At 35.5% G+C, this 144179-nt stretch overlaps 8 protein-coding genes and 1 non-coding gene across 17 annotated transcripts; 7 read left to right on the top strand and 2 right to left on the bottom strand.

The window, feature by feature from the left end:
* Nucleotides 1–23713: 23713 nt before the first annotated feature.
* On the top strand, nucleotides 23714–30591 carry LOC131160274 (superoxide dismutase [Fe], chloroplastic). 4 transcript variants are annotated; one of them, XM_058115744.1, is made up of 9 exons: nucleotides 23714–23980; nucleotides 24076–24128; nucleotides 25493–25567; nucleotides 26447–26635; nucleotides 29202–29373; nucleotides 29502–29620; nucleotides 29708–29734; nucleotides 29846–29869; nucleotides 30004–30591. In XM_058115744.1, the coding sequence occupies exons 1-9, from the start codon at nucleotides 23911–23913 to the stop codon at nucleotides 30217–30219; spliced, it is 945 nt and encodes a 314-aa protein (XP_057971727.1). In that variant the 5' UTR covers nucleotides 23714–23910; the 3' UTR covers nucleotides 30220–30591. The 4 variants fall into 4 exon arrangements, with proteins under 4 accessions (XP_057971727.1, XP_057971730.1, XP_057971729.1 ...); XM_058115745.1 differs by having other exon boundaries at nucleotides 23836–23980; nucleotides 25482–25567; XM_058115747.1 differs by lacking the exons at nucleotides 29708–29734; nucleotides 29846–29869 and having other exon boundaries at nucleotides 23782–23980; nucleotides 29502–29624; nucleotides 29985–30591.
* A 2486-nt stretch (nucleotides 30592–33077) lies between these two features.
* LOC131160273 (patellin-4-like) lies at nucleotides 33078–35956 on the top strand. 2 transcript variants are annotated; one of them, XM_058115742.1, is made up of 5 exons: nucleotides 33078–33639; nucleotides 33759–34836; nucleotides 34950–35074; nucleotides 35160–35304; nucleotides 35399–35956. In XM_058115742.1, exons 2-5 carry the CDS (start codon nucleotides 33775–33777, stop codon nucleotides 35648–35650), a joined length of 1584 nt encoding a protein of 527 aa, XP_057971725.1. In that variant the 5' UTR covers nucleotides 33078–33639; nucleotides 33759–33774; the 3' UTR covers nucleotides 35651–35956. The 2 variants fall into 2 exon arrangements, with proteins under 2 accessions (XP_057971725.1, XP_057971726.1); XM_058115743.1 differs by having other exon boundaries at nucleotides 33327–33647.
* A 605-nt stretch (nucleotides 35957–36561) lies between these two features.
* On the top strand, nucleotides 36562–58924 carry LOC131160272 (pentatricopeptide repeat-containing protein At1g02060, chloroplastic). Of its 5 annotated transcripts, XM_058115739.1 has the most exons (6): nucleotides 36572–38954; nucleotides 43085–43509; nucleotides 43715–43986; nucleotides 57244–57362; nucleotides 57461–57502; nucleotides 58843–58924. In XM_058115739.1, the coding sequence occupies exon 1, from the start codon at nucleotides 36647–36649 to the stop codon at nucleotides 38897–38899; it is 2253 nt and encodes a 750-aa protein (XP_057971722.1). In that variant the 5' UTR covers nucleotides 36572–36646; the 3' UTR covers nucleotides 38900–38954; nucleotides 43085–43509; nucleotides 43715–43986; nucleotides 57244–57362; nucleotides 57461–57502; nucleotides 58843–58924. The 5 variants fall into 5 exon arrangements, with proteins under 5 accessions (XP_057971721.1, XP_057971720.1, XP_057971722.1 ...); XM_058115738.1 differs by lacking the exons at nucleotides 57244–57362; nucleotides 57461–57502; nucleotides 58843–58924 and adding an exon at nucleotides 45251–45808 and having other exon boundaries at nucleotides 36562–38954; XM_058115737.1 differs by lacking the exons at nucleotides 57244–57362; nucleotides 57461–57502; nucleotides 58843–58924 and adding an exon at nucleotides 54292–55152 and having other exon boundaries at nucleotides 36566–38954.
* LOC131160972 (uncharacterized) lies at nucleotides 54663–55353 on the top strand. The gene is made up of 2 exons (XM_058116840.1): nucleotides 54663–54704; nucleotides 55231–55353. The coding sequence occupies exons 1-2, from the start codon at nucleotides 54663–54665 to the stop codon at nucleotides 55351–55353; spliced, it is 165 nt and encodes a 54-aa protein (XP_057972823.1).
* LOC131161220 (U4 spliceosomal RNA) lies at nucleotides 55241–55391 on the bottom strand. Its single transcript, XR_009138370.1, has one exon. It is a non-coding gene; the product is annotated as a U4 spliceosomal RNA (small nuclear RNA).
* Nucleotides 58925–60178: 1254 nt separating the features above from the next.
* LOC131160271 (cell division cycle 20.2, cofactor of APC complex-like) lies at nucleotides 60179–72020 on the bottom strand. Its single transcript, XM_058115735.1, has 8 exons — nucleotides 71841–72020; nucleotides 71513–71611; nucleotides 70741–70935; nucleotides 61545–61814; nucleotides 61354–61456; nucleotides 60927–61243; nucleotides 60427–60588; nucleotides 60179–60322 (listed from the first exon to the last, which is right to left on the bottom strand). Exons 1-8 carry the CDS (start codon nucleotides 71910–71912, stop codon nucleotides 60179–60181), a joined length of 1362 nt encoding a protein of 453 aa, XP_057971718.1. The 5' UTR covers nucleotides 71913–72020.
* A 43513-nt stretch (nucleotides 72021–115533) lies between these two features.
* Nucleotides 115534–116357, top strand: LOC131160270 (putative invertase inhibitor). Its single transcript, XM_058115734.1, has one exon. The coding sequence runs from the start codon at nucleotides 115565–115567 to the stop codon at nucleotides 116111–116113; it is 549 nt and encodes a 182-aa protein (XP_057971717.1). The 5' UTR covers nucleotides 115534–115564; the 3' UTR covers nucleotides 116114–116357.
* A 2014-nt stretch (nucleotides 116358–118371) lies between these two features.
* Nucleotides 118372–119168, top strand: LOC131160269 (putative invertase inhibitor). The gene has a single exon (XM_058115733.1). It carries the CDS (start codon nucleotides 118412–118414, stop codon nucleotides 118973–118975), a length of 564 nt encoding a protein of 187 aa, XP_057971716.1. The 5' UTR covers nucleotides 118372–118411; the 3' UTR covers nucleotides 118976–119168.
* A 16510-nt stretch (nucleotides 119169–135678) lies between these two features.
* Nucleotides 135679–136432, top strand: LOC131160268 (putative invertase inhibitor). Its single transcript, XM_058115732.1, has one exon. The coding sequence runs from the start codon at nucleotides 135747–135749 to the stop codon at nucleotides 136299–136301; it is 555 nt and encodes a 184-aa protein (XP_057971715.1). The 5' UTR covers nucleotides 135679–135746; the 3' UTR covers nucleotides 136302–136432.
* Nucleotides 136433–144179: the final 7747 nt, after the last annotated feature.

The raw sequence follows: 144179 nt of genomic DNA, 5'->3' as shown, positions 1-144179 counted from the left end.
AAGAGACTTCTCCGCTACTTGAAGCAAACAATCTTTCATGACATTCACATAAAAAAAAATATTCCAGTTTTGATCTCACAACATATTCTAATACTGATTGGGCGGGCAATCTTGATGATCGCACATCCACCTCCGCATACATAAGCTTTCTTGGATCAAACCCCATATCTTGGAGTTCAAAAAACCAAAGAGTTGTAGCAAGATCGTCGACCAAAGCTGAATATAGATCCTTTGCAAATGCAGCTTCAGAAACTATGTGGCTTCTATCACTATTCAAAGAACTCGATTTACTAGTGAAAGCTTTACCAAAACTGCTATGTGATAATTTGTGTGCAACTCACCTCAGTTTTAATCCATTGCGGCATTCTTGGATGAAGCATATTTAGATTGATCTACATTTTGTTCGTGATATGGCTCAACGTGGCATTCTCAATGTTCATCACGTCAACACTCGAGATCAGCTCGCATATTTACTAACAAAGCCCTTGTCACAACAAGGCACAGATTCTCTAAAAAACAAGATTGGCTTAGTCGATGGTAGCTGCATCTTGCAGGGGTGTATAAAGGAGGACTCCTAAAATCAAGCTGATTACACGTCAAAACTGCGTAATTGGGCATCTTAACTCGGGCTTTACGACTTATATTTTTACTTAAATGTCCAAATTTATCCAATATTTTAATAAAGTGCCATATTTATCATTCTTGAATTTTATTGCACCATTTATGAATTTTTGGTAATTTTCTATCATAGGAAAAGTCCCGGGAACCAAAACCAACACTTGTTTGTATTTCGTGCATAACTTTTCCATCTAAGCTCCGATCGAGACGATTCAAATTTTTGGAGAAAGAAGAAAGGATTATCTACAACTTTCATGTTTCGATTTTTGAGAGAAATGGGCTCTAGAAGGGAAAAATTTGGTGATGAACATAGAACAAAGAAAATGAGAAAAAAAAATTATAATTAGGTTATTGATGTGACCTTTCCAAATGGGTCAAATCCAATTGGGTTATCCGGGTCAGATCTCTCCAACGCGGGTCATAGGGTTTTTTTTTCCCTCCTTTAAATCCTTCTTTCTTCTTCTTTTTTTGGGTTGTTGGGTGCTGCCCCCAGCCAACTCTCACTCTCTTCTCTCTTCTCTCTTCTCTCTTCTCTTTCTCCTTCTCTTTTTCTTCTCTTCTTCTTCTCTTTACCTTGATTTATTCCCGTCCTCTCTTTCTCTATGTTGGTTTGTCTTTCTTCTTCCCTTGCTCTCCCTCTCTGTATTCCCTTCCCCCTCTGTTCTTTCATTCTCTCCCTCTCTGAAAATCTCTCCGCCAGTACCAGACTCCCCTCTATAACTCCGGCAAGCTCCTGCTGCTCCATCGGCTGGACTCCCTCTGCTGCTGGCATTCATCCACAGCACCCGTAGCCTCCATAAGCTTGTTGCCAGCCGGGAGCTGCTACACGACCTCCTCCATCTTCTGCAACATCAGCTCCACCGCAGCAGAGCATCACAGACAGCCACCAACCCGAGCAGCCGCTGCAACCAGCTGAAGCTCTGGGAGCTCTTCTCTCTCTCTTTATTCCCTGATTTCTTTTATTTATTTATTTTGTTAAGACTTTAAATATTGCATAAAGTTCAGTTTTTTTATTTTATTTGAAATTTCTTTTAAGATTGAATATTGTTAAGCATTTAAGTTTTGTTGAATTTTTCTTACTTGTTTATCTAGTTAGTGGTAGTTTTAATTTAGTCTTTTTAATTAAGTCCAATTTGATTTCTCGTGTTTTTTTTTTATTATTTTTGTTATCGTTTATGTGTTAAATTTTTGTTTGTTTTGTGTTTAAATTGTGATTGTGGTTCGAGTTATTGCTTTGGTTAAAGATCCAATTTTTAGTGTATGTGTTAAGTCTGATTAAGTTTCCATTGCGCATTTTTGATTCCATGTTCTAGGTTGCCATCTTTGATTAACGTGTATTTCAGTGTTTCCTTGAGTAGATTAGAGTTTTCGTTTTTGCTCTCAATTTCAGTGCATGCTAGGTCTAGAGTTTTAATTCGTGTGTTATTTAATTCGTCAAAAGTGAAATTGAACCATCTTGAAAATCTCAAATCTGAACCGAGTTCAGTAACCTTTTTGTTTTCAATTGAAAAAATTTAAATCTGATATTAAACGCATTCCCTGAGGAGACGATCTAGCCCTTGGGCTGAATATTACACGACGTAACTCCTATACTTGGGATAGCTTCTAAGCTGCTCATTTTTCGAGTGAGTCACAAGCACATGATTATACAACCTGATTATTAGGCTATAAATCTGGTTGTAACAACTACAAATCATGAGTTAAAACTTTATAACAATTAGGCAAATCATGAGTTAAAGCTTTGTAACAGTTAGGCAAATCAGGAGTTAAAGATTTGTAATAGTTAGGCTTATTTTTTAACTTTCATTCCTAGAATAAATTTTGTATACTTGTATATATTTCCATACAAAAATTTATAGGAGGGTGAAATATTCTTCACAAGAGTAATAAGAATTTTGTTGTCAATATTTTCAAACTTTATTAGACGGTATATTTGAAATTGTCGACGGTTTGGCTCAGGTTCCTGATGTTGATTTTCAAATTTTGAATTTTGGGATGTTGGATAGGTTGGGTTTTGGGGGGAAAACCTCCGAGAGGGTTATATATACGTTGTATATGTTGTAACTCTGAATGTTCAAGTCTTTAGATACAAGATAGTAAGAATTACATTATCGATTCCTCCCATGGATGTAGGCATTACTAAACCATGTAATTCCTTGTGTCATTGTTGTTGCCTTCATTATAATCTGTGTGATTGTTGTTTTGTATATTTCAGTGTTGGTTGCTGTATTTGTAAGATCGTTTTATTCCACTATGCATTCAATTTTCATAGCAAGTTTGTACTAGAGCATTGTTGTAATGGCCTCTGAAACTTCTTCTGCAAAGTTTGATGTTATTAAGTTCGATGGAATAAGAAACTTTGGTTTATGGCAAAGAAAGGTCAAGGATCTGTTAGTGCAACAAGGCATGGTGAAAGCTTTATACGGAGTTCAACTAGAAAGAATGGATGAAACAAGTTGGAATAAATTGGAAGCAAAGGCGGTGTCGACTATTAGACTTTGTTTGGCTGATGACACATTGTATCACGTCATGGATGAGGATTCTTCGGTAGCAATTTGGCAGAAACTAGAAACTGGTATATGTCTAAGTCTTTATTGAACAAGTTATTTTTTAAGAAAAGATTGTATTGGCTTAAGATGGTGGAGGTTTATATTTGGACCAACACATCAATGCATTCAATCAAATTGTAAGTGATTCGATGTGGGTTGATGTGAAGTTCGAGAAAGAAGACAAGGCACCGATGCTATTGAATTCCCTACCTGCATCTTGCACGTATGAGAGTTTGGTTACTACTCTAACATGGGGCAAAGAAACCCTAAATTTAGAAGAGGTAACAAGCGCATTGCTGGGTTTTTGTTGACCTTATAGGTCACTCCCGATTTTGATTATGACAAATACTCATTGTATCTAATAGGTGCTTGAGGCTTTGTGCACGAACTTAAATTGACAGATCAAATGCACATGGAAAGAGTGAAGCTTGAAGACCAAATTTCTATTGAAGACCCAATTTCTTATGTTGCAATATATTTTATTCATGTAAAGGGTCTGTAATAGTAATTAGGATTTTTTGTATGTAATAATCACACACATCACCTGTATGGTCAAATATGTAAGCTCATAATGCAAATGACTTCGGTCGACCGACACTGAATTTTTTCGGTGTCTTCAAAAAGGACCTAAAAATGATCCTAGGACACTCAAATTTGCACTCATATATGTTAGGCACATTGAATAGGGTTTTTGTTAATCAAAATAGGACCGAAATGTACACTTTGTGCACTTTCGGTCGACCGGCCCATGTAGTTCATTCTACCCTGGTTGACCGAATCCGGTCTGGGTCAACTGATTAACCACAGCCCGGTCGACCGAACCATTATAGTTCATTTGACCCCGGTCGACCAAATCACCTAGAAGTCAACATTTTGCCTTCCTGGTCGACTGAGAGGATTTTGAACTGCACCAACCTAGTCGACCAAGGGTCCTTGAGAGATGTCCCAATGGTCTGGTCGACCAAATCACCTAGTTCAAATATCCCTGGTCAACTGAACCGCGCAAATTGAGAAAATCGCCTCTCCCGATCGACCGATCCTGAAGTTCAAAAATGGCCTTGTGGACCGAGCCATATGAACTTCGGTCGACTGAGAATATTCTGGTCGACCGGTTCTCTCGGGTTGCCCTGAATTTTTTTTATCGTGGTTAATTTTTTAAAACAGGGTTAAAATAATAAAAACATCATTAATCTTTTCTAATAATCCCAAACTTGTCCCCAACAGTTATAATTCTTGGGGTCTCTATATATACCCCTTCATTTGGGAAAATTAGAGATCTGATTAGCAAAACAAAATAAAAAATTCTCTCTTAAGTAAAAATACTCTCTTCTATTCCTATTGCTCATACTCTCACTCAAACCACTCAAACTTATCTTCTTCAAGTTTCCATATCCTCTGTAAGTGTATTGAGTGTTTGTACAAAGAGTTTTGCTCTCTCATTGTTGTGAGATTGAATCGATTTTTACAAAAGCAAAACCTAAGTATTCTTAGGGGGCTTTGCTCATAAGCCTATCCTAAGAAGACTTGTGTTGAACTTCCGAGTGTTGCATTTTCGTTACTATAACTTAGGAAGTTTGTATTTGATTTTTGGATTACAAAATGTTTTCAAAACTTACTCAAATATCTTATGTGATTTATAGTTAATATACTTGTGAGAAGATATTTGTGTTTTGTATATTAGTCTTTGTGCAATAGTTATTCACTCACATATTATTTGCTCAATACAAAGATTACATATCTTTTGCAAACCAAGCATGTATTCTATATACGTGAATGATATATCCTACTAATTGATACATTTGAAACTTGCTTGACATCTTTGTGTGAATCTGTTGATTGAAAATCTTGAGATACAAAGATTGTTTGTTGATACTCTCACGCACTTATTACACTGATAGAAGATACATTTGAGAGTTGAATTATTTAGACCACACTGAGCTTACGTATTAAATCATTTGTGGTGTATTTGATTGAATGCATTTGGGTACATATCTGCTTTACGTGAAAACACTTTTGTCTGTACCATTTGATTGTAAAATTTGAGTGTTTCCAGGTGTGGCCTGAGGGAGCGGTAATCCAGTTCGGTAAGGATTGTATGTAAAGGTTGAGGTCAGCCCTGTGCTAATTGACCTGGTTTGTATAGGTGCCGCTCCACCCTTTTAAGTGAGCAAGTTATAGTGGTAATCCTTGTACTTGTTAGCCAAGGTGGGGACGTAGGCAATTGGCCGAACTTCGATAACATCTCTGTGTGTCACTCTTATTTTACTATTTTCTAGTGTATGTGGCATTGATTAAATTGCTTTATTTGAATTCTGGTATATTTACATTACTTGCACTAGATTGATCATAGGGTTGTGAACATACTAGTGTTATAATATTTACCTAGGGATTCAATTTTAAAAATACCAATTCACCCCCCCCTCGGGATCACGGTAAAGCTAACAGTTTTCATCAAAGAAAGATGGCCATTAATGAAATTTCACATGGTGAAGGGCTTTTGGTAAAGGATAATCAAGAACGTGGGAGAAGCAAGTTTCGGAGCGGATCGAGTTGTAATAATTCCCAGTTTAAGTGCAGGAAAATTGGACACATAAAATCGGAGTGTCCAGAGTGGGAAAAGGGGAATGCTGAAAATTAAGTGGGTTCATCAAAATCTGCAAATGTAGTGGTAGGATACTCATGGAGCAATGATGGCAATATGCTATATATTTCATCGGGTTCAAAATGCCTCACAGATTCTTGGATCCTAGATTTGGGATGTTCTTATCATATGACACCAAATAGAAATTGGCTCAGTACCTACAAGTCAGTTAATTTTGGTTCTGTTCTGATGGGAAATGATGCTTCATGCAAAATTGTTGGAATAGGAAATATAAGAATTAAAATATATTATGGTTTTGTGAGAACTTTATGTGATGTAAGGCATGTACCGGATCTATGGAAGAATGTGATTTCTTTGGGCACTTCAGATTGTAATGGGTATAGTTACAAGTATGAAAGTGGGATAATGAAAGTGTGTGAAGGCGACTTGATGGTGATGAAGGGACAAAAGTTAGCGAGAAATATCTATGCACTGCAGGGTACCACAATTATAGGTGAAGTTGTAGCTGGAGATTTTGAGTCAGGTAATATTGTTTTGCGTAAAACAACCACACACAAAATGGAGGGTATTCTTAACTACATTGTTTTAGATGTTTGGGGGACCGATGAGGGTAGCATCACGGGTTGGACATATGTATTTCGTGAGTTTATCCCGAAAGGTCTTGGTGTACTTCATGCGGCACAAGTCAAAGATGTTTGAAATGTTTAACTTGTGGCTGAGGTGAAAAATCAGACCCAAAGAGGGATCCTCAAGTCAGACATTGGAAATGGGTACGCTAGTTCTGTTCAAGGAGTTTTGTGAGCAGTATGGCAGGTTGTATACGGGGCTTGCAAGGAACTTTTTTGTGAAGTCGGTGAGTATGACGTTTCTCATTTAACCAATCACCAATGGTATCACTAGATAGGAAAGTTGTAGGAGAGGTGTGGACAGGTTATAATATACTACTCAGGTTTGAGAGTGAAGAGAAACAGGTGCCAAAAAATTGCATCAGTAATGAACATATGATGCAGGTGGAGTTATAGACTTAGGGTAGAGATGACATTGTTCATAATGCAGGGAGTTTTAACTCGGGATACCAGAAGGATCACAATGGATCCAGATGCACTATCAGGCCCCACTCAGGTATAAATTTGATGATCTAGTATTTTATGGATTCATTACTACCAGCAAGGTTCCTACTATTTTTCAAGATACGGTGCACAGTAAAGGGAAAATAGATGGATGAGTGTTATGGTGGAGGAAATTGAGTTATTGCATAAAAATCAGATGTGGGAGTTGGTTGAGCTTCTAGAAGGGAAGAGGGTGATAGGATGCAAGGGAGGTGATGTATCTGTTATTTTATGTGGATAAAATGTTATTTGTTAGGAAGATTTTGACTGAGGCTAATCGGTTGGGAACTCTGTTGAGAAAAAGTTTTGACATGAAGATTTTGGGTATGACCAAGAAGTATCTTGGTTAGGAGATTCGCAAGGACATAGCTGTAGGGAAATTGGGGTTATCTCAAGGTGGCTTTGTGGATAGAACTGCAGTGAGATTGTGGTTGTCTCAGGGTGGTTTTATGGAGAATCAATGTAAATTGTCTATCGCTTGGTACCCAAGGACGGACAGTGGTGCTCAGGATATGTCAAAGGTCCCTTATACTAGTGCAATGGGGTGTTTCTACAGGCAACAGAGTGATCCATTAGTTGTGAGATTAATGGATGCAGACTATGCAAGGGGGCTTTGATGATAGGAGGTCTACAACGGTGTATGTGTTTACTGTTGTCGAAAGACCTATTTGTTGGAAGTCTAAGATACATTCTTAGGTTGCACTATTTACAACTAAATCGGGGATCATGGCAGAAGCTGAAGCTGCCACGGACAAGTTCAAGCTTTGCTTGGACTTGATTTTTGTCTCTAATTGCTAAACAGGGGCAATCCCAACCTATACATATTTTTGTCCCAGGTGGAGCAGTGGGTTTATGTTTTCGATTTTCTCCTAAGGAGCATATATTCGCCAAAGTGGAGATTGTTATGATATGTGACTCATATATTGAGTGGAATGCATGTACAATGAGAAAACGTGGTAGAAAACAACAGTTGTGATTTATAGCAAGTTTGCAGGAGCAAACTGTCAATAGTTTCCTTGAAATTGTCGACAGTTGTGTCAAGATGATAAGAAACAATCAACAATTCTAGTGTCGTTGCTTCGATTGTTTGCTCTCAATATTAAAACTATTGACAATATGTCTGAAAGCGTCAACAGTTTGGCTTGGGTTCCCAGCGCTAGTTTTGAATTTTGGGACATTGGATAGTTTGGGTTTCGAGGGGAAAACCTCCAAAAGGATTATATATACGTTGTACATGTTGTAACTTTGAATGTTCAAGTCGTTGGACACAAGATAGTAAGAATTACATTGCCCATTGCTCCCATGGATGTAGGCATTGTCGAACCACTTAATTCTTTTTGTCATTGTTATTGCTTTCATTATAATTTGCGTGATTGTTGTTCTGTATATTTCACTGTTGGTTGTTGTGTTTGTAAGATCGTTTTATTCCGTTGCACATTCAATTTTCACAACAAAATAAGTATCCAAATATTATTTATTTTAAAAATAACCAACTATCACTTATAACTTTTAGCACTTTTCTAGTTCAACACTTTTTATTAGTATTTAGATTCAATAATTTTAAAAAAAAATATTTTTGCATAAGTGGTTGAAATGATATCTTAATGTAATTTTTTTAATCATACTTTATTATATTAGCATTTTTATCATAATTTTTCATTCTATTACACTTGATTGATCCATTTAATTCCATTTATAATTGGGTGAGAGCGAGGATATTCATTACGAGTTCGTGAGCATTAAGACTCATACGACACATAGAGAGGAAGAGTGGTGTAGGGCACATTCCCATCCTCTTGCTTGCCAAAAAAACCAAAGAATTAGGTCAATGAAATCATGGCAAGTAGTTACTAGGGTCTACGTAGAATTACATAAAGTTTACATACATATTTGGCGTGATTGGATTGGTCAAGAAAGAACAATAGGAGAATTATGGTGATCCAATATGGTGGACCTATTTTTTTTTTTTGGCTTGCCACATGGCCTACAATGAGGGACTAAGCATGTTCACATCCGCGTTTATATCCAGGAATGTGGTGGGCTAGCTGCTCTTGGTGTGGGATTAGTCGGGCTTATGCCCGGCCGGCATTACCTAAAAAGAGAGAAAAAAAAAAAAACGTAGTGACATTTTAACCAATAACATCCAGTTATTAACAACCACGTGCCGCTCCCCCCCCCCCCTCCCCCAAAAAAAAACATTAACACTGCTCCATAGTACTAAACAAAAGTACATGATACCACCAGCACCATCCATGCATTAGTACTACTACTATTGCTAGCAAAAGGCAAGCATAATTCGGTTAAAATTGAATTAACCAAATTAATTGAGTAAATTCAATTAATTCGATTCGGTTCGGTTAAAAATTTATTTGATTTGGTTTGGTTATTATTTTTGTTGAATTTCAATTTTTAGTTTTCAGTTCAATTTTTAGATTCAATTAATTCGGTTAACCGAATTAATCAAATAGTATAAATTAACAATAAATAATTATATGTTATATAATAAAATATTTTATATATTATATATATACTAAAATTTTATTGATTTTTTATATCGGTCGGTTTTGAGTTCGATTAAATATGGAATTTTGGTCAGTTCGATTAATGAGATTTTTTAACTGAAATTATTAATTTAGTTAATTAACCGTGTTAGGAATGGTATGATCCCAAAAAAGGGGGTGAATTAGGTATTTAAAATTTTTTTGGCCGATTTAAGCTTTGTACCAATTCACTACAAATAATCAAGTATGCAAATATTTAAAACAACTATGACATTCTCAACAAATTAAATATTTGCATACAAGCACCACTATATATCCCATTTAAATTTGAAGCATAGAAGTAAAATGGTTAAGCAATAAATACAAACATACACGTGTGACATATCCCATTTAAATAAAGTATGTGTGCATGCAAACTAGTTTTATCAGTGAATAAACAAGCATACACATATGGAAATTAACGTGTAGAAAGTAAATGAGATGAAGAGAGAGAGAGAGAGAGAGAGAGAGAGAGAGAGAGAGATACACATAGATTTGTTATTGAAGTTTGGCCACTACTGCGTACGTCCCCGCCTTGGGCATACCTCCCAAGGATTTCACTAACCCTGCTCACTTAACAGGTGGAGCATAAACCGTTACAATCTCTCCTTATGGGGCGAGGTAAACCCCAGCTCAATTATAGAGCTGAGCTGCAACCAATACAACTTCTCCTTACGGGGTGAGGAATACCCAACTCAATTACTAGGCTCAGCTCAACTGGTCTCCCTTACGGAGCAGAGACACTCTAGTTCAATTTACCTAGCTAAACCAAATCGGTCTCCCTTACGAGGCAGAGACTCCCTAACTCAATTCACGGGATGAGCCGAACCGATACATAAAACAATTTTTTGTACATATAAAATGTATCTCAAAATAAGTAGGGATGTAGACATGAAACTCAAAAATGTACTCTAGTATGATATGAAATAAGTTTAGTAGAGTTAGGTAATTTTCTCAAAATAATTTTGTAATCCTTGAATATTATATATATGATAAGCACTTCAAAGATCCAAATAAATATTTCTCCAAAAATATTTTTCAATAAAAATCAGGAGAACCTAGGGCGTTTGCTTTCAAAGTGATTTTTGCACAAATAAGAATATATGATTTTTGATTAACATATGGAGTGAGCAATAAAACGTTTCAAGGATCTGAATGTGATACATATGTTCTCCAATAAAGATTTTGCAAAAAGAAATTGTTTGGAGAAACTAGGATTTAAGCTCAAAAATATTTGTGTTGTAATAACCCGAAAAAAAATTAATTAAAATTATTAATCAATTAATTAATTAAATATTATTAAATTAATTAATTAAATTAACAAGTAAAATGAATAGTATGATAAGGAAAAAAAACCTATTGAAATAAGATATATATATATATATATATATATATATATATATATATATATAGTTTACTTTAAGCTTTTTCAGGAAGCTATCCAGAATCCAATTTCAAATTGAATTCTTCAGTTCCTACGCCTCCTAACCTCTTTCAGTCTCTCTTACTTCTTGTCGCCTCCTTCATCCTCCTTCTCTTTTTCCTTATTTTTTCGACCAATATTCTGTTGATCAAAAAACTGAAGATACCACTGGGTTCCTATCTCCGCTACTGATATTTCTATCGAAGCGGATTTGTTGTAGGAGCAGCATAGGCACCATTCCTGAGGTAAGGTCATATTTTCCTAATTTTTCAATTTCTCCTTAAATCTGCCTTTAAATCGACAATTGATACCATCACGGGGTCCTAGTCATGATCGTCGACGTTTTGGTAGGAGTAAATTTTCAATTTGGGTTTCCTAGGCACCATTCCAAAACGAGAGTGTGATTTAAGGAATTAAATAAATTGGTTATATTTGAGAGTATAATGATTTATTTGGAATTTATGAACCTAGGAAATGTTAAAATAGTATTTTATTTAGGATTGATTTAATGAAATTATGATTTTTGATTCAGAGTTCGGGTGGGCGTCGCAAGTATCTTTTCGAGGTCCATGTTGGCGTAGTTTAAGAAACTAGGTAAGAGGGAAAATATATATTAAAACAAAATTTTTATGAATTTAATAGAAAATGAATTATGTTATAAATACGTGTATATGTTTCGGTATGAATTTTAAATGCCAACCATTTAAATTATGTTTTTCGAACTTAGGGCTGTTTATTAGATACATATATGTGAAAATGAATTAATGAAAGTAAAAGATATTTTCAGGATAATTATATAAGATAAGAAAGGTATATTTTGAGTATATGAATGTTAAATGCAGGTTGACTTATTTTACGGGGAATATATATATATATATATATATATATATATATATATATATATATGAATTTTACTGTTAAATAGTGTGTCATGAGTAAATTGAACCTTGCATGGGACTATGTTATATGTATGAGATGCATGTTATGCAAGAAATGTACCAAAATGAAATGTTATATGGAATATGTTACATGTGTTTGTTAATGTAACCATGTTTATGACAGCCAAAAGGGAGCTATGGATCACGTTTATGACAGCCAAAAGGGAGTTGTGGATCATGTTTATGACAACCAAAAGGGTGTTGTGGATTATGCTCATGACAGCCAAAAGGGAGCTATAGATCATGCTAGCGACATCCAAAAGGGAGCTGTAGAAATAACAACCAAAAGGGAGCTGTTGTAATTAAATGACAATGAGAATGATAAGGAAATATGAAATGCGAACAATGTGAAATGGAATGGGTCACGTAAAGTGAAATGCTATGAAATGTTTAAGCTAAGAAAATAAACAGTTAAAAATTATAGGATAACAATGGGCAGAATAATGTATTATGGTATTATCAGTATGTATGCTAGTAGAACGTGTTACGTTTGAGTGGGGCAAACTTTTCACTCGAGGGCTTGCTGAGAAAGGTGAGTGCCCTGGTAAGTATCAAATGTGGCATTAGACTGCATAACATGCTAGGGCAGAGAGAAACTATTTGTATGAGCAGGTAGATTTCCCTATTCTTGGGGCCTTCGTTGGTAAACTTTTGTATTAATTGTGTGAGTATGAGATTAATATATCACTTGAGGGCTTACTGAGTAAGGTGAGTGCCTTGGTATGCTTTAACTATGACCTTTGGGTTGCCTAATGTATCAGAGCAAAGGGGTGCTACTTGTGTGGATAGGTAATCACCCCTATCCTTAGGTAATCTCGTGGGTAAAATACCTTACGTGTGTTTGAATAGGATCAGAAAATGATTTCAAAAATAATGTTAATGATTTGCAAATGATGAATAACAGGTTATATACAAATCTCATGTTGGCCACACTGTTTTAATATATGGTTTTTTCCCTTATTGAGATGTGTTTTACCTGAATATGAACTTATCTTTTTCAAGACCACCACGAGATTGAGCTTGGAGAGCTCGAGCTACTATAACATTTTTTAGAAAAAGGGTAAAATTTTTATGATATTTTGGGATGTATAAAGTTTATGTTTTAGGTTTTATGCTTTATGTTTTGAAGTGTTCTGAGAGATGGATGGTTTTTATGGAATGTAAATAGGTATAGAAAACTCTGGTATTATATTGTTGGAAGAGTATATTTATGATTTTCGCTGCATAAATGATATTAGAATGTTGGTTAGTAGGTAAATGAATGAATTCGTAGTACTCCGGGCCCACATAGAGGGTCGAGGCGTTACATGTGCAATAAATACTATATGAGCATTTGAATCTTCCAATAGATGTGCAAAAATTCAAAAGCTACGTAGAGTTTTTCCAATAAATATTTATCAAAGAAATAATATGGGAAACACTCAAAGCTTACTCTTAAAAATTGATTTTCTGAACTAAAGAATAAGTGAGAGTAAATGCTATTGATGATTAAAAATAAATGTCATAAATAAAATGAATGCTCTCTTTCAAAAGTATTATTTCAAATATATAAAAGGTAAGAGAATAGGAAAGAGTATGAAAAAAAATTTGCCCTATAAAGAATTTTTGCAATAAAATGTGTTTGGGGGAACTTTGATTAAAAAAAATAGCCCAAAAGATTTGAGAGAAATTTTTGGCTAATCAAAGTTGATAATTTAGCTTATGGAAGGGGTATTTATAGAGTTTTTAAAAATATGATCGTTTGGGGACACACTCGGCATTTTTCAAGTTGTTTAATTAAAAAATTAAATATGATTAGTGCTGGAAAATAACCAAAATCCGAGAGGTTAGATCAACTGATGCTAGCACCAGTCGGCTAACACACATAAGAATTTAAAATTTCAAAATGGGTTAGATTGGCCGAGGAAAGGGCCAGTCAGCTAGCCTAGGCGACTTTCCGAACCTTTGTAGGTTCAGTCAGTTGATGCTTAAGCTGGTCTGCCAATTCTTGAGAATCGGTTGGCTGAGGGCCTTTTTGAACTAATTTGGTCGGTCAGCCGAGGCATGTAGATCTGGCCCAAGTACAAAGGTTAGTCGGCTAAGGGCTTTATGTATAAAACAGGCCGTTCGACCGAGGTCATTAAAATTTTAATTTTGTCCTCAAGGCATGGTCAGTCAGCTGAGGCTTTTAAAACTAGAGAAGGCCAGTCAACTGAGGACGGTTAAAAAAAAACACAATTTTTAGACCTATTTTGATCCAAAATGATTTAAATCCTTTTTGTATGATTTTAGTTTTTATGAAAAAGATTTTTCATGAAAGTTTCAGATACCCTATGTTTTGTTTATGGTCATTCTGAACCTTGCAATCATATCATATAAGACCTGCATTATTAAAGACCAAATATAAAAACTAAATGCAATACAAATTAAAATAGTTATCTTCTTCTTTTTCTTTGCTCTTCAGTCTTCATGGAATACGCTAGATCATATAGGCTTTAAGTCTTTCATGCTTCTATTTTTTGTTCCCTTATGTGTGTGTTAAATTAATAGACCCATTCACATGTTAAATACACACATAAGAAACTTATTATTTGTTAATATCAAAACAGGATCGGACTCAAAAAGTCAACAATCTCCCCCTTTTTGATGATGATAAATGCACCAGAGCAAAATGGGTACAGTCTGAAAAGGCTCACCCTAACAATACGCATAACTTAAAAGTATAGACAATATAACACAAGCATATAAGGAAATAATATATTACAAATAATCATGCATTTAATTTTCGTATAAAAGCACTGTAAAGCTTAGATATTTACCTCATTTAAAATCATTTGCCCTAAAATATTTCGCTTTATTTTTTTTGGTCATAAAGTTGTTTATCATTTTGCTCATAAAATTCTTCCCCTTTTGTCATCAGCAAAAGGGCCAAACTAAGTATAAAACAATTTGATCATTTAAAATAAGAGTTAGCTAAAGAGAACTCCCATTTTTGAAAAAAAAATAAAATTTTGATTTGTTTTAGAAAACTCTCTCTCTTTTTGGCATTTATTTTCATAAGAACAGTATAACTGACCGTATATATTCAATGAACCAGTTACACAACACCCTTTAAGAATATTTTGAAATTTCATGATGTAAAATTTTAACACAGAGATAACATAAGTCATGAAAGCATTTAAGCACATAAACTAGAGATAAAATATATTCTATATAAGTTCATTTCTTACTTTTAAAAATATATATATATATATATATATATATATATATCCCCTTACGATTTTCAATAAATGCTGAGGATTATGCTTGCTGAAAAAAGAAACTTTAACATTTAAGGTTCAAGCAAGCAATGTTTCCTTAATTTGGCATTTAAGAGCATTCCAAAGTATAACCAGAAAAACAACCATATGGATCCCAAAGATGTTAGAAGATTTTGAAAGGATAGGGAACATATGGCAAACTCAAAGATTTTGTGGCAAAGCAAACATATTTTCATTTAAGAATTTTCAATAAGATCATTATAATTTAAGCACATGCCACAACAAATTCGAAACAGATCTAAGCTACAAATGTGGGTGAGCACAAAAAGAGAAATGTAGTTTCAAAAACCCCCCCTATGAATTTGAATACGAGCTTAGATGCTATGAGTTAAAAATTTACCATAGGTAAAAAGAAATTCATTTTGTTAAGCATACGAGCCACAATAACTTTCTGATCTAAGCCTAGAGTAGGGAGAACATAAGAAATGAAATTTTTTACAAAAACTCCCCCTTTAGATTTCAAAGCAAGCTTAGATAAAAATTAATCACTTATACTGATACCAGTTGTGAAAATTCATTATTATAGTATAAGAAATATTTTTTCATTCTTAATAGATCTTACTGGATATACGATAAGCAATTTGTGTTTCACCAGGAAAACAATTCCTAGAATACACATGCACTAGAAATTTAACATTAAGTCATGTGCAAGGTGTTCATGCGTACCAAGAATAATTCATATCAAATATGATTCAATGAAGACAAAATATGATGTTTAGGGTACCTAGAAGAGCTTCAGACTCAAAAAGTAGAAACAATAATAATGTGAGTCCATGGGACAGATTCTTTTAATCCTTTTCTCAAGGATAGGGCTTAAACTCTCCAGTAAACTCTCAAGCACACAAAAGTACATTTACGCACAAGGATGAATTTCATTTAAGCATATTCAACATATGTTCATCCTTCATAACAAAGCTTAGTATGCAAGAGACTATAGGCATTAAGCTCTTATTGATTTTTCCTAAGAGTGGGGCTTAAGCTCCCCTGTATATTTGCATGCATACATATTGGAATTTAGCTCTAGGATGATGCACATTTACACGCACTTGTCATATATTCATCCTTTCAAAAGATTTCAACATGCAAAAAATATTACTCATTCAACACATATATAGCATGGCATATTGCATTTCAATTTAAAAGCACGATAGCCAGTCAAGGCTATACTCAAGATTATGCAATAGAGGTTCAATATAAAGGTGGCACAACTCAATATACATAATGAGTGCGTGCAAAATGAGAACTCCCCATAAGTCAAGCAATTGCCCTAGTCAATGGACCATCATCAAAACATGTGATGTTTGATTACAAGAATGATGTTTTACCCTTTAGATCTCAAGTGAAAGCACATACCCCAAGGAGTTGCACCAAATGGTGTCCATGAACTAGTTCCCCCTAGGATAACAAAATGTGTACATGTTTTAAATTTATATAGTATTTTGGATTTGATATGTACTAACCTATTTGATTATTCAGCATCCTAGGAAAGAGAGCTCAACTGCTTATACTAATCAAGGGTTAATTCCACTAAGTATACCAATCAACATAAACACTCTTTCTTTTCAGAAGATCTATACTAGATATAAATTTATTCATTTCTAATGTGCAACCAGTATAGTTTCCCTATGTTCTCATGCATGCAATTATAGATAAGGATGAAGATTAGATATTCATTGAACAAACAATCATCCTTTAAAATGAGTTCTAGCATGCAACGTATTATAACTATTTTGGCACATGGTTTATGGACTAATGTTTTTGGAAAAATTTAACGAAATTTTGGCAGCATGCCGTCTATAAATATAATATTTCCCAAAATCCATTCACCAAAAACTTGGTTGTTTACAATAAGTAACTCAATTTAAGCATGCAACAACCTAGTTTACTATCAGCATGCAATTCGCAAGGTTATGCAACAGTCTTGCAGATGACGTTCCATACAAATAACATAAAAATAACTACGAGCATGCAATTCATATCATTGCATCAGCCATGCAGGTGACATTCAGTTCAAGCATGCAGATCAGAATAGCTAATCAAAAATAAATAAATTTGTCCATTAAATGAAATTACCATTAAGAAAAGAATAGACAGTAAGCGTTCAGTTCAAATAAATTATCCATAAAATATAATTGAACTTTAAGCGGAGGATGGATAGTTAGCATTCAGCTCCCAAGTCATCCAATGTAGATGAATTAATAAGATATTCCAAAATTTAGCACAATACAATTAATTAACTATTGGATGAATTTAAACAAGACTGCTCCCCCTTAATTATGTAGCCCAAACATTAAATCTTTTAGCCAAAAGTTTCTAATTTTCAAGAGGCAATTATTTGACATTATATTCTTCAATTTAAGCTAATATTTTCTGATAAGGGGATAAGCTTTAAGCACCATTATGAATTTAGGGTTATATGATATATATATATATATATATATATATATATATATATATATAATATTAATTCCCTAAACTTCAAATCTGTGTGATTGACAAAATATGTTATATTCAAGAATTTTGAAGTTTAAGCATATATATAGAATTAAAAATTATTTAATAGTTAAAAATATTTTTGTCCATGTGAAGGGGATTCACATAAACGTGCTATAGCAAATATATTCAAACACAAACCAATCATAATGATATATATACCTTAGGCGAAATAGATTGAGTTTTATCAATTTGGATATTCATATTGGCTTGTTTTTCTAATAATCTTAGTATAATAATAGTGTATACTAAAATTTAGAATTTTAAGCTCAAAATACTATTTATGCGTTTACAGCATTATAACCCCTTATATAATATATTCTAATAAGAATCTTATGAGTATAAATAAAATTTTTTTGAAATGAACCTCATAAGATGTCATGCGGTTATAACTAGAAATATCATATGATTCACAAAAAAAATAATACAAAATATATCATGTGAATCATAACATGAATTATTCAATGAATTAGAAGGAGAACAAATATACCTTTACGTTTTACTCCTTTTTAAACGTTTAAGCTTGGAGTGGTGTTCTCTTCTCTCTCGGTTTTTCCATACGGCTCATTGTTTCCAAAATTTCCCTAGTATTAGTATAAAACATGATCTTTTAAAATCATTAGTAACTAAGACACAATATAAAATATGCATGGCTGTCAAATGATATGCATTAAAAAACCATGTCATGCTTTTTCACTTTATTCTAAATGTTGGGAAACTATGCATTTAAAATTATTTTTCTATAGGATATGATCTCCTGTGCCAAGCACTTTCCAAAATCTCTAATAAATTGATTTTACAAAAAATCATTTTTAGTAATCAAATGGTAAAATCTGTATGATGAAAACAGTGGAGGATTTGCAAAGGTTTGACCCTCAAAACAGGTGTCACGACCTGCTCAATTTCTATAATTTTTTTTTTATAACATCAACGTCATACATTCCAGCTCAACAAGTCACCATCCACCTGGACCCGTGGGTACCAAAGATATATCAGCACATATAGCAGAAGCCCTAGCAGCAGGAAACATATAATAATATACATCTCAATACCATATATTACGATAAACCAGAGTTGCTATAGTCCACAACATTTCCATATATACATCCCAAAAATAAGACCTAGAGACATTTCCCCAAAAATCTAACCGTCCCTACAAAACTTACCCTTCAAAAGGGCAGATACACAGCACTAGTTCAGCGGGACTTTTCCCATCTCTTATCTGGGGTTCCTGAAAAGTTAATAAAATTTAGGGGTGAGACACCTCTCAGTAAGGGAAATAAAATAATACTAGTGTGTGGTAACATGAGTATTTTGTGTTCAACATATATCATACATAACATGTTCAGTACTATTTATCAAATCTAGGAAAACATACATATACCATCAAAACTTGGCAGAACATACTGCATTTTTCATAATCATATTTCATCTCATATAATAATAATAATAACATAAAACATTCCTGGTAGGTTAGCTGGTTGTTGTCATGTATTACCCCCACATGACTGGATTGTGTGACCCGAAGGCGGGACCTGACAATGGTTGGCCTACCATTGCTAAGTCAAACAGTAGTTTGTAGGTCCGATGGGTCTACCCAGACTGGTTCGTACACCAGGGGCGATAACAACACACTTCTTGAAAATAACCACATCGGCCATCCAATCTCACACCACTCCGTACACCGGCATTAACACAAATATCATGATTACGAAGATCATAGACACATAGCAACGGTATCGTGCAAGTGCTAGTCTAGACCAAACCAATCAGGTTCTGATATCATATACATATACTAAAATCATGATACATGGATATCTCATATCAATAATTATCAAATCAATCATATCATTTTTCACATATACATATTTCATGAAAATCATCGGCCCGTACGCCGGAATTACACATTTTATCATAGCTCGGCCCGTACGCCGGCAAATCATAGCACAGCCTGTACGCTGGTAAATCACATTAACATAGCACGACCCGTACGCCGACAAATCACAGTCACATAGCCCGGCCCGTATGTCGGCAGACATATCCACATATCACGGCCCGTACGCCGGAAAATCACACACACACACACATATATATATATATATAAATATCTCGGCCCATACGCGGTTTTCCATCATAGAAATCCATATCATCCCCATTCCTAGAAAACAATATTTCACAACATTTTTATACTCATGCCACACTGAACAAATTTTCCACGTATTCAACATATCATCATTTAAACAGTATTTTCCAAATATAAATCATATATATAAATATATTTATTTTTCCTGAAACCAAATGCTACATATATATACATGCATTTTCTCAAAACAAAACTAGCTTAGTTTATCCCCTTACCTGACTACTGAGAAAGCCCCCAAAACAATATAGTCTAACCCCCGTAAGATTTCCTGACCAATACCCTGAAACCGAAAATTTTTAGTATTTTCGTATGTACAACATTTTCTATAACAGCTACAAAGTCAAATTTGGCTTAAAAAATCTTACCTCAACTTAGAAATGATTCCCAACGTTCCCAATCAACACCCCTGGAAACGAAAACTCTCAGTATTAAACTTCAATATTTCAACGCGTATAACACTTTTCTCAATTGTCACAACTTCAAATTTGACTTAAAAAGTCTTACCTCAACTTAGGAATGATTTCCAAATTGCTTTCTCTAACGATCCGTTACGGCATATTTGCAGAGAACTTCGCCAAGAGCGTCGTGGTGGTTTCAGTTTATCGATTTGGTGTAAAATTGACCCGAAATCGAAGAGAGCGAGAGAGAGAGAGGAGAGAGAGAGAGTGCACTGGCACAGGAAATGGAATCCAATTCAAATTGGATTTGATGAATTTGAAACAAAACTTCTTGAAGAAGCTTGCACTATTTATATATATATATATATATATATATATATATATTAGTATCATAATTACTTTTAACTTATATATATATATATATATATATATTTCCTTATCATACTATTCCTTTTATTTGTTAATTTAATTAATTTATTTTATTTTATTATTTTATTTTATTTATTTATTTATTTTATTTTATTTTAAATTTTATTTTTTTTCCGGTTTCTACAACAGGGATACACCAAATATGAGTTATTGCAATCTTTATGCAAATAGCGGTTAAACTTATTGTAATCAGGCTCTGATACCAATTGTTAGGAATGATGTGATTCCAAGAGAGGGTGAATTGGGTATTTAAAATTTTTTTAGCCGATTTAAGCTTTGTGCCGATTCACCACAGATAATCAAGTATGCAAATATTTAAAACAACTATGACATTATCAACAAACTAAATATTTGCATACATATATCCCATATAAATTTGAAGTATGTATGTAAAGTGGTTAAGCAATAAATACAAACATACACGTGTAACATATCTCATTTAAATAAAGTATGTGTGCATGCAAAATAGTTCTATTAGTAAATAAACATACACATATGAAAATTAAAGTGTAAAAAGTAAATGAGATAGAGAGAGACACACACATATTTGTTATCGAGGTTCGGTCAATACTACCTACGTCCCCGCCATGGGCATACCTCTCAAGGATTCCACTAACCTTACTCATTTAATGGGTGGAGTATATACCATTACAACCTCTCCTTATGGGGCGAGGTAAACCCCAACTCAATCACAGGGCTGAGCCACAACCAATACAACCTCTCCTTATAGGGCAAGAAATACCCCAACCCAATTACCAGGCTAAGCCCAACTGGTCTCTCTTACGGGGCGGAGACACCTCAGTTCAATTTATTGGGTTAAACCAAATCGGTCTCCCTTACGGGATAGAGACTCCCTGGCTTAATTCGTAGGATGAGTCGAATCGGTTCATAAAACAATTTTTTGTACATATAAAATGCTTCTCAGAAAAAGCAGAGATGTACACATGAAACTAAAAAATGCACTCTAGTATGATATGAAATAAATTTAGTAGAGTAGGGTAATTTTCTCAAAATAATTTTGTAATCCTTGAATATTATGTATATGATAAGCACTTCAAAGATCCAAATAAATATTTCTCCAAAAATATTTTTCAATAAAAATCAGGAGAACTTAGGGTGTTTGCTTTCAAAGTGATTTTTGCACAAATAAGAATATATGAACTTTGATTTAAAATATGGAGTGAGCAATAAAACATTTTAAAAATCTGAAAGTGATACATATGTTCTCCAAATAAAGATTTTGCAAAAAGAAATTGTTTGGAGAAACTAGGATTTAAGCTCAAAAATATTTGTGTAATAAATACTGTATGAGCATTTGAATCTTCTAATAGATGTGCAAAGATTCAAAAGCTACATAGAGTTTTCCCAATAAATATTTATCAAAGAAATAATATGGGAAACACTCAAAGCTTACTCTCAAAAATTGATTTTTAAAACTAATGAACAAGTGAGAGTAAATGCTATTGATGATTAAAAATAAATGTCCTAAATAAAATGAATGCTCTCTTTCAAAAGTATTTTTCAAATGTATAAAAGGAAAGAGAGTATGTAAAAAATTTTTCTCCAAAAAGAATTTTTATAATAAAATGTGTTTGGGGGAACTTTGATTAAAAAAATAACCCAAAAGATTTGAGAGAAGTTTTTAACAAATCAAAGTTGATAATTTAGCTTATGGAAGGGGTATTTATAGAGTTTTTGAAAATATGATCGTTTGGGGACACGCTCGGTATTTTCTAAGTTGTTTAATTAAAAAATAAAACGTGATTAGCACTGGAAAATAACTAGAACCCGAGACGTTCGGTCAACCGGTGCTAGCGTCGATCGGCTGAACACACACAAGAATTTCAAATTTTAAAACGGGTTCAATTGGCTAAGGAAAGGGTCGGTCGGCTGGCTTGGGCAACTTTTTGAACCTTCGTAAGTTCGATTGACTGATGCTTAAACCAGTCTGCCGATTCTTGAGGATCGGTCTGCTGAGGGCTTTTTTGAACTAATTTGGTCGGTCGGCTGAGGCATGTAGATTTGGCCCAAGTAAGAAGGCCGATTGGCTGAGGGCTTTATGTATAAAATAGGCTGGTCGACTGAGGTCATTAAAATTTCAATTTTGCCCTCAAGGCATGGTCGGTCAGCTGAGGCTTTTAAAACTAGAGAAGGCTGGTCGATCGAGGATAGTTAAAAAAAAAAAGCAATTTTTAGCCCTATTTTGATCTAAAATGATTTAAATCTTTTTTATATGATTTTAGTTTTATGAAAAGAATTTTTCATGAAAGTGTTGGGTACCCTAAGCTTTGGTTTGTCTATGGTCATTCTGAGCTTTGCAATCATATCATATAAGACCTGCATTATTACAAACCAAATATAAGAACTAAATGCAATACAAATTAAAATAGATGTCTTCTTCTTTTTCTTTACTTTTCAGTTTTCATAGAATACGTCAGACCGTATAGGCTTTAAGTCCTTTAGGCTTGCATTTCCATTCCTTTATATGTGTGTTAAATTAATGAATCTATTCACATGCTAGATATACACATAAGAAACTTATACTTTGTCAGTATCGAAACAGAGATCAGATTCAAAAAGTCAACAAACTGAATTCATCGAACTGATCAAATGATCACCCCTGACTACCACATCTCATTTCCATTTTCAAATTTTCAAAATTACCTAATTTAGATTTTATCACACAATTTAGGTGGTAAAATTTACCATTTCTAATTAAAAATAATATCAAGTATTGTGTTTAAATTATTTATTATAGTTAAATCATTCATTTGATCGGTGAAAGGGTCAAAGTATACTATGCTTTTACGAATCTAATGGAATTTCAATTGATGACTACAAGAACATCATCAATTGAGAAGCTTGAGATGAATTTTGTGACTTTGTATGAACTTAAAGTAATGAGTGAAGTTCATTTTTTGTTCAATTAAGTTTGTATATATTTGAATTGAGTCAAGTCGAGTCGAGTCGACATACTTGACTTAGTTTAAACTAAATAAATCTCAAAATTATTGAATTAAAATGCAAATTAATTAAGCTTACTTTGAGTGTAAAATAATATTATATATATACACAGACAAAAAAGTAAATAATATTATTTATACAATATTAAAAGTAATTAAATTACAGAAATTTAGTTAAGCTCGCGAGTGACCGAGGGCCTAATGAAGTTCACATTTCCTCCGGACCGGTTGGTTTTCTCTAAAACGGGTGAATCGGCGGTCCCCAGCCCTCTTGGCTTCTTGCACGAGTGGCAGTGTAGTACTACTGCCCGAGACTAGAGAGTACAGAGTACAGAGTACAGAGAAGCTCTTACAAATTTCAGGGGACTCTGCTCTTTCCGTCTACCAAATTTCAATTCTTCTGCAAATGCATATGGATATGGTGGCGACTGCTTCGCCTGCTCCTTCGCTAACCTGCGCGCTTCTTCCCTTCCGAGGTCGCAATTGCTGCGCCTTCTCTTCCTCCCCCCTCTCTCTCTGCTTTCTCTCTCCTCTTGCTCCCACATTTATTCAGAAATTTTTCTCGTGGCAGGGTCTCGTGGAGTTCCAGGACCAGTTCATTGCTGGCAATGGAGGAGAAAGCCGGTATGCTTGTATCTGTATGACTGTATGCTTTCATTTTGCACTGTTTGCTGCAATTCTCGTTTCTAGTGGTTGATTTTTTGTCTTGTGTGGATGTTTATTTCGAGGACATGTAGCTAAGATTTTGAATTTCCGATGCGAGGGACGATATTTAGTCTTTTTGTTTTTTCTTCAAACCCTAATTTTTTTATTTATTTATAAATTTTGGATGTGGAACCTTACATGCATAAATGTTAAGTTATGCTCTCATCTTTTTGATTGGCCTGCGCTGATATGAGTTGACTCGATTTCACTAGAGAGGTATGTTTGGTTCCATTGTAAAATGTTTACTTATTAAAATCCAAGCAGAAGAGTAGTAGTTTTCCCACATTTGGGAAAGATATCAAGCAAAAAGTCCAAGGTGTTATCTAACCATCTCTTTTAGGCTTTTACCTCGTATCCATATTGGAAACATTTTTTTATGAATGTAAAATATCTCAGAGAAAGCCATAAATAGATATTATAAACTTGGAAAATATAAAGAAAGGCCTAATTTTTGTGTTCATATAATAATATATTTTTTTTTCTCATCTTGTTGAAGTGGTTAAAATTCTGAAATGGTTCGATTGATTCCACCAAAGATTCAGGCAGAGCACTGGCAATTGATGATTTTGCTTCAGTTAAGATTGCCAAATAGATGATGACTTAACAACATTTAATGAAATGTGAAAATAACAAGCTGCTTCAAAGTATTAGTTCTCTAATTTTTACGAACTGTGGCAATTTTATTGTCCTAGTTGATCCCATTGTGTCAGTGTTACACCCAATCTGAAAGTCACTTGTGTCACAGAAATAGCCTCTCCAATTGTGGAGGTAAAACTGCATACATTGTGCCCTTTTGGATGCTTGATGGAGCATGTAAGTTACACGAGGGATTTTCTTTCTAGTTATGACTTGCTTATACCGGCCAATAAATCCAATGGCTATTTTGTGGAGTGCCATCTCTGTACATCATGCCCACTATGCATATCTTGTTTTGATGATAGGTAAATACGAGTGCAACTAAAATGTTACGAGAGAACGGTCTTCCAGCAAAAAGGAATCATTAATTGCAAGTGACATGATTTAGCTCCTGCTAAAATATATGAAAATTTCTCAAGGAAGCGGTAAATGTTTGATTGAAATTGGAATAGAAATTTTGGGTTTTCCAGCTGACTGCTGTAGCAAAACCAGACACAAAACAAGTTCCATTTTGCATCTAATTTTTTAATTCCAACAATACTTGAAACGTGGTTTATTGTTTTGTCAAATAACCTGCAATTCTTTCTGTTGAAACTTAAAAGTGTTGTTAGTTTTTTTCTTGATCAGTTCTTTTAGTTTGGTTGCAGAAACAATGTTTAAGAAAAGCTGGTCCTGCTATAGTGACTGCAAAATTTGAGTTGAAACCACCCCCATATCCACTGGTAAGATCTGAAAAAATTTGTTTTTTATTTCTTGTTCAAAATGATAAAAGCTGTTTACCTTTCTTGATCTGTGCCTGTGATAAACAATGTAGAAAACATGCTTCTAGAAAGTGCTCCATTATGTGCGGAATATCTGCTCTTCTTGGTAACATGCATTTGATATTCCTTAAATGAGTTCACAATGTAAAATACAGTTCAATTTCTGGCACTTTTTTGGCACTCCATAGACATTTCTTCAGTGATTCCTCAATGCTATTTATACATGATAACATAATGAGACTTTTCAATTTATTTATGAAATACGAAATTGTGGAAAAAAGAGGAATGACATTAGTGAATTGAAATGGTTTGTCTAGTATAGAAGATATTATAATAAATGTTATTATATTTACAATAGAAGAGGTAATATGTTGAGAATTCCTTTGAAATAAGAATGGGAATAATAGTCTGCCTAAAAATTTCAATTAATGTTTTGTTATTTATGATATATTTATGTAAGTAAATATAAGTCATTTATTGATGTGCATTTGCTGTGTTGTATTATACATTTTTAGGATTTGTTTTGCCCCTGTTGGTTTCTCAGGTTGTACTCGTATCTTGTCTCCCATGTTCCAGGGTTGTGCATTAAATATCTGAGCTTGCTTTGTCATCATAGCCTGAGCCTTTTTTACCCTGAGCTTTTTTCAATTTCAAGGTGAAAACTCATGGTGACAACAATATTTTCCTTTGCTTGTAAACAATACAAAACGGAGAAATCATGAACTTGGACTTGAAATGAGTGCCAGAATATTTATGGTGTTCTTGTTGATTTTTTTAATATAAAAATAAATTAATGTTTGCTTTCTTTTTTAGTATCTAATTTTAACATGTGTATAATAGAATGCTTTGGAGCCACATATGAGTCAGGAAACACTAGAGTACCACTGGGGAAAACACCATAGAGGTTATGTGGACAACTTGAACAAGCAAATAGTAGGAACGGAGTTAGATGAAAAGCCATTGGAAGACATAGTTATTGCTTCATACAACAAGGGCAATCTACTTCCAGCATTCAACAATGCTGCACAGGTATTTATGAACGCACTTGTCTTTGTTCTCTACATTAGTAATGAGATGATAAAAGAACAAGGAGTTAGAACAAACAACTCTTGAAATAAAAAAATAGTATTCCACAATAAAACAATGAATCACATTACTATGAGTAACCCAAATTTAGTGGTAATTCTCTTAAATATTTATCAAAACTTTTGACATTGCAATTATAATTAGTAATTAGCATATACCAATTGCTTATTAGATATATTTTAGAAAAGCATTGCTAATTATTGCCAATTTGGTGTTCAGTTGTATGAGAAACATGGCTGTATATATGTGATAATTGTTTTGCTGTTTCAGGATAGTTTGTATTATTCCAGTCTTCTTCACACCATTCAGTTGGTGGGTTTAGTCTATGCTTCTATTGCTCAAATAACATCTGTAGGCTGTAGCTCTTTGTTATTATGTAACTACTTTTAACATACTTATTTAGTATTTCATTTAATAATGTTTATATGTAATGGTAATTTAAGTAATATATTTTTTTACCTATTCTAATATATTTTTCCTCAAGTTGAAATAATGATACTTCTAGTTTTATTGATAGGACCACTAAACCATCTATTGCAGTTAATAGAAAATATGAGCAAACCATTGAGTATGAAGTAATGTTCCACCTGAAGGTTACTTTGTTTCGATGTAAAACAGTGTCTGATCATTATTACTTTCACTATTTAGGGTTACATGAAAATATTTATTGAACAAACCAAATTCCTCCCATCAGGATAGATTGGTTCAAGGAATATCTAATTTTAAATGTAGTATTTTGCTTATTTTATTTCCAATCCTTGTGTGCAAAGGATGTGTTTATTTGCTTTTCAATATTTCAACCATTATATGATTGTTCCACATTGGGTCAATCAAGTTTTGATTGAAAATTTTGACAAAAGATATTTTAACCATGTTCTTTTCAAATATTTTTTTGATTAAATAATTTTTTCTGTATATATATATTTTTAAATAGTGTACAATTGAACATAATATTTTTTTTTAAAAAAATCTTTTGAAAAGCTTGAATTTACTGGTCCCAATTCTTTTTCTGTGAAAGTGAATGGCTGTTTTCCATGTTCATGATCAAAAAAATAATTTTAGAATATCTTGTTCTGATGTACATATTTGCATTTAATATTGAAACCTTAATTTTTTGAATGTTTATCTCCGTGTCTTTTAGGAGCTTTGTGCCACCTGACAGCCACCATTTGATTGCATCTTAAAATTTCAGCACAAAAATTAAATTTTGGTAAAAAATTTCTCTAGTACCTTCTGATAGGGTAGTATGCCCCTTTTCAGAATTTTCCATGCACCTGAAATGAGACAACTCCTAGATGATGATGAAGGGGAAATGTAGGTGGAACAATTGATTTTGTGGTTGGTGTTTGTTGAAGTGTTTCCATCAATGCTGACACATTTTCACAAGGATCCGTTTTCATTTATTATTTAACCAAGGTGGAAATGCTTAAAACAACAGCTAACAACTGATACCAATGGCAATTTATTTTATTAAAAAAACACTAACAAAGGATTCAATAGATAAGGTGCCAAACATATATATATATATATATATATATATCAAAGCAATGTTATTGAATACATGGGCATTTGAAAGTTCAATCAGTCGTATGAGACATGGAAGTTGAGACTGAATACATGAGAGACTTGGGAGCGAATAGTTGAGATAAATGCGAGGAAAGCATGGATCCAAACTCACTTTTCTACTATACTGAGTGGCGTGGATGCAAAAGTTAAAAACAGAGCCCCAGGGACATCTCAGTGATTAAGATTTCTATATTGGAAGTCTAGAATTCTAATCTTAGGAAGAGTTAGGAAGGATCTTGGGATGGGGGATGGTCTGCCCTGAGTTATCTAGTATGCAAATGGGTCTCCTGGAAAACCAAAACAATAATAATTAAGTGAAAAAAAAGGAGAATGGAATAGCGTATGGAGCCATTAGTCAAATTCAGACAGCCGGCAAGGCATGCTTAGACCCATTTCTAGGTCTTCTACTCATTCTTTGTGTTACTACTTACCCTATGTTTGGAGAGGCCTTAGATTTGGAGTTGTATTTGATTTGGATAAGATGTAATATAAAATTACATTTAAATTTGTCCAAATCCACTCAAATGCACATCCAAGGTCTGAAATCCACCCTCCCAAACACTACCTTAATGTACTTGCATTTTAGCTGGTCGAAACAAATAAAAATGTAGTTTTGAAAATGGAGCTTCTACTTAAATGACCAAATCTCCATACCAATGTTTTAAAAGCCCTCAAGGCAAGGCATGCCTAAAACAGCAGTTGTTCTAAGAAGTTTTCTTTTTCCCCGTAGAAGTACTTTCTAAGGCAAGTGTTTAAAAATAAACACTCAAAAGTATGTCTCAATTTTTGTAAGTGATTGCAGACCTAAATTGTAGGTCATAGCAGTTATAAATATTTTTCATAACCAAATGTTGTAGGTTGTAGCAATTATTGTCAAAGGAAGTATCTGCTTGTTATGTGCCTTTTATTTTTTTAAAAAATAGTCTTTTTCACCCATATGCAGGTCTGGAACCATGATTTCTTTTGGGAATCAATGAAACCAAGTGGTGGCGGAAAACCATCTGGAGATCTTCTGAAATTGATTGAAAGAGACTTTGGTTCTTTTGAAAGTTTTGTCAAGGAGTTCAAGTCAGCTGCATCCACGCAGTTTGGTTCTGGTTGGGCCTGGCTTGTCTGTAAGAGGATCCTTCCACTACAATATGGCAGTTTTTGCTTTTTGTTATAATTTTTCTGATGATCAATTTATTGTGCTCCTTGCTGAATTTTATCAGTTTTAACATGTTGTTCTGTTGTTCTTATCCAGACAAAGCAAATAGACTTGATGTAGAAAATGCTACCAATCCTCATCCATCAGAGGAAGATAAAAAGCTTGTAATTGTGAAGAGTCCCAACGCTGTAAACCCTCTTCTTTGGGATTACTCTGTGAGTATATTAAAAGCTGTTCTTTTGCCCCAAGTTTGTAGTTTGTACACATGCGTGTTCTAATGATATTGTGGTTGTTTATTGCAGCCGATCCTGACTATTGATGTTTGGGAGGTACTCGGCATGTTGATTGTTTATCTTGATCAAGATAATGATTTTGTGATTTCTCATATGATATATTTATTAATTACTAATTCTGGTTTGTATTTTGATTTTTCCCGACAGCATGCTTACTACCTTGACTTTCAGGTAAACCCATTGATGAAACACAAGAAAAACCCTGCTAGTCATTTTTTTATTTTTTAAAACTTATTTGTCTGTCTGTTTTTCAGACTCTTGCAGCTATACTATAACAATGGCATAGTCTTTGTTTCTTATGACAGAACCGGCGTGCTGATTACATATCAGTCTTCATGGAGAAGCTTGTATCATGGGAAGCAGTGAGTTCTAGACTTGAAATTGCGAAGGCTCGAGCTGCACGGAGAGAAAGAGAAGAAGAAGAAAGGAGAAAAAGAGAGGAAGAGGCCGATCCAGTCATAATAGGTAAACCTTATGAGACGTATGTGAAGGCTGAAAATTATGATTCAGAGGCTGAATAAATGACTTGTTGCTCGTTTTTGCAACAAAATCAGACCATGGTCTCTTCTTTAGCTGCCGTTTTATACACCCAAATGTTAACATAGGGATGATGCATAGATGCTCGAACTGATACAGAGAGGATTTTTATGTTCCATCCATGAGAGAATTCTGTATATTTGGCTATGCTGTTTTGTCAAATATGCAGTAAACTGCAGCTGCAATGCAAAAAAAAGTTGATGCATAATGCATTGTTTTCAGATTCTTGCAGTCGTAGTTTTATAAATTTGTCTTGTAAATCCTTTTTGTTACTTCTTTCCTGTTATTGAGGGTGACACACCGAAGCAAGGTAAGAATGAAATTGTCAATAAAAAGGTCGAAACCCTATATTTCAAGGTTGGAGCATATTCATCACTGATGATTGGGATGACATCACTTTCTATGAATGGTTTTACTTATTAGTTCTTTTTCTCGCTTGCAAGTGATTCAAGCGAGCAATTTGATCTTTATTTGTGTAAAAAAGTACTTTTATCTTTTAAAAGTCATTTGTATTGTTCATTTGAAATTTAGAATGTTTCATTGAGTGTGGGGACGAGTATTATATGTTAAGGGATTTTCTTATTATACATTTTTTAAGGATGTAGCCATTTCAAATTCTTTATAAATAAATGTGTAATTGACCTCTACATGAATGCGTGCACCAAATGCACGGATTTTACGATATGGTCACCTCTTCATTAATAGTAATAAACAAATTATGACAAGTAGGGTAAGTAGCATTAGAAGAAATAGAAATTATGCATAAAATTTTTTTTATTCAAATATTAATTATTTTTACAAAAAAAAAATGCTCTACTTACTTTCTAAATATTTTTCTTTTATTTATTTATTATTTTGTGGATATTGTACTCGGTACATTTATTTAAAATAGCGGATAAGAAAAAATCTAATATTTATTAAGGAAGTATAGCACTATACCTTAATAAAATAAAAAAAATTCCCTTCCATGTTTTGCCAAAAACTCTCTCTCTCTCTCTCTCTCTCTCTCTTAGGCATGGCATGGTGGAAAAGATGCTGGCAATTAAGTAGGATCATCGGGGTTCGATTCCTGGTTGATGCATGCAGTTGATGCTCTTAGTCTGATAGAATGTGGCTGCGTCATGGGGTACATGTCTTGCGATATGTCCTGGGGAGCGAGTTGGCCTAAAGTCCAACTGGCTAAAACCGCATCCGAGCTTTACTTGAGAAAGCGAGACCCGGGGGAGGAGGACGCTGCTCCATGAATTTGGTGCAGCACCGGGGGGGTTCGAAGGGCATGTTGGTGGCAGGAGTTCCCGATAAAAAAAAAAAAAAAAAATGATGAAAAATTGAAAATGAGTGAAAAAAAAAAAGACAGTAGACACGTGGAACCTGGTGCCTAATCCAAAAAAAGAAAGGTTTATCTGACATTTCGTATTGCTTCACCCGTCACGTTCTCTGCCGGTTATATTCTCCGGTCTGTCTCAGATCTACTTGAAAATTTCGATTTGCCTATGCTGTTCCCCTCCGCCCCCCCCCCACCCTTTTTTCTTGAGTTTTTTCCCATTTTATTATTACAAATATATAAAATATTAAATAAAACTCTGATGGGGAAAAAATTTCCCAAACTAATGCTCACGTAATCTCGCAGCTTGATGCTGCGAGATTTAAACTGAGAACTACTGGGAAGGTAACGCGTGGCACGGAGGGAAGAAATTCTCGCAGTTTGGTGCTTCGAGATTTAAACCGAACAGCCAATAAAAAAGTGACACGTGGCGGAGGGGAGAAAATCTCGCAGCACCAAGCTGCGAGATTTAAAGGAGCCGAGCCTCGCCGTCAGTTCAAACCTCTGCAACTCCGATGACGACCCACACCTCTCGGCAACTCGCAGCAACAGTAGCCGCCGCTGCCGCTCTCTGCTCCACAACCCCCCGCTCCACTCGCCCAGCCTCCCTTGCAGCAACTTCACCACCTCACCCGACGAACCAGCAGATTCGGCCACGACACCACACAACCGCAAACAACTTCGGCAACCATCGTCACCGTCATCGTCGTCGTTATCAACTCCGGATCGCACCAGAAAACCGACACAACCACCACGCATCTCCACCTCAGGCAACCTCCCCGTCCTTACCCTGCAACACCTCTTGAAGCAGAACCAGTCCTCGCCGCCACCGTCGCCAACACCCCTTGCTGCCGTCGTCGCTCACCATCCTTGCCGGCGCCGTTGCCCAAGCTGCTTGTATCCTTTTCCGTCGCCGTCGCATTCCAGCCTTCTCCCCCTCGCAAGGTGATGAGGTAAGTTCCAGTTAAGTTCCCACCTCCGGCAGCATCCACCTCCGGCAGCATCCAGGTAAGTTCCCTGCATAACTCGGGAAGGTGACGGTGGCTTGTCCTGAAAATCTCGCAGCTTCAAGCTGCGAGATTTTCGCCCCTTACGCGCCACGCGTCGATTTCCAGCTGGCTGCTCTCTTTAAATCTCGCAGCTCCAAGCTGCGAGATTTGGTTCCCTCTTTGTCACGTCTCGTCTTTACAGCAGTCTATCGGTTTAAATCTCGCAGCATCAACCTGCGAGATTACGTAAGCATTACTTTGGGAAATTTTTTCCCATTCAAAGTATTATCTGATATTTTATATATTTTTAATAATAAAATGGGAAAAAACTCCTTTTTTCTCCATTTGTGTTAATGTTGAAAATTTCTTCAATTTCGATAATGTAGAGTATGAGCTGCTAATTGATGTTTTATTTATTTATCTATTTATTTTTTTGCATCTTTGAAATTTTCGCCGGGCGTGCTGTCACTTAGTATCAAACAACCATTACTGTTAAACAGAACCCTCTAATTCTAATACCCAGAAAAAGGAAGACAGAACAAATTGAAATACAATTTTCTTCTGGGTTTTCCTCATCTGTATGTCTTATCTTGGTTTCGAGGATAATTTGAAAATGGGTGTGAAAATTTTTCATCATTTGAATACATCTATATGTCGTTTTTGAATAAAATAAAATTCACATTAACTGAGAGTGTTATAATTTTCTGAATAATTAGCTCGATTTGAGGGGAAAAAAAATCAAAATTCTAATTGTAGGGTGTTTTTTACTCATTTAAAGGCAAATGCAGGTGCAGGAGGAACGTTTTTTAGTCTTTATACAGATATGAGGACATCCATTCAATCAATGTTCCTAAATATAGATTTGGACTATGGACCCAAACCCTACCCTACATTGCTGGCTTCCAGGCTTGCAGAAGCATTGGTAAAGAATAATCTCAACGGCCCTGATGTGGTGGCTCCAGATGTAATACACCTTTGGGTGTCTCTTTTGAAGTTCTCAAAATATATAACCGTTGCACAAGCCCATCATCATCATTTTCTCCTCTCAAAACCACCTTTTAAATCACAGAGAGTCAGAATCCAGGCAAGAGGTGAATAGGTATTTCTTTCTTTCATATATATATATATATATATATTTGTTTTCTGTTCTTCTGCATTTGAAGTGAAGAGATTTTCTTATTTTTTTTTGTGTTGTACTCATAATTTTCAGGCTGATATCATCCACCATGACTGTTGAGATTAAAGCCCAAGAAACCCAAATTGCTGATGTTGTAATTTCTCAATCAGAGCCTGCAAAGGTTGAGGAAGAGACCAAGGAAGTTGTTTGCAAAAATGCCGAAGAGAAGAAGGTGGATGAGCCCCAACACAAAGCGGTTGAGAGGAGTCATTCTTTCAAGGAGGAGAGCTACTTTTTCTCAGATCTGAAGGAGCCTGAGAGGAAGGCTTTGGTTGAGCTGAAATCCAAACTAGAAGAAGCGATCCTTGGTAATAGTCTGTTTAGCAAAGAGGAGAAGAAAACAAATGAAGAATCATTGGATGAAGGTGAAGGGGGCATCAAATCTGAAAAGCAGGATGAATTGAATTCTGAAGGAGATGGCAAGGAGGAAACAGCAGAAGAAGGTGCAGAAGAAAAGAAACCCAATGAGCAATCTGAAGAAACAGCCGTTGTGGTTAAAACCATAGAAGATGGGAAAGAGAAGAAGTGTGATGTAGATGTGAAAGAGAAGAAGTCAGATGTAGAGGTGGAAGAGAAGAGCTTTGCTGAAGTTGACAGGGATATATCCCTCTGGGGTGTACCCTTATTGCCTAGTAAGGGCACGGAGGGCACCGATGTTATCCTCCTCAAGTTCCTGAGAGCTAGAGAATTCAAGGTCAATGAGGCCTTTGAGATGCTAAAAAAGACCCTGCAATGGAGGAAGGACTTTAAAATCAATTCAGTCTTAGATGAGGACTTGGGTGCTGATCTTGTCTCCAGCGGTTACATGTCCGGTTCCGATCATGAAGGCCACCCTGTTTGCTACAATGTCTATGGGGTGTTTGATAATGAACAGCTTTATAAGAAGGCATTCGGGACTGATGAACAGCGCTTGAGGTTCTTGAGATGGAGGTTGCAGTTCATGGAGAAGGGAATACAGAACCTCAATCTCAAACCTGGTGGTGTCTGTTCATTGCTCCAAATCAATGATCTCAAGAATTCCCCTGGACTGTCAAGAAAGGAGCTCCGCATCACCCTGAAGCAACTTCTTGGGCTTCTCCAAGACAATTATCCTGAGTTTGTTGCCAGAAATGTAAGAATCATCATGAATCTCTGTTAATCAATTTATCTTGATCTTCTAGTGATAAAAAAGTGCCATTTTGTTCATTAATACTCAATAGCTTCAACTGTTGGTTTTGATTGCAGGTATTCATTAATGTTCCATTCTGGTATTATGCATTGCATTCTCTCTTTTCTCCTTTCTTAGCCCAAAGAACCAAGAGCAAATTTGTGTTTGCTCGCCCATCCAAGGTCACCAAAACCTTGCTGAAGTAAGTAGCTGTTCTCAGCGCTATCCATTCTTCTTTGTCTTTTGGTGTGACAAATGATGAACACAAACCAAATTCCTCATTACAGGTACATTCCAGCCACTGAAATTCCTGTGCAGTATGGTGGGTTCAAGCGGGAGAATGATTCGGAGTTCTCCATTGAAGACGGTGGGGTATTGGGACTTGCTGTCAAGGCAGGATCAGACCAAACAATCGAGATACCTGCACCCGAGGTAGACTTAATTTTGGTTAATTTGGTTTCATTGATGAAATGAACTCTTGTCTGGATTGCTTGATCAAATTGAAATTGCCTTCTGATGGTCACAGGCTGGAACCACACTCATTTGGGATCTCACTGTCTTGGGTTGGGAAGTGAATTACAAGGAGGAATTTGTACCGGCCAATGAGGAATCTTATACCATCATTGTTCAGAAGTCGAAGAAGATGGGCTCGCATGAAGCACCCGTTCGCAACACTTTCAGGAACGATGAGCCTGGAAAAGTTGTCATTACTATACATAATGGGTCAATCGAGAAGAAGAGGATCCTGTATCGGTACAAGATCAAGAGGAGCCTTTGATTTTGATATTTTGCACATAACTTTATGATGTTTCTACCGCCATTAAATTGTATCTCATCAGGCTTTTAGTATGGCAGTGTGAGGAAGATGAGGCATGTATGTGAAAGAAGAGTGCTCTGTCATATTAAGTTGTTTTATCTCATTCTTTTTGGTTCGGTATAACTTCATTCTTTGGGCAGGATCGTCGTTGATTAATTTTTGAATCTGCTGTTAGTTTTTCCTGTTGCAAATTAACTTGTTGGAACTGGAGAATTTTTCTTCTTGTTTGACATTTGTTTCTATTCATTGATTTAATTTGGCATGTTTCTTAGTTTTTTGTATGCTACAAAATAATTTATTTTCATGGTCATTTATTGCCCTAAAATAAGATTTGGAACATTTTTTTTTTGTTTGTTTTGGTGGAAAATCTAATTCCACTGGAAAAGTGAAAATTTTTAGATGCAAGTAAATGTTTTGCCCTCATAGATGAGCTAAGAAACACAAGGCTGTTGGGAAAAACCACTATAACTTCTTGTTTTGAGTGATCATGAAGGTGATCAAGGGAAAATTTTTAATTAGGAGGGCATCTAAATGAATCTACTTGCGAGTGAAAGGGCTTAATTTGTACACATAAATGAGCAAAACGAATCTATAAATAATTTGTTCAGGAGTATAAATGAGCCAGACTCTCAACCTTACTTAGATTTTAATATATAAGCTTAAAAAATAAATTTGAATCATTTATTTAAATGAATTGAACTACTCAACAATGACTTGATTCGTTTTGTAGTCTTAATTTGATTTTTTAAAACACGATTTTCTATAATATTTAATAATTTTTTATTGAGATAATACAAAAAATAATTTATTTTTATAATAAAAAATAACTGGAATATGAAGTTTAAAATATTATTGGACCGCACTCCAAAGAATTTTGAGAGGGAGCGAGAGAGGGAGAGCGAGAGGGAGAGAGAGCGAGAGAGAAGCCCAACGCTTCCTCTCGTACAGTCCTGAAGAATGGCTGCAATTCATAAGTCGCAGACTGGATCACTAGCTGGATCCAGGAAGCTATTCTTCACTTCCATCTTCAAATTCAGCTCTTGCGCCCTTCCCCATCTGCACTCGGTGCTCAGGTACTCTTCCATTTCTCTTCACGTCTTTTGGATGACTCTCCTACCCAGGTGCTGTTCCACTCTGTGCACCAAGAAAATGGACGATGGCGATGACGACGCCGACGAAATTTGCCAGAATCTGAAACCCAAATCACCCACAAACACCAAAATGGCTGGAACCATGGCTCGCCTCATCAACGGCACACCATGGTCAGGCGACCTCGAGTCCTCTCTCTCCTCCCTCTCTCCCTCTCTCTCTAAAACCACCGTTCTCCAAACTCTCAAGCTCATCAGAGCACCAAATAAAGCCCTGAGCTTTTTCAAGTGGGTTCACCTTAATGGGTTCACTCACAATGACCAATCTTACTTCATCATGTTAGAAATTCTCGGCCGCAGCCGTAATCTAAATGCTGCCCGGAACCTCCTCTTCTCGATTGAGAGGAGCTCCGGCGGCGCCGTTAAGCTTGAGGATCGGTTCTTCAATATTTTGATTAGGAGTTACGGCCGTGCCGGGCTGTTTCAAGAATCAATTAAGGTGTTTATGGCAATGAAGGAGATTGGGGTGTCGCCATCTGTTATTACATTTAACTGTCTTTTCTCTATTTTGCTCAAACGGGGTCGGACCAATATGGCAAAGAATGTGTATGATGAAATGCTTAGGACGTATGGGGTTACTCCGGATACTTACACATTTAATATATTGATAAGAGGGTTTTGTATTAATTCGATGGTTGATGAAGGATTTCATTTTTTTAAGGAAATGTCACGATATAAATGTGAGCCGGATGTAGTTACCTATAATACGCTGATAGATGGTTTGTGTAGGGATGGAAAGGTTAGAATAGCACACAATTTGTTGAAAGGTATGTGCAAGAAATGCTCAAATGTAAGTCCTAATGTTGTTTCCTATACTACTTTGGTTAGAGGGTATTGCATGAAACAAGATATCGGTAAGGCTTTGAATGTGTTTGAGGAGATGGTTAGCAGAGGGCTGAAACCGAATAGAATTACTTACAACACTCTTCTTCAGGGCCTTTGTGAAGCACAGAATCTTGATAAGATCAAAGAGATTTTGGAGGGAACGATGGGTGGTGGAGAATTTGTTCCTGATACGTGTACCTTCAACACACTAATGAATGCCCATTGTAATGTGGGGAAGTTGGATGAGGCATTGAAGATGTTTGAAAAGATGTTGGACTTGCACATTCAACCTGATTCGGCTACATACAGTGTTTTGATTCGGAATTTGTGCCAAAGGGGGGATTTTGAGAGAGCAGAGGAGTTGTTTGATGAGCTTTCGAAGAAGCAGATCCTACTATCTGACATTGGGTGTAAACCTCTTGTCGCAGCATACAACCCAATATTTGAGTATCTGTGTAGAAATGGGAAGACCAAGAAGGCAGAGACAGTGTTCAGGCAGCTAATGAAAAGAGGGACCCAGGATCCTCCATCTTACAAAACCTTGATAATGGGACACTGCAGGGAAGGTACATTTGAAGCTGGGTATGAACTCTTGGTCTTAATGTTAAGAAGAGACTTTTTGCCTGATGTTGAGATCTATGAATCTCTGATTGTGGGCCTCTTGCAAATGAATGAACCTTTGCTTGCCTATGGTACTCTAGAGAAGATGCTGAAGAGCTCTCATCTCCCCAAAACATCTATATTCCATTTTATACTCGCTGAGCTTTTAAAGAAGGGCTGTGCCCGTGAATCATCCAGCTTTGTAAAGTTAATGATAGAGAGAAAAATCAGGCAAAACATCAATCTTTCAACAGATACTGTAGTGCTACTCTTTAAGAGTGGTCAATGGGATAAGGCATATCAGACTGTTGGGTTGCTTTATGATAATGGTTATTCAGTTAAAATGGAAGAATTGATTGCATTTCTTTGTCAGCATGAAAAGTGGTTACAATCACGTGAGATGTTGCTCTTTAGTTTGGAGAAGCATCAAAGTGTTGATATTGTTAAGTGCAACACTGTTATACATGGCCTCTGTAAAATCCATAAACTATCAGAAGCATTCAGTCTGTACTATGAATTGGTGGAGAAGGGAATCAACCAACAGTTGGGTTGCCAGGAAGAGTTGAGAACTATGCTAGAGTCACAGGGGAGGTTGAAAGAAGCTGAATTTATAGCTATAAGGACTCTAAAATGGTAACGATGAGACAATCTGGTTCAAAATTCTGCTGTGGAATGTCAAATCTTTGTAACTTGTAAGTCCTATATTCTTCTTTTTCCTCAATTTTTATACTCCTTTTTCCTCCCTCCTGCACATATAGGATGGTTGCATATCATTTTTGAGGAAGAACATCAGAATGAAGCAGGAACCCTTGCAGGGAATGATCCGTGTTACCTGATGGACTCCATGACAAGTCATTATCAATAACAATGGTTTTATTTTCCTAAGATTATTCCTTCTATTTCTATTTGCTGCTGTTATTAAATTCTTTCATATGTTTACGTAAATCTATTAAAACTTATCAGAAAAGGGAGATTAAATAATTTCATTCTTTCTTGAATGATTGTGTTGCTAGTAAGATCAAAACTGATTTGATGTTTGGTACATTATGGGACCGCACAAAGTATGTAACTTGAGATGGCCAAGTAGGCATTCCCCTGAAAAAAAAAAACAAAAAAAAAAGGAAAAAAGAAGAAGAAAGAAACAATGCAAATGATTTGGTAGGGGTGCTGTATTGGCAGGTCGTGTCAACACAACTATCATTCATGTATGGAAGGCACATGATTGGTTGACATCAATGACATAATTTTTATTTTTATTTTGATTTTGATTTAAGTACTGTACTGTTGTTCATAGGTGAAAGCTCTTGCATATTTAAAATGCTTCTGTAGTTTGCCCAAAGATTGGTGTATTGAGATTTGGAATGTGAGACACTGTTACTGTTAACCGCATTAGCAGCGTAGATTTCCAAGGCATGTAAAAGATGTCAGTCTGTGTTCTTCCTCATGTCCAAGTTATGATAGAATATCATATGATGGTCTTCCAAAATTTGTTTCTTAATATCTTGACCAACTTAAGGGGCGGGCTTATAGCACTGATGCCAACATGGACTTGGTTATGATACCGACATAGTGATACAGCAATTTTGGAAAAATGTGGGTGCAACATGGTAGGGACATATTAAGGTAATTAAATTCAAAATGAAATATAGCATAATTTATGCACAATTATCAATTGCACAATTACAAAGTAGTGAAACCACAGACGAACAATCACAGGTTACATTCATATTAGAGAACATTAGTCCATCAGCAAAAAAAGCTGGCAAATTAGTCATCAAGAAATTTTTTTAAAAAAAATTAAGTGATTAACAAAGAGTTGCGAACTGGCAACCCCTTGAAAGGGGGGTGGGGGAGGGAACTTAGGGGAGGAGAACTAGCAATGGACATGCTATTCATGTCTGCTGGGCTCGAGGAGCTGAAGGCTTGAAGCTGGAAGAGTTGAACTGAAGAAGAAAGGAGGCCAAGTAGCCAACAAACTTCCTCCTTGTCATCTTTTCTCCAGTGAAGCAGGGGCTGGGAAGTTCAATGGTACTCTGCAGTCTTGCTAGGGCTCCAAGGTCTAAACTTTTAACCCACCAATGCTGAAGAGGTCTCTCGATTCTTTGGGTCTCTAAGCTCTTCCTAAAAAATGTTTGTTTGTTTGTTTTCTTAGTTTTTTTTGTTAACAGAGTTAAAGGGCCCAACAAACTGCATCCTTTCACTGCAAGGAGTGTTCCAGATGTGTCATCGCTGTGTTATGATGTGTTTGGGAGTATCTCGCTGTGTCCAAAAATAAAAAGTAATTAATTTATTTCTGACATGTGTCAGACATTATTGGTATGCAACTCAGTTGTATTCAGATACTGACACATCAGGCTCCCAGAAGAATTGGTGTTTCCTAGCTTAAGGGCTATGAGTGTGATCCATCATTTCATGTTCCAATTGATGATTAGCTGACTTGTTAGCTTTGGTGTATTCCCAAGAGGGGGCTTGAATTAGAATTTTAAAACTTATTCCTAAGTTAAAACAGATGTTAGCAGAATATCACAACTTAGAGTCTTTCTATGCAATCCCAAATGTGCAGATAAATATAATATGCGAAAATTTAAATCATGCGCATCATTTACAATCGTTGTAATCAGTGCGTGAGAGTGCAACCAATATGATCTTTGTATCACAAAATATATATTCAATCTAAATGCTCAAACAAAGATATCAGACAAATTTCATATATCTCAAACAGCAGATTTTCTCAATGTATAAAGCTCAAGATATATATATATATACAAATGATATTACTCAATGAATATTCCAATAAAGATTTTCACCACATAAACAAATATCTCTTCAAAGATTTTTCAAGATAAAATACACTAGATATTTGAAAATGATTTGAAAGGATTTTTGCAACCAAAATCAAATAAGAACTTCACAAGATATTGAAATGTCGATGCAATACATAGAAGCTCCAACGAAGTCCTCTTTGGAAAAATTTATTAATAAAGCCCCCTAAGAACATTTGAGGATGTGCTCTCAAAGAAAATAATTTCACACAAACACAATCTTGCGAGAGCAATCCTTATGGAACAACAACACTTAAATCACACTTACAAAAGATATTTGAGTAGTAAGATTTGGTAAGAATAAGTGTTGGAGGCTCAAGAAATGAGTATTATAGATTTTGGAATTTCAAAGAATTTCTTGTAATTAAGATTGCTAATGTTCTACTAATTATTCCAAATGAGGGGGAATTTATAGACTTCCCCTGAATTATAACTGTTAAAGATATAGTTGGAATAATTAGAAAAATTTTAATATTATTTAATTAAATTAACCCTGTTTAAATGAGTTAACCGTGGTAAAAAAATAGGTCCAACCTGAGAGCACCGGTTGATCAGGACAAGTTTGGTCGACCCAAGTTCTTGGGGTTCGGTCGACTGGGCGTGAAATGTATTGTGGTCTCGGTCGACCGGACATATAAGTCCGAAAGCGATTTTTCAATTCTTGCAAAGTTTGGTCGACCAGGGTTAATTTGAACTGAGCCTGTCGGTCGACCAGGTTGATGGTATTCAAAAAGTGCTCGGTCGACCAGGAAGTTAATAAAGTTGACTTCAGGGGGGTTTGGTCAATTGAGGTCAAATGAACTGTAATAGTTCGGTCAACCAAGCTGTGGTCAACAAGTTGACCTGGTCCTTGGTCGGTCAACCAGGGGCAAAATGAACATGAAGTGCCGATCGACTGAGTGTGCACATTTTGTGCATTTCGGTCCTGTTTCAAGTATTCAATCACCCAAATCAAATGATCAATCATATGTATGCATGAGTGAGTGTCTTAGGGTCATTTCTAGGTCTTTTTGAAGACATCAAAAAATCCGGTGTCGGTCAACCGAAGGGTAATCCCTAAAGTCTTTCTAAGGTCATTTTCATTTTGAGCTTACCTCACATACCATGCAGGTGATGCATACAAATATTACAAGCCAGACCCTATTTACTATTACAAACCCATGATGAATATGGAAATTAAATACAATCATAAATAAGGTCTTCAAGCTTTACTTCAGTGCAATTAGTGTATTTGCTAATATAAACCTACACATGAACTAGATGGCCATTAAATACCTCAGTGTTTGTCATAATCAAAATAGGGTATGATCCATAGGGTCAACAATTGCTTTAGAAGACTTACAAATGTGCTTTACCATTTATCAAATTTCCATTTTAAACTCTCGCACGGTCTTAGTCTTCCTCATAATTGTGACATTCTGTGAACTTTTAAAAAAAACACAGCATTCTAAGATTTTTGGACATATGCTTGTACATATTTTTTAATATAGATTCATGAATCTTTAATTTCTTATTTTAATGATACATGTGCAGGTCTGTGTATTGAAATCTAACAAGCATCTCAGTAGTGTAACGGTCATGGTTTAAGCATAATGTAGTCTACAAGTTGTTAGATGACCACTTTGCTAATTGCTTTATGTCCAGTTGTAATCTAACATGGTTGCCTAGAGGTCCTAGGTTCTAGTCTTGTTATCCAATTTTATCTTATAATTTTTAAAAATTATCTTATACTCAGTCACAGGTGTTATTCATTGTTGTTTCTCTCCCCAAGTGCTATCAGGCTTCACGTGGATGTAGGGTTAAGAATATATTGTGTTAGCCCACATTTTAACAGCTTAACAGCTTGAGCGTTTAGCTTTTAGGTGAAGTGACCATCTGACACAACTCACCACGCTTGTGGAGTGGATTTTCTTTTTTCAAATTCTTATAAATATTTTTCTGTCTACAGTTCAAGAATTATTTTGCCATCTTCTGAATCTTGGTTAATTTATCTCCTCCAGGTGTTATTTCGAGACATTCCATACATGTGTCTCTTTAAACAGGGCTTATTGCTATTGATTCGATGATCCCTACCGGATGTGGTCAGCGAGAATTAATTATTGGGGATAGACACACTGGTAAAACTCCTGAGAAGCTTGGTTCTTGTGAAAACATGCAGAATCCGGTTATTCATTGATTTGATGCATACAATGGAGTTTCTCTGTTTATCTGGATAAAAATTTTCCTCCTAGAAATCCTTGGGGCACATCAAACTTGTTATTTAATAGTCTGGCTCTGAAGTGGGGATGGCATCTGACACAAGATTATCTGAAATTTCAGAGATGCAGCACATCAATGTAAATAGGAAAATTACTTAGCATCAAAATCAGCAGTCCCTCCTGTGGTTTTGTTGCAGCATACTTTGGTAACGTTGCCAGCCTGGCAGGTATATCTGGAACTGAAGGAATGTATGATTTTAAATAAGAAAGAAAATTGATTAGAGTTCTCTTGGTAACTGTATATCTTTGAAGCTGTTATCAACTTATTCTTACTTCTTTTTCAGATGGGAATCAAGATATGCTTATATTCTTGTTCTAGGAAAAGTTTTTGTACTCAAATGCTGAACCATATTTTAATTACTATTGTAACAGGCATTAGAATCTTGAGCCATGTGAGAGTAGTTGAAAAGCTGGTCTTGGCAATGTTTTAGCCATTGATAATCTGCTCTTGGACTAAAACCCCATGAGATTTGGCTCTCTTTGTGGTGGCCCAAACTTGTGCTGCAGTTGGGTTTGTGGAGAGAGATGTGGGCTTTGAGACGTGGTCAATCAAGTGCAGATGGGGAAAAAGCTGTCTATAGTCCCTATCAACATGTTTTGGATCTCATGGAGGGTGAGACTTGGAAGAGACTCTGAAGAAATAGGTATGTCTCCTACACTTTTTGAAGAAATCGTAGTACTTAAACTAGTTGGTTTTAATGGTTTGTAAATTTTGATATGCATACAGTTTTATATATATATATATATATATATATATACATTTCTTTTGGAAATCTTGCCATATAAGCAATATGCTTATGTTTATTTTGTACTTGGAGGAACCTCCTTGGTGCTTTGTAGATAATTCGCACTTCGGCTGATAGAATTTTGAAAAAAGGAATGAAGACTCAGTAAGATCAGTCAAAGTCTGGGTAAGACCTCTAAAATGTAGAGTAAGGCTGTGTGCAGGCTCTCTCTCTCTCTCTTCTTAGATTTGGTTCAGTGGGGGAGCCTTGTATATAAGGCGTTACGTGCATACATACAGGGGTATATATATATATATATATATATGTCTGTGTTAATTGAAGTGAGGTTTTACTTTGACCTTTCTACTGCAAACCTGAATCTCCTGAAGGCGGGCATGGGATAAGAAAGATAAGAAAAGAAAATGAATTTTAAAAAAATACATGGAAAAGAAAATGGGAAAGGAAGGGTTATTTACACAAAAATTAGAAGTTTTCTTGTTGGATTATTATTCCCTACGACAGCACCTGTGATAACTTTTTTTTTTTCAATTAAAAAAAAATCCCTCCACATCCTACACTTGAAACTGTCACTGCAATATAGTTGGCCATGTTGGGTGTCCCTCTTTGTGGGGCTCATTTCTTGAAAAGGCATTTTTTTTTTATTGTTTTGTTTGGCTTCTCTAAGAAGCCTATCTGAAGCATGTCTTTTTGTATTCTCAAAGCACTACCTCATTGAACACAGCTCTGTGTCCTTGGGCTGCATTTATCTCCACTTTCTTCACCATTTGTATGAGCTCCACATGCCTGCAGCTAGGGGTGTACAAAAATTACCAGAAAATCGAAAATCGGACCGAAACCGAACCGAAACACATTTCGGTTCGGTTTTTCTGTTTTCGATTTTCGGTTTTGGTTTTGAAATATAAAAAAATTTCGTTTCAGTTTCGGTTTTGGATCAAAACCAAACTGAAAAAAATTGAAAACCGAATTAATAAATTATAATTGTATAATTTTATATAATACTGATATTTATAGTTATTTCCTGTTGGATCACTAATCGCCGGTGAGAAACCACCTTCGAATCCACCATTGCTACCAAAGTCGGAATAATTAAAGTGTGGTCTTCGTCTTCATTTTCCTCTTTGTCTTCATGTTCATCTTCAAGTGTTTATGGTGGTTCTTCTAGGTTTAATCGTCAATCTCCATCTTCCATCTGCAACTGGAACGGACTCTAACCAGTCCTGAAGCTGTTTGCATCCTCGGATGTGGGTGATTAGCACTATATTTTTCTTTCCAAGCTTGATGCAATTTGGGCTTTCAAATCTTGGGCATCATCGTCAAGATCATCAGTAAACAACTTGCAGTGAACCAAAATGGGTTTTGGTTCGGTTTCGGTCCGGTTTTCAGTTTTTTGGTAATTTTTGTACACCCCTATTCACGGCGCTGCTGCTCATACGCCTGCTTCTCCGGCAAGCTGCCGTTCCCAGTGCAAATATCCTGGTCTTCTTAGTCTTGTTCCAGCAAGCAAAAGGGATTATTTTTCAGCATATTGGGCTTTCGGTTGTGCTTACATTTGTGCTTTATTTTGGTTGGATCTTGGAGCTTTGTTCTCAACATTTTGTGAGGTCTTTCATCTTGATACATTTGTTATACACTTTTGTGTATTTGTAAGACTTGTGCCTTTTGTACCCATTTTGTACGAACCTTGGTGATAGTGGATTTGGACCGTTGTGTCCTGTGGACATATCTCAATATTTGAGGGAACCACGTTAAATTTTGTTATTTTTAGTGTAATCATGGGAGGGTGGGGGGGGGGGGGGTGAATTGGAGATTTTAAAAATTCTAGGTCAAACCTCCAGCAGACAGTATTTCACAAACCTAGAGTCAATCTAAAGCACGTATGAAATAAACAGATAATTGAATCCACAAATAATTTGCTCCAGATAAATTAAATCAAGCAAGCACAATGATGTAAAACAGATAAAGTATAAATGACACTAGATGTGTTATCGAGATTCGGAAACTATGACTACGTTCCCGCCTCTAGCTCGCAAGCTCGAGGATTCCACTAAAGCTCACTTGCAGGTGGAGTGACACCGATTACAATACCCTTTCCTTACTAGGTAAGGGAAACCCTAGGTCAGATTAACAGGGCTGATCCCAACCTTTACAACCTCTCCTTAAAGGGGCGGAGAATACCCACCTCAGGTCACGCCTGGAATACAATCAATCAATATAACTTTCGTGTACAACTCAAATGCTTCTAAGTTAAGCAGATACGTACACCAATAAGCACAATACAACCAATGCACTCACAGATGATAAGAATTTATGCTCAAGTGAGATTTGGTTAAGGATATTTTAGCTCTCAATAAATGTGTATATATTTGTATATACGTGAGAGTGATTACCTTTGATTCAAGATAATGTAATCAGTATATAATCAAAGGAACTTTGAAACCCTAAGTGAATATCTCAACAAAATATATTTCAAGTATTAAGCACAACCAAGATTAGGGTTAAAGCTTGCAAAAACGAATTTTATCAAAAGGCACAAGTAAGCTTTTGAATCTAGAAATAAGGATGTCAAGACTCAGAAGTTAATATGAGTTCTTCCCAAATGATATTTATCAATCAAATATAATGAGAAGAACTTTAGCTTACTCTAAAAAATTATTAGACAATACAAGAATGTGAGAGTAATAAGCTTAAAGATACTGTATGAATATGCACACAACAATAAGAATCAAACTCCCTTCAACTTGCAATTAATTTGCAAATGAGGAGTATAAAAAAATAATACTCTCTGTTTTAAAATGATTTTGGCAAGCAATAGTATAAGAGAGTATCAAATATAAGCTTGAAAGATGTGAAGTACAGGCAATGGGAGTTTTTCAGAGAGAATTTTTTGCTAATTATAATGCTAATTGTGTGCTAATCTGGACAAATGAGGGGTATATATAGAATTCTCTAAATTTTAGACCGTTAGGGACATAGAGGGAATTTTTGGAAAAGATAAATTAAAATTAACCTCTGTTTAACGCGATAAAAATATGCGAACCCAAGAGGTTCGGTCGTCCGGAGCTATGAGCTGGTCGCCCGAACAGACATAGTAAATTTGAAAGATCTTGAGGGTTCGGTTGACCGATCACTGTGTCGGTTGGTCGAACTAAAGCAATATTTCAAACCTTTGTAGGTTCGGTCACCTGGCCTAATGTTCGGTTACCCGAATGGTCAAGCTCGGTCGGTCGGTCAATTTTAGACCTTGAGGGCCGGTCTGCCGAGATAGATGAGTTAGATTGGGATCTTCGTTTTGGCGGTCGAGGAGATGTGTGATAAATAGGACGGTCGCCTGAGCCCCTTTAAAAAAAACATTTAATAAATAACGTCGGTCAGCCGAGGTGATTTGAACTTAAAAAGTTCGGTCGATCGGGGCTCTTTGAAGTTGCATATTTTGCCCTGTTTTTGTCCGAGAACTTATTCAACCATGTGTGAATAAGTTATAGCATTTTGTACTAAGGGTTTAGGGTCCTAGTGGTCAGTCTATGGTCTTTTGTATCTTGAGCATACAACTCTTATCATGCATGAGATGCAATTATTACAGACTATATAATGACAGACCAAAAGCAAAAATTGAATGCAATTACAATTGACACAAATGGTTTTCATTCTTTTTGCTCTTCAAATGCCAGCATGTGATATGATCTCTGTGGTCTTTATGGCTTCCTTGCATTCTTACCATCCGTGCGTGCTAAGAGTTACACCTGTTCAAGAGCTTAGTGCACAGGTAAAAAACAACGTGATTTGTCATTATAAAAACGAGATCGGACTCATATAGTCAACATTCTCCCCCTTTTTGATGATGACAAATACAATAAGCAAAAATGGGTAATGAAAATAGGATATTGTTCCCAAGGGGGGGTGAATTGGGTTAAAAAAAATTTATGATCTTTTTAAAACTTTTGTATTACAACAATAAGCACAACCCAAACACAATCACCAAGTACTTGTAAAATAATCAATCCTAATCAACCATAATCAATACAAAATAACCAAGCACTTGATTTTTGTAAAAATAAGCCAGATGTAATATGCAATACTTGTTGGATTTGTGTAAGCCTTGTGTTGAAATTCACAATCACACTTCTTTCCAAGGTTCAATTTTTAAATAAACCTTTAGTTTAATAGGTTTAGGATGATAAACTAATGTACTCCCTTTCAGTTTTTGTAATTAATGCTGATCAAATCAAAACAAATATTCTTCCAGTCTATTTAATACCCAAACACTTAGAATTCAGAAATTATAAAGCATACACGCAGTTTGTAAAGTATGCTAAAAAATAAAGAGTACGGAAGAGAGAGAGGAACAGAAGGTTTTACGAGGTCCAGCTTATACCCTGCCTACGTTATCGCCTTTGGCAAATCACCAAAGGATTTACTATGTCAGTTCCTTTGCCGGGTGGAACAACACCGTTTACAACACTCCTTCGATTAGACTAGAGCCCACCTCTCCAAACGATATCCCCTCTTTTGGCACGACAATCCAACAACCTTGAATCGTCTAGAAACAAGAAACAAGTAGAGAGAAATTTGTGTACAAGAGACACTCTCAAAACATAGTTGGTTAGTACAATATTCAGCACAAATATTCTTCAATGTAATTCAATATAAAGAGATTGAAGCTCAATTGAATTTAGATCACCGAATTTATCTTCCGTGTATTGAAAAATTCAGACTTTGAAGACTCAAATTCGGATTTAGGATCAGCAGCAATTCAGTAGTGAAAGCAAGATGAGCACAAGAGAGATTTAGAGCTTTGAGAGTTCTTGATTGCTGGAAAATTTCTTGGTGTTTAAAATCATTATAGTTGGGGCTATTTATAGATGTTTAAAAGATAATTCCTTGCCCCCCAAGTTTGCTTGGAGTAAACATCAAGTTTCCAAAAAGAGTAGAGCTCAAGAAAACCATTTAAAAAATTTTCCCGTTGAGATTTTAAAATCCTATTCGAGTGGCAGTTGCCTACCATAGTTAAAACTCAACACACAGAAGGCTGGTAGTCGCCTGCCAAGGCACAGGCAAGAGCCTGTCTTGACCACCCAGGTGCCTGATAGGTCTCAGGCAGTCACCTGGGACTCTACTGCCTCCTAGTTTTTAATTCTTTTAATTTTGGCAGTCGCCTGGCTCTCAGAAAATTGCTTCACTTTGAAAACATCTTTCCTCACTTGAGACCTTTATCATTTTGATTTAGAAAACATATTTTAAGGTCTTTCAAAAATTTGTTTCATAGTTTCTTTTTATTTGTAAGAGTTTCATTTCAATTTATATTGAGGTTTACATGAAGTACTTACATAGAGACATTCTTAAAACTCTAAACTCTTGAACTTCATGTAAATTCTGCTTTGAAATCTTTCCTTGATCATATATCATTTTTGAGCTTTCAATCAACTTTCATTCTTCAAGCTTTTATAAAATATGTCCATCATGAGCTTTATTAGCCCTTGAGTTTGGCTTTAAAATACTTGAACTTTACCTACTTCTTGAAACAGTTCTTGGCATATCAGCAAACTAGAATTTAGAAGTTAAGCAACTAGATGTAAAAACCACTTTCTTACATGGTGACTTGGAAAAGGAAATTTACATGGAACAATTAGAAGGCTTTAAACAAAAAAGGAAAGAGAATTTAGTGTGCAAATTAAAGAAAAGTTTGTATGGGCTGAAGTAAGCACCACGGAAATGGTACAAGAAATTTGATTCTTTCATGATTGATCATGGTTACTCAAAAACTGTGAGAAATGATGTGATCCCAAGAGGGGGGAGGGGGGTGAATTGAAAATTTTAAAACTTCCTAGGTTAAATTCAAATCATAAATGGTATTTCGCAACCTAGGGTCTTTCTAAGTAATTTCAAATCCCCCAAATAATCAAGTATGCAGATATTTAAAACAAACATTACATTCTCAACAGATTAAATATTTGCATACAAACATCACATCATATCTCATTTAAACTTTAAAGTGTGTATGTGAAATGATTAGCCGTTGAATGCAAACATACACGTGGAACATATTTCATTTGAATTATCTATGTGTATGCAAGATAATTATAACAATGAAAGAACAAGCATACATGTACGAAATTTAAAGTACGAAAAATAAATGAGATAGAGAGAGACACAATATTTGATATCGGGGTTCAACCAATCCTGCCTACATCCCCGTCTTAAGCCAATAGCTCAAGGATTCCACTATGTGCTCACTTTAACTGGGCGGAGTGGCGCCACTTACAATCTCCTTATGGGGCGGAGACTCCCCAACTCAAATTACGGGGCTGAGCCACAATCAGTACTCCTTCCAGGGCGGAGCCTCCCTATCTCAATTACAGGGCTGAGCCACAACCGATTCTCCTTACGAGGTGGAGACACCTTGGTTCACTTTTTGGGCGGAACTAATCCGTACAGCCTTTGATAGGAAGGTGCGCCTCCTCGCTCACCTAACCGGGTTCGAGCTAGCTTGAGACTCCTTTACGGGTCAGAGTCTCCCCAGCCTAATTTTCAAGTTGAGCCAAACTGGTACATAAGACAATAATTTTTGTACAAATATACGCGTCTAAGCTAAGTAGGGATGTACACATTGAAGATCAAAATGCACTCTTGTATGATATGAAATAAGCTCAAGAGAGTAAGAGTGTTTTTCTCAAAATAAATTTGCAATTTTTGAAAAAGATATATATGATAAAATACTTCAAAGATTTGAACCCAAATAAATTATTCTCCAAAAATATTTTTCAATAAGAAGTGGGAGAACCTAGGGTTTTTGCTTTTAAGAATATTTTTGCAAAAACAATTATATATGATCTTTGATGTTAAATGTTATATGCAATAAAAGCTTCAAAGATCTAATATAAAATAAATATTTTCTCCAACAAATATTTGCAATAAAAGTGTTTGGAGAAGTTAGAATTTATGCTCAAAAACGTTTTTGCAATGAATACACAATGAGCTTTTGAATCTTGCAATAGATGTGCAAAGATTCACAAGTTATAGAAAAGATTCCCCAGAAATGTTTATCAAGAAAATAATCTGGAGAAACCTTTAAACTTACTCTCAAAAATGTTTTTAAAAAATAAGGAGTGAGTGAGAGTAAATGCATTTGAATAAAATAAATGCTCAAATAAAATGCTCTCTTCCAAAGGATTTTTCAAATGAATAGAAAGGAAAGAGAGTTGGAGAGTAAAAAATTTTGCCCAAACAAAAGATTTTTACAATAAAAAGAGTTTGGGGGAACTTTGATTCAAAAATTGCTCAAATAAATTTGAGAGAAAATTTGGCTAATCAAAGTTATTATTTAAGCTTATGTGAGGGCTATTTATAGAATTCTAAAAAATATGACCGTTTAGGGACACGCTCGTCATTTTAGAAATGTTTAAACAAAAATTAATCATGTTTAGTGCTGAAAAACTTGGGCAATCCGAGAGGGTCGGTCGAATGAGGAAAGCGTCGGTCGACTGACCTAGGATAAAATTTGAATTTTCTTAAGGGTTCGGTCGACTGAGGAAAGCATCGGTTGACTAAACTAAGTTAAAAATTCAAATTTCCTAAGGGCATGATCGACTGAGCAAGGGCGATTTTCCACCCCCTCGATACTCAGTCGATTGAGCACTTTAAGCCTTTAATTGGTCAGTTGACTAAGCTTATTGTCAGTCGACTGAGCTTATGGTCGGTCTACTAAGCCTATGCAAATCTAGCCAAATGAACTGGTTGGTCGACTGAGCACTTTAAGCCTTTAGTTGGTCGGTTGACTGAGGTCAATTAAAATCAAAAGTTTTGGCCCTGTTTTTGACCCAAGAATATTTTTAAAACCTTTGTATGATTTTAGCATTTTAGAAAAAGGTTTTTCATGAAAGGTTTTAATCCCTATGGTCAGTCCATGGTTCTTGTTGGGTTCCCTACGGTCAGTCTATTGTCATTCTGAGTTTAGTATCATATCATGCAGGATATTTAAAAAAAAAAAAAAAAAAAATCATGCAGGATATGCATTCTTACAGACCAAATATATAAAAACTAAATGCAATTACAAAATAAAATAATGTGTCTTCTTCTTCTTCTTCTTTTGCTTTTCTGTCTTTTATGGAATACATCAAGTATATAAGCTTTACGTTCCTCCTGACTTCCATTTTCCCTTCACCGCATGTGCTTAATATAAACTTGTTCAAACACTAAATGCACACATGAGATAATTGTGTTTTGTCAGCATCAAAATAGGAACCGGACTCAAAAAGACAACAAAAATTCTTTCGGATGATTCTGTGTTTGTGAAAAAAATTTCTGGATGTTACTTATATTATTAGCTTACTCTATGTTGATGATATGCTCGTTGTAGGATAAGACTTCTCCAAGATTGACAAGTTGAAATTGGAGTTGAGCAAGTCTTTTGCTATGAAAAACTTGGGACCAGAAAAGCAAATTCTTGGCATGATAATTGTTGGTGATCGAGAAAATTGACAAATTTGGTTGTCTCAAGAAAGGTACATTGAAGAAGTGCTTGAGAGGTTCAATATGGTTAAAGCAAAACCTATTGGTTGCCCACTTGCTAGTCACTTCAAGCATAGTATAAAACAAAGTCCTACAAGTGAGAAAGACAAGGAAGAGATGAAAATTTCGTATGCTTCGGCCATTGGTTCTTTAATGTATGCAATGGTTTGCACAAGATCAGATTTAGCTCATGCTTTTGGAGTTGTTAGTCGGTTTCTCTCTAATCCGGGAAAGGAGCATTGGTTAGCAGTAAAATGGATTCTACAATCTTTAGAGGCACTTCAAAGGTGTGTTTGTGCTTTGAAAATGGTAAATCTATGCTTCATGGATTCACGGATGCCGACATGGCCAGTGATGTTGATTCTAGAAAATCAACTTTGGGTTATTTGATGACTTTTGTAGGGGAAGCTATGACATGATAATCAAAATTACAAAAATGTGTTGCTCTATCTACTATGGAAGCCGAGTTTATTGCCATTACCAAAGCTTGCAAAGAATTGCTTTGGTTGAAGAGGTTCTTGAAAGAGTTGGACATGAAATAAGAAAGGTATGTTTTTTATTGTGATAGTCAAAGTGTAATTCATTTGAGCAAGAATTCTATCTTCCATTCTAAGTCAAAACATATTGATGTTAGATATCATCGGATTCGGGATGTGTTGGATAAGAAATTGTTACAACTTGACAAAATTCACACCGATGATAATGGTTCGGATATGATGATGAAAACATTGTCTAGAGACAAGCATGTGAAGTGTTGAGTTTTGGCCGAATTGGTGGAGTTGTCCCCATAAGTCGGGAGGGGGAGATTAGTTGGGTGTCCCTCCTTGTGGGGCCCATGTCTAGGAAAGGTGTTCTTTTTTTTATTGTTTTGTTTGGCTTCTCTAATAAGCCTATCTGGAGCATGTCATTTTGTATTCTCAAAGCACTCCCCTCACTGAACACAACTCTCTGTCCTGGGGCTGCATTTATCTCCACTTCCTTCACCATTTGTACGAGCTCCTCACGCCTGCAGCAGCTGGCCAGCCGTCCTCTCCAGCACTCCAGAAAGCTGCGGCCCCTTCTGTGACTCCAGCAGCTTCTCGGCGCTGCTGCTCATGCGCTTGTTTCTGCGGCAAGCTGCCGTTCCGAGTGCTAGTATACTGGTTTTTCTAGCTTGTTCCAGCAAGCAAAAGAGATTATTTTTCAGCATATTGGGCTTTCGGTTGTGCTTACATTTGTGCTCTATTTTGGTTGGATCTTGGAGCTTTGTTATCAACATTTGGTAAGGTCTTTCATCTTGACACGTTTGTTACACTTCTGTGTATTTGTAAGGCTTGTGCTTTTTGTACTCACTTTGTACGAACCTTGGTGATAGTGGATTTTGACTCTCGTGGACGTAACTCAATATTTGAGGGAACCACGTTAAATTTCTTGTGTCTCAATTTATTTATTTATTTGCATTACACCATGATTTATTTGGGAGAATCACTCATATTTTTTCCCAACAAGTGGTATCAGAGCTGTATTCTTTGGACTCATTAGGATTATGTAAATCATGAATGGTAATGTTGGCCGTATGATTAGCTTCAATGGAAGCAAGCCAGTCATTTCTACTTGCTTGACAGATAATAACATGCGATGCCTTTAAAAGATGAGTGGCTTATATGCATTTTAAGGATTTAATCTTTCCCGACTCAATTGCTTTCTCTATTTGTTCAGATTTGCATAAATGTTCATCAGAATGAGTTTGTGTGGATGGCATATTTGATGCCTAGCACACCCTATTTGAGTTCATATATTCCAGGTTATAATGGAGGGAGCAGCTTGACAAGATGCTAGAGTGCTTAGATGTGGAATTTTCTGCCTTATTATCAATGTCGACTTGGAGGATCTGGCAGAATAGTAATGAATTCTCTTCAAAGGGAAAGGAGAGAACCAGTCGAGATGAGAAGTGGGGCAGGGACCCTCGGCACTGAATTTTCGGGAAGCAAATGACAAGCAGAAAAACAAGGTCCATGTCAAGGCACAAAGAAGTCAATATTAGACTGTGCTATCAAGCAGTTCAGATTATCATTCGGTAACTAATGCACATGGAGAGGGGATTGCAGCTTTGTCAAAGCATCTTGATGCGGGTGAGGGAGCTAACCACACTAGAAGTAGTAGGGCTGAAGAGGGATTTCATTTTTGTGGCTCAACTCTCCGAAAACTGCCCTGGAGGCCCAAATTACAGTTGAAGAAGACATGTTGGCCCTTGAACTCTATGTTGAATAAATAAAGGACATTGACAGGAGGTGGGAGATGCTACATTGAGTTGTGCAGAGCCCAGAGTTACTCTTTATCTGTAAAATGAAAAACAAATTGTGTGATTGTTTTTATTAAAGTTGTGCCTTAGTTATCTCCTTGCCTTCATGTGGCTGCATTGCGAAAAATGTTATAGACTAGAGAAGCTGTGGAAGAAGACATGTTGGCCCTTGAACTCTATGTAGAATAAATAAAGGACATTAACAGGAGGTGGGAGATGCTACCTTGAGTTGTGCAGAGCCCAGAATTACTCTTTATATTTAAAATGAAAAACAAATTGTGATTGTTTTTATTCAAGTTGTGCTTTGTTATCTTCCTGCCTTCATGTGGCTGCATTGTGAAAAATGTTTAGACTAGAGACTTGTAGGGCTTTACCCCAAGGGGAGCCCTTCTAGAAATTCTCGATGGCCTGGGCCATACCCAGGCCGAAGAGGGGGTTTGGAAATAGTTTTCAACCAGCAATTGACGCGCCTCGGTTAGAACCTCACTAGCTGCGTCATTGCCCCAAGCGCAAAGATGGTTCTAATTTCCTACATGCTTGCCCTTTAATACTCCATTAATCAAAACTGCTTTCCCTCGTGGAGTCGATGTGGGACAAGTTAATTAATGCTACAATACTTTGTTCCAATATTAAAAGGCTATGGTCTTTTCTCAAGACCATTCCCATGTCAACAGCTGGGGAATGAATCCAACACTCCAAATCATTCGTTAGGGATTCTTCCCCATTCATTTATTTATTTACTCGTAGTGATTCTCAACAACTCAACAAAATTAATTTAGGAATAAAGTCACTAACTTGGATTTTTAAGAAATGAACGTTAGCCTTTTATGAGGGGTCAAGTTTGAGGTTTTCAAAAAAGGGGGAAAGATTAATAAAATGAATGGCAAAACACAGATTTTTCCTAGTTTTAAAAATTTTACAAACCTCTTTTGACATTTGATAAAAAGATTCATATTTTCTTGAGGTTTTAAACATTTTACGAATCTTACCTTACATCAGTTTAGGGTGAAAAGGTGCAAATTTCTTTGATATTTGATAAAAAGACAAGTGTGGGAGGAGCAATGAATGTCCCAAAAATGAAATATCACACGAGATTCATGGGATTTGTGAAATCTTAAAGGAAGTACACGTCTCTACTCCATATGCAAAGAGAGTTGTATGAAAATTTTGAAATTTTAGATGAGGTTTTCATTTTTTTGACTAAGTTCATGAGAGGTTAATTATTATTATTTCTTTCCATCTTTTTCCTATGTTTAGCACTTTAACACTTGAATCGGAAAGTTTCCCTTAGTTTTTTGAAGTTATTTTTGGTGTCGCAATTATCATATTGACGGACCATAAAATTCAGAAAAGCATAGAAAAAAAAAAAAACTAGCTATAAAAATTTAAAACCATGTAAAACTAAAAGAATGTAGAAAATTCAAAAAAAGTTCATAAAGGTTTCGAAAAATTTGAACCCTCTGTTTGGAGAGAATTTAATCTAGATTTGTATTAGATTTGGAGAAAACGTAATATAATATTACTCCAAAATTCATGCTCTTAAATGCAACATAAGGAGAATAAAATAGCACATAGACTCACCTCTATGATTTCATGGGGGAAAGAAATTCACATTTTATCTAAGTTGTAGTACTATAAAATAAGATATTCAACCTACCTAACAAAGTAGACCAATTCCTAGTTTTTGCCGATTGAATCTGTCTCGCATTGTCATTTTTCAATACATTTCTAATGATTTTTACGAAAGCACATTACAGCAACTAGTTGCAGGCACGTGTGCGTGCTTCACAACTTTTGAGTGATAATTATAACAAAATAAATAAATTAATAAATATTCATAGATTATGGGGTGTTCTTCAAATATTTATCGATTATTATAGGGATATTTTGAAATATTCATGAGTAAATTATAGGGACTTTTAAAAAATATTTATGGGCAGTTGTAGGGGTTTATAGGGAATGTTAAAAACTAGGTCAAGAAAGTGGGAATCCCCCTTTCTAATTATAGAGATAATTTTTAATAACCCGAGAAATTTTATCAGGACCTTATCGATGAACACAGGGGATTCGTCGACGAGGATACAAGAGAGCCTCGTTGACGAGGACATGTTTCATCGACGAGAAGATGCCGAGAGGCTATTTTTACAAATTCTGAATTTCGTTGATGAGGAGGTGGTGTTTGTCAATGAACCTTCTTCTTGACGTCATCGACGAGATGATGTGACTCGTCGACGAAGTTCATAGTATAAATAATGCTAAATTTGGATTTTTACGCAGAAATTTCAGCAAAAACTTGTTCTCTCTCTCTCTCTCTCTCTCTCTCTCTCTCTCTCTCATATAGTTCCTCCCTCTTCTCTCTTCGATTTCAGCTTCGTCGTTCGCCGGATCGACGATCTAAGGTCACTATGATGCTCTTGAGGAAGTTCTCTTCAAGTCTGCCAGAGCGGATCGTTGGTGGGACTGAGTTGAATTCCATCTCAGATTCAGAGTAAGTTCTTTTATGCAATATTTGACTTTCTAGCAGTTGTAGGAAATGTAGTAGTTGAAGTAATAGTGATGTTTTGTTCTGGTAAATGTTATTTTCAGGGTGTTGGACCTATCATAGTAGGAGATTTTAGTAGGAATCAGGTAAGGGAAATATGCTGTGCAAGGTAACTTCAGTATGATTTCAGTATAAATTACATGTTTTTGCCAGGTTATTATTCAGAGTAGGAATTTATACATTTTATTAGTTATGTTTAAGATGTTCTAAATTACCATGTGGCATGAGAATATAAATACAGTACAGAATCATGTTTACAATATTTATATAGAAATATGTTTTACAGTATTTTTAGGATTATGTTTTACAAAATATACAGATAGGGAATAAGCTTTACAATATACCATGATTATACAATTTTATAGTACCATGACATATAGATTTACAGTTAATCTCAGAAATACAGTTAATATAGTTGCAGTTTACTACAGCGTCATGATTAATATAGTTATTACAGAATCATGGTAAAACAGAAAGTTGTATATAGAGATGTATTATATAATATCAGACCCTGATGGACCATTATAGATACAGTTTACAGAGCACAGTACCGTAACTATATACAATTCAGAATGCAACCATGTATTTAGATAATATGTGGTAGATAAGTCGATGGTGTCTATATTGTAGACAGACTCCCCATCAGATATGGGTTGAGGAGGGCCGATCTGACTAACGGAGTATAGTGGTTTATCTTGGTAGGCCAGCTAATGATAAATCCCGCCTACGGGCCACACAACCTTGTCATAAGGGATTAAATCATGACATACAACTATCCATCTAGGGAAGTTTTTCAGTTATTACTATGTATATATAGTTTTACAGAAACAGAGAATATACTTATGTACATTAGAAGTATTATGAGTAGAAACCTAAAATACGGATATGTTAAGCAACATGGATATTGGTTTATATTATTTGTACCGTATTTACAGATTCAGTTATACATGATTATATAGAGTCAGACTTTTATAGAATTGTAACTCATTTGCTACACACTAGCAAAAACATGTTTCGTCTTACTGAGCGTTGTCTCATCCCAATAAATTTACATTTTTTAGGTGATCTAGCTAGGTGAGTAGATCAGACTCGCAGATAGAATGAGGTTACAGTGTAGGCCTGTCAGTAGGGTGAGTCTTTTGGGGAAGGGAGTATTTTTGTATTGTCTTAGTTCAGTTGTATATGTATATTTTGAGAGCATTTTAACACTCTGGTATTGTGTATTTGATTATGGTTATATGAACTCAGCTTCTCGCTGCTTAAGTTGATGGTTAAATTAAACTAGAAGGTATCAGAGCAATGTAAATTACAATATAGTATATATGTAATTTTTTTTTAAAAAAAATTTTAGTAGGTCGTTACATAGTTCATTCCCTTTTACATATTATAAGATACATGTTTTTTTTTTTTTTTTTTGATTACATAGGAATTCTAGCCACCAACGAGCCCTTCGGACCCCTTGGTGCGACACCAAATCTATGGATCAGCATCCTCTACCCCTAAGTCTCGCTGATCAGGGCAAAGTTCGGATGCGAACACGGCTTCCATGCATCAGTTGGACGTTCAGCCAACTCGACCCCCGGGACACATCTCCATTACCATCCACGGTCCCCACCGACTCACTGAGAACTCTCACTACCCATGGTTCTTGCTGGCTCACAGAACAAACTCTCACCATCCACGGTCCCCGCTGGCTCATAGAGTAAACTCTCACCATCTACAGGTACAACTGGCTCCGTGAGTGTTTCTACCTAGAATTGAACCCCTGATCCTTCTTCTTACGTGCTAATGTCTTTCCATTGCGTCATGCCCGTGGGTATAAAAACATTACTTTAATTAAATAACTATCACCATCAAATATGTTATTATAAAAAACATGAATATTGTGAAAAAAAAAATGACTATTAATAATTAACAAGGTAATAACAATAATAAAATATGTTATCTTGGTATAATTGGATATTTAGAAGACTTTTGTATTGAATAAAAATTGGTGATTAAATTGTAAAAGGATAAATTTCAGTGAGTTTTATGATCCATCATAACCCTAAAAATTATTATTATTTGGTCCTTAAAGAACCCTAATTCTAACTTTGGTGGTGTGAGGGAATGTGGGATTGGAGTTTTAGCATCTAGCTAATGATGCATTGGTTATTTCAAATCAAGGAATCCATTAAAATGTTCTCTCCAATTAACGTTAATCCTTTTCAACATGCCTATCAGATATCCCACAATTAATCTTTCAAGGCATGGAAATACTGCCCTATAGCAGTATAAACCCATTGAACCGATTCAAAGAACAATCTCAGCTTTTACAAGTCTCATCTCCCCTAAAAGCAGAAGAACAAAAAGAATTCTGCCCTAGTCTGATCGGGATATATATATGTTTAGCCTCAGAATTTAGATCTCTACCGTTCTACATGCAGAGAACAGCAACTTGAAGTTTCTGTTCCATCTTCCTGCAAAGGATTTCTATACATGTTCACACAAGAAGGTATAAATATCATCATAATGAAGCTTTGGACACAAGATTTACAAAAGGGGGCAAGTGAAGAAAAAGTAAAAATGGTTCATTTTGGCTGAACCAAAGAATCTGCATGATAGACAAGATCTATTTATCATTGATCAATAATGTACTGTTACTTTTGTTATTTTCATTCCCCTAACTGTGCTTCTATTTTCTACATTCTCAAATTTTGTACAGTTGCCGAAAAATAGAAAAATAAATTAAAAAAACTTGCAAGAAGAAATAATTCCTCTTGTCATCTTATAGGTGATGCTTTGAGAGACAAAAAGCTATCAAGATCTGTTTCTCTTGAATTTTCAGTCAGAGGCGGTCCAAAAACGTCCCAGAAGCGAAGAGTTTCATCTGCGCCAGCTGAAACGACCGTCTGTCCATCTGGGCTCTGCTAAAAAAAAAAGAAAAATTGAAACGGGCAGCTTGTATTCTGAGTCTGCATTCTCAATCCAGTATCGAGCTCAGTTTCAGATAAAAAATTTTCAGACAAACCTGGGAAAGGTGGAGGATTCGGGATGAGTGATTCTGTATCTCTCCTATTTTATCCAAGGAAGGGTACCTCCACAAGCATAACTGGTTTCCATGCTGATCTGTGCTGTAACCATGGCCACTCAATAGCTCCCTGTGATGTATGTTCCACTCCAATCCACATATCTGCAGGGGAAAAAAAACAAAAACACCAAAATTACTATAGGAAATAAAAACCAAATTGTCAAATACTTACATGAGTTTTGTCAACATTCCGAATAATATTGCTGATGAAAGAAGATGATGTTTGGTGGCAATTTGATACCAATTTATGAAATATACAGTATTGCACTATCAGCTTAGTAGGTAAAAGCAGCAGCTGAACAACTAAAATCATTAAAGGGTAAAGAACACCAACAGTTCAAGTTCTCATGAAAAGGAGGTGTTCAAGCATCAATTTAATGGATTACCAATTCTAGGTCACGACTGTTTGGAAAACAAGGAATACAGATGAGTAAACTTGCCTGTGCTTTTGTATCTATGCTTTTGATGCATGCCCCCTTCTTTATGCTCCACATCTTTATACACCCATCTGATAATCCACCTCCAGAGGCAAGTATATCAGACTGATATGGGCACCAAGCAAGGGCCTTGACTGCAGCACAATGGTCATTGAACTGATGCAGAAAACGGGACGATCTCATAGTATAGGCATTCCATATGTAAATGCAGTTGTCATTGCCACCGCTCGCCAATATATTGCTGCCGTTTGACCATTTCAAACCGCACACCTCTCCCCTGTGTGCTCGTAGACAAGCTGTTGTGTTATTTTCTGCCCTTGCTGTCAATCAGATAATGCATGCAAAAAATTCTAAAATTCAATCATCTCACTTATGTAGGCCAATTTTTAAAGTGAAAACAGCTGATGCAGAAAACATATAGTTGACATACCATCATGATTAATAATAGATTTGTCTAGACTCCCTGATGTGAGAATATGGCCATTCCATGCAAGGGTTCCAACTCTATTATGATGACCTTCTAGGTTTCTCACCTGTTTGTGAAACAACAAATGCAAAGGTGTCAATTCCTCCATAACATTATAATTCATCTTAAAAAGCCTAGGGGAGGGTGTGGCTTACTAGTTTGGAGGTTTCGACGTCCCAAAGCTGAAGCTTGGAAGAAAAATATCCTACTGCTACCATTTTGGCATCCTCTGACCAAGCCACACTTGCAGGGTAATCATCATCACCATCTGCTTCTGACAACATCTGAATGCTTCCATTCTCAGCATTCCAGAGATATAAAACTGAGCCCAAAGCAACAGCAAGGATGTTGTTTTTCCCCCAGTCCATGATGTTTAAATAGTAGTCATCCTTGATTCTTGGTGCATCTAGAATTCGGCATGGGGTCTACCAGTCATCCAAAAGATCAAGTTATGTGAAGGGAAAGCATAAAATACCAGAAGCAGCTTAGAAACAGTTCTTGAAAAATATGAATAAAAGGACACCTTTGTTATGATCAATAATTTATATACCTTGAGATTTCATGAGTTATTTTCTCTAATTCTCATGCTTTTTGTTTACGGGACAGGAAAACACAAGCACACACACCCACACACCCGAAGGAGATTGTCGAGTAATGGTACTCAAAGGGTGTTTGAGATGACTTCCACAAGTAATTTTAGTTTTGATTTGAATAGGATAAATTGCCCCCCTTTTTTTTTCCTTGAGTGACAAAAAATATTGTACACTATATAAATTGCCCCAAGCATGCCCTTAATCAAGACATATGGTTCGACCATTAACCAGCTTGATTCTCTCGGACAATGCTAGTTACAATCACTATTTTTTTCAGTCAATCTTAGTTTCATGGTTCTAAAATGGGATTATATAAAATTACAAATCCCTTGATCATTAAATCCATATTACACATGAAAGTTTGAACAATATAAATCATTTTGTAGACAAAATATCCTTTTGTTTTAGAATTAAGACAAAACAGTCCTAAAAGAATATAAATTCAACCAAAAATAAATACAATTACATTTTGAAAGTTTATTCCTAGTTTTAAACCTAAAGGAAGAAACTCCATTTGGCAAGAAAATGAAATAAACTATCAATATATATATATATATATATATATATATATATATATATATAAAAGTAAAAGTAGTATAAATCATTTTATAAACAAAAATGTCATTATATTTTTAAAGAAAGGCAAAACATTTCTAAAAGAAGCAATATTTAATAAATTAAATGATAAAATCACATTTAGAAAATTTATTTTAAATATGTTAAAAGTCTGAACCTAAAAAAATACATTTGATTAAAAATAAAATAAATGTAACGGCAGTATAAGTACTAAATAAAAGGTACATATCAGATGTAAAAAAATACGTAAATTCTTATGACATTTTCAAAAATATTGTGAAGTGTCTAATGTGATTTAGATAAATAATAACCAACTTCTCAAGATAAATTTTAAAAATAAAATTGTAGAGTTATACATTTCAAATAATAAAATTTAAATTTATTTGAAAAACACTTACTTATGATCATTAAGTAAAAAAAACATGGCAAATAACAATTAATAAATTGCAATAAATTTGTAATAAATTGATATTTTTATAAAATAAAAAGAATATAAAATGTATGTGTATTATATAAAATTTTCATATATAATTTTATATAAAAAATAAAATTGCTGGGGGAGTACTCCTAATAAAAATTCTCTAGTTGTTATATTTGTGTGTGACTCTTATACTTAGTGAGATTCACAAACGAAGGAAGAAAAGCATGACTTTTGAAGTATTCCTAAGTGGCAGTAGAAGACTCGTCAATGAGTGTCCTGTACTCATCGATGAGGAGATCTAGAGAGCAAGAAAAACTCAGAGATCCTGAGACACCGAGAGCAGAAAATGGGCTCGTCAACGAATGCTCTGTTCTTGTCAACGAGTGTCCTTCTTGGTCTCGTCGATGAATCCCTTGTTCTCGTCGACGAGAAGTTTTGGGCTACAAGCAGTTTTTTGAATTTTGAATTTGAACGTTGGGGTGGTTAGGTAATTGGAGGGAAACCTCTGAAACACTGTTATATATGTCATTCTAGGCATGTATTGAGGGTGTGTGATCATTTTGAGAAGTGTATTGTGTACTTTTAGATTTCCTTAGTGAAATTCTTGTGCTATTGCTTTCGTGGATGTAGGCTTTTCTGAACCATGTAAATCTCGTTGTTATTCTTGATTGTTATTATTTTCTGGTTGACTTTTCATTTACTTGTAATATTTATTCCACTGTGCTTAGTATTTATCCCAACCATATCACAAAAAAATTGGTATCAGAGCAATTGTTGTCATGACATCGAGATCGTCTTCTGTAAGATTTGACATCATCAAATTTGATGGAACCAGAAACTTTGATTTATGGGTGAGGAGAGTGAAAGACATTCTTGTGCAACAAGGAATGAGAAAGGCATTACTTGGTGTTCAATCGGATAGAATGGGTGAGGCAACATAGGGAGAATTGCAAGCATAGGCAGCTTCTACAATACGCTTGTGTTTGGCCGACGAAGTACTCTATCAAGTGATGGAGGAGGATTCTCTAGCGGTTATACGGCGAAAGTTAGAGAGCTGGTACATGTCAAATCTCTCAATAATAAACTTTTTCTTAAACAACGTTTGTATTAACTTAAGATGGTTGAAGGATCAAACTTAGATAAACACATTAATGCTTTCAATCGAATTATTAGTGATTTGACGAGAGTTGATGTTAAGTTTGATGAGGATGACAAATTTTGATGTTGTTAAACTCTTTGCCCTCGAATCATACCTATGAAAATCTTGTGACCACTTTTACGTGGGAAAAAGAAACTGTTGATCTTGAAGAGGTAACAAGTGCTTTGCTAAATTTTCATCAAAAATTGAAAATATGTGATAAAGGAGAAGGACTTGTGGTAAAAGGTAATAACGAGCGAGGCAAAGGAAAATCCAAACATGGATCAAGGCAGAAATTTCGAAATCAATCCAAGAAGAAGAAAGAAATCCGGTGTAATTAATGCAATAAAAAGGGGTATGTGAAATTGGAGTGTCCGGATTGGAAGAAGGGAAATTCTGAAAAACATGAGGGCACTTCAAAATTTGTGAATGTTGTTCAAGAAGGAGATTAATCATGTAGTGATGGTGATGTTCTATCAGTTTCAGTGAGGTCGGATATCTAACGGACTCTTGGATACTTGACTCGGTATGTTCTTATCACATGACTCCGAACAAGGAGTGGATCAACACTTAGAGGTTAGTGAATTCTGAATTAGTTCTTATGGGTAATTGTTGGAATTGGTGTATTCCCAAGAAAGAGGGGGGGGGGGGGGGAGGGTGAATTGGGTATTTGAAGCTTTTCTCCTAAGTCAATTCAAATTCCACAAATAGTATTACACAAGCCTAGGGTCTTTCTATATAATCATAAACTCAATCAAATATTCAAACAATCAAACACATGTACTACATATAATAAATCAAACATAAAACATACATGTGCTGAAATTGAAAGTGCGGAAAAATAAAAGCTGCACCAAATATGTTATCGGGGTTCGTCCAATACTACCTACGTCCACGCCTCAAGCTCACAAGCAAGAGGATTCCACTATGTGGAGCGACACCTAATACAACACCTTAGCAGGATTGTGTACCTAGTTCTCTTAACCGAGTCTGAACCAGTCTGAGACTTTTCACAGGGCAAGTCTCCCTCTTCTGACCATACGTCGGGAAACAATAGATAATCAAATATTGTGTACAAATAAATGCTTCTAATACAAGTAGATATGTACCATTCTACGCACAATCAATTAATGCACTCACATATGATAGGGTATTAAGCTCAAGTGAGATTTCATTAATCAATGCGTTAACTCTCAACAATATGTGTGTCAATATGTATATGTGAGAGTGAGACCTTTGATTTCAAGATAATGTATTTGCAATATGAATATTCAAAGATATTAGGGTTTAAGCTTGCTAAAAATGATTTTATCAAAACACAAAACAAGCTTATGAAACTTGCAATAAGGATGCAAGTTCTTAAGCCAATGAAGAGTTTTTCCCAATCAAATATTTATAAGTAAAATACAATGGGAAAAACTTTAAGCTACTTTCCAAAATCAACAATCAACAAATGCAAGTATGAGAGAGTTGTTAGCTTACAAAGAGAATGAAAGAATACCCACAAAAAAATAATCTCTCTCAAAGATATGTAATTAAATGAGTATGAGAAAAAGATTTTTGCAATGTGTTTGTGAAAAAAAATGGAAGTATGAAAGATTTAGCACAATAAATTTTCTGAGATAAATTTTGCTAATCTATATGCTAATCTTTTTGTCAATTATGACAAATGAGGAGCTATATATAGAGTTGGACAAAAATATAACCATTGGGGACATCAAGGGTGTTTTGAAATTTGTTTAATTGAGTTTAATGAAAATTAACCCTGATTTACTGCGGTAAAAATTTTACCAACCCGAGAGAATCGGTCGACCATATTCAAGGTTTGGTCGACCATATTACTGAGTTTAGTCGACTGTGGCCATTTTGAACTGGAGATATGGTCGACCGTCTCAAGGCAATTTCAACCCTTCAAGGTTCGATTGACTATATTTTAAGTTTGGTCGACCCAATTGTTAAGTTCGGTCGATCATGAAGATTATGAACTGAAGGTTTGGTCGACTAAGTTGTTTGGGGTTATGCACGTGTGAGTTCGATCCACTGTGGAAGACACGTTCATTTCAGAATGGTCGATCGAACGAAGTTAACATGTTGACTTCTGGCTGGTTTAGTCGACCGAGGGATTAATATTGTTAAGTATTCGGTCAACCAAAACTTTGACTTTGGTCAACTTCTTAGTTTGGTTGACCGAGATCAAATGACCTTGCTATGGTTGGTCGACCGAGGAAAATGAAATTTCAATTTTGCCCCTAAGGTCAGCTATAGTCGTTGTTTGGTTCCCTACGATCGAAGCTTTTGATTTAAGCCATAGAATCTGACGTTGATCAACCTTCGGTCAACCAAAGTTTTTGTAAACTTCGTTTTAGCCCTATTCTTTGACCCTAACCAATTAGTTAATTTAAGAAAAGAGTTTTCGTGAAAAGTGCTGGTCCCTAGGGTCAGTCTACGGTTGTCTGAGCTTATCATCCACATCATACATGCCATGCATTTTATTATAGAGCAAATCAAAATAAAAATGCATTTACAATTTAAACACTCTTCTTCTTCTTCTTTGCTCGATCACGGAATGCGCTAGATACATATGATCTTGGTTTTTCTTCTAGCTTCCAAATCCATTGATCTTATGTGTGTTGAATTTTAGACCTGTTCACATACTTAAACACACATAAGATATTGGTGCTTTGTCAGCATCAAAATAGAGATCGGACTCAAAAAGTCAACAATAATGATACTTCTTGCAAAATCATTGGCATAGGAAATGCAAAGATAAAAATTTTTGATGGGGCTATGAGAACCTTGTGTAATGTAAGACATATACCAGAGTTGAGGACGAGTTTGATATCACTTGGAACTTTAGATTGTAATGACTTTAATTACAAGTCCAAAGGTGGAGTTCTGACGGTATGGAAATGTAATATGACTGTAATGAAAGGGCAGAAATTTGATGGGAATATCCACACATTGCAGGGAACTACCGTTGTAAGTGGAGCTACAGCCATAGATGCTAAATCAGATGAGACCGTCTTGTGACATATGCGCCTTAGGCATATGGGGGAACATGGCATGAAGGAATTACACAAGAGGAAACTTTTAAAGGGCTTGAAATCATCATAACTAGAATTTTCCAGGATTTGTGTTATTGGAAAACAGAATAGGGCAAAGTTCAGATCAACTATACACAAGATAAAGAGTATTCTTGATTATGTGCATTCAGATGTTTGGGGTCCGGTTAGAGTTGCATCAAAGGGTGGACATGTGTATTATGTGAGTTTCATTGATGATTACTCACGGAAGGTTTGGGTTTACTTCATATGTCACAAATCAAATACGTTTGCCAAGTTTAAGATTTGGAAGACTGAAGAGGAAAACCTGACAGGAAGGAGAATCAAATACTTAAGGTCAAATAACGAGATCGAGTACGCCGATTCTCAGTTTATAGAGTTTTGTGTGGAGTAGGGCATCAAGAGACACTTTACAATTCACCGCACACCTTAGCAAAATTTTGTGGTAGAACAGATGAACCGGACTCTTTCTGAAAGGGTTTGGTGTCTCAAATTAAATACAGGAATATTGAAAAACTTTTAGGTCATTTTTTGATAAACCGATCACCAAGGGCATCACTAGAGGGTAGAGCAGCAGAAGAGGTTTGGACGAGAAATGCAGTAGACTACTCTAGATTGAAGATATTCGGGTGTCCAACCTATGTTCACGTATCTAGTGAGGAGAGGTCTAAGCTTGAACCAAAGTCTCGTCGTTGCATTTTTTTGGAATATCTAGAGGCTGTGAAGGGGTACAAGCTATAGGACCCAGTGGAAAACAAGGTGGTGGTCAGTAGGGATGTAATCTTTGAAGAGAAGGTTATGGTAAAGCGTACTCAAGAGTGTGATGAATAGAAATAGGAGCCAGAAAGCTGGGACAGTGATAACCATGTTGTGCAGGTGGAGTTGGAAGCTTAGGGAAACAAAAATAATTATATATGGTCCTATGGTTGCAAGGAGTTCTAGCTCGGGAAACCAGCAAGTCAATGATGTTCCTATACGGAGATCCAAACGCAATATCAGGCCTCCACCAAGGTATGGATTTGAAGAGTTAGTATCTTATGCTTTCCTTACTAGTTGCAACGATTCAACTACATTTCAAGAGGTAGTGCACAGTCAAGAGAAAGATAGGTGAATGAGTGCAATGATTGAGGAGATGGAATCACTACATAAGAATTAAACTTGGGATTTGGTGGAGCTTCCAGATGGAGAGAGACTGACAAATTGCAAATGAGTATATAGGAAGAAGAAGACAATTTTAGAAAAGGAAGGAGAGAAATTCAAGGTTCGGTTGGTAGCAAAAGGATACTCATAGAAGAAGAGGATAGATTATGAAGAGATCTTTTCTCTAGTAGTTCGACATACTTCTATCAGAATTGTGTTGGGGTTGGTAGCTCATTATAATTTTCATTTGGAACAAATGGATGTGAAGATGGCGTTTCTTCACGGTGACTTGGAGGAACAAGTCTACATGGTATAGCTGGAGAGATTCATTGAATTGAGAAAAGAAAATTTAGTTTGCTAGTTTAGGAACTCTTTTTATGAGCTGAAACAGTCTCCAACACAGTGGTATAAACGGTTTGATTCTCACATAATCAAGATTGGCTACAAAAGGTGTGAGTATGATTGTTGTGTATATGTGAACAAGCTTGAAGATGGTTATTTTATTTTCTTGTTATTGTACATCGATGATATGTTGATAGCTGCAAAAGATTTAATTGAGGTGAATCAGTTAAATGACTTTGTTGTATAAGGAATTTGACATGAAAGATCTTGGCTTGGCCAAGAAAATACTTGGGATGAAGATTCATTGTGACAGAACTGTAGGGAAATTATGACTATCTCAGAGGGTTATGTGCATAAGGTGTTGGAGAGGTTTAGCATGATTGATGCAAGATCGGTGAGTACACGTCTAGCGAATCATTTTAAGTTGTCTACTGAAGATTGCTCAAGTACGGATGAGGAAATCCGAGATATTCAAAAGTCTCCTATGCTAGCACTATGGGGAGTTTAATGTATGTCATGGTGTGTACGAGACTAGCTTTGGCTCATGCAGTGAGTGTGACAAGCAAGTTTCTCTCTAATCCAGGAAGGTAGCATTGGGAAGCCATCAAAATGGAACTCAGATACTTACGGGGTACATCGGGATATGACATCATGTTTGGCAAGCAAACAAGGTTGTCCTTCAGTAATGGGGTTTGTAGATGCTGATTATGATGGAGATATGGATGATAGAAGGTCTACAACAAGATACGTATTTACCCTTGTAGGAGGACTAGTATATTGGAGATCCATGGTACAGTCTTTAGCAGCATTATTCGTGGCTGAGGCGGAATATACGGTAGTTGCCGAAACTGCAAATGAAGCCTTATGGTTTACCAGTTTAGTCAGAGAGTTGGGGTTATAGTAAGATGGTGTGGTGTTGCATTGTGATAGTAAGAGTGTCATTTACTTGGCGAAGAATCAAATATACCATGCTAGAACCAAACACATTGATGTGAGGTTCCACACGGTTCGAGAATTGATTGCTTCGGGTGAACTTGTGTTGGAGAAATCTCACACGTTTGAAAATGCAGTCAAATATTTTGACTTGTCGATGAGTGTCCTGTACTCGTCGATGAGGAGATCCAGAGAATAAGAAAAACTTAGAGATCTTAAGATACCGAGAGCAGAAAATGGGCTCGTCGACGAATGCCCTGTTCTCGTCGACAAGTGTCTTTCTTGGCCTCGTTGACGAATCTCCTGTTCTTGTCGACGAGAAGTTCTGGGCTGCAAGTAGTTTTTTGAATTTTGAATTTAAACGTTGGAGTGGTTGGGTAATTGGAGGGAAACCTCTGAAACACTGTTATATATGTCATTCTGGGCATGCATTGAGGGTATGTGATCATTTTGAGAAGTATATTGTGTACTTTGAGATTTACTTAGTGAAATTCTTGTGTCATTGCTTTCGTGAATGTAGGCTTTGCCGAACCACGTAAATCTCGTTGTTGTTCTTGATTATTTATTATTTTCTGGTTGATTTTTCATTTACTTGTTGTATTTATTCTGTTGTGCTTATTATTTTTCCCAACCATATCACAACACTTGGAGAAGATGATATTAGGGATATGGAGAAAAATCTAAATAGAAAATATTTTGATTAGAGAATTATCAATTTTCGTCTTAGAAAAAAAAAAAGTAGATATTGAGTCCAATATATTTACATAATTTTAAAGAGAGCATTACTATTATATCATATATCCTATAATTTTAAGATTTGTTATTTCATTTCCTAGTATATATACATGGTGTCATAATATTTTTTCATGTCTATATTTGTGCTAATTTTATTATAATAAAATAAATGTGAATATATTTTATTTAAATATTTATTACGGTTATATATTTTTGTTTTTAAGAATATCTAAATTTTTATTTATATAGAAAAAAATAAAAAAAAAATTGCACAAGATTATTCACGTGCAATTACGTGCTTTTGGCATGTGATGTATTTACTAATAGAAGAAAAAAAATCTAAGAAATATTATGTAACTAATAATAAACTTAAATTTCTTTAACAATGATCTGAAAACCCATTACCATTACCTTGGGTAAGCATCGAGATTTCTTGGCAATTGTAGAACTTAATGCTAATGCTGCTTCCTCATCTCGCCGCAACTCATCAATATGACCAAGAGATTTCCTACTAGATCTGGGGCTGCCCCTGAAAACCAGCATCCGAAATGGTCTCCCTTCAGAATCCAAAGCCAGATTCTCTGCTAACCTCCGTTGGTACTCTTCCTGCCAATCAAGAAAATGAACCCAATATCATCAATAAACACACAGAAATTTTGACAGAAACTTCATCCCATCATCAAGAAAACCCAAAAGCACAAACACAAGGTAGAGAATTGGACAGAAACTTCGTCCCACAACCAAGAAAATCCAAAGACACAGATACCTATATGGAAATTTTTGCAGAAAATTAGTCGCATAATCAAGGGAACTCAAAAACAGAGACTCCCATGTTGAAAATTTAACAGAAGCTTCGTCCCAGAATCAAGAAACCCAAAAACATAGATACCCATTGCGAAATTTTGACAGAAATCTAGTTCCACGATCATGAAAGCATAAAAATAAATAAATAAATAAGTACCCATTTAGAAATTTTTTGACATAGACTTCGTCCCAGAGTCGAGAAAGCCCAAAGGCATAACACCCATTTAGAATTTTTGACAGAATCTGTATCTTACAATCAAGAAAACCCATAAAACATCAAGACCCTTTTCTGCAATTCGATTAAAACAAGAGACCCACATGCAAAAATTCGAAGAAATTAAACCATCGAAATGAAGAAAGGCGAGAGAGAGAAACGTACATTGCATTTGGAGTTCGAGGCTTCCTTCGTCCTGCTCGTCAACAGGCTGCGCGCTCGATCAATGTCCATCAAACTCCTATTTGGTATAAACCGGTCACCCTTCAAAACCAAGTAAACATAAGAAACCAACATTGACAAATCACCAAAAGCATAAGATTTAGAAGCACAAGAACACAGCCATGGAATTTGAGTCTCTTGGGGAACATAAAGTTTTGAGTCTTGAACTTTGAACATCATATCTAAGTAGAGACAGGAAGCAAATGGCGAAACCCCATTTGAATTTTAGCAGAGTTGTTGTGCAATTAAGAAGGGAGTAAACTAATTTTACCGGGAAATCATACTGGGCGGGGCTGCTGAGAAGGCGAGAAGGAGAGTACCAGTCGTTCTGAAATCTCTGCATGGCGATGGGGGTCTCTTTCTCCGGTTGATCAGAAATCGAACACTGAAAAAGAGACCAGAGTGTTTGAGAGACAGGAAAATCAGATGACCCACCGGTTCATGCTCACGAGTTCTAACATCTCCCGCCCGCTCATAAACCCTTTGCACGTTATAAGGCGGGGGGGAAGTAGTTATCTCATGCTCCCATGGCGTGGGAATGAATAAACATTGTTTAAATATGCATTTTTGGAAATAAAACTCCAATCGTATCATATCATTTCAGATATTCCAAAATTAAAGAATTTAATTATGTGTTTGAATTAAGTTGTTTTCGATCCGTATGGTAAGTTGATTTAGTAATATGTTGAAATTATTCATGAGTAAAAAAATAATTCATAGATTATTTTCTATATTGTGATCTAACAGCAATAAGTAACCTTTTTATTGAAAATTTAGTTAAAAACTAGAGAAAGGGTAATAGAAAATTTTGGGATTTAATGGAAATTAATTTCAAGGTTGATAAGTTGAATTTACTTGAATTTAATCAATTTCAGGATTTTCCTATTTTAACAAAATGTTTTGCAGTATCACACTGTATTAATGTAGATTGTTCAATGTGATTTATGGTTGGTCATTTTTTTTTAAACTATAATATATATTATTTAGTTAAAAACTTTAATGACACTCAAATATATCATGATTGCTTTAGTAAACAAATAAAATAATAGACAGCGATAAATGAAATAAAAGAGGAATTTTTTTTTTGAAGTTATAGAAATTCAACAGTCTAGTTTTTCAGGACTAGATGTTACTAATTATTTTATTATATCATTTTGTTGAAAAACATGTCTTTATATAGACAAATGCATTGACATCCCAAAGGATAACTGATGGGTGGAGAGGAGCACTCAGTCACTGGCTGTGACTGAAACTCAGTGAGGATAAATACCAAACAAGTATATTTCAATCTGAAAATAATACAGAGGAATTAAAATCTCTCTCACGGCTCACTGGCTAATCTCTCTCACACACCACATAATATAACACAATACACACACCTATTTATAGCTATTACAGAAGCAATAAAATCAACAATGGTGGGTGTTTAATTCAGAGGAGGTGGGCTGGTAGGTGGAGTAGGCAGCCTGCAAATCTCCAATGTCCACAACGGTGGGCTGCCGGTCTTCAATGGAGGTGGGCTGCCGGTCTTCAAGTTTAATCTTCAACATCCCCCCTTAAACTTGACTCTCCTAATTTTGTTATTCCGAGCATTGTCTTCAGTCTTGCAAAAATATCATGTCTGAGTGGTTTTGTGAAAATGTCAGCAATCTGATCATACGTTCTGCAAGATATCAATTCCACTTCTTTATTTTTGACATGCTCCCTGATAAAATGATACCGAGTATCAATATGTTTACTTCTTTCATGGTAAACTGGATTTTTCGCAAGTGCAATCGCTGATCGGTTGTCGATGTAAACTTCTGTGGGGTTACCTTCAAGAAATCCCAGATACTTCAGTACATTCCTAATCCATATACCATGACAAACAGCTGAGCTAGCAGCAACATACTCAGCTTCACATGATGATAGCGTTACGATGGGTTGCTTCTTCGAAGACCATGTAAACGATGTATCTCCCATAAAAAATGTGAATCCCGTCGTACTTTTTCTTTCATCAAGATCTCTTCCCCAATCGCTATCTGAATAACCGATAAGTTTGCAATCATCTCTTGATGAATAAAACATACCATCGGTGATGGTACCTTTGACATATCGGAGTATCCTTTTCGCTGCATTCAGGTGGGACTGGTCAGGAGTCTCCATGTACCTGCTGACAAGTCCAACTCCATAGAGTATATCTGGTCTGGTGCACGTCAAATACCTTAAGCTTCCAACCAGACTCTTAAAATATGTGGGGTCAACATCTCCTTGCTCATTCTTTCTCAACTCCAATCCTGTTTCAACTGGAGTTGTCACTGGGTTGCATTTGTCCATCCCAAACTTCTTCAATACTTCTTTTGCATAGTGGCTCTGGGAGATGAAAATTCCTTTCTCGCTTTGCACGACTTCTATGCCAAGAAAATGAGCCATCTGGCCAATATCTGTCATTTCGAATTCTTTGACCATGCTCCTTTTGAAAGCGGCAAACATCTCTGGATTGTTGCCGGTGAAGATCAGATCATCAACATATAGGCAGGCTATGAGCATGCTTCCATCTGTCTCCATCTTTATATATAGCGCATGCTCGTAGGGACACTTCTCAAATCCATTCTTCTGGAAGTAGTCATCAATCCTCATGTTCCACGCACGAGGTGCTTGCTTCAAGCCATAGAGTGCTTTCTTCAACTTGTACACTCTATCTTCTTTGCCCTTCTTTACATATCCAGGTGGTTGATCGATATAAATCTCTTCTTCCAGAAAACCGTTCAAAAAAGCTGATTTCACGTCTAGCTGGTAAATCTTCCATCTATTTTGTGCTGAAAGTGAAATAAGTAATCTGATGGTTTCAAGTCTAGCAACCGGGGCAAAGATTTCTCCATAATCAATCCCTTCTTTTTGCTTGTAGCCTTTGGCGACAAGTCTTGCTTTATATCTCTGAACTTCTCCTTGAGCATTCTTTTTGGTCTTATAGACCCATTTCACACCAATGGTTTTGCGGCCCTTCGGGAGATTTGTCAACTCCCAAGTCTTGTTCTTCTTGATGGATTGAATCTTCTTATCCATCATTTTTCTCCATTTGTTTTCTTCGTTAGCTTTCTCAAAGCTATTTGGGTCACTAGTTAGCAACAGGCAGTTTAGAGCAATATATTCTTCCATTGGTTCTGTATTTTCATACAGATCGGCTAGATTTCGAGCTCCTCTAGGTCTCATGTCTGAGATTTCACGCTCAATTGGTGATGGAGCTTCATTCCTCTGTGGTGAACCATGTGGAGGTGTCTGCAGCTCAGGAATTTGTGGCTCGATAGCCACTTCTCTTGTCTGTGTAGGTTCTTCTACTTCAAGTGTCAATTCCGCATCTTTGGAACATTCAACCTGGTCCCATTTCCAGGATTCATTTTCTTCAAAGATGACATCCCGACTGTGAAAGACTTTCTTGTTGATGGGATTGTAGAGTCGATATCCCATGGTGCTATCGCCGTATCCTACAAGGATACACTTCTCTCCTTTATCATCCAGCTTTGTCCTTCTTGCTTCTGGGATCTTGGCGTAGGCTATGGAGCCAAACACCCTCAGATGACTCACACTGGGCTTGTGAGTACTCCAGGCTTCATATGGTGTCTTTGTATCAAAACTCTTCGTCGGACACCTATTGAGCAGATAGACTGCACATAACACTGCTTCTGCCCAAAAACTCTTGGGCACATTTTTATCCTTTAACATGCTTCTAGCCATGTTGAGGATTGTGCGGTTCTTCCTTTCGGCTACACCATTCAACTGGGGAGTGTATGATGGTGTGAACTGTTTCTGAATTCCTTGTTGTCTAAGGAATTCCAGGAAAGCTTCGTCTTTGTACTCTCCTCCTTGGTCTGACCGGAGTGACTTGATGCGGAAGCCACTTTGTTTCTCCACAAGAGTTTTGAACTCTTTGAACTTATCGAATACCTCTGACTTCCTTTTCAAGAAGTAGACCCAGGTCTTCCTGCTGTAGTCGTCAATAAAGGTGAGGAAGTATCGATTCTGTCCATTTGAAAATGGTCTTAGTGGACCACACACATCTGTGTGTATTAGTTGGAGCGGCATAGTTGATCTCCAGTCGGTTTGCTTTCCAAAGCTGTTTCTATGTTGCTTGCTCAAAATACAGCTTTCACATATCACATTTGGATGATGGATATTTGGTAAGCCTTTCACCATCTTCTTGCTTCCCAATTGTTTCAAACTTTCAAAGTTTAGATGCCCATACCTTAGATGCCATAGCCAGTCTTTGTCTTTGATGATAGCGCTCAAACACCTTGGCGTATCATGTTGGATGGCGAGCGGAAACATTCGATTCTTTGCCATTTGAACTCGAGTAACAAGCTTTCCTCGAGCATCTATTATCACCATCTGCTTATCACTGAGGCTAATTCGATAGCCTCTCTCCACGAGCTGTCCGAGACTAAGTATATTAGTCTTCATGGCTGGCACATAGTAGACGTTGGAGATGTAAGCATGATCTCCAGACTTCTGTTTGATCAAAACATCTCCTCTCCCTTGGACTGCAATTTTAGAATTATCTCCGAAAGAGATCTCCCCTTGAACTTTCTCATCAAGTTCAAAAAATAGGTTCTTTCTGCCAGTCATATGATTGCTGGCTCCAGAATCAAGGTACCAAACACTCTGGTCCTGAGGAGTTGCATTGTGTGCCATCAGCATCAATGACTCTCCATTTGCATGATCTGTTTCGGCAAGGTTGGCCTCCTCGCTAACCTTTTCTTGTTGTCGCCCCCAACATTCATTGCTATAGTGTCCATACTTGTGACAATTGTAGCATTGAATGTTTCTTTTGTCTACATTTGAGCGATTATTATATCCTCCTCTTCTTCCTTGTCCTCTACCTTGTGGGACATAGCTCTGTTGATTTCGTCCTCCTCTAGTGGGACCTCTTCTGCCTCTGCCACCTTCTCTGGAGTTAAAATTTCCAGAATTTCTTCCACGAGATCCTCGGTCTCGTCCTCTTCCTTGTTGTGACGTCCCCCCTTTGTCGTATCTATCTGTAGTGAGGGACAACTTCGTTTGGAGAGCTTGCTCCATTGCTTTATCATCACTTCTTCTATTGACTTTTTGCTCATGGGCTTGGAGTGAGCCCACAAGTTCTTCTACAGACATTGTTTCCAAGTCTTTTGTTTCTTCCAGGGTCACAGCTATATAATCATATTTTGGATCTAAAGATCGCAAAATTTTTTCACAAATTCTCTCGTCATTGAGAATTTCTCCATTTCTTCTTAATTGATTTGATACTACCATTACTCGTGTATAGTAGTCTGAAATGGATTCAGTAGACTTCATTTTGAGAGATTCGAACTCACCTCGCAATGTCTGAAGACGAATCTTTTTTACTTTATCTGCACCTTTGTGTGTTCGATGGAGAGAGTCCCAGACTTCTTTAGATGTCTTCGCGGAGGCAATGATTTCGAACGTGGCCTCATCAAGGCCTTGGTAGATTATGGATTTTGCCTTGCAATCTTTCTTTCGATCGACTCGCAAGGTCGTTCTTTGAGCTTCGGGCATAGCTGCTTCGGCTTCTTTTGATGGGCTTTCTCTGTACCCATCTTCAACGATATCCATGACATCCTGAGAACCTAGAAGGGCTCTCATTTGAATCGACCAGTTGTCATAATTCTCTCGGGTCAATTTTGGAATGACCGATTGGATAGTACCGTTAGCCATCGAATTTAATATATAAAAAACAGAGAAATGGGGGCTGATTTTGGTAAATCTAATGCCACCAATAAATTCAGAAGATTGAAAAACCTTAGGAACCGGTTTTGGTTTGCAAAGAACCGGTCTAAAAATCACTGAACCGGCTATAGGAAAATCCTGGGGAATTTTAAACTAACCGGTTTAATTTAACGGCCTTTAAACGGCGTTAACCCTTCCGTTAGGCCACGTGGCGCTTTCTGGACGCGCCGCGTGTCGGCGCTTGGGAGCGGGTCGGATCTCGTTCACGGATCAGGGTTGCGGGTTTGGCACGCGGGTCGCTGACCGGGTCGCGGGTCGTAGATCCGGGTCGCGGGTCGCTTTGCGGGTAGGATCTCGCCAATCGGGCGAGGAAGACGCGTGCAGGCGCGTGTCGCGGTCGCCGGAGTCCTGCCGGCGCGTGGGAAGAACGGTGCTTACGTGGTAGGCGCGTGGAGGCGCGTGGGAGATCTCCCTGTGTCCGTTTGAGACGTGATTTTCACCGTTGGAATCGTCTCGAGCTGAATTGTACAATGGTAGGCTCAATTTGATATTTGGAGCAACTTCAAAACTGAGAAGAAACTTGAATTTCTTCTGTGTTCACCTCTGTTTGGTGAATTCCGGCGTACCTGGATGCTCTGATACCACTGATGGGTGGAGAGGAGCACTCAGTCACTGGCTGTGACTGAAACTCAGTGAGGATAAATACCAAACAAGTATATTTCAATCTGAAAATAATACAGAGGAATTAAAATCTCTCTCACGGCTCACTGGCTAATCTCTCTCACACACCACATAATATAACACAATACACACACCTATTTATAGCTATTACAGAAGCAATAAAATCAACAATGGTGGGTGTTTAATTCAGAGGAGGTGGGCTGGTAGGTGGAGTAGGCAGCCTGCAAATCTCCAATGTCCACAACGGTGGGCTGCCGGTCTTCAATGGAGGTGGGCTGCCGGTCTTCAAGTTTAATCTTCAACAATAACGACATAATGAATCATATGTGGGCATACCAAAGGTTATAACCTATTATCTAGATAGTCATCCACATAAATATACATGTTTTACAACACTTTCCCTTGGATGACTATACACTATGAATATGTGTCGTTAAAACCTTTGCTAAGGAAAATCTTATGGGACAAAATCTTAACGAAGGAAAAAGAGTAAAGTATTCATACTACTCCTAAAAAATACAATTAATTAAGAAATGTCCCCCAGTTATCGCATTCCAATGTTATGTACATGTTTTTTGAAAATTGAAGTTGATAATACTTTTATGAAAGATTTGTTGAATTGTCACTTGAACGAATTTTGCAATTATCAATATCTCATTTCTTCAGAAGTTCATGAGTGTAAAAGAACTTTAATAAAATATGTTTAGTTCTATTACCTTTTATGTACCCATCTATGATTTGTGTAATACATGTTGCATTATCCTTGTACAATATTGTTGACGTGTCATTCTCCAGTGATAATCCACTTATCCCTTTAATGTATAGGATTATAGTTCTCAACCATACACATTCACGACTTGCTTTGTGAACTGCCAATATTTTTGAATGGTTTGAAGAGGTAGTAGTGATCGTTTGCTTTACAGGTCGCCATGAGATAGCAGTATCATCACATGTAAAAATATAGCCTATTTGTGATCGAGCTTTATAAGGATCAGAAAGATATCCAGCATCAACATATCCTTTCAACATAGACTTTACTCCCTTTGGGTAAAACAAACCCATATCAGATGTGTCGAGAAGATAACGAAGAACATGTTTTACTCCATTCCAATGTTTCTGAGTTGGTGTAGAACTAATTGCCAGCAAATTTACCGCAAAAGTTATATCTGGTCTAGTGCAATTTGCAAGCTACAAGAGTGCTCCTATTGCACTAAGATAGGGCACTTCAGGGACGAGGATTTCTTCGTCATCTTCTCGAGGACGTAAAAGATCCTTTTTCACATCAAGTGAACAAACAACCATCGGGGAGCTTAATGGATAAAATTTATCCATATAAAATTGTTTCAAGATTTTTTTCTATATAAGATGATTGATGAATAAGAATTCCACTTGTTAAATGCTCAACTTGAAAACCAAGGCAATTTTGCCTTCCCAAGATCCTTCAGTTCAAATTCTTTCATTAAGTATTCAACAGTTGTTGAGATCTCTTATGGAGTTCCTGTAACGTCCCTTAATTTTTTAATATAAAATATCACATAATAAATAAAATGGTCAACCCAAACCCGTGGGTGGCGGGGACACCTGTCAAACACAGTGGAAAACCTAGCAGCAGTAAACATAAAATCTCAAACATCCAATCATAAAACATAATACCAGAGCATTCTATACATCCTCACATACATCAAAATATCTCTAGGGTCAAACACAAAATAACTCTGATCCTATTACAAAATCTTACCCTTCTCACAAGGTAATCTCACTAGCTCAATGGCGGCCCTGACCCGTCGGTCTCTCAGGGACTCCTGAAAAATTAATTAAGTTTGGGGGTGAGAAACTTTTCAATAAGGGAAAATAGACTAAATACAGCTGTGTGGCAACATGAATATTTAATGCATTTATACGTATATAGTTCATTTCATAATTCTATAAACATCATCATATCGTACTGGGTAAACATATATTTTCACATCTGTTAATAAATCATAAAATACATAAAATCATATGTTATAACTATAATACTGAAAACAAACCTAGGATGAATAGCTAGCTGGTGTCATGTATTACCCCCCATGACGGGTTGTGCAGCCCGAAAGCGGGACCCGACAATGGCTGGCCGCCCACTGCTGAATCAAATATGTCTGTAGGTACGATGAGCCCGCCACACCCTGGTCCGGACTGCCAGGTGGACGTCCACACTCTACTGAAAGCCACATCGACTATCCATCTCCCATCCCCTCGTGGGATGGTTAGCACTAATCTGACGTAGATATCTGATCTACACATATAGCTACGATACCGAGCCCCTGAACTGAACTAAACTAACATCTTGGTGGTGATAACATATAATACATGATCATACATATAACATCATTACGGCCTCGTGCCGAAAATATAGTAATTACGGCCTCGTGCCGATAACATAAATATATGACCTCGCACCAAAATTGTTTCAGGTATATATATTCTGAAAATACATCATTTATCATATAATTGTCAAAACTATCACAACATAACTCATATTTTCATAATACCTGAAATCATGCTTTGTTCGTAAAATCTTTCACATCATAATACATTTCACATAAAATAATATTCATGCTACACATATGCTGTTAAAAGTCATACTTCATATTCTAAAATCGTGAATTCTTTAAATCTCATACATACATATGCATTTTAATCATCATAACAGTATTTTCCCAATCGTACATTTCATTCGTAATACACAATATAACATATGCTTTTCTGAAAATAAATTACTCATAATCAATAATAATTTGTATGGAAAATTACTGCTTTAGTGTATTCCCTTACCTGCCTGCTGAGAAATTCGTTAGGATCCAAAATTTCACGCTCTTGGCGCCTGAAATTTAACTCCTGCAATTTACATTTTTCCCCAGATTAATTAATCTATTTCTCCAAAATAATACTCATTTAGCCTTCCTTAGGCTCCATATACCTCAAATTAACATTTAAACTATTATTTAACATCCCTACTTAATTTTCCAAATTTTTCCTGCGGGTCCCAAAATTACTCCCGCAACACTCACCCGGAGCCTAAATTCCAGAAATCCTACTTCAGTCCCAAATGCTTAATATTTTATTATTTCTAAATTAATGCTAATTAATTAAAAATAAGTCCCTTAATAATCGCCGCACCCCAAATTTGGGGTTTTGGCCCGATTCCCCCACGAGAATTCTGTCCTACTAGACTTGTAGAGAATTATCCCTAGATTCTCGTGGTGGTGTCCGTTCATCAATTGGGCTTACATTTTGCAAGAAATTAAAGAAAAAGGGAAAAATGGCTTATCCCAAGGAATATGCCTACGCTGCTCTTACCACCGATCCGCTCCAGTAGAAATGATGGCAGCGGTGAATTGAGTCTAGTGGTATCCTCGGATTTTCGATCGGGCGAAAATCCGTCACGAAATCGAGGAGAGAGGGAGAGAGAATGTGAGGAGAGAGAGAGAGATCGTAGGTTGCAGGAAAATAAGAAAAGAAAAGAAAAGAATGAAGAAGAAGAAGAAGAAGAAGAAGAAGAAAAAGAAGAAGATAATCTGGGGGCGTGAATTTAATTTAGGAGAAGCTTCAGGTGGTTTAACATAATAATAATAATAATAATAATAATAATAATAATAATAATAAATAATTTAATTAATAATAATAATAATATATTTTATTAATAAAATGAAAATAAAAATAAATTTTAATTAATTTTTTTCTTTTTCTCTTTAAATTCGATTAATTAATTAATTAATTAATTATTATTATTATTTTTTTTTGGGAATCAATCCACTTATCTTTTATATCTCTTTTTGGGGTTTTTACAGTTCCTACTATGTTTATGTCATTAACATAAACAACGACTATAGTAAATTCAGAATTTATCTTCTTAATGAAAATACAAGGATAGATAAGATTATTTTCATATCCAATTTTCAACAAATATTCACTTAAACGATTGTACCACATTTGTCCAGATTGCTTCAATCCATACAAGGATCCTTGTAATTTAATAGAATACATTTGTCATTGTTTTGGATTATATGCTTCAGACATTTTAAATCCTTCAAGGATTTTCATATATATGTCATTATTCAATGAGCCATACAAGTAAGTTGTTACTACGTTCATGAGGCGTATGTCAAGTCCTTCAGAAACCGTTAAATTAATTAAAAATTTAAAAGTAACTACATTCATAATAGGGGAATAGCTCTCATTATAATCTATACTAGGTCTTTGGGAGAAATCTTGTGCTACAAGACGCACCTTGCATCTTACAATTTCATTCATTTCATTTCTTTTACGTACAAAAACCCATTTATACCCAACATGTTTGACATTCTCTAGTGTTTGGACTATTGGTCCAAATACCTTAATTACGTTTGGCTAATGAGTCTAGCTCAGCTTGTATTGCTTCTTTCCATTTTGGCCAATCATTTCGATATCAACATTCTTCTACAGTTTGAGGCTTAGGCTCATTATCATTAATAATTTCTGAAGCAATCACATATGCAAACACATTGTCAACAACAACTTCATTTCTTCTCCACATATTTTCAAATTTTAATGAGATCTCATAATTTTCTGGTATCGGAACCACTTCTGCTGTTGCTTTTATGGAAATATGGGATTGTTGATCTATATTTCTTTTAACTCTTCTTGAGTGTTAATGACCTCTTTTGGAGTGTCACTTTTATTCATTTTCTTTTTCTTTCAAGGAACAGTATCCTTTGCACCAATTGGTCTAACACACTTCTGGTGCACTTTAGATTCATTAGCTGCTATTCCCATTGGGTGTTCTTCAGGAACAATCAATCTAATAAGAATATTTGTGGCCGGAACATGTGATTAAGTGATCCTTTTAGTGTTTGTAAAAACATCTGACTATTGATTTGCAGCATTCTACAAATGAATTATTCTTTGAACTTCAAGTTCACATTGATTTGTGCGTGTATCATGATTAGACAAACTTGGTGTGTTCCAACAAATTTCTTGTATTTTTAATCCTTTATCTTTTCCTTCTCCTAATGAAGGGAGAACTGATTCATCAAATTGACAATCTAGAAATCTTATTCTAAAAAGATCACTTGTTAGTGGTTCAATATATCTAATGATAGAAGAAGAATCAAAACTAACATAAATATCAAGCCGACGCTGTGGTCCCATCTTACTTTGTTATGCAGGTGCAATAGGAACATATACAATGCAACCAAAAATTCTAAGATGAGATATATTAGGTTAGTGGTTAAACACAAGATGTGAAGGTGAAAACTTATGATATGCAGTTGGTCTAATTCTAATCAAAGACACAACATGCACTATAGCATGACCCCAAGTAGATGCAGGAAGCTTTGATCGCATAAGCATAGGTCTAGTAATAAATTGTAAATGCTTAATGAAGGATTCCATTAAACCATTTTGTGTATGAACATGTGCAATAGAATGTTCAACACTTATTCTTATTGACATGCAATAGTCATAAAATGCTTTTGAAGAAAATTTACCTGCATCTGAATGGGGTGATCAGGAAAACTTGATCTTAACTTTATTATTTGAGCAAGAAATTTAGCAAAAGCAACATTACGAGTTGAAAATAGACAAACATGTGACCATTGAGTGAAAGCATCAATTAAAACCATGAAATATCGAAATGGTACGCAAGATGGATGGATTGAGCCACAAATATCTCCTTGTATTCTTTGTAGAAAATATGGAGACTCTAAAGATAATTTAGATGGAGAAGGTCTAACAGGTAGTTTTCCTTGAGCACAAGAAGTACAAAAATAATCATTAGGTAAAAGAACTTTCTGATCCTTTAATGGATGTCCATATGTATTTTTAAGGATTTGTCGCATCATAGTTGAACTAGGATGGCCAAGACGATCATGCCAAAGTAGAAAACTTCTAAGCTCGGAGCACTTCCGATGCTTAAAATTTGATTCAACCATCCTTATTTTTATGAAATATAGGTCAAATGAAAATTTTGAAATTTTTCTAATTAATATGACCCTCTGGTTTGATACTGTAGATGTAATAGAAAGATATTCCATATCTTTTTCATTTTTGGTTTCAACATGATATCCATTGCGACGTATATCTTTGAAACTTAGTAGATTTCTTTGGGATCTACTAGAATACAATGCATCATCAATATACAATTTTTTCCAATTTGAAAACATAATGTGAGCTCTTCCAGAGTCCTCTATTACATTTATAGAGTCAGATATTGTATTAACATTAATTTCAGCTAATGTTAATTGCAATAAATATTTTTTAACATGAAGAATTGTGTTAGTCGTGCCACTATCCACCAAACACATGTCATCATTCATGTTATCAAGTTTATTTTGTATGATCTAGTAAATGAAAAGTAAAATTTAAGAATTAGGAAAGATAACAAAATATTACCGAGCATATTATAAGTAAAACTTTAAAAACTTTCGTAAATTAATTTTTTCAAAATAACATAAACATGAAGATAGTTTAATAGTAGACATTTCCATCCCCAATCAAATGATCAATTTTGCCACTAGGATCCTAAAAAAAAATCAGAAACATCAAAATCAACATCCAAAGGAGACTCATACTTAGTATCAATGGGTTTAGACAAATTCACTTCAGCATTTTTCCTTTTTCCTTTTAATGATGCCTTATAAAGATCAACATCCAAAGGAGACTCATACTTAGTAAACATCAAAATCAACATCCAAAGGAGACTCATACTTAGTATCAATGGGTTCAGACAAATTCACTTCAGCATTTTTCCTTTTTCCTTTTAATGATGCCTTATAAAGATCAACTAGGTGTTTAGGAGTGCGATATATTCGAGACCAATGACCTTTTGTTTCACACCTATAGCAAATATTGTCATTATTTGACACTTTGTTATTTTGTTCAGAGCTTTCTTTATTCTTTGCCCATTTCCTTTGAGTATTTTCAGCACCTTCGCTTTCAAACTTTAAATGATGATCATCACGGGTCCAATAATTTTTCCTACCACGATCCCTTTTACCACCACGGCCTCGTCCACGACCTTGAGAAAAAGCCACATTCACTTTAGGGAATGGTGTTGAGCCAGTAAGATGAAATTGATGATTTTTGAACAAAAGCTCATTATTTTGTTTTGCCACAAATAAACAAGAAATTAACTCAGAATATTTTTGTAAATCTACGCTTTTGATATTGCTGTTGCAGGAGCATATTTGAGACATGAAAAGTCGAATATGTTTTTTCTAACATATCATCATCGGTAATTTTTTCTCCACATAACTTCAATTGAGAGTTAATTTTGAACAAGCTGAATTATATTCACTTACAGTTTTAAAATCTTGTAGTCATAAGTGTATCCAATCATATCGAGCTTTTGAAAGAATTACCGTTTTTTCATGTTCATATCTCTCCTTTAAGTTGTTCCAAAGGACTAATGGATCCTTAATAATAATGTACTCAATTTTCAATTTTTCGTGTAAATGGTGTCGAAGGAAAATCATTGCCTTTACGCGATCTTGTAAGGATGCTTGATTTCCTTCTTCAATTGTACTTCCAAGATTCATAGCATTAAGGTGAATCTCAGTATCAAGTACCCATGAGAGATAATTTCTTCTAAGAATATCAAGGGTAACGAATTCAAGTTTTATGAGGTTTGACATCATAAAGTCACTTTGAAAATAAATTAAAATTCCAAGTTAGGTAAATATTAAATGGAAATGTTATTCTCACATGCGTCCCAACATAAAAATATTTAAGGACACGTATTCAAGATAAGAGATATAGTTAACATATAAATATAGTTTGATGAAAGTTAAAATTATATAGATAACAAATGTTAAAGGAAACATGATTCTTGCTTTAGAATAATACCAACGAAACTTGTTATACCATTAGAGACTTGATCGTACTGATAACGTGTTGTAAATGAAATAAAAGAGGAAAAAAAAAAATTGAAACTATAGAAATTCAACAGTCTAATTCTTCAGGAATTAGATGTTGCTAATCATCTTATTATATCATTTTGTTGTAAAGTTTGTTCTTATATAGACAAATACATTGGCATCCCAAAGGTTAACCACATAATGAATCATGATGTGTGCATACCAAAAGTTGTAACCTATTATCTAGATAGTTGTCCACATAAATATACTTATTTTACAACATAGACCAAATATTTGAATATGTGTTGAGGTTATGGAGCTATCCCTAGAGTTAGATTTATATAAATTTAAATAAAATATAATAGAAATTTGTATTATATTATATTTTTGAATTACCTAATAATTTTATATCCTATTTATATTAAATATATACCATCAACGTGTACAGAAATTTCCCCACCTCCATCAATTTATTATTTTAAAAAGTAAAGGTTTGGCAAATATATTTAGTAAACATTTTAAAACTTTAAAAAACTAACTTACGATTTTTTTTTAAAATTTTTTAGACTTCTAAATTTTATGAGTTACGAAACTGAAACTTTTAAGATGTTAAGTTGTTTTTTTTTTTTTTTTTTTAATTTACTATTTTTATTCCATGAGTGTTTTTAAGTTTTCTAATAGTACAAAATCCCTAGATATTATTTATCTTTCAAAATGACAAATTTAATCTCATCATTTCAAACACTGCAGTTACCTTATAATTTAAAAAAAAAAAAAAAAATATTTTACCACACTCAAGATTATTTTCTCCCAAGAATACAAGGTAGAAGGGGCAAATACTTTTTGCACAAACCTAACCAAGTTTCAAACTGATGCAAACAAAACCTCATTATCTTATTAGATGAGTTCAAAGTGAAAAGTTAAATGTATTATATAGGAGAGAATAGCTTCTAAAGGTTAGGATGATATATAGTTTACAAATTAAATTAAGTTAAATTGACTAGCTTGTAATTGGGAGATGTGTGACCCAATAAGAAGGTTAGGGCAATTCTACTCACAGGTAAGATATAATTTTGATAGAAGGATTTGACTTGTCATATCTAGGAGTGGCGAGCCTGATCCCCACTATCTTGATTAGGCTCACTAATGTCAAGCTGTCATGAATCACCTACTATGAGGATGATCGTCACTTGGTTTTCTCATGCTTAGGCTAGCCCTCCAATCCACTAATAAATGACCTTAACCTTGTTCTTGCCTAGTTTCACGCTAGTCAAGTAGCAATCGTCATTGAGAAACTTAATGCAATGCAAAAGCATATGAGAATCCCAAGTGTAGACCATAATGCAGATGCATTGTTATCACAAATTAAGCATAATATAGCAATGCTCCGGCTTGCTCGTAGGCTCCTCATGTGCAAAATCACTATCTAAAAAGCAAGCAAGGAGTCTAAGAAGAAAATGAACATTGATTATTGGTGCTGCTATGCTTAGAGCATGATTTAGACCATTTCTAGGGCATACCACTATTTACTAAAAAGATTGTTGGGGAGTTATTTTCATCTGGCTTAATGATGCTAGTAATGGATAAACAAAAAAAGCACACAAACCTCATAGAACACTTGGAGATGTTCAAGGCATTAATAATCTTCCAAAAGCCTTCAAAAGTCATCATGTTTACAATGCATGGTTTTTACCGTAATTGAAAAGCTGAAGCATGTGACATTTTATGATGAATGTGTTATAGACTCAACTTAAGTTAGTTTCAACATAAACAGTAGCTAAAGACATAGCTCATGGACTTCTAATAAGCTAATATAGATGTATTTGCTTGGTTTTCAAAGGACATGCTAAGCATTGATCCCCACACCAAATATAGTTCATTGGCTAAATGTAGATTCGACTTTTTACCCAATGAAGCAAAGAAAATAAATTCACCCAAAAAATGCAATTGTGGCATCAATGAAAAGGTTTAAAATTTTCAGAATTAAGGTAGATTTTTATAATATAGAGATGGACTATTTAGACTGGTACGCAACTTGGTCTTAGTCAACAAAGCTAGCTAGTGGAAAATAAAGGATTTGCATTTACTTGATGAACCCTAGTAAGGCTCTTTCCTAAGGATCATTTCTCCCTTACACTAGATTGATTAATCGGATGCAACTTTTGGACATGAGCTACTTAGTTTTATGGGATTTTTTTTTTATAATTATAAATAAACTCTTATATTCGTTAAAGATGAGTATAAAACATCATTGATGTAACGCCTTGACCCGCCATGTGGGGCCCAAGGTGCTACTTTAGTGACGTCTATGCATCTGATACCATATTCATTCTATAAATGCAGCGAAAATAAATAATACATTCTCCAAAATCCATTACCAGAGTTCTAAATTACCAATATACATAAAAGTCTCTCGATATCCATATTACATTCCAACTAAAAGAAAGAAAACTAACTTAGTCTGAATGACCATATTACATATCTAAGAAACTTCACACAAAATTTAAATACAGTAGAGTTCTTACAGACACTCACAAAAACCAAATTAGCTATCACCTCACCCCGGAGATCACTATACTCGACCTCGAGATGGTCCTAAAAAGATGATTTTTATATTGAGGTGAGACACTTTTTGGTAAGGCAAATTAAGTTAATATCAATGTGTGACCAACATGAGTTTTAGTGTAAATAGAAACATTCCATTCACCATTTAACCAAAAATAGTAGTTATACATTATACTCACTCTACAAATTTGAAAATATCCTTTTTATTTTCACAATATAAACCAATTCAATAATTAGAAATACCATTTACATAAATTAGCATATATGCGTAAAAGACACTCCCTGGGACTAAACGACAGGCTTAACCCCCATGACGGGTTGTGCGGCCTGAAGGTTGGACTTAGCCTTGAGGGATCAATCCAAACAAAGTATCCATCTACTAATACACCTGCAGGCATCTGTAACCCAGTTGGAGGTCTGATTGTCTTACCACTTCCTGGTTCGGACCCCAGGAAAGGTACATCTTCTACTTAGGCTAATCGGCTGAAACCATCCTACACCTCTTAGTACAGCGTGGGCACACATGGCCAAATAATAATTACCTAGCAATAGTACCGAGCTCACAACTGGTCCTCAGGATTCTTAAATCATATCATGCAATTTAAGTAATAAAACAGTAGTATAAGTTTCATTTCGTATAAAATTTGCCATTCCACAAAACCAGGCCCCCGGTCGTCAAATAAACTCAGCCCCCGATCGTCAAATAAAAATCGGCTCTTAGTGTAACACCCCGACCCCGAGGGGCCTGGGATATTAACTTTTTACTACTAATTTACAGCGGAAGCAAAATAAACTCAATTTTTATTACACCAGAGCCCTAATTATTCATGTTACAATCACTTATTTCAAAAGAAGAAAAATTACACAAACATAAATATCTGAAACCATACTAATATTTCTAATCAATCTTTATTTTTCTAATCCCCACCCGCATGCTTGCTAAGCCTGATTTCTGACATGTCCTTCAGAGTTATCTGAAATAAAATATGATTGGGGTGAGACGACGCTCAGTAAGTAAATAAGATTATTATTAGTGTGTGGCCAAAATGAGTTTTTAAAGAATTTCGTAAAACAATATTTAATACTATAACTTCAAGACTGCTTTTAGAATAAACATAAATTTAAAAATTTCTGCATAAAACTTTTGTCATAAATTTCAATAATAAATTTTTTATAATCATATATTATAACTGGTAAATTAAACTTTTAACTTTAAAACTGTAAAAAAAACATTTAATGATAAACATACATATACTTTTCCTTATACATTTTCCTTAGATCGTCATTTAAGCACCAGAATGATCCTTTTCACGTAAACTTATACTTTTCCTTCAAATCATCAGTAACTTGTATACGTAATTAAATATGTATAAACATATATTATAAAAACCACCCTTAGGCCTGTTTGCCGTAAGTCATGTTTACCCCCATGACTGGGTTGTGCGGTCCGAAGACTGGACTTAGCTGGCTGGCCGACCAAACTAAATCAACGTACGTAAACTTTAAGTGAGATTTTCCTTATTAAGTCCTGGACTTAAACCAGGTGTGCACTCAGGAGAAATCCACTAACATAAATAACCACTCTGTAAACAGTGTGGGTGCACTTTGATCCGTATAAACTTTAAGCTGCGGTACCGAGCATCTGTAACTTTGAACTTTCGTTGCCATAAGGGGTTTTAAAATCATCTTATTATAATTTATGCAAAATTAAAAAAAATAATATCGTGAAAATCTCATCTTTACTCATATTTTCATAAAAATGTAACGTACAAATAAACTCATGCCACACAATTTTTGTGTTAAATATATATATAATTTTATTTTTGAATAGAAAGAAATGCTGAAAATTTACCCGAGAGGATTGGAACATTTCTTAACCCAAAAATAGATGAAAGTATATTAAAGATAGAACTGGTATAATTAAATATGCGTAAAAATAAACTCATGGAAATTTTGTGGAACTAAGTAACATAATTAAAATTTACGTACAAAATAAACTCGGGTATGAATTTAAAATAAAAAGAAACTAACATAATCAAAATTTACTTACCTTCTTCTTTTACTGTGTGCTACGAACACAATAATTATCTTTAAGAAATGAGATCGGAAAAAGTGGGTGATTAAGAATTTATTCAAAAATTCTCTCTCCACCACAAATTCTTTCACTCACTAATCCTTCTCTTCCTTGGAAAATTGTTGTGAAAAATCAAGGTTGAGAGCTCCCTATTTATAGGAAAATTTTGGGGAAGAAATAGAATTTATAAAAGTGTGGGGCAAATGGGTGAAATTAAAATTTTAAAAATTAAAGAATGGGCAAGGGATGGGCAAGGTATGGGTTGAGTGGAGGCTATTTGGGAGTGCTTGCCACCATTCCCACTAAATAAATTTTTAATTAATTACTTACCTAATTAATTAATCCATTACCTAACTAATTATTTTATTATTTTATTATTTTTTCTTAATCATTATTATCATTATTATTATCATTGTTATTAATTTTAAACTTGAGTGGAGGCCATTTGGGAGTGCTTGCCACCATTCTCACTAAATAAATTTTTAATTAATTACTTACCTTATTAATTAATCCATTACCTAACTAATTATTTTATTATTTTATTATTTTTCTTAATCATTATTATTATCATTGTTATTAATTTTAAACTATATTTAGTATTTATTTTATTTTATTTTATTTTTGAACAAGAATTAAATTTAAATTTTAAAAACTCATGTGGGCCCCACATGGTCTTGTGGGCCCCATGTAGTCTTGTGGGCCCCACACAATTTCGAGATCCAAATGGATCGTACGTAATTCCAATAACTCTTATACGATTTTATGCATCCTGCATAGTTTTGAGACTTGTGAAAACCTTCATACGGTTTCGGGACTCATGTGGGCCCCACACAGTCTTGTGGGCCCCGCATAGGATACCTATATTATTATTATTTTATCATATATTTCTTCAAATTATATCAGTTAAAACATTGTTTTATGTACTCATTTACGTATATAAACAGTGTCTTGTGGCTCCGGGACTCATATGGACCCCACATAGTCTTGTGGGCCCCACATATGATACCTATATTATTATCATCTTATTATGTATTTCTACAAATTATGTCTGTCAAAACACTATTTTATGTATATAAACTTATTTACGTATACAAATAGTGTCTATCCTGTTTATCCTATGAAATTCCATTTTGACCAGGCCGACCTCCAGGGAATGACTGAGCCGCAATGGTCTCTGAGCACTCGCTAAGACAAGGTCTTTCTTAGGCATCAAACATGGAATCAAGGATCCTACAGAAAAACACTTCTGTATTGATATTAACTTAATGACTATTTTTATTATTTTATTATTATTGTACTTTAATCATATATATATATATATATATATATATATATATATATTTGGGTCATCACACTTAGCCATCATGTACAACTCGGTCCTCAGCCGTTAAATACAACCCGACTCATAGCAATTGAATAAAACCCAGCTCACAGCCATTAAATACAAATCGGCTCACAACCGTTAAATAAACCTTGGCTCACGGTCGTTAAATATAATCATAGTATTTCGCAAAGGCAATTCCAGTATGTTTCACAAACCATACCTAACAGGTATAACCCATACCACTTATTCACTTGCCACACAATTTCAATATTTGAATATAGCCATTTAAACAACCAAAAAAACACAGTTTGAGGTTTGTAAGATAAAACCAGTTTTCCACCGTTCGTTTTATCCAAAATACCATATCATATATCCTAAATTTATAAAGTCCACTTTAAATGGTCCGTTTTCGAAATAACCCTTGAATTCATATATATATATATATATATATATATATATATATATATATATATATAAGTTTAATAGGTTCAATTTTAATAAAAACCTGACTTAACTTAATTCTCTTACCTATTTACTGAGAGAGTTCCAACGACACTCCTAAAGCCCAACCCATGGCGACGTGGGCTCCAAAACCCTGAAAACACATTTCCCTAATTCAAACAACTCAACCCCAGAATAATAATCATTAAACATCCACAGGCCCATACACCCTATTTAATCAGTTAACTGCTAAATAAATAACCCATTTCTACCCTTACCTCAACTTTGGGGTGATGCTTGGAAAACCCCAAAACACGATTTCATTCCAGTTAACTCGTAAAGATTTGTTCCTTGAACTTCATGGTGACTTCCGATCGTCGATTCGGGTGACAAACGACAAGAAATCAAAGAGAGAAGGGTGAGGTTCACGGGTTTAGAGAGAGAGAGAGAGAGAGAGAGAGAGAGAGAGAGAGAGAGAGAGAGAGAGAGAGAGAGAGATTTTGGTTTTCTTAATGAAAAAGTTATCTATGGCCTATTTATAGACCATTGAGCCGACCAGTTTCATCGATGAAATGGAGCATTTGTCGATGACTTGTAGAAGAACGTTCATAGAAGAAAGAAGGGGTTCGTCGATGAACCTTAAGCCTGAAATTTCCTATCACTCGGGATTTCTTCGTCGACGACACCTGAACTTCGTCAACGAGACACAGCAGGGCACTAGTCGATGAAAACAAGGGATTCATCGATGAGTCCTACTACTGTGCCCTTTTTAAATTTCCTCGTTTTCTTCTTTTATTTATTTCTTTTTATTTTTCGAGTTTGGGTTTCTACAATCTCTCCCCTTTATAAAAATTTCATCCTTGAAATTTGCTTACTGTTACCGATCACATCCTTAATTCACAATCCATCCCTATAGAAGAGTCGGTAGCCACCCACATAGTGGCTCCATCCTGATTTTATTAAGTACCCTTACTTATGACTGATGAATACCGTGGTTACACACAATGTCTTGGGAGATTACAACAAATTTTTGGGAGTATTTTTGGAGTTAAATTAAACTGCAGGGATTTGATCAGATTGAGTTTTGGGAATATTTTTGGAGTTAAATTAAACTATCGAGACTTTATCAGATTGGGTTTTTGTAATATGTTGGGATTTAAATTTAAATATAGGGAGTGGATCACACCTGCATTTTGTTTAAAATTTAGTGAGTATATATTTAAAAAAATTTCTTAGGTAATTTATAAATTTATAATTATTATATAAATTGTGTGGCATGAGTTTAATTTAGTTAAAACATAAATTGGCTCCTTTTCACATGAGATAGAACAAGCACAAGTCAATTAAGTAAAAGGAATTTTAATTCGTACAAGAAAAGCATTTGTGCCCTAACTGTTGTTCGCTTTTTCTTGCGAGCCACCGTCGCCGGAAGTAATATCTGGCGCTCGTGTGACCTCGTTTTCCAGTCGTCGCGTCTGGATCTCCGGGAGATTGGGTGGGACTACCTTGCGAGCCGTCCTTAACTCGTCGCTCGCGTTTTTGGCCTGCCGCCTTCATTCTTGGGAGCTGCCGTCACCGGACTTTTCTGTCGCTCGCGTCTCCTGGCCTGCCGTCTTTGCCGGACAGTTGCTCGCGTTTCTTGCGATCCACCGTCGCAGGATGTATTCTCTGTCGCTCGCGTGGCCTCGTTCTCCAGTCCTCGCGTTTGGATCTCCGGGAGATTAGGTGGGACTGCCTTGCCGCCGCCAGTGGGCCTTGCAGCAGCGGCATCCCGCGACCATCTGTGGAGTGCCCGCGTCGATCACGGATTGGGCCTTGCAGTAGCGGCGTTCCGCAATGGAGTTCCAGGACGCAGTGGTAGCGTTTTCACCTCCGGCGTTGGCAGCGATTGGCTCCGGCGTTGTTGCGAGGAGTGTTAGGGAAAAGACGTAGTAGGCGAATTTGCACAAGAAACATACGGGGACGGCAGACGTAGATCTACGGGACTGCAGGTTTGGTTTTTTATTTTTATTTTTTATTTATTTTTGTATTCGCTTTTCAGTGGTCAATATGGAAAACAGGAAACTTATTTTTTAGACATGACTGAACCATCTTCGGTAACTGTTACCGGAGGATTGAGGGGAGGTGTCGATGCTAGTATACGGGAGATAGGGAGTGGTTCGGGGGATGTTAAGATCGAAAAGGGGGAAGATTTTGTTGGGGGAAAATCGTTTGTTGAAGCCTTGAAGAGGCCAATTCCATCTTCAAAATTCAAAATCCCATTGAGGAAACCGGAACTAATTAATGGAGAATTAGGTTTTATTTTCTCAGATGTGGAGATGGAAAAGGCTGCGGAGGATCTGAAGTTTGCATTGGTACTTAAATTTCTTTCTGCAAGGCCGTCTATTGATGTCCTTCAAAGGCATATTATCCAATCCTGGGGTCTCTGTGAAGTCCCCATGATAAGTTTCATGGATAACTATCATGTTCTGTTGCATTTGGTAAACGAAAAGGACTATATTCATGCATGGGCACGAAAAGGAAGATGGGTGGCAGGGTGCCAATTTTGGCTTTTTAATTGGTCTGTGAATTTTTATGTTAACAAGGAGCCATCAATCGCACCTCAATGGATTTTCTTACCAGGTCTGCCTTTACATTTATATAGAATGGACTGTTTACAGAGTTTGGCCACAAGATTTGGTAGATTCTTGGGAACGGATAATGCCAAGTTATATAGAACACGAGCCACGGGTGCGAGATTATGTGTTGAAGTGGATTTGTAGAAGGATCCTATGGAGGGTTTTCCGTTGGTGTTAGGACAAAAATAGAATTGGCAAAGGGTAATATATGAGAAGAGGGGTTTCTATTGTAACAAATGTTGTAGACAAGGTCACACTGAAGTAGTATGCTGGTTTGGAGTTAAGTCTAAGGATAAAAGAAAGGTACATATGAGAAAGGAGGTAGATGAGATGGTTTGGAAAAAAGTGAATAGAAAAGAGAATATGATAGTTGAAGAGGAAGATCTTATTTTGAAGAGTCAGGAACAATGGATGGAGGAGAAGAAGGATGGAAACGTGAATGGTCCGTCCAAGGTGATTGAGAAAAATAAAGAAATTGTGAATGAGGTTAATAATGTGGGTACTAAAAAAGTGGAGGAAGTTAATTTGGTAGAGAAAAATAGTGGAGAGAAAGTCGATCGTTGTAAAGACCCGAAGGCAGGGGTGCAAGTAGAATGGGAAGTTTGTTCTAGGTCTGTTCAGGAAATCGGAGTTGTTGATGAAGGCGGGAGGGGAAAAGTTGAAAAGGATAAGGATGAAGAGTTGATTTTAGTGGAGGAGGTGGATGAGAGAGAGGGTGAAGTGGAGGGTGGATTGTGGAGGGATAATTATGATGTGGTATCTGAGGGAGATTTGGAGGTTTGCATTGATACTCAAAAAGAATATTATTTTGATCCAGGTAATGTGACAATGAGTGAATCAGAAGGAAGAAAGAAAGATGATGGACAAGTGAGAAAGTCTAAGAGGTCTAAGGCAGTACCTCAAAAGTTGAACCTATGATTGAAAAATTATGTTTTGGAATATAAGAGGGTTGGGCACGTCGAGGAGAATATTGAAACAAATTATGAAGGATCAGAAAGTTTCGATTTTGGTAGTCTCGGAACCTTTTCAAGATATAGAAAAGATACAAAGGTGGGCAATGTATTTGAATTTTACTAACTTTTGCTCTAATGTAGAGGAAGGTGGAAAGATTTGGCTGTTCTAGAAAGATGATGTTCAAGTGGATTGAGTGGGTACCTTAAATCAATGTGTGACAGTTTTGGTAACAGATGATAGAGACGCCTTGCTTCTTACTTTTGTATATGCTAAATGTTATCATATTGAGAGAAGAGATTTATGGGAACAGCTTCAGGGGATGTCGAGTGTTGATGTGGCTTGGGTTGTTATGGGAGATTTTAATGTAATTCGGTCAGATGAGGAAAGGGTGGGAGGTAGACCTCGCTTGGGTTCATCTATGGTTGAATTCAATGGTTGTATTAATAGTTGTGGGTTATTGGACCTCAAATTCGAAGGAAGTCAATTTTCATGGTGTAATGGCCAACAAGGTTTGAGAAGAAGTTGGGCGAAACTGGACAGGGTGTTGATTAATAATGTTTTTTCTATGAAATATGGTGAAGCGAAGACTTCTTTGTTGAAAAGAAATACTTCAGATCATTCACCTATCTTATTACAGCTATGTGCGAGTATGGAAAGGTATGGACTAGCGCCGTTTAGGTTTCAAAACATGTGGACGTCACATAGGGATTTTTTGGAAATGGTTGAATCATCTTGGAGAGAACACATTGTGGCAGATTAAGGATTGTGTAAATTGGAGGGTAAATTAAAAAGGCTAAAACAAAGGCTTAGGGTGTGGAAAAAACAGATCTTCGGTCATGTTGGTAGTTTTATTCGAGAGTTGGAGGAAAGGGTGGAAAATTATGAGAATTTACTGCAGACAGAATACTCGGAATCTGTTGAAGAAGAGTTCCTTGTGTCTAAAACTGAATTGGATGTTTGGTATAGAAGAGAAGAGGTTCGATTGGCGCAACAAGCAAAGGTGAAATGGTTGATAGATGGGGATCAAAATTCAAAGTTTTTCCATGCTGTGATGACGCAAAAGAGACGAAATTCTTGTGGAAATTCAATGACGCTTCCTGATGGTTCGGTATTAGAAAATATGCAGATGGTTCATGATGAGGCTGTGAAGTATTTTGAGCAATTCTTAGGGCAAAATAGTTCGGTGCAAAGGTCAAACCTGGAAGAGATTATCCAGTCGGTAGTTTCTGAGGAGTCTATAGGTCAGCTAAGTGAAGACCCAACCGAGGAGGAGGTTTATGAAACTGTTTCGTCTATTTTTGTGAATAGTAGCCCGGGACCTGATGGGTTTGGGTCTTCTTTTTATATTACTTGTTGGAAGATTATTAAAAATGATGTGATGGATGCGGTAAAAGGATTCTTCAGAGGTGATATGTTGCCTCGGTATTTTTGTTCCTCTTACATAGTGCTTATTCCTAAGGTAAAGGATCCTCAGTCTTTTGATAAATTTCAGCCGATAAGCCTATGTAATGTAATCTATAAAATTTTCTCCAAAATCCTTGTTGGTAAGCTTTCGTTGGTGATGAGTGATTTAATTTCTTTAGAACAGGGTGCTTTTGTGAAAGGGAGGAGTATTTTTGAAAATATAACGCTTACTCAAGAGATGACAAAATTATTACATAGGCGGGTGAGAGGAGGTAATATAATGCTAAAGATTGATATGAGCAAAGCGTATGATTGAGTGGAGTGGCAGGTGGTAGATCAGATTTTTAAGGCTCTTGGTTTTCCAAACTGGTTTTGTAAGTTGATTCAGAATTGTATTTCCACTCTATGGTTTTCTGTCATGATGCATGACACTTATAGAGGTTTCTTCAAGTCAAAAAGGGGTTTGAGGCAAGGGGATCCATTGTCGCTGTATATTTTCATCATCATGCAAGAAATTCTTTCTAAATTAATTCAAAAAAAGCTGTCTGAGAAGCGGATTTTACCATTTGCACACCCGTGTGGTGCACCTATTATATCGCATTTAATGTACGCAGATGATGTTGTTGTTTTTGCTAATGCTGGAAAAAAATCTGTTAGTCAATTAATGGAGGTGATTAAGGAGTATGAAAACTGGACTGGCCAAATGGTGAATAAAGATAAATCAGCTATTTTTTTCTCAAACAAGTTGGGTGTCCAGAGGAAAGGAGAAATTCTTCAAGAGACTGGTTTTATTGAGGGTAAATTTCCTTTTACGTATATGGGTGTGCCAATAATGGATGGTAAATTGAAAAGCTGTCATTTTGACCCTTTAATCCAAAAAATCAGTAAGAGAGTTGAGGGCTGGAAAAGTAGACTATTGTCTCAAGGAGGTCGTCTTGTTTTGTTGAGGCATGTGCTTTCAAGTATGTCATTGCATCTGTTAGCTGTTCTAAATGTACCGAAACTGGTGATCAAAAAGATTCAAGGTATGTTTGCTTCTTTTTTCTGGGGATTTAAGGATGGAAAAGAAAAAATGAAATGGAGGGCTTGGAAGAAATTGTGTGTTCCTGTGGAGGAAGGGGGCATTGGAGTAAGGGACATTTCGGAAGTGCAACGGTCGTTATTCATGAAGTTTGGTTGGCATTTATTAACGCAGAATTCTTTATGGGCTAGATTTTTTAAAACTAAATATGTGAAAGGAGGACATATTGCTCTTTGCAGATCGCATGGATCAGATTCTTCCTTTTGGAGGAAAGTTCTGCAGGGTATGCCTGATCTGTTAAGTAAATCTAAGTGGAAGGTTAGAGAAGGAGATGTAAAATTGTGGTATGATAAGTTTCTAGATTCGAGACCTTTGTATGCAAATTGTCCAAATGATGCACAATCTCATATCAAATTAAAAGATTTGGTTATCAACAATGCGTGGGATGTAGAAAATTTGCAGAGGATTCTAGGGTATAATAAAGCGAATGAAGTGATGGAAAAGGTGGGAAATCTTAGAAATTTTTCGGACATTCTGATATGGCTCCCGGAAAAGGATGGCTGCTTTAATACAAAATCTGCATGGGATGTTATCAGAGTAAGAGCTCCAAAATTTGATTGGGCTAAGTGGGTTTGGAACAAATGGTTACCAAAGAAAATTTCTATTTGTATGTGGAAGGCTGCTTTTGAGTGCCTAAGTGTTGATGAAAAGGTGAGAAGGGTGGGGGTTTCTCTGGTTTCGGCATGTAATTGTTGTGAGATGAGGCAATCAGAAGATTTGGAGCATGTGTTAAATAAGGGGGACCTTGCTTCTGAGGTTTGGAGGAAGGTTTCGGTGGAGGTAGGTGTTCCTTTCCTTAGGCAACAAAGTTGGAAAGAAAGAGTCCAAATGTGGTTTAATAGGACTTCTAGGTTCTCTCAATTGGGTTCATTGATGGGGTTGATTCCTTGTTTAGTAGTTTGGAGGCTGTGGAGAAGGAGATGTGTGGCTAGAATGGGAAGAAAACTAGAGAGTAGTACTGATGTGTGGCTCTCCATTAAGTATTGGGTGGGGGTTTTGAGTAGGAACATGACAGAAATGGTTCAGTTAAAGGATGCTGATTTTCAGGTTTTGCAGAATCTGGAAGTGCAAATTGTGAATAAAAGAATTAAAACTATGCAAAGTGTAAGATGGTTAAAACCGAGGCAAGGGAGATTGAAACTAAACTTGGATGGGAGCAGCCTGGGGAACCCAGGGCCGGCGGGTGGTGGTGGCATCCTTAGAGACCATACAGGTTCTTTTGTATTTGGTTTTTCAAAATATTTTGGTTCTTGTTCAAATAATGAAGCTGAATTGAGAGCTGTGTTGGAAGGAATAAAGATTTGCAAACAGTTGGGTCATACCTGTATCGATATTGAATATGATTCGAATATTGTAGTTAATTGGATTAGAGTCAGGAAGTGCTCATTGTGGTATTTGTGGGATTTTTGGGAGAAGCTTATTGGTTTATTGGAAGGAGTGGATTTTTCGATAAATCATTCGTATAGAGAAGGGAACAAAGTAGCAGATGCCTTGGCTCGACAAGGTGCTATGGGGAGGAATAGTTTGTTTACAAATAGTAGTCAACTCCCTAAAGTTAGCAATGGTTTGTATAAATTGGAGAAGATGGGTATGGCTTATATTAGGTATGTTTAGCTGATATTCTTTTGGATTTTGCTCATGCTTTTTGCTATTTTTCTTTTGTTTGTTATGTTGTGTAAATTTTATTTTGTAGGTCCTAATTTGTTTTGTTTTGTTTGGACTTGTAACCCGGTTTTGGCTGGATGTTGGTGTTGTTCTTTGGGAGATTTTTAACATTTTTCTTTTGTTATCTTTCATTGATTGTCTTGTAACCACGGTATTCCTCCGCCAAAAGTGAGGGGTTATCAATAAATAAATGGAGGTACCGCCCTTCTTTTTAAAAAAAAAAAAAAAATGCATGTTGGGATTTTTATGATTATTATATAAATCGTGTGGCATGAGAAATCTTTTAATGGAGTGATATTGAAATGTTATGGTATTATATTATTTTCTAGAATTGTTGAAAAGGAATGCATAATATTGCATATCATGCTCTGTTGAGTCGTGATCCTAGTTATGACTATGTTTGTGGTGCTTTGTTGTGCCGCGATCCTGATTATGTTTATGGTGCTCTATTTAGCTGCGATCCTGATTATGGTTATGTTTTTGGTGCTCTGTTGAACTGCAATCTTGATTATGTTTATGGTTCTATGTTGAGCCACGATCCTGATTATGTTTATGGTACTCTATTGAGCCACGATCCTGGTTATGTTTATGGTGCTCTGTTGAGCCGCAATCCTGATTATGTTTATGGTGCTCTGTTGAGCCGCGATCTTGAATTAAAGGAAAATATGTATTTTCAAGTATGTAGGCATGAGTACAATTACAAATGGCTGTTTGTTATACATGTGATGAAATTATGTGGTTATGAAAGTATGTCAAGCTGAAAAAAAAAAATATGGTTTGTAGGAAATGAATATATATGATAGACTAGAGTATGGTTGGTAGAAAATTTTATATTAATACTTATCTTTGGTTCATTGTTGTAGAGACCTAGAAAATTTAATTAATAAAAGTAAGAAAAAAAGAGAAAAGAAAGAGAGAGGAAAATAATAAGAAAAAGAATGGAAATTTAAAAGGGAGAACAACAAGGATTCATCGACAAACCTAGGGCCTTCGTCAACGAATGTCTCTATAGGTCTCATCGACAAAGTACACGTGTCTCGTACACGTGTCTTGTTGATGAACTAGCCTTTTTGTCAACGAAGTGCCTTCATGGGTTCATCAATGAATCACTTGAACTCGTCGATGAACACCGGCCTATAAATAGAGAATCCCTTATTTTCAGCGCCATTCTCTCTTTCTCTCTCTCTCTCTCTCTCTTCGATTGTGACTTCATTATAGCCCGGATTGACGATCGGGAACCGTTACGAGGTTTGTGGGGTAGATTCTTTACAATTTAGTTGGAATAGATTTTCAATTTGGAATTTCGGGGCACCATCCCAAAATCAGGGTGTAACGCCCCAAACCCACCAAGTGGGACCTAAAGGTTACGTGTTTCTTTCACCTGTTTCTGATACCATATACCACAATCATGTAGCAGAAATAAATATACAACCTCAATTAAATACTAGAGTCCATCTATATACCCCGAAAACAACTGCATCCATCTGTTTATATTACATCCCAGTATTTAAAAATATACGCTAAACATTAAACTATTATCACAAACACTCCAAAGTTTATAAAAAATACTACCCTGCTCGGAGCTCTAAGCTCGATCGCCTGATGGACCTAAAAAATATAATCATCCACTAGGGTGAGACACATCTCAGTAAAACACTATTTTATCGTTCCCTAGACCCTATATACTCCATATTAATAATAAAACTTAAAAATACCCTACTTACCCTAATTTTGGCATGATTCCTTGGAACCTCAAACTAAAAATCTGTTCCACATAGGTTGCAGAGAATCTTCCCACGAACCCTGTGGTGGTTCCTGATCGTCAATCTTGGCTTAATCGGAGCCGAAATCGGAGAGAGAAGAAGGAAGCTTTGTAGGGTTTGGGGGAGAGAGAGAGAGAGAGAGAGAGAGAGTGAGTGAGTGATTTTATTTTTTATGTTTTTAAATAAACTCTCGGTTCCTTTATATGTTTCAATATGACGCCCCGATTTTCGTACAATTTTTTTTTAATAAATAAATAATCACGTCATAAATCCACAACATCCACAAATCGACCACGTCAACAATCCTAGTACCATTCATACGACCCGACCCGCATTGGATACCAGGTAAAAAGTATTTTATTAAACAACCTAACAGCGGAAGCCAGTATATACACACAAGTCAGAATACAATACCCAGAGTATCAACATACATAAATACACAACACTATCTCATACCCAAAAATAATACAATCCTAGGAAACCACACCTCCCTAGTCAAAACTCACCCTGTATCTCAGGGTCCCAGCTCCCTATGATCACGGAGCTCTACCACCTGGCCTATCTCTGTTCCTTGAAAAATTTAGATAATTTGAGTGAGACACATCTCAGTAAGAAGAAATAGATTATTTACAGTGTGTGGCCAAATGAGTAGAATTATAATACACTTTACTTTTCAAATCATCATTTCATTTGAGAAAATACACTGATATTCACAAACACATAATCATATAAATATACAACACAAGCTTTTATAAGCTAAAAAATCATTTATCAAATTTAATGATTTCCAACACATATTTACACGCGAAGTTCCTGAGAATAGGGAAGATTACCTGCCCATACAGGTAGCTTCCCTCTACCCTAACACGTTATGCAGCCGGGTATAGCCACATCTGATACCCATCAGGGCACTCACCTTACTCAATAAGCCCTCAGGCGGAGAGTTTCACTTCGCTTTAATTATTTATATTATTAACTCACACTGTTCCATTTCTCAATTTTATCATTCTTTATTTCTCAATTTCCATTCTTTCTTTCATTTCTCATTTTAGCCAATTTTATCATTCTTTCACTTTTCATTTCCACTTTACTTTCCGGCTTATGAGTATCCTCAGTATCAAATACCAACATCGCGTCTGTAACTCATGGCCACCCTGAGGATCTTTCTATACACGCTATGCTTCCCCCCATGGTCAAGGTTGTGCGGCCCGAAGGCTGGATCTAACCGCGGTTGGCCGACCCAGTTAGATCAAATATTATATCACATATCGCGTCTGTAGTACGACTGGCCGGCCTAATACCCTGATCCGGACTCAGGGGGCCCAACAACCCTACACAATGGCACAGTCGACTGTCACGCCACACGCTCCAAGAGTCCGTGTGGTTGCACTAACACCACTCGCAACGGTACAGTGCTAAATATCATAACCATCCAACAGGGTTTACCACCACATACCCGCAATCATTATACGGTATTGGCATTTCATCAATTATATTCCAGTATATCACAATTCAGTTCAATATAAATATTCTCATCATTTTCTGTGTACATTTCATCATCTCGTAATATCATATATCATATTTCATGTATTTTTCACATTTTCCCAAAATACTCATTTCTCATGCAAATAATTTCCACTCACAAATGAATACCACATTTCATTATTTTCCAATATCAATAATTCACAAAATCCCATTTTCCAAACAAAACATTTCTACTCATATAATAATACCATATTACATTATTTTTCACTAATCAAATCAGTAATTCTCATTTCAATATTTTCTCAGAAATTACACATTATTATATTTTACACTCCAAAATATCATAGTTTACAATTACTCAAATGCCACACAATTTATCTGATATTTATATCATATTAATTTTCAAACAAAATATCATATGCTCAATTTCACATATCCATTCAAATAGAAATTCTAAAAACACTGCTATAATTTATTCCCCTTACCTGACTTACTGAGAGTATCCCTAGAATCCCAAATTCTACGCCATTGGCATCTGAAATTCAACTCCTGTAATTTAAATTTTTCCCAAATTAATTAATCTATTTCTCCAAAATAATACCCATCTAGCCTTCCCTAGACTCCATATACCTCAAATTAATATTTAAACTATTATTTAACACCCCTACTTAATTTTCTCAATTTTGCCTGCGGGTCCCAAAATTACACCTACGGCGCTCACCCGGGCCCTAAATTTCAGAAATCCTACTTCAACCCAAAATGCTCAATATTTTAGCATTTCTAAATTAATGCTAATTAATTAAAAATAAGCCCCTTAATAATCGCCGCACCCCAAATTTAGAGTTTTGGTCCGACACCCCCACGAGAATTCCGTCCCACTAGACTTGTAGAGAATCATCCCTAGATTCTCGTGGTGGTGTCCGTTCGTCAATTGGGCTTATATTTTGCAAGAAATTAAAGAAAAAGGGGGGAAATGACTTACCTCAGGGAATATGCTTACGCCGCTCCTACCACCGATCCGCTCCGGCAGAAATGACGGCAACGGCGAATGGAGTCCAGTGGTATCTTCGGATTTTTGATCGGGCGAAAATCTGTCATGAAATCGAGGAGAGAGGGAGAGAGAACGCGAGGAGAGAGAGAGACTCTGCAGAGGCTGCGCAGGATAAGTGAAAGAAAAAGAAAAGAAAAGGAAAGAAGATAAAGAAGAAGAAGGAGAAAGGAAGAAGGGGGGGGCTTGCTGCCAAATTCCTGAAGCTTCTAGCTTCAGGAATGATAATAATAATAATAATAATAATAATAATAATAATAATATATTTAATTAATATAATAATAATATATTTTATTAATAAAAAAATAAATTTTAATTAAATTTTTTTTTCTTTTTCTTTTAAATCCGATTAATTAATTAGTTAATTAATTAAAAAAGTATTGAATTATTTATTTATTTATTTATTTATTTATTTATTATTTTTATTTTTATTTTTATTTTTGGAAATCAATCCACTAATTTTATTTATTTATTTATTTATTTATTTATTATTTATTTATTCATTTATTTATTTATTTATTTATTTTTGGAAATCAATCCACTAATTTTTTTTATATCTCTATTTTTGGGATTTTTACATTCAATACTGTCGAGAAACGATTTTCTCTATCTCTTAGAAAACTGTCGCCGATTTTCTATTTAACCGGTTAAGATTTACCATTTACCCATTACTGACCCGAGGTAAAACCCCAAAATCGCTGCCGATTTTTCTTCCTCTCCAGAAAATCATCGCCAATTTTCTCCTTCCCCAGCCAAAAATCTATTTTTCTAATTATTTTTATTATTTTATTTTCACGAGTCTCTACAAAGGGTAAGTAAGATATTTTAGGGTTCAATGGGCTACTTGGAGTATTCGAAACCTAGGAAGTGTTAAACGAAAATTGTTCTGGGAGTTGAGTTTACTAATTTGGGGAAATGTGATTTTAGGTTTTTGAGCTGCGAACGCCGTGGGGCATAGGATTTGGGATTTTAGTAGACCTCTTAATAAGCCAGGTATGGGGAATAAATTATTACAGTATTTTCTAAAATTACTGGTTGAATGAATATGTGAAAGGAAAATATGATATTTTACCTACAAATATTATGATATGAATATTAGACGAAATTGTGTGGCATATGACTTATACTGAAACATGTTTGAAATTGGGTTGTGTAATTTGCACAGAGAATGATGATAATATGATAAAAACATATATGGAAAAGTTTTTTGCAGTAATGAATATAAAAGAAACCCAGTCATGTTTATATACTGAATTGTAAAGATATGAGAATTGTTTTATTGAGAAACATGGAAAAGTGATATATACTGAAGAGTATCTTCTGAGAAATGATGAAATATGAAATATGGAAATGTTTTATTGAGAAATGTTGAATAACATGAAATAAGATATATATATATATATATATATATATATATGTTATTATGAGATGAAATGAGTATTGAAATGATGAAAATATCATTGATATGATGAGATGAATTGTGAATACTGAATTGTGAAATGTGAATATTAAAATATGAATGTGAAAATGTGTATAGTGCAATGGGAATTCTACAATGTGAATACTGAAATGTGAATACAAGAAATGTAAAAATTGTGATGAGAATACTGCAATGTGAATACTGAAATGAGAATATGAAATGTGAATAATACAATGTGAATGCTGCAATATGAATAATGAACTGTGAATGTGAAATGTGAATGATGAAATGTGGAAATGAGAACCCTAATGGACGATTATTGATATTGAGCACAATACACTAGTGAGGTGTTAGTGCAACCACACGGTCTTGTGATGAGTGTGGTGTGGGCAATCGATTGAGCAATTGAGAAGGGTAGATTTGCCCCTGGGTCTGGACCAGGGTTATGGTAGGCCAATCATACTACAGACGCCTGGATGGATTTCCTAATTTGATCTAATCGGGTGAGCCAACCGCGGTTAGATATAGCCTTCGGGCCGCACAACCTCAACCATAAGGGGAAGCATGGTGTGGAGAATATCCTCAGGGCAGCACAACCTCGGCCGTAGGGTGAAGCATGGTGTGGATAGAATCAACCTTGACCATTGGGTGAAGCATGACGTGGAGAGAATCAACCTCGACTATGGGGTGAAGGATGGTGTGGAAAGAATATCCTCAGGGTACCTATAAGCTACATACATGGATATATTGGTTACTGAGGACACTCATGTGCTGGATGATGAAATGAAATTGAAAGTGAAAAGAAAGAGTGCGAGTATAATAACATAAATAAATAAGGTGAAGTAAAACTCTCCTCTTGAGGACTTACTGAGTAAGGTGAGTTCCCTGATAAGTATTAGTTGTAGCTGTACCCGAGTTATTTGGGCAGGGTTACAAACGATATCAGAGTAGAGGGGAGCTACATGTATGGGCGTGTAATTTCCCCTATCCTCAGGAACTTTCGCTGGTAAATTTGGGCTATATGTGAATGAGATGAAAAATGGAAATAAAACTTATAAAAGCTTGTGTTTTATACTTATATCATTATGGGAATAATTGGTGTATTTTCTCCGATGGTATTATCACTGAAATATATATATGTATATTATGATATAATGAAACTCATACTGCCACACACTATAAATAATTTATTTCGTCTTACTGAGATGTGTCTTACCCAATTATCTAAATATTTCCTGGAACCGTGACAAGCTTGGAGAAAGAGCTCTAAGATAGAGGGGAGCTGATACCTTGATTAGATAGGGTGAGTGTTTTGAGCTAGGGATGGAGAATTCCTCTAGAGTTTTGATTGATTTTGGGAATGTGTTGGATATGTGTATGTGTATGGATGTTTAGTACTCTGGTTAATTGTATTTTGAATGATTTGTATAAATTGACTTCCACTGATAGGGTGTTATATAAGTTTGACTGATTACCCGGTATCTCACTTCAAGTCGGATTATGCTGATACATTATCAGAGATTTTGACATGGCCGATGTGTGATTTGAATATTTATTATTTATTGGAAAAAATGGTATGAAAATCGGGGCGTCACAATTGTTATATAGATGTGATTTTAAGGAATAAGTTATTAAGTTGTTTCATACTAAAACTCATGTTGCCACACACTGACAATAATTTATTCCGTCTTATTGAGAGGTGTCTCTCCCCATGATTATCAAACATTTTTCAGATGCCCTGTGCAGTATGACAGTAATCAAAGTAGCGCAGTGAAATCATGTGTGAGACTAGATAGAGAGGTTTAGATAAATTGTTAATCTTGTTATTCTGGTTTATCTTGAAATTCTTAAGAATGTATTAAATTGATTTTGGAGTTTTTGTTGATACTTTATTTATGTTTTGATAAGTTCAGAACTTCATTGTGATACTGGAATGGTTTTATTGTTATATTGGGATATTTTAGTTACTCTGGTAATTTTTATGGGGCTCTTCTGCTGTGTATTTATTAGTATCATAGAATTTTAGAGAAATTTTAAACAAAATTTCAAGATTGCTACAGAGACTCTAGCACATGTATTTGAAATAGGAACCTGTCCGAGCTACATTGACCTTATAATTGTTTATCTTTGTGATAGGACCTTGGTCGCTAATTGAAAGAAAGCAAGGTGCTACATGCAGAATAGCTAGTTTACACCATTGGAGGCTATACCATTGGTATATATAAAAATGATATTCTAGGCCATTTTTTTCCAAAGGCAGGTGAAAATTTTGGTACAAAAAATTAACTATTGAATAAGTAGGTTAATTAAGGCAAAAATTCCTATCCATAACTCAAAAGCATTATACCTGAACTCTATATAGAATTCAATCATATGATACTCTGATCTTCTATGAGCTATCATGATAGACAACAACTATCATTTTTAAAACCCCAAAGTCATACAATTCTAAGCATAGTTTGCACATAAGGACTTGACAGACCTTAGTAACTTGTAATCAAGGTAGGTCAAACGATCAACAAGGCAATCTTACACAGATTCTTAAGATTAGGTTTGAAGAATCAATAGGACAGGGAATAGATGAACTTCTAAGAACTAAGCGATTTACTAGCCAAATTAACTATAACTATAGCTCACGACACCTTTTTTAAACATGTTATTAACCAACCAAATACAAATTAAACATCATCAATAACCTAAAGCAGAAACTAATTAATGCAAGCCTTATAAATATTATTGGGTATCACTTGGTGCATACATCAATGCAAAAGGTTTAATATCAATTTACTAAAATATAAAAAAAATCAAAAATTAAAATGCAGGATATTACACAAAAATGCTAATTTAAAAACACACAAAGATGTCTTTACTATGAATTTCTATATTGGATGAAAAAACTCTTATCTTTGTTTGACTTGGGACTCAAAACCCATAGATAGTTTAGAATTTATTATGTAAAAAAGGACCAAGATGCCAATACAAATAATCAATTATAGAAATGATTTAGCATAAGATTGAAATCGAATCATGTTAAGCACATAGGTATTAGCTATACTGTGTATTATTTATACGTGTTTTCTCAGACTCGGTTATTTGCAGTACTTTCAAATCAAATTTTACAATTATGCAAAGTTATCTGCCACACATTGGTAATAGCATATTTCGTCTTACTGAGAGTTGTCTCATCCCAGTATTCCATTATTTTTCAAGTGAACTAGATATGCGAGCATATCATACTTGTAGGTAGAGGGGACTACAGTATTGCCTTGTTTGGAGGGTAAGTATTTTGGGTAGTCACTTTTTGAGTAGTCCTTGGATCCAGATGAGGGAATTTTGGGAATGGTTAAGTATGTATAATTTGAAGAGATACTGACTCTCTGGTATTGTATATATTTGATGTGGATATTTGCTTTCTGTTGCATAGGTAGTTTATAGTTATACAGGTTCCACGGTCCTTACCTGGTCCGTGATGATGTTGTGGTTTATATTAGAAGGTATCAAAACGGTGACATTTTATAGTTTATATATGTGGGAAAAAAGTGGCATGAAAATCGGGGCGTTACAATTCAACCCTCACATAAGCACATATATTCAAAACACTTTAACATAAAAATTAAATCAACTGAACATAAATATCATAAATTGTGTTATTGTTCACATGTTGTTTTATTTTTGAAACGGTGTATGATGTTGTCCAGAAATAAGTCCCAAATGTTCTTTGTCAAGTAGTCAAGTTTTATGCATATAGATGTTATTTTCAAAGCCAAAGTTGCAAGTTCTATCTTAACAAACTAATATTCATACATTTGATTTAAGCTAGCGAGTACCAATGTTGCATTCTATGGTTCCCATAGTTCCCATAGGGTTATTCAAAGATGTGATTTAATCAACTAGCAAGGGTTCAAAGTGGTTTAATAGGGCTTCCAGGTTCTCTCAACTAGGTTCATTGAAGGGTTTGATTCCTTATTTAGTAGTTTGGAGGCTGTGGAGAAGGAGATGTGTTGCTAAAATGGGAGGAAAATTAGAGAGTAGTACTGATGTGTGGCTCTCCATTAAGTATTGGGTGGGGGTTTTGAGTAGGAACATGATAGAAATGGTTCAGTTAAAAGATGCTAATTTTCGAGTATTACAGAATCTGGAAGTGCAAATTGTGAATAAAATAATTAAAACTATGCAAAGTGTGAGATGGCTAAAACCGAGGCAAGGGAAGTTGAAACTAAATTTGGATGGGAGCAGCCTGGGGAACCCAGGGCCAGCGGGTGGTAGTGGCATCCTTAGAGACCATACAGGTTCTTTTGTGATTGATTTTTCAAAATATTTTGGTTCTTGTTCAAATAATGAAGCTGAATTGAGAGTTGTGTTGGAAGGAATAAAGATTTGTAAACATTTGGGTCATACCTGTATCGATATTGAATGTGATTCGAATATTGTAGTTAATTGGATAAGAGCCAGGAAGTGCTCCTTGTGGTATTTGTGAGATTTTTGGGAGCAGCTTATTGGTTTATTGGAGGGAGTAGATTTTTCGATAAATCATTGGTATAGAGAAGGGAACAAAGTGGTAGATGCCTTGGCTCGACAAGGTGCTATGGGAAGGAATAGTTTGTTTACAAATAGTAGTCAACTCCCTAGAGTTAGCAATGACTTGTATAAATTGGAGAAGATGTATACGACTTATATGAGATATGTTTAGCTGATTTTTTTTTGGTTTTAGCTTATGTTTTATGTTGTTTATCTTTTGTTTTGTTTTGTTGCGTAAGGTTTGTTTTGTAGGTCATGTTTTGTTTTGTTTTGTTTGGACTTGTAACCCGGTTTTTGGCTGGATGTTGGTGTTGTTCTTTGAGAGGTTTTTAACGTGTTATATTTTGTTATCTCCCATTGGTTGTCTTGTAACCACGGTATTCCTCCACCAAAAGTGAGGGGTTATCAATAAATAAATGGAGGTACCGCCCTTCTTAAAAAAAAAAAAAAAAAGGGTTCAAAAACTATTATAACGATTTAAACAAAAGTGCTGAAATTACCAAGAAAATTGTTTGGATGACTAGACGTTGTTCAACACAAGTTAGACCACACCGAAGTCTTTCATGCAAGCTTTGAAACACCGAGATGAACACAACAATGGAATGGGGGAATAGTGGCCGTGGGGTGTATTTTGTGGTGGCCATGTGGACATGTTGGAGGGGAGGCCGTATGGGTTAAAGAGGGGAGGTGGAGATGGTGTCGCTTGATAGAATTGTGGTCTTTCACCACCTGATCTTCAGAGAGAATGCGTAGCCTCGCACTACACAATCAAATTGATTGGACAAAGCTAACAAGTTTTAGTAAAGGAAATTCCTTTCAATATTTAATATTAAATCTTAGCTGAATATTCAGTTCTTACAATGGAGATATATAAGCTAACATAGGGAAGAGGGGGACAAGACATTAACTTAGCTAATAATTTCCACACAAGCATGGGAGACATAGCTAATTAATACACACAACTTATAAATTAAATACTAACACAACTTACTAAACTCACACATTAAATACTCTCTCATGCAAGCTAAGCTTAAGTGTCTTTCAATATAACAACTTAAATGTAAAACATAAGTCAAATTAAGGGAGGTCAAATCCGTGTGGGGCCCACATGGGTCTTGGACTGGAATTTGCTTCCATACTACACTTGTGGTCTTCAAGAACCTAATAATCTTGAAATGAAATGTCTAACAAATACAAATTCAAGAAAAATAATAATAAAGTCTTCTATCATAAGTCATCCATAAAAAGTCTTCAAATCCCATGTATACCTACAAAATAGTTAGGAACAAAAGTGGACACCGAGAGGTCGTCCATATGTCAACATATCGGCAAAAGAGTGGATATCGGAAGGTCGTCCATCTCTCAGGATGTTGAGCGATTTTTTTTTTTTTGTGTTAAAACCCTAAAAGTTGCTCGGATCACTCCTAACTTTTTTGAACTGGTCCGAATTATTTGGGATAGTCAAAATTGGTCAAAAAGAAGTGAAAACTTCTGAACAAGCTGAGTGATGATTTTCTCGATTCTTGCTCCAAAAACCTAAATTTTGCCTAGGTTGCTTCTAAACTTAGCAGACTGTTCCAAATCACCTGGGACAATCAAAATTGGTTAAAAATGAGAGGAAATGTCTAAAACTAGCCAAATAATTTTCACAATTTTTGTTTCAAATTTATGAAATATGTCTAGATCGATCCTAAGTCTTTCAAACTGTTGCAAATCACTACGACGGTCAAAATTCGTCAAAGATGAGCGAAAATGCCCAAAACAGGCGAGTTAATTTCTTGATTTTTGTGCAAAAAATTTAAAATCTGCCCGAGTAATTCATTATCCTTTCGGATTCTTCCAATAGCCTGGGACGGTCAAAATTAGTCAAAAGGAAGCAAAAACACCTAAAACGGGTCAATCAACTAAGGTCAATCTTTGGTGCAAGATCCAGTCACTCAATTTTGACCATCAGATTAAGAAATGACTCAACACAACCATTTGTAGTTGGCCACATGCATGTCACCACCATGTTATGACACATAGCACAACTTTGGCCATTTGATTTGTACTTTCTACGAACGGTTTGATCATTGTCATGTCAGTCGTCCATGTGAAGAGAGCACGCCATTAAGGATGAGCATCACGTGGCACTGTGGGATAGTAGGTGACGTCATGCTGACGTTACCCCACCACGTGTCACATCCCTATTTTTTTTCAAAAAAAAAAAAAAAAAACTGATCATTTTAAGCTAGCCACGTTTCACCCAATCATTGTGACACGTGGCATATATGATGTTGCCGTTAGATTTGTGTTTTTAATGGACAGTTATATCCTTGCCATGTGAGCGATCATCGAGTTACAAATAGTATTTGTACTCTAGCGTATTTCTAAGTTGCCCAAGTTGTAATTTTTTGGAAGTAGTGGATTGATTGTCACGCCTGAAGACGTAGGTAATTTTGTACCAGAACTTGTAAATTCTTGTGTTTTTTTTATTGCTGTCTTTTATTATTAGTTTCTAGATTGCTTTAGTTTTGTTATATATTCAATAGCAATAATTGTTGTACGTATTGATGTTTAGCACAAGTAGGGTGTCTGGCACAACAATGGAAAGTGCAAGAAAGGATATTGTTGCATAGATGCACAGAAGTAGTGTCCGCATCCAGACTTTACCTTGATTAGCGAGACCTGGGGGCAGAAGACGCTGATTCGTTGGTTTGGTACCACAGCAGAGGTCCGAAGGGCTGGTTGGTGGCTGGAGTTCCTATGTAATAAAAAAAAAAAAAAAAAAAAAAAAAAAAAACAAGATATCGATTTTATATTTAGATGTAAGGATTATCTGTAGTCATAGTAAGTACCGTTTAATTGATGTATCTAGAAATAAGTATTAATTAAATAAATTAAATGGTGTATGGATATTCACTATATTATAAATAATATCATTATATTTCAACACACAATATAATTAGTCATTATGATATATAATGAAATAATATATAAATATTTAATTATGCTAATAAAAATATTAAATAATTAAATTATATTTTGATTTATGTTTATATTATTGTTGTAATAAATATAAACTTATAATTAGTAATCCAATTAACACATGCATCTTGATTTGAACTTTAAATTATCGTATTCTTCAAGCATAAAATTTTCTGAATTTGAACAAAAATTTGGGCCCAATATATTTACTAAATAATGTTGTTTTAATAAATGTAAACTTATAATTAAATATCCCAATTAACACATCCATCTTGATTCAAATTCTTCACATCATGATTCTATGTTTACGAGTCATAAAATTATTTTTAATTTAATTGTGAGCTACTCATATTTTTATAAAAAAAAAAAATTGTGAGCTACTCAAATTCGGCGCCGAGTGCGGCTTATTTAAAGCAATGAGTTGAACTTTAATATGAAATTATTTATTTGAATTAATCCAAACAATGATTATTTGATGAACTTAATTCGTCCAATTACAGCACGCCTTCAAGCCTTTTGAATACTTTATCCTATTAAAGATATGAGAAAGCATTTGTTAAGAATAAATTATAACAAATTAAAAAGAAAACACATTTCACGTTAAATTTCTTGACATCTATGTCCTAAGTTAGGTATGGCATCAAAGTGGAGATTACAATATGGGAAAAAAAATCATCACGCCTATAAAAATTTGCATTTACATCCTCACAATTCAATTTATTTGTAATTATTTCCTCATGTTTTAAAATTTTGTACTCATTCTTTACAAATACTTTGCTTCTTGAATACGCTTCGAGTTGTCATACAATCCACTCAATATAGTCTAATTATTTTAATTCTCTCCATATTATATTAGGCTACGCTTGTTTTATTATGAATAATTTTTTTTTTAATAGCAAAAAGCTAGACTATGAATCGATCAACAACTCTAAGATATATGATATATCAACCTCGTACGACCTATAAGTGTTCTCTTAAAGCATGTAAACTTAATCTCATGAAAAATTGAAGTTAAAACATTCGAATTAAAATATTATTTCAAAACTCGTTGCCACTAATAAGTACTAACATTTTTTTTTTTTTTTGTCTTTTTTGGGTATTTTTTTTAAGTTGATGTAATAACATTTACATTTTCTTATTTAAATCATTCACAACACGATGAATCACTGTGCACATTATTTTCTATGAACATACTTTCAACCTAAAGTCAGGAAGGTAGAGATATCAAATATAAATTTTTGATATAAGCTAATTATAGTAATTAGCATGGCAATTAGTTCTTGTTTTTTTTTTTTTTTTTTTTCCTTTACTTTTTGTTTTTTTATTAAATTTTTTTCTCACTTGGAAGGAGAAAGAAAAAGAGATTGATATTAATTTTCTTAGAATATCTTGAATAATGAAAGTAAGAAAATGTCGCGGGTATTATGGATGATAGAAAAAAATAGTGGTATTAATAATAAATAAAGGGTAATTCATAAATCATATTACGATTCTTAAAGTATTATCAATCGACAAAAATCTTGTATATATCTAAAAAATTAATAAAATTATAGCGGTAAATTAAAAGTATATTTATTTATTTTTTTCTCATTAGACCATAGCTTTTTGAGTTGTCACATGTAGCCAAAAATTATAGACAATAATTTCTCTCTTAACATGCTTGAAAAGACATATAAAGAGAGCTCAAAGCACAATGTTATTTTTTTTGACTTATATGAAGCATTTCTCATTTCAATGTCAATTGGATATGTGCCCATGAATAAGTATAGTATATATAAAATAAAATAAAAAATTAAAAGCTTATGTAAAAACTTTGTAGATGGCACATGATAATTCAAAAGTTTCTAAAAAGTTTTTGTGTTCACCGGAAATTAATGACCATTCATCGCGGAAAATAATACAATGTCTCATTAGTCCGACAAACACTTCATAAACTATTGGCAGGACACATCCTTAATTGTCGCATTTGTGAGCATGAAGTTTAGGGATAAGGAAACATGGGTTGTTGAAAGGCATAGTATGACCCATTAAAAATATATATATTTTTTTTAAATGTGCCGACATAGTGCAAAAAACTTTGGTATTTGTAATTAGAGAAAAATCTCAAAATTGTGTTATAGTTACAGAAAAACCTAAGTATTAATATGTATTTTCAACCTAATTACCACGATTCAAATATATATATATATATATATATATAATTAAGTCCATTATCTCTCAAGCTCAAAATCTAACTAATTGTAATTAAATAAGCATAAATTGAAAATTTTGCTTTTGCCCAAGGAGACACATTAATAAAAACACCATAGCGAGGGGGTATATGTGCAATATTCACCTTTTTGTTTTGATAAATACCCTCCTCATCTCTTTCAACCCACATAGACAATTAAGAAGAAACAAAAGCCCTCAAACCATGAAATCCTCTGCTCTCTCCTTTTTCATTTTGTCCTTCTTCCTAATTTATGGTGCACATGGTGAAGCAAACTTCATAGCGAAAGTCTGCAAAGACCTTGTCCAAGCAGACTCAACCATGAACTATGCTTTCTGCATGGAGTCTCTGCAAGCAATCCCTAAGAGCCACAAGGCATCTTTGAGAGGTCTAGGGTTTTTCTCCATGAGCCTGGTACAAAAAAATGCCCTTCGCATCGGCCGACTCGTCCAGAACCTCTTGAATTCGCAGGATATGAAGATGAGCGACTACACCAAAAATTGCTTAAAGGATTGCTCCGAACTCTACGCCGACGCCGTGGACAGCGTAAAGGAAGCAGTTGATTCCTTCAAAGGTAGGGATTACGACTCGGCCAACATAAAGATGAGTGCAGCCATGGATGCTTCTTCCACATGTGAAGACCAGTTCAAGGAGGGAAAAGGTTCAAAGTCTCCCATGACAGAGAGCAGCAAGCAAATGTTCCAATTGAGTGGAATGGCTTTGACTATAATTAACATGCTTCATCGTCATTGAGCAACTTCTGGATGGCGTTTCAAATGGGATATGTTGCCTTTTGCATGCTGAATTAGCTTAATCGTGTATGGGTTCAAGTATTTCTGTAATTTGCTTCATCATGAATCATCATCGTTGTTCATTATCGCCATTGTTGTTTTTGTTTTTGTTGTCTTTGTTGTTATTGAAGTTTTCTTTGGTTGTACTAAAATGGTTGGAGTGAAGATAATAGTAATCAGTAAAAGGATAAATGATATTGTGAATCCGAACGAAATATTGTCGACGAACAAGCTCTTGCATCTAAAAGAAAATTGATTAGTTAAAATATAGCGATAAATTAAAAGCATACATTTAAAACTTCCTTTCTTCATACGGCAATTTTAAATATGAAGACATGCATCTTGTTAATTTGCTATTCATCCATAGCCTATTGGGAATTAACAACAAATTTTCGAAACCTGTAAGAAACAAAATAGAGAAAAAAAACACGTCAAGAAAAAATTAATCACGCGCACAAGATAGTATTTACGTGATTCAGTAATTTTGCTTACGTTCACAGAGTTGTAGGGATTTCACTATTATTAAAAAGAAAAATACAAAAAGTGCAACGGTACAATGCTCTTTTTCTCGCGAAGTGTGACCGCTTGACCTAATCACCCAAAAATAATCATTTTATATGCTACGCACAGGTTCCAAATGAGCTACAAAACAGGCCTTAAGATAGAAATCTCTCATTAAAGAAAAGTCAAGTCATCATTCAGATCAAAAGCAACTAGGCTCCACAAAAGCCTAACATAGTCCCCCTTAATCTGATTGTGTATCATATAACCTATTTTAAAAATTTGTGGATGGCCGATTGGCCAATGATAATTTTGAAAACTATGGGCTTCACCACGCACTAATGACGGTCATCCATCATGCATGTGCTCTAAGGCTTTTGCTTCTTTTTAAAAAAAAAAAAATGCTAATGGAGGCTTATTGACTTGAGTTATAGAAGATAGCATATCTCCCATTTTAGATCTCTTCTCATTCTGTTGTTGTTGTTGTTTTTTTTTTTTTTTCTCGGACTATTGGAGGCTATAAGCTTGAGTTACAAAAAATAAGACGTCCCCCATTTTATAATATCTCTTCTCACTCTATTTAAGGATTAATTGAATTGGTCTAATTGAGAACCCTACGTCTAATACAAAAATCCCGAACTTTAACTAGCTAAAGTGTCCTATGAATTGGTAGGATGTCTGTGGAACTCTAATAGAGGTTTAAAAAAAAAGGCACAAGCAAATGGGTGGGGCAATGGATTGGAGAAATTATATAAGGGATCTTCCCCTCCACCTGTCTATTTGTTTGTTTTCTTAATTATATACTTATTAAAAATGTCTCTCTTTGATATTAATGAATGTAGGACCAATTTGTCATATGTCTAATATTAAGGAAACAGACACATGTAGGGTAGGAGCGAGCATTCGGTTGGTTCAGTGATTTCGTTTAATTAACCAAATTAATAAAAAAAATTAGTTAAAAAATCTCATTAACCAAATTGACCGTAATTTCATATTTAATCGAACTCAAAACCAACCGAATCGAATTTCGGTTAAATCGGTTAATCGATTTTAACTGATTTAATATTTATATATATATATATATATAAATTTTTAATATATATAAAATATAAATAATATAAGTAAGATATATATAAAAGTTTAATATATATATAATATATAAAAATAAATAAAATTTTAGTATATGTATAATATATACAATATTTTAATATATAATTATTTATTATTAATTTGTACAATTCGGTTAATTCGACTAACCAAACCAAAATCGAAATTCAAAGAAAATTAAAATCAAACATAACCAAATAAATTTTTAACCAAACCAAGCGGACCAAATCTACTCGATTAATTTGATTTTAACCGAATTATGCTCACCCCTAATGGAGGGGAAGGTCTCCTGTATAATTTCTCAATGGAATGGGATGGGTAAAGGTGCAATATGATTCATAAAACAAAATAAAAATAAAATAGACAACGTGTGCAATATCGCAAACATTGGAAAATGCAATTAGAGGACTTCAAAACTAACCGTCATAGTAATTAATTGGAATTTTTTTTTTACTTTAATATATCTTTCCAAGCCACCAGAGAGTTCACCTTATTCACATGAACCACTTAATTAATTACCTGATGACTCAAAGATGAGAATTCCCGTGGCAGGGGAGACACAATAAAAACCCACTACAATACCCACGAATTCATCTCTTTCAACACCAAACACAAGAAACGGATTACCAAAACAAAAACCCTAGCTAAACCCATGAAGCCCTCTATTCTCTCCCTCTTCATAGTACTCTCCTTCTTCTTCCTTTATGGTGCAAATGGGGACAAGCACCTCATTGAGAAAGTCTGCAAAGATTATGTCCAAAAGAACACAAACTCGAACTACAGCTTCTGCATGAGCTCTCTTGAAAATGTCCCGAAGAGCCGAAACGCATCCCTCCGAGGGCTAGGGTTTATCTCCATAACCCTTGTCAAAAGCGATGCCATTCGCATCCAAAAACTCATCAAGAGGCTCTTGAATAATTCTTGGACGGGGAAAATGGATCCTTACGCCAAAGATCACTTGGTGGACTGCCAAAAAATGTATTCCGACGCGGTGTATACGGTAAGTAAGGCGGCTCCTGCATTCAGGGTAAGGGATTATGACTCGGCCAACGTATATGTGAGTGCAGTAATGGATACTTCTTACGACTGTGAAAATGGATACTCAGAGAGACAAGGCTACAGATCTCCTTTGACAAAGAGCAATGCTCATATGTTTGAGTTGAGTGCTGTGGCTTTATCCATCATTAACATGGCTGGCCATATCATCACGAAATAATTTGTGAATTGTGTCGCTCACTATGTGCTCTATAATTTACTTCATTAGTCACTGTTGTTTTGTTTCTGTTGTTGTTGTGCGGTTGTTTTTTTCCTTTCTTTTGATTATTCCAGAAGAATAAAACACTGGGCGATAAGTTTCAGTTGCGATATGTATGGCTTCCTTTTAATTTACATATTAACTTAATCGATCAGTGTTTATTAGTGCTTTTTATAAGTATTTAATCCTATTTGGGTTCAATTTTATTCCATTTATTCTTGTAATTTATTGCTTCATCATCATTGCTCATTATTGCCATTGTTGGTGTTGTTATCTTCGCATCCCTTTTGCTTATGGTTTTTATTATTATTATTATTTTGGTCTATTGAAGGTTCAGACTAGGCTTAGGTATAAACAAGAGATACGCAACCTAAAACCTTCTCAAAGAAGTCTCAAACTCCATAAATACCGCATATCCTCTACATGATCTTTTTGCCTATCCTAAATAGGTTTCTACACAGATCATGGATAGACTATTTAGATCCATTTGGAACTCGGAAAACATTAAAGAAAGTACAAAAATATATGAAGCACGGCTCTTGTATTTCTTTTATTTTAAATGTCATTTACAATTAACTTTAATCATATTTAAATAGTTTTTTTTTAAATAATTTTTAATAGTATTTGTTTTAAAAATACAAGTAACTTGTAGAAATTAACAAAGATGGGCTGTAACCTGTAAGGCTTCTTGATGATAGGAGATTTTGGATTTGATTCCGTAAAAAAGGTCAATCTTTCATTTATCAAGAGAAAGTTGTGGGACCAATCATGTCATTCTCCAATTTAGCACTAAAACTTGCTGAAAGTCACGGTTTGAGGTCATCTGGGTAGGAGTTCCGAATTAGCGGGAAAAACACATAAAGAGAACCAACTTGAACCTACTAGAAAAAATATAACACAAGAACATATATTGAGAATTTACTGCGCGTGCTATCGTAATCATATTCTTTGGTATTTAAGACTAAACTTTACAGTGCAAATATTTGTAATTTGTCTATCACTTTTACACCTCTACAAGTCAATACCTTGGTTATAAAATTCATACATGACGAGCGACAAAATTAAAATAGTTAATTACTTACCCACAAAGTGCTATTAATTAAATCTTATAATTGATTTTTCATCATGCTTCAAATTAAACTTAATTTCTTAATTATTAATAAATCTTATAATTGATTTTTCATCATGCTTCAAATTAAACTTAATTTCTTAATTATTAATCTTGCATGGAGGTACTCGAACCTTTTCTTAATGCCAAAAATTGAACCACATGAAAGAAAACCACAGCTTGCCCAATTTTAAATCAGAGGAAAAGGAAAACTGATTTATGACATTTAAGGCAATGAATTAAATCCCATTTATGACAAAATGTAAACGTTTTCTTTTAAGGCCATAAATTAAGCCCCATTTATGACACAGTGAAAAAATTTAAATAGATTATATTAAAGCACTAGCAGAGGAACGTTGGACTTAAATCAAGCAAGCTGCTCGAGTTAGTCGGAAGAGTAAAAATGGCATAACGCAGGGAAGAGTAAAGAGCAATAAAATCAGAACAATTAAGTTCTCTGAAGTATGAAGCTGATAGCCTTCCATATTTGTCATATTGTTGAAGGTAGGAAAGAGACGAGAAAGAGGGATTTGTAGTTCCCGCTTTGAGCTTGGTGAAACTCCACAAATTGAGAAGTTGGAAGATAGAGGTTGGCATTATTTAGTTGGGCTTTTTGATGTTTGGTTATCTAGGAAAGTAGGAAAAAAAATTAAAAAAAAAAAATACCAAATTTATGAATTTTTTTTTAATTTAATACATGAAAAATATTTAACTTTTCTTAATTTTAGTCATACTAAAACAAATTTTTATTTTTGATAATACTTAATAGAGAACAATATATATATAATGAGTTTTCTTCTTATTTTCCTTTTCTTTCCTTTCTCAAAGTAAATTTTTGATCCATCAAGATTTTGATGGGGGAAGGAAAGGAAATAAAAATATGAAGGAAACTTATTTTTCATTATATTTTATCTTTGTACCAAATAATATTAAAAAATAAAAATTTTGATATACCCCAAATATATCACCTACCCTAAAGTCAAAAGAAGACTAGTGCCCAGTATTAATGAAGAAAATCACCTACCAAGTCAACTGCTTGAACAGAGTCATTGACGCCAGCCATATATTGACCAAAGTGATCAATACCCGCCCAATAATGGACGGAGTGATCCACGCCAGGCACCATAATGACAAATCACATGTAACAACCCAACCCTTTATATAGACCCAGATTGCTACCACACATACAAAAAACATGTACCTGATAAACATACATAAACAACCTGCCCTAAATAGGGATATACGAGTGTATCTCACGCAAAACTGTAATTCAAATGTTGTGGAAAAATATAAATATCCATAGGGATTCTATTAGACATATACCAAGTTTTCTAGTTGTTTCTTTAAATACATTCATCCATACTTAAAACATATTTAGTTCTTACAACCTCCAAAAAAAGGTACTCCAACTAAGTTTACTACACAAATAACATATTTACGTAAGCTAAAATCAAAACAACCTTCGACTTGTCCCTCTAGCAACCAGGACCGACGTTTTGTAGGACCTAAAAACAAAGGTTCTATAATGGGGTGAGACACTTCTCAGTAAGGTGGACGATATTACAACAATGTGTGACCACATGCGTATATTTCAATTAAAAACTGATACATATAAGACATATTTGCAGTACTGTAATATAAGAGATCTATGGACATAAATCCTATGATAGGTGGTTTGGCATCATAAAAAGTGAGAGTTATCTCTCTACCTGGTACTCAAATCTGTGACTTTATTTTTAAATCATGCATATGAATATTAAAACAACGACTAGCTTGGTATGTAAAATTTTGCCTATTTACCCCGTGGCTCTGGTTGTGCACTAATAATTTTGACATGCCCTGTTCGTGCAGGCACTGTCAAGCATCTATTATATAGTCTGACTACCCCACCTGGTCCATTATTTCACCAGTGGTCCCAATAATCCTGCAAGCCAACTATCTCTGTACTCACATTGATTCACATGTGTGATTGCACTATACTTTACTAGCAACGAAATCGTGCCTTTAGTTACGGGAGTATCTTTCAACCCCTTTAATCTGAAGTATCTTTCAACTCTTTTAATCTGAAGTATCTTTCAACTCCTTTGGTAGCAAGTTGTGGTTCCGTTTATCATATATATAATTTACAATAAAAACATAATAATTTGTGCCTTTCCATTATTTTCACAAATTCACACAATCGCATTGTGGTATAAACTAGTACATACCCTCTCAATTTAACCCTTTTTACGTATATAGCTCGGTATATAATCGGCACTTATTTTTCACATCTCTCATATAGCAAAGTGGAACTCCAGTTCCCATAGTTCATACAATTACTATAAAAGATTTACACATTCCATTTCATTACATATGTCACGCTCATTTGAACAAAAGTCCGCTATATCGTATAAAATTCAATAAACATCATTTAAATGGAAAATAAGGGATCCAAGAATCTCCTATGTTAATAATAACACAAATAAGGAAGTTTTGAAAAGTTTGGAGATCATACGTGTAACGACCCGCTCCTTTTTCGCATATTATTTTTTTTATATATAAATAAATTATCATCACATCATACATTCCAGCTCAGCAGGACACAATCCACCTGGACCCGTGGGCACCAGGGATATAACAAAACATACAGCAGAAACCTACGCAGCAGAAAGTACAAAATTATATACATCTCATCACAATGTGCATAACACATACCAGAGTCACTACAATTACTATCTCACAGTATATACATCCCAAAAATGAAATCTAGGGACAATCCCCACAAAAACCTAACTGTCCCTACCAAAAACTTACCCTTCCAAAGAGGGCAACCAACCGATCTAGATCAGCGGGGCTTTTCCCGCTCTCCTATCAGGGGCTCCTGAAAAATGTATAAGATTTAGGGGTGAGACACCTCTCAGTAAGGGAAATAAACTAATACCAGTGTGTGGCAACATGAGTATTCTGTGTTCTACATATACCATACATAACATATTCAATACTGTTTATCAAATCTGGGAAAACATATGCATATCAACACATAGCAGAATATACTGCATTTTCATAAACATATCTCATCTCATACACTAATAATAACATAAAACAATCCTGGTAGGTTAGCTGGCTGTTGTCATGTATTACCCCCACATGACTGGGTTGTGTGGCCCGAAGGCGGGACTTGACAATAGTTAGCCGACCACTGCCAAGTCAAACAGTAGTCTGTAGGTCCGATAGGTCTACCCAGACTGGTCCGTACACCAGGGGCGATAACAGCACACTTCTTGAAAATAACCACATCGACCATCCAATCTCACACCACTCCGTACAGCGGCGTTAACACAGATATCATGATCACGAAGACCATGGACACATAACAACGGTACCGTGCAAGTGCTAGCCTAGACCAAGCCAACCAGGTTCTGATATCATATACATATACTAAAATCGTGATACATAAATATCTCATATCATTTATTTTCGCATCAATCATATCATTTCACATATATACGTGTATCATAAAAATCATCGGCCCGTACGCCTGTATTACACATTTTAATATAGCACGGCCCGTACGCCGGCAAATCACATAGCACAGCCCGTACGCTGGCAATCCACATAGCACGGCCCATACGCCGGCAATCACATAGCACAGCCCGTATGCTGGCAAATCACATAGCACAGCCCATACGCTGGCAAATCTCATCCACATAGCACGGCCCATACGCCGGCAAATCACATATACATATAAAAATATCTCGGCTCGTACGCCGGTTTTCCATCATAGAAATCCATATCATCCCCATTCCAAAAAAAACAGTACAAAACATTTTTATACTCATGCCACACTAAACAAATTTTCCTCGTATTCAACATATCATCATTTAAACAGTATTTTCCAAATATAAATCATATATATAAATATATTTATTTTTTCCTAAAACCAGATGCTACATATATGTATACATGCATTTTCTTAAACAAAACTAGCTTAGTTTATCCCCTTACCTGATTCCTGAAAAGCCCCTAAGAAAATCTCCCCCGTACCCACAAGGTTCTCAACTCAACACCCTGAAAATGAAAACTCGCAGAATTAAAGTTCAGTATTTTCGTACGTACAACATTTTCTATAACTACCACTAAGTCAAATTCGACTTTAAAAAGTCTTACCTCAACTTAGGGATGATTTCCCACGTTCCCAATCAACACCCTGGAACTGAAAATTTCCAGTATTAAAGTTCAGTATTTTTACGCGTATATCACTTTCTTCAACTGTCAAAAATCCAAATATTGAATATAAAGTCTTACCTTGGATTTGGGATGAAATCCAATTTCGTTTTCCTGACGATCCGTTCCGGCAAACTTGTAGAGAATTTCGCCAGGAGCGTTGTGGTGGTTTCGATTTGTCGATCCGGCGTAAAACTAACCCGAAATCGAAGAGAGAGAGAGAGAGTTGTAGGAGAGAGAGAGAGAGAAAGTGAGAGAGAAGAGAGACACGGGCAACAAATCCAAAAATTGGATTTCCTTTCAAAGCTTCTTAAAGAAGCTTGCTAATTTAATAATATATATATATATATATATATATATATATATATATATATATATAATAAACCTAAAGTAAAGTAAAGAAGCTTTCATACCTTTTTATATATATATATATATATATATATACACACACACACACACAAGTATATATATATATATATATATATATATATATATATTTGTTCCTTATCATACTGTTTATTTTATTTATTAATTTAATTAATTAATTTTATTTTATTATTTTATTATTATTATATTTTTTTTTTCGGGTTACTACAATACGTCAAAACCCTTATTTTTACCCAAAATCGTAAAATCATAAAACCGACATTTTTACCCAGTGAAATTTAGCAAATAAGCAATCATATCATACATATCAACATAACCTAACTTTTTAGTGATTTAGTTTTACAAAAAGACTGATGTAAACAAATTCTCCTTACCTTAAACCCGAAAATAGAAACACGTACGAACTGGTCTAAAACAATGACCCGGGATCCTCGAAATCTAAAAACCACAAAACATTACTTTATTATAATCTCGACTACTATATAACTACCTAATCGAAAACAAAATCAGATCCTTACATAAATTTTTAGGAAAAACCCAAAAATCTTCAAAACGATGATCTGATCTGCTATAACTGTAGAGTTTCCTCCCCTGATTTACGTAGGAACCTCCGATTGTAGAAACATACGACGAACGATGAAGATTCATAGAGAGAGAGAGAGAGAGAGAGAGAGAGAGAGAACTCGGTGGTTCTAAAGAGTGAGAGAGAGAGAGAGAGAGAGAGCTCTTTTGGGTTTTCTTAACCCTTAAGCAACTAAAAAGGATATTTATAGGGTCTTTAACCGAGTCAAACTCGTCGACAAGCCAACCACTCAATTCGTGGACAAAGCCATACCTTTGTTGACAAACCCCATCCGGATATTTTTTTTGGCTCGCTCAATATTCTTTCGTCGACAACGCTCTGAATTTTGTCGACGAAGCACTGAAGGGACTTCGTTGAAGAACATACTACCTTCGTTGACGACCCCAGCTGTAATACCCTTTTTTACCCGTTTCTTATTTATTTTCCTTATTTATGGGTTCAGGTCTCTACATCACCTCAAGGTCAAACTCCATCATTATAAATAGGGGTCCAAAGGGGAGGCAAAGGTATCTCATTCATAACCACACTTTACCATTGCTTCATACCTCTCAAAGTCAATCCCTGACTTAGGCATCGAAGTGATCTCCCAGAGTACACCCTGGGTCCGCCAAGCCTTGCTTCTTTTTTTTTGTCCTTTTCAGGGGATCAAGATCGGAAGGTCCACCGGAGGTTCTTCAACATTTTATCCCGCAACAGTTGGCACTGTATGTGGGAACAGTTCTGAGAGGTTTTTTTCTCTTACCTCGAATCTTTGATCCTTGAAACATGACAACAACCACCAACTCACATTCAGAGCCTTGTGCGGGTGATCAATTACCTCATTCCATTCACTCCACACCCAGAGACCAGTCGGGAGTGACAAGGGAGAAATTCCTTATCTTACAAAGGAGAATGGAAGCCTCCCAGAAGTAGATGGAGGACATGTTCAACATGCTCTTACAGCAAAAGAGTCATGGAGAACCTGCCTCCCACCAGTAGCTAGCTGATCCTGACGCATAGGAGAAACGGAAGTCCCAAAGGAGAGCAATGGAAAAACTAACCCCGCAAAGAAGGTGGAGGACGTGAACATCATATGAGTCAATGAGCAATGATCAAATGAGTTACAGAAGAGAATAAAAAAGATAGATAAAATAGAAAAAAATTATGAAAGAGGGTCGAGCCAACCCCTCTTATGGAGAGACTTCGTTAAAGTTGTCGGATCCACCATTCACCAAAGAAGTGATGGAGGTCCCGCTGCCCAGCAAGTTCAAAATGCCTACCTTAGAAAGGTATGAATGCTCGACCGACCTGGTTGATCACCTGGATACCTCTAAGGTGTTAATACAACTGCAAGGCGCACCAGATGATATTATGTGTCGTGCATTTGCCGCCACCCTTAAAGGGAATGCCAGGGCATGGTACCAAACCTTGAAACCCATATCCATTAAATCCTTCTCTGAGATGGAACAACAATTTGTTGGACACTTCATCAGCCACCGCAAAATGGTAAAGACCTTAGCTCATATGTTGAATCTAATCCAAGGAGAAAGGGAAACGTTGAAAAAAATCCATACATTGCTTTGTCACTTTTACCTTGGAGATTTGCAACTTGGATTATGGGGTAGTATTGGTAGCCCTAACCACGACCCTCCAACTTAGGGACTTCTTGTACTCCTTCGGGAAAAGGCCTCTAGACGACATGGGGGAACTAATGGCACAGGCACATAAGTATATCAATTTAGAAGAAGTAATGGACACAAGGAGAGACCAAGTTGATTTGAAAAGAAAGAGCTTAAGGGATACGGGGGAGGCCTCCAAAACAGGGAAGAAGCAAGAGAGTAGCAAGCTGCAGAGCAACCCTAGGGGGTTAGGACATACAAGTAAGTTATAGTCCTACACTCCCCTAAACGTATCGCGAACCAATACCCTAGGGGCCTCTGACCTAATCTAACATGCCCAGAAGGGAGATTGTTTCATGAAATTGCATCTTTGTCAGTCATATCTTCAAACATTTTGTGTGCCTCTATTAAATTATCAAACTTTACGTACATATCTATAAGTGCATTCTCTGTCACGCTACTTGTTTTCAGCCCAAAAGATTAGCACAACTCATTAGGTAAAAGAAAATCTGTCCAATTGACGAGCAATGCTCGTGAGACTAGAAGACTGTCCAACAAAAGAGCACAGCTCATTAGGCAAAATCGACCCAACTGACGAGCAACGCTTGTGAGCTCAAAAGACTGCCCAACAAATGAGCACAACTCATTAGGCAAAATCAGACCAACTGACAAGTAGCGCTCGTGAGGCTGGAAGACTGCCCAACAAATGAGCATAACTTATTAGACAAAATCAGCCCAATTTACGAGCAACACTCGTGAGGCCAAAAGAGTTGTTCTGCAAGAATTCCCCACGAAGGGCCCACGAAAGGCTGCTTGGTAAGAAAGCCCCACGAAGGGCATGTCGACAAGAATGTCCCACGAAGGGCAGGTCCGCGAGAATGCCCCACTAAGGGCAATTCGGAAAGAATGGCCATGAAGAGCAGCTCAGCAAGAATGCCCATGAAGAGCAGCAAGGCAAGAATGCCCATGAAGAGCAGCTCGACAAGAATGCCCACGAAGAGCAGCTCGATAAGAATACCTATGAAGAGGAGCTCGGTAGAATCCCTTACAAAGAGCTGCTCGACAGGAAAAATGCCTTAGCAAGAGCTGCTTGGCAGAAATTTCGCCTAAAGAGCTTGTAACACCCCGACCCGCCACATGGGCATGGGGTGCTACTTTAGTGACGTCTAAGTACCTAATACCACATCATCATAAATAAATGCAACGAAAATAATGAAACATTCTCTAAACATACATTACTAGAGTTCTAAATTTCCTTTATACATAAAGGTTTTCAAACATCCATATTACAACCCGACCGAAAAAGGACAACTAGCTCAGTCCATACAACCATAATACAAGTCCAATGACTTACAACATAACTTTAAAGTTGAGGTGTAGTCCCAAGAGGGGGGTGAATTGGGTTATTAAAATTTCCTTTTTATTCTTTCAATGAATTCTTAACTTCTTGTTGATTCAGCAATCACACAAAAACTTAGTTCTTTATTCAATCCACAACCATACAATTAAACAAAACTTAATCAACCAATCAATTTACCAAGCACAAGTTAATGTATGAACTGCAACACTGTCAAAATTGATTCAATGGAAGTTTTTGAATATGAATGCTTTGCAAGATTTAGCACTCAAGGTAAAGATTGAAAATGTATGCTTGCTAATAAAATGCCTTGTATTAATGGATTTGCTTTCTCAATATGAGTGCAATATAAAATCCAACACTCTTTCCAAAAGCTTAGACTTTAAATAAACTTTTAGTTAAAGAGTCTCTGGGTGTTAAACAATCAACGTACTCCTTTACAGTTTCCGAAAGTCCCAAAAACAAATTAATCTTTAGTTTATTTAATATCTAATCCACATAGTATTTATGATCATGAAATTTAAATCATCCACGCAGTTAATAAGTATGCAGAAAATTAAAGAGTTAGGGAAAGAAGAGCGAGACCAAGTTTTTACTAGGTTTGGCTTATCCCGAGCCTACATCCTCACCTTAGGCAAACCACCTAAGGATTTCACTATTACCACTCCTTTACGGGCAGAGTAAACCTTACACGCTCCTTCAATAGGCTAGAGAAGCGCCTCTCCAAGTGATACCCCACGCTTGGTCACTCCTTTAATAGGCTAAAGCTACACCTCTCCAAGCGATACCCCACGCTGGGCACAACGATCTAACAACCTGGAATCGTCAAAGAACTACAAGAAAAAAGAAGCAATATGGTGTGCAAGGACACTCTCACAATAGAGATGATTAGTACAATTTAAAACTATATACTTCAATCAAAATCACAATATGGAAAGATGAAGCTCAAGAAGATATTACCTGGGTTCTTTCTTAGTTGTAAAACTCAGTTAAGAACACAAGAACCATGACCTTTAAATTAGCAAAATCTCAATAGTGAAATCTAGATTTTGATTGCACAAGAGAGCTTTGAGAGAATTGGGAGATTTGAGACTAAGAAATCTTGATTGCTATATTTTCTTGGTGTGATTAATCCTTAGCCTGGGGAGGTTATTTATAGATGAGAAATCAAGTCTATTTCGTATTCTCGAAGTGACTTGGAGCGTTTCCCAAGTTTATAAAAAGTTTGGAACATAAAAAATAAAAATTTGAATTTAAAAACTTTTAAAAAAATATGTCCGTTAATAGTGTTCAGAAGACTGAAGTGTCGGGTTCAGTCTTCTTAAGTACTTTAAAACATTGAAAAATTTAGTCTAGAAATAGGGTCAGAAGACTAGCGTGAAGTTCAATCTTCTGAGGTGCTACTGCCTCTTTAGGATTTCTCTAGAAAATTCTTTAGTAGACTGAACTAATTCTTCAGTCTTCTGAAGAAATCCTTCAGTAGACTGAAGTTACACTTCAGTTTTCTGGGCAGATAAAAACTTTAGTTTGCTGACAGTTTCAACCCCACTTTAGTATTTTGGCCATATATATTTCTATATAACTCCAAATCATACGTTATTGGTATCAATAGAAAGCTAAGAAAAAATAACACAACTTTCATGTTGAATACTTTTCAAAATAAGGAGGTTTTGATAGATAAAAATGCACATCAATATGGATATAGAAAAAATAACAACATTTGGAAAATCCTATTTTTGGTACTTTTCATTCCCAAATTATTTTTAACCTTTTGAAATAATTTTTGACCTTGTAAAAATATTTTCCAAGTATTTTTAAAGGTATCTAGGTCTAAAAAATTAACTTAAGAGTTTCATGTATCCATATTGAAATTGTTTGAAATACTTATATAAAGACTTCTTAAGACTTTGACTTTCTAAGCACTTAAGTCTTCATGCTTGTCTTTCTTTGGCTCCATCTTGTCTTCAAGCTTCAATACACTTTAAGCTTTTAGCAAGTTCTCTTTAATATTCATGCTCTCATGATCTTCAAGCTTTATTAGATCATCTTTGAATCCATGCTTTAATATTCTTTAAACTTCATTTGATCATCTTTCTTTGGGGTATAAGTTTTTAATGATCCTTGTGAGCACTTGACCTTATAATCACATGCTTGAGTCCTGAAATATCATCGTTTAACCAAATATGTTAAGTTCCTCTTGTTTGTTAGCATCAAAACAAGATGTTAATCCTTGTAAGGCCAACATAACTTACATACACCTGAGTTCATACAGATATTCGCAAAAGAGACTATTCTAACTTCCACCCCCTTATTCTGCTAAGCACGATCCCTGGTATTTTCTCAAAAGATGATTTGTATATTGGGAAAAGACACTTCTCAGTAAGGAAGATTAAGTTAACATCAGTGTGTGGTCTGCATGCATTTAGTGTTTACAAAAAACATTTATCCTTCATTTAACCGAAAATATCTATTTTACATTGTACTCACTTTTCACAGTTGAAAATACTTGTCTCGTTTCCATAATATAAACAGATCAGTAAATAAGTAACATCATTTACATAATTCTACATATATGCATAAAAGACACTCCCCGAGACTAAGCACCATTTACTTCCACCATGGTATGGGTTGTGCGGCCCGAAGGCTGGACTAAGCCTAAGGTGATCAACCCAAACAAAGACAAATCATACATCTGCTAATACACCTGCAGGCATCCACAACTTGCTTGAGGGTCCAATTGTCTTACCACTTCCTGGTCCAGACTTCCAAGGGAGGTACACCCTCTACTAAGGCTAATTGGCTGAGACCACCCTACACTTCTATCAAGAACAGTGTGGGCGCACAAGACCAAATATTGAATCTCTAGCAACGGTACCATGCTCATAACATAATTGGTCCTCAGGGTTCCTAAAGCATATCATGCAATTTAAGTAATAAAACTGTATTTCAAACTCATTTCGTATAAAACCTGTCTTATTATAAAATCTCGGCCCTCGGTCGTCATATAAATCTCTACTCACAGCTGCTATATCAAATCCCAGCCCTCGACTGTCATATACAACTCGGCTCACAACCGCTATATCAAATCTCAGCCCTCAGCCGTGATATAATACTCGTCTCACAGTCGTTATATCAAATCCCTGTATTTTCACAAACAATTCCAATATTTCACAAACATTCCCAAATTCGGTTATAAAATAATACCTACATATCATTCACGTGCCACAAAAATTTCAATATTTGAACATAGCCCGTAGGCAACTAAGAAAACATAGTATATTCGGTTTAGAAGATAAAATCAAGCTTCCCACCGTTCATTTTTACTCAAAATATCATATCGTATATCCTAGGTTTGAAAAAGCCCATTTTGAATGGTCAGTTTTTGAAGTAACAACTGAAAACATAAATATACATACCCAAAATACATTCCAATCGGTTCAAACTCATTAAAATGTTGACTTAACTTAATCCCCTTGAATGTTTCTGAAAAAGAAACCGAAATTGATAGAAAAATCGAAACCCTAGCTTTTTGAACCGGTAGAAACTCAAGATCCTATGCGCCGAGAAAAGAGAGAGTAATCCGAGAATAAGAGAGAACCTGTAGGAGCCTTTTAGTGAAAAAAAAAAAAATCAAAACCCTAGCAGAGCCCAAAAAGAGAATATTTTGAAATTTCAAAAAAAAAAAATGAACTCACTTCTATTTATAGGTGGGCAGCCCAGGAGAAAATTGTCGATGGTTTTTCCTGTATCCACAAAACCGTCTACGATTTTATGGTTGACTCGCCCTGTTGACCCAAAACCGACAATGGTTTTTCTCCAGCTTTCTGAAACCGTCGACGGTTTTGACCCTGCCAAACCCAACTCCTTCCTTTTCTTTTATTTTCCTTTATTTTTATTTATTTATTTATTTATTTATTTTTTAAAAAATATTTTCTTTTATTTTCCAGGTTCGAGTTCAGGTCTATAGATCTTTCTTTTCTTCTAGTGTAACGGCTATGTAGTCAAATTTTGGATCCAAAGATCGCAAAATTTTCTCACATATCATGTCTATAAGATTCTCTCCATTTCTCCTCAACTAGTTCGAGACAACCATTACCTAAGTATAGTACTGGGCAATGGACTCAGACAACTTCATTTGCAAGGATTCATATTCACCTCATAGAGTTTGGAAGCGAATGCTCTTTACTTTTTTTGGCTCCTTTGTATGTTCGGTGGAGAGTATTCCAGACTTCTTGGGATGTCTTGGCAGAAGCTATGATTTCGAAGATGGCCTTATCAAGGCCTTGGTAGATTATGGACTTGGCTTTGCACTCACATCAGACGCAGATGCTTCAACTTCTTTTGATGGGACTTCTTCGTACCCATCTTCAATGATGTCTATGACATCCTGAGCACCTAGTTGGGCTCTCATTTTAATGCACCAGTTGTCGTAGTTGCCCTTTGTCAGCTTTAGAATGACTATTTTTGTAGTATCGTTCGCCATCAAGTTTGATATATATCAAAATATAATGTTGGGGATTGATTTTGGCAAATCTAATGCAACCAGTGTGTTCAAAAGGTCAAAAACCTTTAGGAACCGATTTTGGGAAGCAAAGAACCGATTTAAATAACACTGAACCGGCTGAAAAATTGTTCTAGAACGATTTGGCTAGGCCGATTTCACTTAACCGCAGATTAACAGCGCCAGTCAGCACTGTTGGAACATGTGGTGACTTCTAGGCGAGCCGCGTGTCGTGATAATCCATGGATCTGGACGCGGGTCAGTCTCTAGGTCGGGTTGTGCTCGAGAGTCTTTGGTTCGGGTTGCTGGTTTCTGGGCTAGGTCGGGAATCGGGTTGCAGGTTTCTAGGTCGGGTCATGTCACTTGGTAGAAAAAGGCATGTATCAACGCATTAGGCACGTGACGTTGCCAGTCAACACTCATGCCGGCACATGTAGTGCGTCTCAATGACGCAGTAACAGCTGGTGGCACGTGTGAGCGCGTGGGAAGGCATTCGGACTCCGTTTGAGATGCATTTTCACCTATGGACTCATCTCGACGTGTTCCACGCACTGGTATGCTCAAAAATTGATTTCAAGCAAATTCAAATCTGGAAAAATTTCTGGGTGGAGGGGACTCATTCAATCACTGGTTGTGATTGAACTCAGTGAGGAAATACTCAATTGCACACAAAACACCCTTCGATATTTGGCAAATTTCAGCAAACCTTGGCTCTGTGATATCATTTATGGGTGGAGGGGACTCACTCAATCACTAGTTGTGATTGAACTCAGTGAGGAAATACTCAATTGCACACAAAACACCCTTCAATTTTAATAATAATCTAAAAAAAATACAGAGAACTCACAAAATACAGAATTTCTCCCACTTGTTATTCTTCCTCTTCTACACCACATACATTACACACACACACACACACACACACACACACACATCTCTATACATATATTGAAGGATGGGATGGTAGGTGAAAATTAATTCAAAGAAGTAGGCTGGGGTTGGTGGAGGTGGTTACCACTGCAGCTCAAGTTTAATATTCAACGATCAGAGCTTCTCTTTCTATTGTTCAGAAATTTGTTACTCATTAATTTAAGCTTAACTTGTAATCTTTACCTAACTAATTTTAAATTAGGTACAAATATAACTTGAACTTGATTTTGAACATTCCACATTTGAATTGACTCTTAATCTTTTTGAAGTCAACTTCAAAATTTAGCAATTTACAAGCCTACTTTTAAATATTTTTTGAATAATTCAGTCTATTAATTCTGTGATTTTCTTTTCTAGGTAAAAAAGTAATCACATGTATGTTAAGACTAAATTCAAATTAGTATTTATGTATACACGTTACGCTGCATATTAAATTTCTTGCCATAGCTTGCATAAGTTAGATACAACATTAAGGGGAAAATAATTACAATGTTAGGGAAAATATCATCATATTTATAAAATTTTTCATTTTCATACTCATAATTCAACATATTTGTGTTTATCATTGTATTTATAAATTTGTTTGCATTTTCATCCTTAGAATTCTATATATATACATAAACTGCAGGTATCTTCTAGCGTAGCCAGCTAATTATTTTCCCCTATTTACAGTCCTTATGATGGTCATCCACTTAAATGCAATTTGATTTCCTAATAAATCAAACTCAAAATGTATGAGGAAATAGCTTTAGAAGTCACATTTACTATTAGGTAACTGTTGATCGAGAGTATTAACATTTTTTCATTGCTAGTTTTGATTTTATGCACCAAGTAAGAAGCGTAGGAGTGTTATTGATAATAAGAAAAAAAAAAAAAAGTGGTATTAATACTTGTAGAACGGATAAATTAGAAATTCTATTGTGACTTTTGACCACAATGTCATCCATGAATAAAGTTCTACCATTTGATCAAAAAACCAATTACTATGGTCAAATAAAATTATGCATTTAAGTCTCTTTTTCTTAAGGCCACAATTTTTTTTATGACAAATTGTATACCACATATGTCAAAAATTGACATCACTCACAATTAATTACATGCTATAAACATGTGCATATAAAGAAAAAACAAAAGTGTGATTTTGTTTTTGTTTTTTTTTTTTCTTGATAGATAGACAATTTCATTCCCATTCAATATGTGCCCATTCATATAGATTTGTTTCATATGCATATATATATTCCAAAAAATTTGTAGATGTTATACATATATAGTAATTTTTTTATTAAAAAATGTATTTCAAAAGTTGTAAACACCACCAATCATTATTGTCTTAAAATGTACATTTAGTCGGTCAACACTACAAAAGGATTTGGCAAGACACATCCTGACTACATTTTTCTATTGAGGTATGATTTATGATTTTTTGTTTTTTTGGATTACCCACCGGGTTTCCACGTGTCCGTTTTACGGTCCACGTGACTAATCTCGCGCCCCTTGAAGCTGACCCCACAACTTCAAAGGAAGGTAAATTTCAGGAATTTAGGGGCGGAAACGAACCTAGGAGGGTTTGAACACTTGACCTCATGAGAGGCACTCCCATAGCCCACACTATCACCTGAACCACACCTTGGGGGTTATGATTTATGATTTTTGTCATAGTGTGGGGAGGAGAGGGGAGAGGTTTATGTTTAGGGGTTGTGGTGTTGAGAACAGTGCGGCTAATTCAAAACAATTAGATTTGAAGCGTTGTGTATAATTTATTACAAGGAAAACTTAAATATTATTAATAAATGCTTCCAATTCAGCATAGTCTATTTATTTGTAGATTGGCCTTATTTTCATGTAGTGTTTTCTTTATTAGCAAAAAACATAGAAATTCTCTTTCTGCCATGGAAAGCATAGTAAAAACACCAAAGCAAAGGGGTATACATGAAAAAACCACTTCTATTTAAGGTTCAAAATCCCTCCTCACTCTCATCCCATTCTCGAATTAAGAGAACACTTGCAAAAAGGGTTCCTTAAAAGTTTTCCCATTCACAACATAGAAGAAACAAAAGCCCTAGGCATGAATCCATGTTCTTTACCCCTCTTCATATTGTCCACCTTCCTCCTCTCCTTCTTCTTCATTAATGGTGCAAATGGGGATAGCAATCTCGTGACAAAGGTTTGCAGAGTCTCGATCGAAAGGGACCCGAACCTCAACTATACTTTCTGTTTGGAGTCCTTTCAAGCAGTCCCAAATAGCCAAAATGCAACCCTAAGAGGGCTAGGGTTTATCTCTGTGAAGCTAACCCACTACAACACAGTTCGTGTTCATGCGCTTATCAAGGAACTCTTGAACCAGAATTCGGATAATAAGAGTAGAGGCAGGTTGCAGGACTGCTCGAGCGTCTACTCTGGGGCTGTATATGACACAAGGGATGCCTTTCTTGCTTTTCGGTCTGGAGATTATCAATCTGCCAACGTGCATGTGAGTGCAGCAATGGATGCATCCAAGGTATGTGAAGACGGGTTTGCGATGAGTACAGAAGGTGCAAGACCTCCTTTGGGAAATAACAATAAGGAGATATTTGGATTGAGTGCAGTGGCTTTGTTCATAATTAACATGCTTGCAAAGTAATGGCTAATTGATTTTTGGGCTAGCGTTTCAAGTGAGAATGTGCATGGAATATGATGTCATTTGCTCATTCCTTTTATTGTTATTAAATAATTAAGATAAGCAAAATAATGATATACTTATTGTTAGTAAGGTTTCGATCAAATAAGTCTTAATCTTTGTGAGAGAATATTTGATTCCTCTACTACGACTAGTTAGCTATTTGATCATTTTTAATCTTCGGGCTTTTGTAATCTTGATTAGATTTCTTGTATTTCTTCATTGATTATCTTCAAAATGGCATCATTTTGATTTTGAAAGGTGACAGGCTGCAAGTTTAATTTGGAGCACTAGCTATGTTTGTAGCTACTTCTTGGGAGATTTGAATAGAAATGAATAGAAAATGCTCGAGATTAATAGTATTTTCTTTATTATTTTGCATGACTTAATTTTTTTTTGGGTAAGTTTAAATCAAAAATTCAAATCCTTCTCTCTCTGAAAAATATTTTTTTAGTTTGTTCATTGTACTTTTTTTATTAGTATCATGCCTTGCATCCTTAAAGATGATTGCTCTTTGATGCATCAATAATAATAATAATAATAAGTTCTATCTTTTTGTATAAAATTCGCATGTTGAATTGATATATTTTATAAGTTCTTCTAAAATGAGATATTCACTCGTAATTACTTAAAAAATTGTGCACATTTTTTTTGACATTATATCAAGACCCATAAAACAAAATGAAGATATTTGATAGGACCAAGTTGAGACATTACAATGACCCTTAACCCCTATCTATCCCGTGCCCCCATACTGAATGCCAAAAATTATAATGAATATACAATTATAATGCCCAATTTTATAATTAATGATATATGCAATTATGATACTAAGTGATATAATTAATTTCAATGAATAGGATTTAAAATTCAATAAATATGGAACGTTAGGATGAAATTTTGATTTCGTACAATAAATAAGCGTTACAAGGATTCTCATTTGTTTCTCAATTCATTGAATGAATTGATGATACAAATAATTGTGAATTGATTCACCAAATCAACTATTTAAATTCTTTCCTATTAATGGTATAATTATTAATTATGATTCAATTATGATTTCTAACCTTGTATAGAAGCACACACCAAAAAAGTAAACTGAAAATAAATAATTCTTGCCTATTCAAACCTCAAATGAATTTTTAGTCATTTGAAATTAAATTTCATCCAAATTTTTATAGATATAAATTATTTCAAAGGTCTCCATGCTCCCAAACACATCGCGGTATTTGGAAGAAAGCTAGAATTAAACATTCTATTAATAAAATTTTAACAAAAATCATATTTGTCAAGTAATTGACATTTTAGTGGCAACTCATTGTATGATTAAACATATTCTTCTGTGTTTTTTAAGGCAAAGTTTTGAATTTCATGCTTTGTATTCAGTTTTTTTTTAAATATATATATATTACATAAGAGCTCCAGTCACTGACGAGCTCTTCGTATTCCAATTTTAATCTATAATTATGTGGGTTTCAAAACACGCAAAATTTAGTTTTTGAAAAAAATATGTTTTGTGGATTTTAAAAAATCAACATTCCAAATTATTTTTTTGTAGGGTAGAGTTATAAAATGTGGTAACTTGTTTTTCTACTTATAATTATTTTGAAAATACCAAACTTGTAGAGACCCAAAAAAAAAAAAAAAGATTAAAATAATTAGAAAAATAATAATAATAATAATAATAATAATAATAATAAATAAAATAATAAATGAACAAATAAAAAGAAATAGTATAAAAAATTAATAATAATAAAAATGTATATGAGATAAAATGAAATTAGATTAATTATAAATTGAATATTATTTAATTGAATTAATAAATTAATTAAACGTTATTTACATGAATTAATTAAGTAAATTATAAGGATAGGGTATATATAGGAGTAAAGTAAGAAGTATATATATATATATATATATATATATATATATATATATATATATAATATATATAAAGATGGAATGAGAAGAATTGGATTTCAAAGTGAAATCCAATTCTTCTCAGATTCACGCCCCCCCCTCCTTCTGTAAATCCATTTCCTGCGCCTGTCTGTTCTAAGCTTGTCCAACCACCTTCATCTCCTCCTCTCTTTCTCTCTCAATTTCTCGACGGTAATTTTGCAGCGGATCGAGAAACGAAAGGTGCCGTTGGATTCCTAGTTCCGCTATCGACATTTCTACTAGAGCAAATTGGTCGTGGGAATGACTTAGGCACTGCTCCTGGGAAAAGGTAATTTTTCCCTATTTTCTCAATTTTACTTTAAATCTACTGTTAAATCGGCGAACGGGTACCACCACGTGGTCCTAGTCGTCGTCGTCGTCATTTTGACGTAGATAATTTTTCAATTGAGATTTTCTAGACCCTACTCCAAAGCGAGAGTGAGATTTGGGAAATTTGGCAAATTAGATAAATATGCAGGTATATCTGTAAATTTAAAATTATGATCCTAGAAAATATTTAAATAGTATGTTATTTAGAAATAATTTTAGTGAAATTAGGGTTTTTGAATCAGGGCTCGGGTAAGCGCTGCGGGTGTAATTTTGGGCCCCGTAGGCATAATTTAGAAAATTAAGTGGGACTGTTAAATATTAGTTTAAATGTTAATTTGAAGTGCGTTGAGCTTAGGGAAGGCTAGATGTGTAGTATTTTGGGGAAATGAATTAATTAATTTGAAAATTTTGGTAATTTGGTTATATTTAAGGATATATTTAATTATTTAGAATTTATGGGCCTAGAAATTATTAAAATAATATTTTATTCAGAAATAATTTATTGGAACTAGGAATTTAATTTTAGGATCCGGGTGAACGCCACAGGCATCTTTTCAGGATCCCTGTTGGCGTAGTTCAAGAAACAAGGTAAGGGAGAAATTTATATATTAAATTAAGTTTTTCATGAATTAAAAAACGAACATGTGTTATTTATGTATATATGTTTTTATGTGGGTTTAAAATGCCAGCCATGAAATTTATGTTTTCTGAGCCTAGGATTGTCGATATAGTTATGTATGTGTGAAAGTAAACAAACGAAAGTGAAAGGAATTTTCTAAAGACTTATGTAAGAAATGAAGTGTATTTTGAGCATGTAAATGTTAAATATGATTGGCTTATTTTATGAGAAATATGTATGAATTTTACTGCTAAATTGTGTGGCATGAGAATCTGTGTAAATTATATGTTAAATGTATGAGATGCAGGCTAAGTAAGTAAAACAATGAGAATAAAATATGATATGGACAATGTTGCCTGTGTTTGTTAAATGCAACCATGTAAACGTAAGACAGCTGAAAGAGAGCCTTGTTAGCAGATCTAGCACACTTCTGTGTAGACTAACTGATGACAGCTAAAAGGAGCTATATTAGCAGATTTAGCACGTTTCTATGTAGACTAACTGATGATGGCTAAAGACCAACTGTAGTACGAAGTAATGAAATGAAATGTTATGCAATGAAATGACTGATGAAATAGCAATGAAATGAAATGATAAAGGCAAATGATGTAAATGGAAAAAAGTCACTTAAAGTGAAACGAAATGCAAAGTTAAGTTATGAATAGGAATGAATGTGCATGGATGTATAATGACAGAACAGAATGATATATTATGATAATAGAAGTATGTATGTATATAGAACATGTTATGATTGGGTGAGGCATACTCTTCGCCTGAGGGCTTGCTGAGTAAGGCGAGTGCACTAGTAGCTTCAGATGTGGCAGTAGTTGCATAAAACACTAGGGCAGAGGGAACCTACTTGTATGGCTGGTAGGATTCCCTATCCTTAGGGCCTTTGCCGGTAAACTATTGTTGAACTGTGTGAGTACGAGATTAATCTACCACTTGAAGGCTTATTGAGTAAGGTGAGTGCTCTGATATGTTTTAATTGTGACCTTAGGATTACCTAAGTATCAGAGCAGAGGGGTGCTACTTGTATGGGCAGGTAATCACCCCTATCCTTGGGTAATCTCGTGGGTTAAATATTTGCATGTGATTGTTTAGGTTCAGAAAACGATTTCAAAATTATATGATGATTTACAAATGAAATAAAAATGATATCTATCTATCTCATGTTGGTCATACGCTGTTTTAATATGTATATTTCTTCCCTTACTGAGATGTGTCTCACCCGAATATGATTATTTCTTTTTCAGGACATCCTCGAGGTCGAGCTTAGGGAGCTCATGGGTATTTAGCATTTTGAGGGACTTAAAGAGAATGGGTATATTTTCAAAACACTTTGGGGGAATGTAAATATTTATGTTTTAAGTTTTATGTTTTAATCCTGTTAAGAATAGGATGGTTGTGAAAATACTGAAATGCTTTTGGAGATGTATGTATATATGGGAATGCAGGTGTTGGATGGATACTTTGGATTATAGATGGAAATTAGTAAACTCTGGTATTGTGTTATATGGAGATTATGATTATGTTTTCCGCTGCGTATGTTATGTTAATTATGAATTATCAAGGATTTTATCCAGTATAACGCACCGGGCCCGGGTTTAAGGGTTCGGGGCGTTACAAAACTGCTGGCCATATATACATATGAATTTGATTCTCCGACTCAATAATAATTTAATTAAAAATTTACAATATTTTAAAAACATTTTTAGGAATAAAGCACATTTAAAAATAAATTTGTACATCGTAAAAAATCCCTACAAATTCAAAATGACATTCATAACTCAAATAATAAAAATCAGGATTAAGTCTCAAAATTTAAGATAAACTCTTAAATTCTACTGATTAACAAGATAAAAGATAACCTTAGGAGCAACATACGTCAACTCTAGAACAGTGGGGAAAATATTATGTATATAGAACATTTGTGAAAATACAACTAACAAATTTAAGAAGACTGAAATCTGAAATTTGTATTAAAAATAAAAAAAAATTACAAAATCAATATAAAAAAAATTAATAAAAATTAAAGAGGAAAAGAAAATTTTAAAAAAAGAAGAAGGTAATAACAGTAATAAAATATGTTATCTTGGTATGTTTGGATATTTAGTAGACTTTTGAATTGAATAAAAGTTGGTGATTAAATTATAAAAGGATAAATTTCAGTGAGTTTTATGATCCGGTCCTTAAAAGAACCCTAATTCTAACTTTGGTGGTGTGAGGGAATGTGGGTGTTGCGGGGTAAAATTTTCTGGGATGCTCTTTCGACTTCCGTTGACCTGAAAGGGGAAGAAAAAGAATGGCTTGGAGGACCCGAGGTGTACTCCGGGGGATCACTCTGATGCCTAAGTAAGAGAAACGCTTTTAGAGAGGCTGAATGCAACAGTAGAATCGTGTTGAATGACTTACCTTGGCCTTTTCTTCATATCCCTTCTTATAGGGTTTCGAGTTGACCGTAGGTTGGCTCAAATTTATTGCGCGGGGGCGTGAATCACTCCCCAGCCATAAGTGCGTGCACCTATTACTCAGCTATTAAAGCCGCTGGCGTGGATCTCTCCTCCTCTTTATTGGGTTGGAGCCGATCACTCGTCAGGATGTTAGACCCGGAGAAGGTGCGAGATAGGCGCGTTGACTTGCCCTCATTGGCTATATTATTTTGGGCGCATCAATGGGATTGGAGTTTTAGCATCTAGCTAATGATGCATTGGTTATTTCAAATCAAGGAATCCATTAAAATGTTCTCTCCGATTAACGTTAATCCTTCTTAACATGCCTAGCAGATATCCCACAATTAATCTTTCAAGGCATGGAAGTACTGCCCTATAGCAGAATAAACCCATTGAACCGAACAAAGAACAATCTCAGCTTTTACAAGTCTCATCTCCCCCTAAAAGCAGAAGAACAAAAAGAATTCTGCCCCAGTCTGATCGGGATATATATGTTTAGCCTCAGAATTTAGATCTCTACTGTTCTACATGCAGAGAACAGCAACTTGAAGTTTCTGTTCCATCTTCCTGCAAAGGATTTCTATACATGTTCACACAAGAAGATATAAATATCATCATAATGAGGCTTTGGCCACAAGATATACAAAAGGGGGCAAGTGAAGAAAAAGGAAAAATGATTTATTTTGGCTTAGCCAAAGAATCTTGCATGATAGACAAGATCTATTTATCATTGATCAATAATGTACTGTTACTTCTGTTATTTTCATTCCCCTAGCTGTGCTTCTATTTTCCACATTCTCAAATTTTGCACAATTGCCGAAAAATAGAAAAATAAATTAAAAAGACTTGCTAGAAGAAATTAATCCTCTTGTTGTCTCATAGGTGATGCTTTGAGAGACAAAAACCTATCCAGATCTGTTTCTCTTGAATTTTCAGTTAGAGGCGGTCCAAAAACCTCCCAGAAGCGAAGAGTTTCATCTGCGCCAGCTAAAACGACCGTCCCTCTGCTAAAAAAAGAAAAGAAAAATTGAAACGGGCAGCTTGTATTCTGAGTCTGCATTCTCAATCCAGTATCAAGCTCAGTTTCAAATGGAAAATTTTCAGACAAACCTGGGAAAGGTGGAGGATTCGGGATGAGTGATTCTGTATCTCTCCTATTTTATACAAGGAAGGATACGTCTACAAGCATAACTGGTTTCCATGCTGATCTGTGCTGTAACCATGGCCACTCAATAGCTCGCTGTGATCTATGTTCCACTCCAATCCACATATCTGCAGTAAAAAAAACACCAAAATTACTATAAGAAATGCAAACCAAATTGGCAAATACTTATATGACTTTTGTCAACATTCTGAATAATATTGCTGATGAAAGAAGTGGCAATTTGATACCAATTTATGAAATATACAGTATTGCATTATCAGCTTAGTAGGTAAAAGCAGCAGCTGAACAACTAAAATTCGTAAAAGGTAAAGAACACCAACAGTTCAAGTTCCCATGAAAAGGAGGTGTTCAAGCATCAATGTAATGGATTACCAATTCTAGGTCACGACTGTTTGGAAAACAAGGAATACAGATGAGTAAACTTGCCTGTGCTTTTGTATCTATGCTTTTGATGCATGCCCCCTTCTTTATGCTCCACATCTTTATACACCCATCTGACAATCCACCTCCAGAGGCAAGTATATCACGACTGGTCATTGCTACCGCTCGCCATTATATTGCTGCCGTTTGACCATTTCAAACCGCACACCTCTCCCCTGTGTGCTCGTAGACAAGCTGTTGTGTTATTTTCTGCCCTAGCTGTCAATCAGATAATGCATGCAAAAAATTCTAAAATTCAATCATCTCCAACAGCTTACATTGCATTTGGAGTTCGAGGCTTCCTTTGTCCTGCTCATCAACAGGCTGCGCGCTCGATCAATGTCCATCAAGCTGTTGGAGATGATTGAATTTTAGAATTTTTTGCATGCATTATCTGATATATAGCTAGGGCAGAAAATAACACAACAGCTGATATACTTGCCTCTGGAGGTGGATTGTCAGATGGGTGTATAAAGATGTGGAGCATAAAGAAGGGGGCATGCATCAAAAGCATAGATACAAAAGCACAGGCAAGTTTACTCATCTGTATTCCTTGTTTTCCAAACAGTCGTGACCTAAAATTGGTAATCCATTACATTGATGCTTGAACACCTCCTTTTCATGAGAACTTGAACTGTTGGTGTTCTTTACCTTTTACGAATTTTAGTTGTTCAGCTGCTGCTTTTACCTACTAAGCTGATAATGCAATACTGTATATTTCATAAATTGGTATCAAATTGCCACTTCTTTCATCAGCAATATTATTCAGAATGTTGACAAAACTCATATAAGTATTTGCCAATTTGGTTTGCATTTCTTATAGTAATTTTGGTGTTTTTTTACTGCAGATATGTGGATTGGAGTGGAACATAGATCACAGCGAGCTATTGAGTGGCCATGGTTACAGCACAGAT

Source organism: Malania oleifera, chromosome 7 (genome assembly GCF_029873635.1).
Source record: "Malania oleifera isolate guangnan ecotype guangnan chromosome 7, ASM2987363v1, whole genome shotgun sequence".
NCBI lineage: Eukaryota > Viridiplantae > Streptophyta > Magnoliopsida > Santalales > Ximeniaceae > Malania > Malania oleifera.
The sequence above is the reverse complement of the archived record's forward strand: the minus strand, read 5'-3'. Positions and strand labels throughout refer to the sequence as shown.

Bases quoted from the DNA above. Each gene is read 5' to 3' on its own strand.
- LOC131160269 (XM_058115733.1), top strand. From the start codon at position 118,412: ATGAAGCCCTCTATTCTCTCCCTCTTCATAGTACTCTCCTTCTTCTTC.
- LOC131160268 (XM_058115732.1), top strand. From the start codon at position 135,747: ATGAATCCATGTTCTTTACCCCTCTTCATATTGTCCACCTTCCTCCTC.
- LOC131160271 (XM_058115735.1), bottom strand. From the start codon at position 71,912: ATGCAGAGATTTCAGAACGACTGGTACTCTCCTTCTCGCCTTCTCAGC. The intron at 71,612-71,840 runs GTAAAATTAGTT...TTGGTTTTGAAG, and splicing joins CCGCCCAGTATGATTTCCCG to GGTGACCGGTTTATACCAAA. The intron at 61,244-61,353 runs GTATGTCAACTA...TCTGATTGACAG, and splicing joins ATCTATTATTAATCATGATG to CAAGGGCAGAAAATAACACA.
- LOC131160272 (XM_058115739.1), top strand. From the start codon at position 36,647: ATGGCTGCAATTCATAAGTCGCAGACTGGATCACTAGCTGGATCCAGG.
- LOC131160273 (XM_058115742.1), top strand. From the start codon at position 33,775: ATGACTGTTGAGATTAAAGCCCAAGAAACCCAAATTGCTGATGTTGTA. The intron at 34,837-34,949 runs GTAAGAATCATC...TTTTGATTGCAG, and splicing joins CTGAGTTTGTTGCCAGAAAT to GTATTCATTAATGTTCCATT. The intron at 35,075-35,159 runs GTAAGTAGCTGT...TCCTCATTACAG, and splicing joins GTCACCAAAACCTTGCTGAA to GTACATTCCAGCCACTGAAA.
- LOC131160274 (XM_058115744.1), top strand. From the start codon at position 23,911: ATGCATATGGATATGGTGGCGACTGCTTCGCCTGCTCCTTCGCTAACC. The intron at 23,981-24,075 runs GTCGCAATTGCT...TTCTCGTGGCAG, and splicing joins CGCGCTTCTTCCCTTCCGAG to GGTCTCGTGGAGTTCCAGGA. The intron at 29,374-29,501 runs GTAAGAGGATCC...GTTCTTATCCAG, and splicing joins TGGTTGGGCCTGGCTTGTCT to ACAAAGCAAATAGACTTGAT.
- LOC131160270 (XM_058115734.1), top strand. From the start codon at position 115,565: ATGAAATCCTCTGCTCTCTCCTTTTTCATTTTGTCCTTCTTCCTAATT.
- LOC131160972 (XM_058116840.1), top strand. From the start codon at position 54,663: ATGGAGAGGGGATTGCAGCTTTGTCAAAGCATCTTGATGCGG. The intron at 54,705-55,230 runs GTGAGGGAGCTA...TGTTTAGACTAG, and splicing joins GTCAAAGCATCTTGATGCGG to AGACTTGTAGGGCTTTACCC.